The sequence below is a fragment of the Polyodon spathula genome, chromosome 18 (assembly GCF_017654505.1).
Source record: "Polyodon spathula isolate WHYD16114869_AA chromosome 18, ASM1765450v1, whole genome shotgun sequence".
NCBI lineage: Eukaryota > Metazoa > Chordata > Actinopteri > Acipenseriformes > Polyodontidae > Polyodon > Polyodon spathula.
Window position 1 is genome coordinate 5,462,353 of NC_054551.1, and position 144,179 is coordinate 5,606,531.

General features: G+C 39.2%; 1 protein-coding gene across 1 annotated transcript; it reads right to left on the minus strand.

Annotated features, from left to right (window-relative positions):
* Window positions 1-15,131: 15,131 nt before the first annotated feature.
* Window positions 15,132-110,666, minus strand: LOC121331158 (transformation/transcription domain-associated protein-like). Its single transcript, XM_041278380.1, has 73 exons — window positions 110,523-110,666; window positions 108,655-108,851; window positions 108,291-108,340; window positions 108,044-108,154; window positions 107,821-107,925; window positions 107,282-107,365; window positions 106,919-106,975; window positions 106,440-106,565; window positions 106,043-106,120; window positions 105,528-105,616; window positions 105,162-105,258; window positions 104,825-104,963; window positions 104,342-104,420; window positions 102,683-102,917; window positions 102,070-102,394; window positions 101,839-101,936; window positions 101,471-101,665; window positions 101,017-101,208; window positions 99,488-99,653; window positions 99,009-99,265; window positions 98,533-98,733; window positions 95,051-95,202; window positions 92,958-93,157; window positions 92,357-92,574; window positions 91,936-92,133; window positions 91,470-91,730; window positions 90,878-91,039; window positions 90,693-90,789; window positions 90,085-90,206; window positions 89,270-89,440; window positions 88,992-89,060; window positions 84,847-84,870; window positions 83,909-84,028; window positions 83,079-83,198; window positions 81,943-82,113; window positions 81,411-81,592; window positions 80,986-81,184; window positions 79,671-79,799; window positions 79,222-79,488; window positions 78,885-79,091; window positions 78,635-78,793; window positions 78,333-78,467; window positions 77,685-77,795; window positions 77,233-77,379; window positions 75,838-76,051; window positions 75,502-75,627; window positions 74,601-74,747; window positions 73,175-73,374; window positions 71,921-72,042; window positions 70,993-71,206; window positions 69,992-70,171; window positions 69,491-69,637; window positions 69,191-69,310; window positions 66,819-67,106; window positions 66,246-66,383; window positions 65,825-65,937; window positions 65,546-65,681; window positions 60,398-60,589; window positions 56,251-56,446; window positions 53,237-53,502; window positions 51,602-51,671; window positions 50,995-51,087; window positions 45,403-45,695; window positions 43,620-43,781; window positions 41,364-41,454; window positions 40,555-40,793; window positions 39,102-39,363; window positions 31,176-31,401; window positions 30,718-30,935; window positions 29,194-29,378; window positions 27,231-27,434; window positions 24,410-24,604; window positions 15,132-17,784 (listed from the first exon to the last, which is right to left on the minus strand). Exons 2-73 carry the CDS (start codon window positions 108,752-108,754, stop codon window positions 17,500-17,502), a joined length of 11,727 nt encoding a protein of 3,908 aa, XP_041134314.1. The 5' UTR covers window positions 108,755-108,851; window positions 110,523-110,666; the 3' UTR covers window positions 15,132-17,499.
* Between the last annotated feature and the right edge of the window lie 33,513 nt (window positions 110,667-144,179).

Genomic DNA, 144,179 nt, shown 5'->3' on the forward strand with positions numbered 1-144,179 from the left:
GCTCCAGCCATGTCCTTCATTATTAAAGTGAAAAAATAAACCACTAGTTACCAACCTCTTCATCAAAGGCAAAGGCATGTCAGATAAAAAAAAAAAAAAAATGTTAGCAATAGAATGTATTCAGACCAGGACAACTCAATTGCAAACGTAACACAATGCATTTCTTGATATTGACCGATTGATTTTAATTGCATAGTAACATCCCAACCCTAGCAAGCAGTAATATATATATATATATATAGTATTGCAGTAATATATATGTTAATGATGATTGTTGAAAAGGACAATTAAATCCTTACTCTGACCTTAAAAATATCTAGGTTTCAACTGAAATTCTACAGCAGTCAATCAGAATTTAAATGCTAATATGTAGGACTAGCTGGATTTAACAAAGGGAAGAGTGGATGCAACATCTAATAGAGGTTTTCTATTGTGGATCGACACTCCAACATAGATTTTAACTTACTTCAAAAATATTTTTTTAAAAACTAAACATTTTGAAAATTACTTAAAAAAAAAAAAAAAAAAAAAAAAAAAACTAGCATTAACTCTGTAATGTGTGGAAAGGGAATTGTGGAAATATGCCAAAGGTTATGAATGATTATCTTTATAAAATCCTAGAACTGGTAACTGTTTAAATAAACTAAACACCATCATGTTGATCCACTGGGTCCCTGGTCCCAACACGTGTCTAACCTGATGCAGGTACTCGGCGACAGTGCTTTATTAGTTAATCAGCATCAGAAGCTTGGAGGCAAGCTCCCACTGGGCTGAGATGTAGTGCAATGCTTTTTACTTGCTGGGTGCTCTGTGTGTGTGTGTGTGTCACATCATTTTATTTATTCAGCAGGGTTGAAAAATGTACATCAGAGATGAAAACAGTGGGTCAGTTTTTAAATTAGAAAAGTTATTATTCTGGGCTCTGCCATGTGACTTCAAAAAGCATTGACAAGGTGTCTTCTCATTTCATACATCAGTGCCATCTAAGAAGACTCCATAACTAATTATTTATTCAGGGTATTCAAGCTGAAATTAAGCAAGGCTGGGAGCATTAGGGGATTAATATGTACGTATGCTTGTGGAGAAAGGCAAGCACATCATCATGCAACAATAGTTGCAAACTCTCAAACTTTGAATATGCTGATGGCAAATTTAATAACACAACATAAGAGGTATAGTGCTAAGAAAATGTAAACCTTGAAATATGAAGAGTTTAACTTTAGTTAGTAAAGCCCTTAGTTCATTTAAGCAAGAAAATATTCTAGTCAGATGGGATGTTTATTTTTGCAACCCAACGCTCAGTTAACTGAATAGGTTTCTGTTCTATTTACTGCAGAGATCCCCTTTAAACTACAAAAAGTAGTTTATCACTCCACAGCAGCCCCACAATTATCAAATTACTTGTATTTGTTATTTTGTAAATTATTGTTGTTCTGGTATCCTACAACATGTGGTATCTGCTTGCAGGTTCTTATATAGCTCCTAGAATTCTGACCAAAACCAGGTCAACCCAAGTTAACCCTGTGTAACCTCTGTCTAGGGGTTGAAAAGATAATAAACCCTCCAGACCCCCCTCAAATGAAGGAAGACAGCAGTGCAGTTAAACAGTTTCATTATCAAGTAAACAAAAATTGAATTAAGTATCAGACAGAATCTTCTTTTACTAGCTAGCAAAAGTATATTTAAGTCCATCAAATGTGCTGAGAATGTAAACTGTAGGTCTATTAGAATCATTCTCCGACCATGAGCTGATCAGGTAAACTTCAAAACAGAGGAAATAAACGAACACACACACCACCTGAAGTCTGTGAGCTAGGCACTGTAAGAGTGTACACTAGTAAAAGAAACTAAATAAACAGACTGTCAAAAGAAGCATGTGACAGGCTGGCAAGTGCCAGAGACAGACTGCAGTTCAAAAAAATAACACTGTCATTATAAATAAACACAAAATAAAAGGGCACAAGGGCCAAAACAAAGGTATTTATATACAACAAACAAGATTCACAAAAATAGAGGTTTCCAGGCTGGGTGATGCCTTCACTGGACCAGAAGATTCACAAAAACATAAAACAGCAAACCCATCCACCAGTATCCTCCTCTCCTAATGGAAGCTGAGGCCTCCTTTTATGTCAGGTGGCTGGATGCTGATTGATCATTAATTACTCCAATCAACCCCAGCCACCTGAACACAATAAACTCTGCTCTGCCACAAAGCAGTATAAAGTACAGTTCAACAATAAAATAAAATACAAAACAACAGTAAGAGAAACAGTTGCTGAAAACACAAGGATTACAAAATAATACCAGCCACAGTATATAAAGAATCGATAGATAGATAGATAGAGATAGATAGATAGATAGATAGATAGATAGATAGATAGATAGATAGATAGATAGATAGATATGAAATAAGAACAATACCTCCAGACAGTACAAACAAACAGACACTCTGTAGTTTGGGTTTCTTATTTATGTTTTGGGGCTGTAATTGGGCTCTAATTGAATAGCTGAAACAAACTTTTAATATGGGGTAAGGGGCTATAAATCATTGAGAAACTGCTTTTGAAAAGATTTCTGTTAGTTTTATTTGTATAAAACTGTAGTTTTAAGTTTTTAAGTAACTCTCTAGTTCTTGTACTTGCTGAATTCCCTCTTATCTTCCCAACATCTTCCAGTCTAAAAAAATCAATCTGCTGCTTTCATGCACCACTGCTGTCAAAGCAACAAAATCTCAGCTGAGTTGCTTTGCTGATGGAACATTTTCATCAACCGCCCTCATTGTTAAAATGAACTGCCCCCTGTCTCTGAACTGGCGATTCTCTCTCTCTCTCACTTGAATGTTGAGAACATGTTGGTTCAATCTGAAATTGTATGTTTAGTAAATGGTGCACAATGGTGTGTCGAATATAATTTATTTCTTGCATGCTATAGTCATGCTACTGTTATGCTGCAAACAACCAACACGAGTGTTGCATGCTAGTATGCATCATCAAACATTATGTAGCATGGCAAAAATTATATAAAATAACAAATATTGGTTTACATATTACACCTATGATTAGGTTAGTACCAGGAAAGCCATATGCAGAATGTTGTTAGCATTTCCATTACTATAAAACCATCAAAGATGCCTTGCACATGTTGCACAATCAACCGTGATCTGTCTCATTGCCTAATTCCAACCCCAAATGTACTGTTCAGCTATAGATTTCAGAAGAGGTCCTCAAACAGATTATCTAGAAATAAATGTTAATCTGGATTACCAGCTATAAATAAGTCCCGAAAAAAAAAAATCAGGAGATAAAATGTGGTTTTGTACAGTTCTGTCAAAGTATACATTCTTGGAAGTGTAATGCTTATTTGTCTCCTAGGATTTGACGTTGGCGAGTGGAGTTAGAAAAACCATAAAGGCTTAATGGATTTCATTAAAATTCTTTAAATGACCTCCAGGCTATTAACGTGTGCCTGTCCCCAGATCGGCACACAGTAATGGAAATTAAAGGAGATAAATGCATGAAAATACTTGATGAGAAACAAACGTAAATGTGGCATGTCTGTGATAGCAGCAAGGTTTTTAGTACCAGTTATCCGTCTATGGTATGACACGCCAAGGTGAATATATAACACACTTACTGGTGGAGTAAAGGAAAATTAATAACTATTTTATTGTTATTATGGTTTGGTTTAAAATAAAACTGTGTTTGTATGGATATTTAAAGTTTGAGGTAAGAACACAAAGTAACAGCACTGGCTCCGAGTAGGTATGGCTAACATAACAGGATTCTGTAAAACTTAAATGACACAGGAAGTGTTTGTCGTTATGGGGATTTAAAATCCACTGTTAATGGTTCCAAACTTTTTGCAGTGTCACTGACTAATCTTACTGATACAGTAAGAGTTATACAGCTGATTTCAAGTTTAGACTTGTGGATTCATTACTTCATCTAATGCACTCTTTTATTTCAATGGGAGTGTGTACTATACTTGATTGTGGCATATCACAAATTGAAATAAATAAGTGTAAACAGCGACTTATTATTTCTCTTTTAACTTTATAAGTGGCAGATGTATTGCTTTGATATAACAGCAGTGGAACAAAAATCCTAATCAAGTAATCGAGAGGTTGTTTGTTTACAAACTAAGCAAATGCAGGCTGGTGTCATGACGTAGGAGATTCATATAGAAGCTATTCAATTCAGCATTCTGTTTCCATGGTAACATGGGGTAGAATGTATCTTGTGGTGGTTTATCACCATCCAGGAGGAAACAAGAGTCACCTCCATTAACCTTTCTGACACCTTCCATTCTGATTTCACACTCCCTCACACCCCCTGGCTGTTTGCCTGCAATTCGGGGCTTGTACCCTTGTGTCGGGAGGATAGGTCATTGACACCTGGTCACAACAACAGCACAACACAGGGAGCACAGGGCATGCATAACATCTATCTTACACACCAGCCCGGGAGAGAATTATCTGAGCTTGTCCGTGCTGTGGTCGTGTTAGCTTGGAACGTCTTAAACCAATTAAGAGTGTTCTTTGAATGGTAAAACTGTTTGAGTTTATTTCACATGAGGCAGTGATGTGCTGTGTCGAAGGCCCTTTTCCATATCCAACAATGCAGCTCCCACTGCATCTCCTTTGTCCAGGCTTGATTTAATTTGTTCCATAATATGAAGATTGGCATGTTCAGCAGAGTGATTCACTCCAAAGCACAACTGGATGAGGGCATTAGAACCTCCCTGCCCGAAAACCACTTAACAGCTTTTTGAGCTGCTTCTACACTGGTGACAAAATCAGGAGGTGGTAACATGGAACAGAGAACATGCAGATGCCTATAAATATGCAATTTATGAATAATTTTTATGGTTAACAAAATTTATTGAGGTAAAACAAAACAGCAACAAAAAACAGATGTTTGTCAATGGCATTTAAATATTGATTTAATAGAGGTTGTCAATGAATAGCAAATATACTATAAGGGAATGTCTTTTATTTTTGCTCAACCCCCTCCTCCTCTTGTTATGAAATATTATTCCATATAGAAAGAAAAAAACAGTATTATTAGTACATATACAGTATGTTTAACATATTATTCATATATTCGCCATGTATTGCAAATCCCTATATTTGAAATGTATGGATCCCGCATGGCATTATATATATATATAATATATATATATATATATATATATATATATATATATGTGTTATATATATATATGAAGTTAATCTAAAACAAGTTTGTACGCTTTCGATACAGGGAACGGGAAAGCTATTTCCCTTTCCCTTTATAACATACTGGTGAAGATTAATCTTGTCAAAGACCACTCTGCCCATTCATATCTATTTCCTGGGAGACTTGCTAAATTAATGGCTTTGCTAAAGTTATCCCCTGGGATTACTGTTATAGACTGTCCTTGTTTTAGCCTGCTAACTCCTTGTATCCTTTTATACAGTGTTTGATCAAATCTGCTTTGGCTTAATTTCATTGGCTGTGTTACCTTTGTTATTCAAATATGCTGAAGTGCATTTGCACGTGGTGGTCAATTCAAGATATTTATTGTGATCATGGCTTTTTATTTTTGCCCTCAAATTGTATGGTTTATTGATTTTCTTTTGGTTGTATTTGTTATATTTCACTACCATTATGTGTTCTTTATGCGTAACATTTATTAGAAGTTTACCTGGTCAAGGTGCATGTTGAGTTGATGTTGTTGTGGGTTGTTTCTAACATATGACTAATCATCCGATACAGGCGGCTTTGTACTTTCCATGAAAACCTGTTTAGTGCATAATTACACTCAGCAATATCAAAAGGCATCTAACATGCAGAAGGATTAATTTTAAACATAGTTGTCACTGTAACTGGGTCTTTTCTGGTATATTTCCTGCGCTTTCAGCTAAGCCAGTCTTAGATAAGCTGTTTGGCTCTCTCCCAGATTAATAATAATGTAACATCAGGATAATATTTTGCAGAACAATACACCAAACACAGTCCCTGTTCAGCCAGGAAAGTCAAAGTATATTGGGGTGCCAGTTTACAGACCAAAAGCTACTTGTCTCTCTCCAAGCTCTTCTTGTGTTACTTCCCTAATCTGTAAGAATAAGATCAGTGAGTGACATATTTGCTGTGTGTTCACTTCATAATTGTTAGTTATTTTAAATAAATTACAATGGGAACATACAAATATTAATCTGTCTCCTAGTTAACCCATTAAGTGCTGTTGTTCTAATATGAGGACAGGCTACTTTGCAATTTTTTTGAGTATTTTTTTAACTGGAATCTATCCACCTGTTATTTTTATCTTCTCTGTAACAATTTTGTTATGATAACTTACTCAAATTTTATTAACTGCAAAAGTTAAGTCTAAATGTAAAGTATCAAATTACACAAATAAAGTTTGTGTTATTTTTTTCAAAACACTTACTGTACAGCTATAATGTAAATGTTATATTATTGCAGTTACAGTACTATGAGGAGAATTACATTAGGAGGTTAGTGAATAAAGGGTCATGGTAACACTGTGATATGAAGCATTATAATGTTTCTAAATTCCAGTTGCATTCTATGCAGAATGAGGCTCACAGGCACCGTTCATTTAAAAATACAGCCCTTCAGTGAGAAACTTAATTTAAAGATGAGCATAATCTCTTAGATGGCACTGCTAAGTCACAATAAGAAGTTTGCTAGCAACCTCGCATCCCAAACTAAATTAATGAGAGAATTTTTTTTATTTTTTCAGGCAATACAACATATTCAAAAGTTGGAGGGGGAGGGTAGCCTAAACATCAAATTTAAAATCACTGCACGTAGATCAAAGGAGTGTGCAGGTGATTTCTCATTTTTGTGGGGATGCTGATCAATGATGTTTAATTTATGGATTGTCCAAATCTTCCCAAGTATGGATTGATTGATTCATTCATTCATTCATTTATCCAGGGGTGGTCAATAATGGTCCTGAAGGTCCATTCCACTCCAGATTTAACAGGTAAAATGAGATCATTAACTATAGGGTCTAGGTGGAGTTCAGATGGTTTAATTAAACAATTTAGACCAGGACTGGAATGGCCCTACAGGACTCTGCTTGGACACTCCTGAGGAAGCTTAGCAGATACATACGTTAGTATTGCTAGATTTGGGTCTGAATTTGGACAGTGCCAGTAGTCTGCAATGAATGATCTCAATTTGAATGAACTTTTGGATGTAAGCAATTATGAAACATAACAAATACTGAACATTAACAATTATAGACTACTTTTTTTATATATGAAAATGTATTGATTGCCTCTGTGTAAGCAAATCAGTGGAATTATATAAATATGATAGACCTAAACCTGTAGACCTGTAGGCAAAATCGTTTGAAAACTACTGTATGAGAGGAGAAATAACAACTAATCATATCTGTGAGATATATAGAACAAAGGTCTTCTTGAGGGCAGAAAAAATATGGAAAGTGCACAATAAAAAATAAAAAATAAATCCTGACAATAATTGATGAAGCCCAGCACTTCAGAAAAATCAATAGGGATTACAAGAGGTACTGTGGTGATTTTTAAGAGGTTGAAGGAACTGACATCAGCCATCCGGTGAAGGATAACAATTTCCATGTAGCACTAACCCTCTGTATTGATACAGGGAAATAAAATGAAGTGAGAAGGTAATAGACAGATAGAAGACCTTATATTCTATTCTGCATGATTTTTTTTTTCCTTAGAAACATTTAATAATAAAAATAAAATAAAGTGAGGCAGCAGTTTACCCAATAGGATTTCTTCCATAGTGCAATATTGACGTACTACTGACAAAACGGATGTCTCAGAAGGTAACACATTCACTTCTAGGGCAGCCGATCTACAGATCTAATTATGTTTAGACATATCCAGGACTGACTCTACCAGCTGTTCCAGATGAGCTATACAGCTATTTTGGGGGAAAAAAAATAAAGATTAGTCTGGTGTGTGACGGCATGCGGCATGCACTGTGTGTTTACAACCCACTGCAGAATTCTAACTTTCTTCTTCCGTTGGTCAAATTAAATAAGATTGGAAGTAATGCACAATGTACCACTTCTGGTTTCATTTCTTTTGTTTTTCAGGGCGTTTGGAAAAGGAAGTTGGCAGAAAAGTTATTATGATGGTGGGAAATTATAGAGCCACCTCCTACACAAATGTCTAATGATACGAATTATTGCCAGAATGTTTTGCCATAATTGAAATGCATGACTCAGTAGTGGTTTAGCCTTGCTGTATTTTGAAAGGATCTTGCTTCAGTGATGTATTTTTTTTTGGAGCAGACCAATTTAATCCAATTTGGAAAATTACTGTAAAAGAATCTTTATGCCTGAAAGAGAGATAAAGCTGTTTCTATATTGATACTATCTAGTCATGTAAGAATCTTTTTATTTTTTGTTTTTGTTTTTTTACCCTTCCTTATGGTTATATAAAAAAAATGAAAATCCCCTATATCACATTGTTTGGCTAAGAGTTCAACTGATGATCAGAAAGATCCATAAAAACAAAAAATGTAAACAACAACAACAACAACAACAAGGTTTTCCTATATACACAGATTCAATTGCTTTTTGCATTTTGACCTGTTTCCATCAAAAATTACAGATTGCACAGCCTTCATCTTTAAATCAAAAGTCATATTGTGGAACTCAATGAGCCATACATGGCTTAATCACCATCTGTTGGGCAGTCCTGCCATAGAGAATGGAACAGACTGTTTACTACTCATTTGTTCCTTGTTGATTCTAGTACAGAACTGGCTACTTAGTAAACATGTAGTAAACCTTGACCGAATGCTCCAGCATTCTCAACCTAAGTTATTCTTTACATTGAAAACTGGAATACATCTGGTCACCAAAGACACTAAAAAATTCTGGCTGATTTAAGCCAGATTGTTGCTTGTTCAGTGCTTCTCTGACCATTATTCACTAGTATCAGGATTATTTGCATTGCTGTTTGTTAGCAACTGCATCACTTAAATGCAGTTATGGTACTGTTTATAGATTACTTTTAATTACTTAATTAAAAAAACGATCATTTGAATAAAGAAATACAAAGGATTATGTATTGTTTATGATCCATCGTAGTCCTTGAAAATTGCTATGCGACCTCTAGGCTAGATTGACACAGCCTTCACTGTAATACTGGTTAAAAAACATCTTCATGTCAGGATGCTTTCAGCTGCTGATCAAGCAAATCTCTGCCTCGACCCAACAGGATAACACAAATAATTCGCTACTAGAATGGATAATAACTAACATGGGGTGTGTGGAGAATATAAATATGCCATACCTCACATTTCTCAGGTTACACTTTTAGGTAGTTTTAGCCCCAAATCACTTTTTATATGTATTATTACTGTAAATTAATTGATTTAAATTTTTCATTGGTTCAATTTAATAAATAAAAACATGGTTAGAACAACAACTTTACTATACTATAATATATGGTATATTAAGGAAGATGAAGCCAAAATATAACTATTGTATAATACTGTACCTATACTATGTACAACAGTTGTTGATAATGGAATTTAACATACAAAGTTACCCATTTCTTCAGCCATCCTTAAAAATAATAAATGATAATAAATTATAAATAATTTTATCTATTTGAGCACATTGCTGGGCATACCAGTGCCCCGTGTCTCTTCCCAGTGGTGTAAGGAGTCAGGAAAGGTATTCTGCACGCACACATACATTTTAGCGGTGATCTGAGCAGTCACTCACATTTCACGCTTTGGCACGTCAGTGTGAATGCCATGGTGGTATGCCAGAGAGACAGGAATTAGTCACAGCACCTGCAGAAATGTGCTTCTGCACACAGGAGAGGGGCACTAAGGGAAAGTGTGGACCATGCATAATGCATGTAGATAGAAGTGTGTGTGTGTGTGAACAAGTGACCTCTGGTGTAGCTGCTGATCTTTTAAAAACAAAAAAACTAATACAGTACAGCAAATAATGAGCAATTGTGAATGCAACGGGACGGTACAATTACTTTTTATGTAAGCTGTAATTTTTTTTATATGTAATTATCTTTTCACAGTAGGTGTTGACTTTGCAGTAAACGTCTTATAAAGGCTGCAACCCCAATCTAGCAACACCCCTGCATGATACACCCACGCTGCTATGGACTTTTTTTTTCCCCCACTAAAGCGTGTTTATTAAAAGTGGGTTCCATAATATAAGCTGTTGCAGGTATCTCTTCTTTGGAAACTACAGGATGAAAATAGCTGAACCTTAAATTAGGCTTACAACAGGGCCCTCATTTTCCATTCCGGTAGCTGTCACTAATTATAATTGATAATAAATAAAATGGGCAAAACATTTGCAGGGGTTGCTATTTTTTTTTTTTTTTTTTAAACATAATTTCTGTTCTGGAAATCTGACGAAACTGGTTGAGTTCTGATATTATTTTAATATCACCAACTGAACTAACACTGATAACGTGGTTTATACAGTGGGGGCTGCCACTTACTGCCAGCTCTGATCCAAAACTAATTATCTCTTCTCCTTTAAATTAGCCTGCATTTCCAATCACAAGGAGATCATTTCCTTTGCTTTAATTGACAAGATGAAAAGTAGAAAGGTTAGCTTGATCTACAAAAAAAAAAAAAAAAATGCTGTGCTTTTCAATTTTAAATGCCAACCTTGTTTTTGAATTAATCCTAACTGGCATCAATTTGTATATATTTGTTTCATACGTCACAAACATCACCTAAAATTAAAAAAGGTTCTCAGGCCAGGGACCAAATGCAACCCTTCTGACCTTTGATCACAGTCTCCAGACTTCTTAGCTTTCCAGGGATGCAACTGATCCCTATCTGACCCTAATTATAATACAATAGACTCTATGGGCAAAGGAATGTGCTTAAGCACTGTATTACAAAACAAAAGTTGCGTCTGGTTCATAGTTAAGCTGCCTCTCTGTAGCAGCCTTGTGTAGGCTGCCACCCATTCACGCTCAGGCTGATAGATAACTACTGTGCCCTTTAAAGAGAGAGCCAGTCAGACTGTATTCTTATTAACAGCATGTTTCCTGTTTCTTGTTGTGGTGAAGATCTTTTTATTCTTTTTTTTTTTTTTTTTTTTTTTAACCAGCACTATAAATGGCAAACTGTAAATTCCTGGTAGCCTGGCACTTCCTGTGCTGAAGGTCAACTCCATGCGCTGCCCCCATGGTTCCAGCTTCTCGCCATAGAAGCAAGACTGACTGACCAAGAAGTTATCGTGGAACGTAACACTGTACATTTCCCTCATTGCAGTTAGACCTCTGTCTTTATAGTTTAGTACTGGTACAATTGCCTTTCAATTGCTTTCTAGCCAAGATTCCCATTATGGTTTACTCACTGACCGTGAGCATGTCAGTAATACAGTACTGTTACAGCAAAGGAAAGCACATGAATGAAGATTAAGTGTTAAAAAATAAAAATAAAAACTTTGCATGTGTTGTATTTCATGGCTGCATAAATCCATGTCATTAAAAATGGTTAAATCCTTCTAATTTATTAATGTGCATACAGTATCTCCATTAAATTACAAATAATGGCTGATGTTTTCTTTAATAGCTGTTAGATAACTGTTCAGATTTGCTACACAGTCTGTATCCTCCAGGGTCTCTCAATTAGTTACAAATTTCAAACACATGGGGCTTATTTGACTTCAAATGCCATAGTAATACAGAAATAATATATAAAAAAGACTAAAAAAGCAACATTATTCTACAAGAAAGCCTCTCTTTAACAAGATTTAATATTGGTAGGGAGTGTAATACACTGTATCTTTAAACTCCTGGGTTTGTAAGGAATAGATTCATTTTGGCAATTTAAATCCTTTCAAAGCGCTGAAGATGTTGAGATTGCATTTATTTCTCATGTTTAGATGGTCTCTTCCTATAGAAAGGTAATATAATTATGAGAGGCTTTTCCACGTCAATGTCAGATAGCATTACCAGTATCCGTTCGTCTCCAGTCCTCAAATCATTTGGAGCAACAAATGTGCCAGTCTTCATTACACATTGATTGGAACAAAGCCCATTGAAACATGGTCTTGTAGGTTTTAATAAGAGAGACATGTTGAAGATAACCCAGCACAGTGTTAGCCCAGTTGAAAATGATAAGAATCTAATTACAGTTGCATCAAAATCTTACTGATGGACTTTGTTTCTTAAAGTCACTAGCTCTGGAAAACAATTGGCAAGTTGACCTCCTTGAATTCGATTTAATTATGGCTGAAATACTTTCGCTTGCTGGGAAGTATCTGGAAAATAACCCTACCCTGCACACACCGAGCAAGTCAACTAATGTCTGAAGAAGTTTTTCACTTAATAACACCCTAAAACTCACTTAAAATTACATTTTGTACTGTACTGGTATATTACACTTTGTAGGCACTCACTGAAAACAAAATACACATTATGTACTGCAGTCCTTTCCCCGTGCCTTTCAGTTGAGATGCTGGACCACATTCACTTTATTTACTTTACTTAATAAAGACATTCCAAACAGTAGAAAAGGATCAGTTTCCCTGCTGAGATTTGACAGCAAAGTTATTACTCTGCCAGCTTCAAATTATTGAGATTCAACTAGAATACAACACATTTTGGAAGAGTTCCATTAACATGGAATGCACAGACATTTACAGCAGGAATTACTTGCATACACTTATTGCTTAGTATTCTGAACATCGCTGCTGTGGCAACATATTTTTGAATGATATATCTATCTAGAAATGCATAATTAAATTCTACCCACCCATACCAATCACAATGACAATACAGAGTGGCACTACTATGGTTCTGTGTCAATGGTAGCGCAATGGTTGAGCCATTGCTAGAATGGGGCCGGTCTGATATTTTGACAAACCAATGCATCACATGGAGAAACATTAAGAAATTCATTGAGGTTTATTCACTTTGCTGTGCATTTAGATGCAAATAGGTGTGGGGGGGGGTGGGGTGTATGAAGCTTTCACTAGTGTTGTGTTGCCTTAATACAGGGGAAGAGATTAAATTGTGAAGTTCAAAGTGTAACAGTGGCAGAATCCAGAGCCTTGCAGATGTGATCAACAAGAATAAATGAATGCCCATTTGCTGGATATTTGTCTTGTTGAATGACAAGGAGATGGGAATTCTGGAACTGAATTAATGAGCCCATTGTCACCAACCTAGTGCACCAGTAATGAGATGTCTCAAAGTCCCCTAGTAAAAGATTTACACTGGCACATCTCCTGTCAGCTTCACAAGAATCCCATGAAACTCAAGCCTGCCATTGTTCGTTATACTGCTGCTTCTTATTCAATGTAGAAATCTGTTTAAATGAAAACACACAATATATTGCAGTGTTTACTATACTGGGACTGTATTTATATTCTGATATAAATACACAGCTTATTTTAGCATTAGCATGCAAAACAATGATATGAACCCTTTATAACACGTTAGAAATGCACAAGTTGATGTGGCATGTTCTTAATTATGTCAGTAAATGTACAAGTCTAAAGGTGCTACTTATCTGCTTTACAAGAATGTTTAATACCATGGTGGTCGATTTTAATTACAAGTCTTCCACTGATAACATCAGCGCTACAATATTCCTTATCTTGGAATCTGAAGTACTATTAAACAGAAACCGCTGTCAGTAGCTCTTAAAATATCATATGTTGCTTGTTACTGCAGGAAAAGCAAGTAATTGGTACTATCAGGGGCGTCGCCACCAAGGGGACCCCTGCACTTTTCCGATGGGGGGGGGGTATATAGTTTGGCCCCCTTTTATTCTGAAAAAAGCTGCCTTTTTTTTTTTTTTTTTAATGTCCTCAGTGTAGCAACGTGGTGCGGTTGTGTATTAACATGTTTTTTTTTTTTTTTTGTATTTTTCTTAAGCGGCAGTTAAATGAGACTTAAATGAGAACTCACTTTCTATGGCTATGGGAAAGGAAAACAGAAGGGAACATGTGACAGGGCAGCCATGTGGTGATGTCAGGTCAGATGCAGGAAGAAAAAAAAAGGAAAAATACTGCTGTGCAAAAGGTGCGGCGTGCGCCGTTTTTATTTTTAAATACAAAAAATTAATAAAATATTTTAACAAAAAACCCACTGCTCACAGAGCAAAATAAATATTAAACAAACACAGATCTCGAACAAAAACAGGTCAGGCTGGGCAATGGCTTTCCCTGACCCTGTATATCACAGCTTAATCCAGACAAACGTATTATTAAAAAAAAAGCACACAACATACAGGTACCATGTTCTTCTAATTTAAAATATGCTGTACTGTGTACACTGTGACTGTGTTTTGTATGTCCTGTAGTAAACCAATTCAATAAAAGCGAAAAGGAGCGTTCCTTACCATGAGAGGTGCTGTGGGCAGCTTTCATATAGGAGTGCCCACCCCCCAAAATGAGTGACTGCCTGCAGCAAACTCAAGGTGCAGCTACATTCATACAAATGAAGCTGATGTTTGTTTAAAGCCAAAGACTACACCCAAGAGAGCCTAAATTAAAATCCCAGCTCACCTCAGTGGTCGCTGTGCTATACATTAGTTCTCAAACTGTTTCACTGCCTTTACATTACCGTTCAATATAATAACAGCTGCAGCTTCACCTTTATATATTAAAAAAAAAAAAAAAAAAAGAGATAAGATGCACATTAAAGAGCCTGTCCATATATGGCTTGATATCACTCCACGTGCAAGGCCATCTCAATTTCAACGGGAGAAAGTTTTTGTTGGCGTCGAAGCATCTCCTTATCAACTCCCTTCCCTTTTCTAAAATCCTCAACTTTGTTCTGATCTTGATATAACAAAACAGTGCTCCTACTGTTTGAGGCTAAAGTGCCATGATTCAGCTCATTCCTATAAGCGTTAATGCCTTGTCTGTGCCTAGCAGCAGACAGGCTGCCCAAGCACTGGAGTAATCCATCATTCTGCAGCCAGCCTTGCTCCTGTCAGACTGCACTGCCAAAGTGACCATCACACTGACAATGCATATATATATATATATATATATATATATATATATATATATATATATAAATTTTAATCTCTGAATTTAATTTGTGGAAACACCAATTACACAAAAGATTACAGATTACACCACTTTCCTGGAAAGTGGTCAATTTGTTTTTATTTTTTATATATCCCTTCCATGTCACACTGCAGCTCAAATCTAGAATTAACTATCAAGGCAACTATCAAGTCAGCAGGCAAGTTTGCAATTCTTCTTAAACCCAAATGAGGAGCAACAGAATTCAAGGGCCATCACCCTGTAGCCTACAGAAGGCCTACATATTATATATGTAACTGCTTTACTGGGTATAAGCACAGAAGAATATTTTTGATTTTGAAAAGCTAGAGTGAAAACAGTGACATTCCCTGCACTCTTTAGGTGCCCAGCAATAAACAGACAAAGAAAGCTATAAAAGTGAATAACTGTAACAAAAACAACAGTAAAGGTGTATAGAAACACATTCTCCAGTGCTTTATGAGCTGGGAAGCACCGATGAAATTTCCTATAACTCACGGCAATATAGCTCATACTTAACAGTGGCCATGCACAGGACTGGCTGTTAAAAGTTGTCAGCCTCTTAAATGTTTTGGGAGGGCCCTTTTGATAAATACACATGTACCAGTTTGCTATACATTAACAAAGCATGTCACATTAAACAGTAACCATAAGCACGAGGGGCAGACTAGAAAGGTTAAAGCAAAACTAAAGGAACTGCTCTAACTGCTTCTCCACCAGGTTCTACTTCATGTAAGCTCACAAACTATTATCCCAAGTGAGTCTAAGGCAGTTTATTGTTGGCACTACTTTTGCCTTTTTGTGAGATGCGGGGAACCAGAGCTGGAGAGACCTCTCCAGTTTCATGAACTAGGAGTAGCAAACTGCAAAAAATGACAGCGTAGTCCTTTAGAGTTATATATTTCAGAAAATTAATTACATTATCTTAAATGTCCAGCAGGTGGCATTGATGTACTGTACAGTAGGCTGGTATTGGTGTCTTTAAAAGTCTGGAAGTTGTAAGAATGAAGCCAGGAAAGCAAACAAAAACAAACAGACAGACAGACAGACAGACAATGTAACAAAACAGCATTTTAATTCTAAAAATGCACCTGTACAAAATAATTGTAAAGAAAATTGATAAAATAAGTTACAAAAACAAACAAAAAAAAAGATATAACAGCATGTGAATAGATACTAGCTCATTTTAAATCAGATACAGCCTCAACCAGGAATTCATACAAGTAATAAACTCCCATATATACATGCTGGAAATAAAAAAATAAAATAAAAAACCTTGTAAACAAAGCTTAATTTAATAAGTACTTCTTATAAAGCTTCAAGGTACAAAAATATTATAGTGTGCTTTATGTATATGCTGCATCTCCCTCTGAATGACCATTCCACCCACACTCTGAGCTTAATACACCTTGGGGCTTGAAAGTCTCGAATCTGGTGCAAATCATCTTCATTAAAAATATACACATGGCTCCAAGAGAATTGTGTCTCAAGAGGAGCAATAGAATGCACTGACAAGAATGGTCCGTATTAAAACGCAAGGTAACAAAGTATACATTTACACATCCTTTCTCTCATCACTAGATAAAAGTACAATATGTTTTTGTTTCTTTCGTAGTATATTTACATGAGATTTCCTAATAACCTTGAACATATTCCTCCAATTCATATGCAAGACTCTTGGAACACATGTATTAAGTAATACAATACTGGGAAACTAACTACATTGCTTAATGTAAATGTTCTCCTTTGCTGTATTTTGATGTGTACTTACAATTCGTAATGATTTTATTCTTACAACTCATTCCCAGGACAGGGGATTAAGGCTTACTCAGTGTGCTGGATTGTTAGAGCTGATTGCAATGTGTTGACGTAATAGCTCGTCCTGCAACAGAGTGCTGTGAGTGTTTGGTCCCTCATTGTAATGTTAAGTGTTCTGTTGCTCAGAGAATTTTATTCCACGCAGCACACTGCACCTATGATAATCCAGCAAGGTGAATCAGCTGTAAGAAACCAACAAAAGCTCTACAATCGCTACAGCGTGAAAGGTAAAAAGTAGAAAACACCACTAAAGAAATGTTTGCACAACAGAGCAAAGGGCAGCAGACGGTTCTATTTTCGCTTCTCCCAGCAGAGGGTGCTCATTTGGCAGACCTATAAGGGGCAGTGATATAAACAAATTGCTATAAATACTGATTGATTTTATTTATTTATTTTTTTTTTACAAAAGATAAACCACTTAACTTGCATATGCATGTACTTTGCTTACCATTGAAGTTGCCGAGGACTACTGGACCACAAGTACAAATCTCAATTGTTTCAGTAAGAACTATAAAACTAAAAGACGACAGAATTCGGTGTGCCCATTCTCAACCCGAAATTCGGGTTTCTATTAGGAGCAGAAAGTCTTAAAAACGTGATCCGAGTGTTAGCAGGCTGACACAGCTCTTAAGAATTCAATCCTAACATGGTTTACAACCACGGGTGCCAGGCAGGGTCCATTCGACAAAGGTTGTCCAGGCTGTTGGCTGCTGCCACCAGTGTGTTCACTTTGCTCTCGCCCCCCTCAAACTGGGACAGGTTGTGAAGCCGGGCCATGATGGCACTGACAGCTTTCTGGACCAGGGACACAAGCTGCTGACTGTCCATGTTCTCGGGCTGCCCAGCAGCTGAGAGTGGCATGGAGGTGTCCTCCTGAGTCTTCTTGTGCCAGGCAATTATTTCATCACGCAGCACGGCCTTCAGAATGCCATCAACCTGAAGGAGACAGAGAGAGAGAGAGAGAGAGAGAGAAAATTTGGGGTCATTCTGTCAGGCAAGAAGGTCTTTGAATCTGCTGGGGCCTAGGGCGCCAGTTTGCCGCTGGTTTGTGCACTGGAGATGGTCACTTGGGAAGCAGATGAGCCCACATCTTCGCAGATTCCCGCACACGGTGAGAGCTCTACAGCATCTCGTCTACCGCAGGGCCAAATATGCCCTGGTGTAAGTGGGGCGCCCAACAGCAGTGCTTTGTACCTGTCAGGCCTACGTGCCTGGGAAAGCCACAGCCACCTATGTACAGCTACCAGCATAGCCAGGTTCCACCCTACGGCAACAAGACACTGTGGATGAGACTGCATTTAATCCCAATTGAAGTGTGTAACTTGATCCTGCGGGACGTAACAAGCAACAGGCTTTACTGCACAAAATATGCGAAATTAGAATACTAAACACAGCGTATCATATCGCTAAATTTGTGTAAACACAACAATTTGTGAGAAAAAATGTGATCGACAACAAATACTGTGAGCGCAGTCCCTTTATGCCAGCAGTACTCAACAGGCGGACCGTGGTCTGAAACCGGACCTTTGCCACCAGCTATCCGGACCCACTCATTCTGCTGCACCTGGTATTTTCTTTAGCGTCTGCGCAGTACATTCACGTTCCACAAAGAAAGTAACACTACATATAATAATCAGCAGCAGTGGAATATACCTTTATTTTGAAATCTTACTGTAAAAAAACAAAGACAAAAAACAAAGCATCCACACAAACACACTGGTGTTCCATCGAAGCTTGTATGAACTGCGCATGTGTATAGTGCTTTTTGTTACAGCTCCTCCCATAAAAAACAAAAACAAAAAAAACCTGCTTCACCTGTCTTACTGCGTGCAAATTTAAAGATTCCTTATTACTTTCAATTAACAATTAACAAATTAACTCTGTTTTTAGTAAGGACATGTAAACGATGTGAAATTGTTGCTAAATGTCAACCGAATCTCAATTAAAAGTGTCACTGCATATCATCTGCATTTATATTACGTTTTGTTATTGGTGAAAATATATAACAATTTCACATTGTTTACATGTCCTTATTGAAAATAGTTAATTTTAGTTTAACGTTAATTGAAAGTAATGAATAATTACACATGAATTTAATATGCAAGTGATCAGTTACAGTACCCACAATCACGGAGACGCAGCTACACCCCCGCCTCGTACACGTCACAATGCAGTGCTGTGCTTGCGTCATGAACTATTGCGAGCGCAGTAAAGGAAAGTGGACTCTGAAAATTGGGAGCTTAAAAGAAGAATGGACAGAGAAATATTATTTCATTCTCCCAATGTGTTTAATTTGCAATGAATCTGTGACTCTTATAAAAAGCAGCAATGTAAAACACCATTATGAAACAAAACACAGAAGTTTTGAACAGAACTAGCCACAAAATTCAGGCTGTAAAAATGCTTCACTTTCTGCATCATATCAAGCTTCTACTAATGTGCTTGTCCATTCTCTGATTCAACAAGAAAAAAAAAACAACCGAATCGTCGATGAGGGTTGCTTGGATTTTAGGTAAAAACAAGAAGCCATTTTCTGACTCAGAGATAATTAAAAGAATGTATGGCTGACGTGTGAATGCTATGGTCGAAGGGAAACAGAAGAATGTCAAGCTAAAATTAAGCAAATTCCCTGATCTGATTCTACAACAGAACGCAGAAGTGAAATGATTTTGGAAGACTTGCTTTCTCAGCTTTGCGGGCTGCATTTTGGTAGCTGTTGATGAATCATGTGATGCTAGTGATAATGCCAAGCTCATGAAATTTGTGAGATTTTACAAAGGAAGAGATTTCTATGAGGATGAACTTGGCATGACGGCACTTCATGCTCATACAAGAGGTGAAGATATTTATGAAGCAGTAACAGAACTGTTGAGAAGAGAAATCAGTTTCAGTTGTAAGTGATAGAGCTCCAGCTATGATCGGAACAGATAAAGGACTGGTACAGCGTTTGAAAGTGCACCACCCCAGTTTGATCTCACACCACTGCACAATACACCAGTATCTTAAGTAATACTCAAGCATTACGGGGAGTGTTATGAAGCAGATTAATTCTCTGTGCCTCTTCTGCACTTCAGCATCGTCTGCTGAAACAGTTGCTTACTGAACTTGATGATGCATTTCTCCATAACAATGTAAGATGGCTTAGTATGGGCTTAGTTCTGGATCTGTTCTGCAGCGTTCAGAAAGAGCTGGAGATGTTCTTAGTAGAGCAGAAGACAGAAAAAGTTTAAATGTTTTTAGTGTTTTTGCGTAACCAAGACAAAATGGAGCTTGCTGCTTTCCTGGCAGAAATTACAAGCATTTAAACGGTTTAACACTTTGAGGTCCAATGTCGGACCAGGTCAGACATTACGATTTTCCCTTTCCAGTCCAATGTTGGACCATGTTTGACATCATCAAAAAGACGTAAAGCACAGGTCCCTGTCGTTTTTCTCTTGGAAAAGACGAGAAAACCATTCAATGGCCGAGTGAGACCGATAGGAGCCGAATGAAACCGAAAAAAAGGGGGCGTGTGAGCAATAGCCCTAGCAGCTGCGCCATACAGAGATAAACAGACATAAACAAAGGAGGTAGCTGCTTCAGCATCCAGCGCTCAAAGAATATCACAGACATTTGCAGAGCTTGTTGGTCAAGAAGTCCTGCTGTCAATGGAAAATCAATTTCTAGTGAAAGATATTGGAAAGTTTGCTGCTGAGGCCCATCATGATTTAACCTGGGTAAATGTTGCTGCTCTACAGATGTGAGTTAATTGAGCTTCAGGAAGACAAAACTTTCAAATAAAAAAATGATGACTGCTCCCTATTCAGTTCTGGAGAAAACATATTACTCCAGCTAAATATCCCCTTGTGCAAAAACTAGCAATCCATGTCCTAACAATGTTTGGCTCTACATATACCTGTGAATCAGCATTCTCCACCATGAATGTGGTGAAGAACTGATACCGTACTCAGATTACAGGTGAGCATCTGCACCAGGTCTATTCAAATGGCAGTCACACCCTTTGTGCCTAATTTCAAAGGGTTGGTCAAAGGATGCAACTCTAATGTAAATTGTTCTGCAAAGTTTGTGAACGGATAGCTGGATGACAACATCTAAAATTATCCTTCAGTATTCGGACCAGACCTTCACCTGCCAGTGAACACTGATAAGTGGACCTTTACTAAAACTATTTGATTAACCCTGCTGTATGCCGTTGGGAGCGAGCCATGCCTGTCACAAGCTCTGCGAGCAGCTTTGATATATCTTATTCAGGTTTAAGGTTTTAGAAGTAAATACTAGTATGGTAACAGTTACATTTTGTTCTTGTAAAGGGAACTGACCGATATGGCAAATTCAAGTCACCAGTTGTCCTGTGAAGAGTTGTTTTAACTTGCAAGGAGTAAGAAAATACAGGTTTGCTTATGATAATCTTGCACACTTCCAGCTGGAAAAACACTTGGCACCGGACATTCCTTCAGCCCCTGGTTGCTGGCACTCCCCCAGTTTACTCAACCCAACCTCTGCTTTACCACCACACTCTGGAAAGGAAGGCATGCCACATCCTTTACTCCAAAATAAGCCCTTGACCTCAATATTTCAACGTTCAATGATTGGAACTGTAAACATGCCGACTGAATTGAAGGAGTTTAGGCAAAACGTTCACGAAGAGCTTTACAGGTGCAGTCTTGGTCATCCAGGAATCTGTGCCATGACTATGTGCAGCTCTCAAGCTAAAAAGTACTATCCAGCACATCATATATACTTATCTTAAATAGCTGGATGCATGAAAATGACATTTAATAACGTCCCAAAATATATACTTTTTTCCTTTGTCCTTTTCATTTCTGCTTGACCCGCAAACAGGAAGCTGATATCTCACCATGTCCTATACCCAGCCGTAAAGTTTTTAACTTTTAACTCTTTGCAGTCCATTTACTGAGCGCTTGTCAGGCACGTCAGATCCAATTAATTTTCACATGCGCTGTTTAAAAGGTTTAGAAGGCATTGAAATCGCAAAAGGACACTCAGTACTGTATCTCCAGCCAAGCCCCACCCCTTGTTCACTGCATTTTTCACACCTCTTTATAGACGTGCTTACTGATAAATCCTCTCCTAAGCGCTGGATGCAGAAACACCTACCTCCTTTGTTATATCCGGGTTATCTCTGTAGTGCATGGGGCTATGAGATGCACCTTTTTTTTTTTTTTTTTTTTCCCCCTCGGTTTCATTCGGCTCCTATTGGTCTCACTTGGCCACTGAAAGGTTTTCTCCGGAGAAAAAAAAAACTAGAGACATGTGCTTTACATCTTTTTGACGGACTGGAAAGGGAAAACTGCAGTGTCGGACCTGGTCCGACACAGGACCGCAAAGGGTTAAACCTAGTGCACCATATAGAGCAGTTATTTAAACATCAGGATATTAAAAAGATTATATAAAATAAGCTGAAAAGCCTTGCTGAGATGTGATCAGAGTTGTAAATCAATAGTCTGCTGTAGCTAATATAAATTACTGGAACTACTGTAGGGGTTTCAGTAGAGCTGAATAAGGGCCTTTGTGTCGAGATTCACGCAACACCTGCAGGTGCAAAAGACTAGTAGCCTACTTCTACCAATAACTATTCTGTACAGTCAGTGGCTGTGAGATTGAGGTGTATTAGAACATGTTTGTTTTTTGTTACTATCATCGTGGGTAAAAAAAAAATTAAGAAAAACCCAAAAGCATCTAGAGACGGAGCATTAGACCCATATCCCTAGCCGATCCCTTGCACCCCACAGGACTCTGAACCTGGCTGCCCCCTGCCACAGACTTACATTTGCTTGTGATAAGTCAGCCCTATCAGCATGGTTCTCAAATTGTGTTAGTCACACGGGAAAGGTTCCACATTTTAGCTTCTTGTTAATCCTTCCCTTTATTGTTGGCACCTTGGCACGGAAGCATTCTAGAATTGCTTTCTCTTCGGACTGGTCTTTTTTCAGATGTCCGCATTACAAGGGCCCAGTCCTGGTAGAAACTTGCAGGTTATCCGCCACATGAAAGGCTGAAAAATCTGCTTACCTGTAAGTCTTTTTTTTTTTTCTTTCGAAAGATAGGAATTATTAGCCATTGCACTATGGTAAAATTATTATAATTTCTTTTTAAATTTCTCTAGTGTTGACATTGTATACTTGAATTTCTGCTCTGCTTTTGGGTGAAGTGCAAACTGAGTATCTTTAAAACTGATGCTTGGGATCTCTCTGGCTGGAGAGAAGCAGGAGGCAACTGGTTAGTACATCTAACCTGGCAACAAAACACCTGAGAGAGGCCAGTGTGCTTGTGTTTGATACACCCATATTCTTTTACTATGGAACACTGTGATTTTGACAGATTTTGCTTTCAAACCATTTTTACAGCATTACAGACTGCAGGTTTGGCTTGCTAAAAAAAAAAAAATGATGAGGGTCTCTTGGGGTCACGTTAAATATTTGTGTAGCCCGTCGATACCACCACCCCCCTTGAATTCATCAATCCTTTCCCTTCTTGCTGGCACTTCTATCTGTACTAGGGGATAAAGGGAGGAATCGCTGGAGAATTCTTGCCTGTTTTATGCCCGAGTCTTTGTTCTGGCACTCATGAATGCTTGTGCTAATGAGGCAAAGAGGATAACCGTTCATTTGTAGATATTGCTTGATGTGATGTAGTTCTAAATCCACCACCTTGGGGTTATTTAGACTAAAAAGAAGCTATCTAACCGGTAGGCTTGGGAGATAATGCGCATTATTATGGATTACGTTTGAAACTGCAACAAAGTCATGAGTTATTAAAAGATGTCCTAGCAGTGTTCAAACATTCCTTTAATGAGCATTAACATATTGAAAAGTTGAAGGTGAAACAGGATTTTTTTTTTTTTTTTTTTAAAACCCCATTATTTAAAAAAAATAAAAGCTAGAAAATGCTTCCCCAAGAATGTCACTCACAACACAATGCACCAAGTCAAAATCTATGTTACGGATTAGAAACCTCTACAACCTTCTTTCCAACTAAAGTGAAGTTTATTGGAAGTCGCACCTGGATAGTAGTGTGGCTGACTAAGAGCAGGAACACCCAGAGAAAGCTGAGAAAACAGATTTGTAACAAATACAGAATGACAACATCTCACCTCACAGCTGCATACTATTAAACAAACCGCTTGACAGCTGGCACTGTCAGCATTGTGACAAGATCCCTGCAGAGCAGAGCGATTCCGTTTCCAAGTTGATGATCACACCAAGATGCATCTCATGAACCAATGTAGAAAAGGTGTCTCCCTTGTGAATGATAGTCAATCCTTGTGGGAGCCTATTTATCAACTCTGAATTCTCTGAATTTTCCAAAATGTTGTTTAATCCACAGGGTAGAGCTTTAGGGTAAACCGCCCTGCCCCCCCCCCCCCCCCCTACACACACACACACTCTAAAGTAATTTCCACCCTCTTCCATTACTCTATGTTGGTTAACAGTGTTTTGTTATAGTTTTCTAATCTCACGTTTCTGTTAGTGAACATAAAAGAAACAAAAAAATGCCTGAACCTTGAGGGTATGAATTTGTACTGAATATCCCTGCCTACCTTGAAGTTGGGCTGAGCAAAGCAGCGAGCAACGGCAATCATGGAGGCTGTGAGAGGGCCTGACACTCCGATGGGGGTCAGGAATTCAGAGATGTTGGGCGTCAAGCGGAATGGAACAGGGCGGTTGGCATCCAGGTCCCCAGTGGCGTCATTGATGTCAAATCGGAAATACGCAACATTGAGCTTGCCAGTGTCCTGCAAAGGCAAAAAACAAGCACGGTGAATTTTACAACAATTGTATTATAAACTCACTCATCCAAAATTTGGATTCCTCTCCCTACTTGGAATACATGTGTTGACATATACCAGCATTAGTTACCTTTCCAAATATATTTTGTTTAAATGTCACAGTACGGAGAAAAGGTTTCAGATACTCGGCTTGCATGGTAAACACACATGGTTTTCCTTTAAGGTACGAGTTTGAGAAGGTGTTGCTTTTCATAAGATCTTTACTAGCTTGCAGGGTAATGGCTTAGCTTAAATGTGGTGTTGTCCAGGCGAGATATACATGTACCGCTTGAAAAGCATTGATCGTTCAGTATAACATGCCTATTTAAAAAAGGCAAGAAAGTACAAAGACCTGACCTTTAAAACTGAAATCTGGGCTACAGTACAATACTGTACTATAATTACATTTAAAAAAATCTTTTTTTCAATGAAAAGATAAGGTGCTATTTGAAGGCTGCATGCCATTTTGACAGCTATATAAAAAGGTGTTTAACGTTATTTACCCTGATGGCCCAGAGCTCTAGTGGGTCAAGTGCTACCTGAGGAAACGTTGATAACAGGAATTTCAACTCTGCGTTGTATTCTCAGCAAGTCATCTATTGAATACCGAGCTCTAGTAATGTAATAACTACAGCAGAAGCATTTCACTCCATAAAACAGGATACTAAATGCTTCCCACTGCACACGAGGGGGAGAAAAAAAAAAAAAAACTTAACTATATATCTTTCTGCTTTTAGCTGTGAGTTTTGAAATTATATAGCTGAATTAAATCTGAGCACAGGATTTTAAAATGCATGTATCCAAGTGTTGCAAAGTCTCTAGTAAACTGTAATACATCAGTTGCAACACTCTGATTTTATTATTTCAAGCATCATCATTTTTTTAAAGAAATATATCATCAGTTATCCAATCTTTCTGCATTAAAAAAAAAAAAAAACATACCTGCTGATTGATTGAATTTTAAATCTACCAAAGATGAATAAATTGGTAACCTTTCAATCTACCCACGCACTTAAAAAAACAACAGTGGTGTATTGATTAATTGCAGATTGGGGAATTATGATTAATAACAACATAAAAGGAAGACTGTGTATTGCATTACACAACCACTAGATGAACTGCTCCGAGACTTGTTCTTGAATGATGATTTATAATTTTTTACTGATTGAAAATGCATGTTTCACTACATCTCAAGGGATCTTATTACGCATTACAAATAATAAATCAGGGCCATCAAATGCATTATGATACAAAATCAAACCCCCTTCTCGGCCCTCCGTCTTTTCAATTGATGCAACAAAACTCAAAAGGGTTTAATATCAAAATCTTTGCAGATAAAGCACTCCTAAACCCTACAATCTAAAACACTTATTCAAAAATGCAAAAACCCTTGATTAGTGTTTTGTTTGACTGGAATACGAGTTCTCCGAGTGCTCGGATAGAACCCATGAGGGGGACCAGTGTTTGAGCAAATTACACAACAAACTGTGTGCAAATTATACTTTGAGTACAAAGCAGCACTTGAAATCAGTTTAGTATTCTACACATGGTTAAATCACACTGGGCTTCAGTGTTTAACAAGGGAGGTTGCTACATCTGCAGAGTTCCAGCTGGGTTCACCTTTGACACGTCCATTTCCTCCCTGGTAGGAGACACCAAGGTTGTAGCTAAAAATAGCACACCTATATTTATGGCATAGAAATACATGCCTTTGCTAGGTCACGTTTCAATCTGCTTGGCTGAGGTTATTATATAGAGCTTGATGGCACAAACAAAAAGATACACCATTGGGGAGAAACATTTGTTAGCAACTACCACTGCCCTCACAGTCCACAATAACTTAATTACACCTCTTCTTAGGTCTTAGGGTATTATACAAAAGCGGTTTTCCAACATAAAACATATAGCACCTAATCCGCAATAATTCACGTAGCCTTCCTGTGATTCGTCTCTTTTTAATGGGATCTGTACAAAGTAATGCTCTGGAAGAAGCTTAATATTAAAGTCCACATGCCCATTGCTAGCCAGTTTAATCCTTGGCGGCTGAAATGGATTAAGATCAGGAGCAGCTGGATTGTTTGACAGCATCATTTCAAATAATAACTTTTTGACACAGCCATTGCCCATATACGATCCGTTTAACTGGATCCTATATGGTTATTGGAAAGCATTCAGATATTTGCAGCATTGTTGAGGGGGTTCATTTCCAGGTCTCTCCTGCTTAACGTTTCCAAAGACTTGGTCATGAAAAGCAAAAATCTTTAACTTACAAAGCTGTCTAATGAAAGAAAAGCACATATTTTCAAGTAAATACACACAACCAATATATATATATATATATATATATATATATATATATATATATATATATATATATATATATATATATATACACACACACACACACACACACATATATATGTTTGTGTGTATGTGTGTGTGTGTGTGTGTATATATATATATATATATATATATATATATATATATATATATATATATATATATATATATATATATATATATATATATAGACACACACACACACACACACATATATATACAAGTGTACATGAAACAATGCACAACACCACACCTGGGCAATCTGCAGCATCTCCGGGTTGAGCCGGTTCAAGTGCAGCACAAACTCAGCTAGTCCGATGAGCGCCAGCTGGATGGTGAACATCTTGCGGAAGGTCCAGTAATCCGTGGCGTTGGGGAAGGTGTGCAGCGCCCATTCCTTCAGCATGCTGCGTGGTACCATGTTCCCCTGCACCTCCTTCAGGATGTCCCGCAGAACCTGCAAACACACAGTGGGGCAACAGGAATGAGAAGCCAGTGTTGTTCTATTCATCTACATATACAGGGCATACTCACACCACTAGGGAAGGGTGATTATAAACATTTTCGGTTTGAAGAACACATGAATTAACCCTAAACAGTTAAAAGTTTTTGTGATTTTTTATAATTAATAATAATGGTCCAAAAAAAAAAAACACCCTTAAAAGTTTTGTGAATAGAGTCCACAATGCTCTTTTTGCGAGTTATTATTTACAGTTGACCATATCTTACACAGAATCCATCTTTCCGTTGATTCACAGTGCTTTTTAAACAGATAGGAGAGACATGTTTAACTAAACTTATAAACACCAACAGTTTTGGGTCACAAACTAACGCCAACCTGACTTGCAGGTTTAATGTAATAGTTTTACCACCAATGTGAAAGCTGCTGCAACACCTCAATTATCACATTAGTTCAGCAGTGTATGACGCAAGCGATTCTCTAGGGTCTGTTGAACAGTATCCTTTTAACAGTCTTGGCTGCACTGTGAAAAGTGCTGAAAGCACTATTACAAACCTCCAAAAGGTTACTAATTTTAATTTCAGGATTACAATACTTTGTCATGACTGCTGGATACCTACTTGTATATCACATGACTGGTGCAGAGCATGACCTACTGAATCAAGGAAAAAGATTTTGCGTTCCCAGTTTTTTTCTACTATTCAGATACTGCACTTACAAAAAAGATGATGCTGCACCATAACAAGACAAAGGTAAAATGTATAATTACTATTATTATTATTATTATTATTATTAGCATCCCTTGCAGGTGATGCAGAAAGACAGACAGACAGACAGTCTTGATACTAACAATCGGTGAAATGAAATTCCTCTGGCTGCTGACCCCAAAAGGCAGGGAACTGTGGAGACAGAGTTGAGACTTGGAGCAGTGGATAAGAGGAACAGAAATTAAGAATGAACAGAATCCTGTAGGTGCAGGTATGTGGCACAGGCTCAGAGCCACGAATCACATATAGATAAGGTGGCAGGGGAATGAACTGCAAGCATGCCTACCCATCAGGTCACTCATCATACTCTCAGCCAGGAACAACAGGGGCTTTTCATACCGCAGCGCTGGTGTTAGAGGGCCGGGGAAATATGAACTGTGCATTTAATTAGGAAGGAAACCAAAAAAAAAAAAAAAAAAAAAAAAAAACTACATCAAGCTTGTGTGATTTCATACAGCTGCGGCTATTAACATGGATTAAACAATATTGTTCAACAGGGCAGTCGTGGAACTATTTCAGTCCAATTAAAATACCCTTAAACCTCCTTACAGGACACTTTGGAGTTTGAACCGTTCCCCTGTCCCACAACAGGACGGTCCTGTATGTGGAAAGCAAAGAAAGTATGGTGCCAGCAACTCTGCAGCGTTCTTCTAAAATGGGATTAGGACTTGAGACTAGGTGAACTACATCTATTTATTCTTCTGTTTGTTTGTTTTGTTTTTATATAGTAAGGGTGAAGACAGTTAACTCTTAATAGCTATGTAGTGCAATTTAAACCTATCATTAAGGATTATAATCAATGATCACAGTGTTTGTGTGTGGGTGTGTAGGCATGCATGCATGATGCATGCTTCAGGGAAGATCAGAAACCAGGCAGTTTGTTAAAAAATTTACTAATAGAATTACAAAGGCACTCTGGGAATGCCCATGCATTTTAACAATGGAGAGCTGAAGATAAGATTGTATTTGTACATTGTGAATTGAAATACCTGGTGGCTGGCCTGCGTGCTCCGGGCTTGGACTGTAGCCAGCCTGTCGTAGTAGCGCGAGATGGGGTTGTCATGCTCGATGCCTTTCTTGGCGCAGCGCTGCTTGTAGATTTCGACCAAGGACAGCGAGGAAGGGTTGTCCTCAACGAGTCGCATCTGAGGAGAGACTGCAACAACGCGGGGCACTGGACAAAAACAAAATGAAAGAATTCAAATATAACTTTCTGAATGAACTAAGTAAACATTTGTACAAAAATAATTCAAGTCGTATGAACTATATATATATTTGTACAATATATAATATATATATATATATATATATATAGATATATATATAATATATAAAGGCAGTCAAAATAATACTTGATGAAAATAATTTTATTAGTCAACAAGAACAAGCCAATTCAATTTCGGTCTCTTTAAGTCCAAAAAGAATTTTGGTTCTCTGAGGAAAACTAGAGACTCCTTAGCAAACAGGGCCCCGTATACACACCGGAGAAATGCATATGTGTGTACTCTTTGCCGGAAAAAAGAAGCAGAAAAAAAAAAAAAACTTCCTAAAAACACAAGCTTCTCTTAAGCTTTAGGATATAATTTGTTTTTGTACAATATATACTTTATATATTGACAAAAAGCAATATATTTAAATTTACATGCTGAAAAAGGCTTCTTATGAGTGGACCTAGGTACATCTGGTATTTGCATCATGCTAGGCATGCGCATGTATGATGTACAATTATTTTTTTGTTTGTAAACACTTTGTATTTAAATCCATCTCCACCCCGAGCATCAAGCGGCTGCTTTCTTTATTCTCTGTGGCTTTTGTATCCTCCAGATAACAACTATTCAACTTGTCTCTGCTGTTTGCTGACTGGGACTCGGATGAAGATTCCTGACCTCAATTTTACATTTTTGCTCATGCTTTATCAAAAAGCTCCCAGCAAATATGACATTCATGGCAAATGTGACCTGAACTGACTACTGTTAAAATTGCCATTCCTGCCAAGTCTTAAGATGGAGCAACTGTAACCCCCCCCCCCCCCCCCCTTTTTTTTATATCAGAAGTAGAGAGGAGCCAATGGTGTCATAATAAGAAAATATAAAAAAGCAGGTCTTTCTACTTCAAGAATAGATCTTACTCCTCTACCACACTTGAGTCACAGGGGTACATGTCTTCCATGTCCAACAAAACATCACACATTAACAGCAAGCAGCTTACTAACTAGTTCTACTGGTTTAAACGCTACTTGGAACCCAGTACTGACAAGGCCCACTCCTAACTTTGAAACTATAAATGTAGCTGGTAAAGAGAGTTTATACAAAAGGCTCACTGGATTAAAACCTCCATGGACTGCTCCATCTGGAAACAGTAAAAGTGTAACAAAGTGGTAGAACATCAGGTGTAGCCAGGAAAGCATTTTTAGGAGAATCACAAGAGGCCACTGATGTTCAATACTGACTGGGGGACTCAGGGCAGTAAAAATCGCTTAAAGGAAGACAATGATAGGTGATAAACAGTGTTACCTGTGAAGAAGAGGTGCCTCTTGGTGGTCTCCTTCCTCTTCTCCAGACAGGGGTTGAGCAGCCGTAGGAGCTGCAGGACTCGCTCTTCTCGACGGGACTCCGTCAGGCAGGCGTCGTTCATTACCAGGTACGGGTAGATCTTCCCGTTGTGGCCTCGGATGTAGAGCCTGCGAGCGGCTGTGTTGTGCTTCTGAACGATCTCCACTCTCGGCATGAACCTGGGAGAGAGCACGTTAAAGTACATACATGTCAAGAAAGAAAGAAAGAAAAATGGAGCTCATTACTTGTTTGCAGTGGTGACCTAGAAACAAAAAATCCAAAATAAATATCCTTTAGTTAATCTTAGAAGTGGCAGCTTGTGCTTACCTAACAATCTATATGTGAAGACTGCCTGCCAGTCTGAGCTGTGTCTTTACATGGCTATACTGATACAATCAAGTGCTGTGTCTGGTCTTTACCTGGCGATCTTAATGTAGTAGTGTGTAGGCTTCGGCATGAGAAATTCCCCGGGGATCTCCACCTCTGCGGTCTGGGCAGAGAAGTTGCTCAGGAAGCGGCACTTCTCCTCGATCAGGAAGAATTTGGGCAGCTGCTTGGTCTTGGCCTCCAGGATCTTGATCCACTTCTTCAGCTTGGAGATGAGGTTGTGCAACTTCATGGAGCCCGGCACGCTGAAGTCAAAGTCTGGAAGAGAAGAAGAGAAGAGAAAGGGGTTAATAATAACTGCTGGATCAGATGCACAATTGATCTGATCTTATGCAAGCTCAGAAAAAAATGTAACATTGCATAACACATGTGGTGTTCAATTGCCAAAAAATATACCTTGCGCTCCCTCATCAAAAGTACTGAGAGTTGTTCGGCTTTGAATTCTAGAACGTTCAATGACACTTTAGTTGAAGTCAGATGTTCTGCTTGACATTTTGATTATAAGCAATTTTCTTTAAGTAATCATAAATCTCCTACTTCAAGCATGGCAATGTCACTGCAAATCAGTTAGTACACTGAAATGCAGCAACAGAGACTGCTGTTTCATAACAGATACAGCATGTTAACACCAAGATATTTCAACTGAGCTACAACCTTGCAGTCAGTTTGAACACATAGTAATAATTAGTTGTGTTAAACGGTATTAATTAATCGTTTAACAAAAACTAATAAACAATGTTGCTTACTGATGGCAGTCTACAGCCAGGTGAACAAAATAACCAGTTTTCAGCTGAATGCAGAGACAACTATAGCATGCTTCCCTGTAGTGCTTTACTTTATCTGTTAAACATGACAAAATTGGGCCCATACCATTCAACACAAATATAAAATTTTGGAGGATAAGTAAATAAGGGTTAGCTTCATTAACATTAGTTTTGAAAGGACTTTTCTAAAAGGAGGGCCAGATTATTTCAAATACATCGGATATGGAGAAGCATTGAACATGACTTGGCTTGCTGTCACGAAGACGATACATCATTTACTGCTAATGCAGCACAAAAATCTTATTTTGGTGGAAGCTTGTTAATGGATCCCACATGCTAGCCGCAGACTGTGTTAAAGGTTTGCCTGTGATAAAGCTGTCAGTGGAGAGGTTGCCTTTCATTGCCTGCTACCTGTAGTGTCCCAAATCACTGGGAATAGATAGATGCTTTAAAATGATTCTACTTTGGCTGTACTTATCATGCACACCATTTTTTTTTTTTTTAAATGTCACACACACACACACACAGGTTGCACTCAGACAGGAAAATAAATCGGTAGGTCCTCAAGCCAGAATCCTGCAGTTCACATCACATCAGCAAGCTGCCTGGCTACCTGTCAGACCCCGATATGGGAGGTCTCCTGATTCCAACGGCTCATGTCACACCAGGCCGCTGGTGTCACTCTGCATGGTGCCATTCCCGGATTAGGCACCGCACAGCCTGTCATTGCAATAGGTGCCCCTCAGAGCGTGAGAAGAATCTGGGTTGAGCAGGAAGCCCGCGAGTCATCTACAGAACTCTGTGACACCACGCTGCATCTGTCTACCATACTGCTAGATGTGACTCGGGCCTGATTTACTTTCAGTGAAATATTTATTTATTTAGAAACTCAATAAGGCAGTTCCCGCCTCTTACAGAACCTGTGACAGAGGCAACCTTCATTTTATTATTTTAAACGAAGGACCAATAATAATAGGTTAAAGTCAATCATAAGACATGTGTTTTGGTAAGGCATTCTATTCTAAACTACATTCACACCCAGAAAAAAAAATAATACAATGGAGCAAATATTGCATTGTAATAGAATTTTTAGAAAACAGGCCTCAAAAAAGAAGACTAAAGCAGCCACTGTAGGTCCTTCTCTCAGGAGGTGGCAAAAGTAAAAATACTTCTGGTGTCTGACAAGAGCATTTTCCATCATTCCAGAAGCACACAAAAACAAATAAGAGTGAAAAAAAGAAGTTAGCTTTCTGTGCCGAGTGCACCCAGACCTCCCCCACAGGCTCCACCTCCTCAATCTTGGGCCACAGTAATCTCAGTGGAGTATGTGTAGTCTTAACAGGATATATCAACACAGAACAACTCCTGGCCAAGCTTGTGATGAACGATGAACTCAGGAGCCTGAACACTAAGGAGTCTGAACACTACTGAAATCCATACCTAGCACTATAAGACAGGAGAGAATACTGTCATCAATAACCTCCTGTCTTATTACAGACTCTTGCTGGGAAGCCTTCTGGGTAGTTGAATGGTTTTGCTTTTGTATCAAATGAAATAAATAAATCCAAAAAGCATATGAATAATAAATATAACTATAAAATGACAATGAACATAATAATATTAAATAATAATAATAATAATAATAATAATAATAATAATAATAATAATAATATCCAGATATATTTGTTATCTTCAGACTAAATCGTCCAATTGTATTCTCCTTCAAACAATGTAAATGGATTAATCTCTGCGAGACAAAAATGCATGCAATTACATTAGAACAAAGTACTTGCTATGCACATGATACACCTCCAGGCAGTTTATCTGGAAATAAAAAAAAAATAAAAAATAAAAAAATTGGCACCAGAAGCCTGCTTTGGAAACAGTGTAAATTAATTTCCAGATCGTCTTTAATGCAAAAAGGGAGTAGGCAAAGGCAGCCCAGGTTTTCATTTTAAAAGTTGATGGATTCTTCATTCTAAAATGATTTTGAAAACATGAAAACAACATTCATTCAATCTAATATGTATATGACACGTGGCTTCACGGTTTATTTCTTTTCTTAGAGGTAGAGGTGAATTTAAAAAGACCTAAGAAATGCAAGTGCTGGAATGACAATACGACTCCTATTGCAGAACAGTTTCACCCATTCTAGGCTTTAATACAAGCTTGTTTAGCTATGGTGTATAGGTAACAACCTCAGGTGTGTCTTATTAAACCAGGACTGGATCAAACTATTATGCATTGGGAGCTCTATTTCCATTCCTGAAGCGTAAGAGCTACCTGAAAGCAAACACAGTTTTCTTTAACCTATTATAGTACCGGATTATTTGTAATGAAAATATATGGTTTACAACAGAACAGCACATGTGAGACCTACATAGCGAACGGACAGCTAAGATTTCTGGAATCATTTCATTAGCTAGAACGCTTTTAAATGTAATGTTACACAATGTAAACTGCTGGTTGGCTATTGTAATGCTGCCCTATTTTTCTCCTCATTATCATCATTTTGGGAGATGCCTGAGTTGTATTAATGAGCCAGGAAAACAATTAATTTGCCATCCGCTTACACACAAAAGCAGCTCATTTTTCATTTTCTATATTACTGCTTCCTTATATGAATACCCTTGAAGCTAGGACACCCTCCTGTGCTATACCCTGGGGGAGTGAGTATGATGTGAATCCCTGATTGAGTTCAGTTCATAAGCTTAAAAACCAGTATGCACTTAGACTGTCTTTCTCAATTCATGCAATGGTCCTGATGGGCTTCTTGCATGATGTTTGACAATATCAAATGATCACTTAAATGATGGACTATTTGATCAAAAGACTAAAACTAAAAGCAGATTATGTATTCAAACCAACTATAATGCATTAAATGTGAGAAAGTGAACAAAGTTCATGGCATTTCTTGTACATCCAAGCTACCCAAAACAAAACGAAACTGGATCAATGCTAAAGGTTTGATAGTCATCATAAGACGATTGTGTGATATAACGCGTCTTTACAATAAAAATACTGCAGCAAAAACAAGACACACAGCAGGCTTAACTGATTTTAATTTACTTCAAATAGATCTCACACATTTTGTAGAACCCAGAAATTGATCTGTTAGATACATGGCTATACTATATTAAATAGCGTTGACAAAGGCATGTTGAAATGATCACTATTATTGCTGTAAATCCCGCCATTGAACAAGAACCCACCTTTGTTTTCAACTTGATTATAGCATGTCTAGAATTTGTGCTCAAGCCAGAAAATTAGCATGCTCTTTAACAAATCCAGATTACATCAGTGTACGTTCCTTTTTCAAAGCCAACCACAAAAGCCCATCGTGAGCATTTAATTTAAATGCCAAACAGACCTGGACAGTACAGAAGCAGTGACTCTGTTCCTCCAGCCAGACGTTGCACTGCAAGTTTATTCAAGTTAAATAGCTTTAGAAGGCGAGCTTGATAATCTTATGAATACAGGTCTCTCATTATCATGCCTAAAGGTTGGTGTGATGATTGGCGCTGTTAATTAAAAACGATCCCCATTCTTGAATAGAGTGATCTACAACCTTTAAATCACAATGATGGGAAAGCTATTATTGGCAGCCCCTTTTCTAGGGATTAATGCTGACTTTTCGCCCGGAATACAAGAAAATCATCTGTGAATTAAGTTTAGCTGACAATGAAGCATTCTTTCAATAATTCTACTGCTTTGAGCTGTAATAAATGAAAAAGGTCACAAGACAATAACCTTTCTGGTGTTCAGGTAAGATTAAATAATAAACAGAACAGTATTCCCCTAATGAAAATCTCTCTATTCACTCAGAAATTAAGTTGAAAGTATTCTTGTTGTGTATGCAAAAGGGGCAACATATGCATTCACAAAACGGTATTCTACCAGACTTGGTAGAATAATAATAATAATAACTAGAACTGCCAGGCAGTTTTATGGCTCCCAAGCGACAGTATCAGCACCCGTCTAAGCGGGTTTAGTTCTCAATGTGCAAAGTTTAAAATCAGCAACTTCAGCTGTTCCACAGAAGAAGATTTTGAAAGTTGTTTTTTTTTTTTTCAAAAATGCGTCAGGCAGCCATCTTGTTTAACGCGAGTTTCTTTAAAAAGTCAGTTGTATTGCTACAGTGTCAGGGATAATGCTTGTGAAGTTTTAAGTTAGTCAAATAAAGTGTTTGTCAACTGAGGCAGTTTTAAATTTCAGATGTAAACATATACCTGGCGGCCATCTTGTTTTATAAAACATAACCATTTTGACATATTTGTATTCCATTGTTACTGGGACAATAACTACCATGTTTGGAGTTTGTTGGTAAAACGGTGTTCAAATAGCAGCAGTTTGCTGTAAGGGTGTGTTTCGATAAGATTTGTGGCAGCCATTTTGACATTAAAATTGATCACAGCAACTTCTGCTTCGCAAACTGGATGCAGGTTTGGATGCTGATGATATATGTCAAGTTTCAGATCAATTGCTTCACCGGTTCCCAAGAAGATGATTTCGAAAGGTTTTATCGGAAAAATGCGTCACGGCGCCAATTGCAAGGACGCAGCAACAAAATTTTTTCCGCATTTTTAACCCTAACCCTAACCCTAACCCTAACCCTAACCACACAGCCAATGTATCCAGCTTGTTACCTGCCAAGTCAGAACCTGATCAGTCACACAGCCTTGAAGCAGCAGCAGTTTAAAGTTTTGGAAGGAAAAAAAAAACTTTAACAATAACAATAGGCTTCCCAGCCTTTGGCTTGGAAGCATAATAACAATAACAACAACAACAACAACTGGAGTGTATGCAAAATGACTATAGAAACCAATTGGCTATTTCACACTGAACTACACCTCACAACTGTGAAACCCAGACGATTATCAACAAGACTACCAACCAAGCAGGGTGACAGGGCATCTGCAGATGTAATTGGATTGCCTTCTCAATAAGGGATGGGTTCCTAACATTCCTACAGGGACACTTGCCACCTCTTAACACCCAGCATCTTTCAATTGGGTGATAAATGTGCAGTCTTCAAGAGACTTTACAGCATCCCTGCAAATATATCAACACAAACCCCCATACATAAATGCTCACAGGCGTATCTATCCCGAGATGCTTCAATGAACCATTCCCCATGCACTCACAATCATTCAAATCGTCAAGCTCCTCTTTGCAGGCAAACATAACAGACGAACCGCAAAGAAGCAGGAGTACTGCTGATGTACGCAAAGCCAGTGAAGTCTGCCTGCGGGCTGCAACTCCATGTAAACAGTTCTAGAGGCTTTCAAACTCCTGTCAAGATGAATACCAAAAGTAGAAACAGGAAAGCAGCCACATTTTGATTCATTGCAAATTCTGAACATACTGGCGACATGCCAACCATAAAGCGGTCCTTCACTGGCTTGGTGGCCGGTGCCCATTAAATTAAACCATACGTTATTATTTACGGTCATGCTACTGTTGTGCCTGGGAGAGAACATCATGCTAAACACAATCTACAGCTAGCTATGTAGGTCACATCCACAGTTGCAAGAAACTTTCCACAAATACCATTAGATCTATTATTTTTGCATCACAGCTTAGCAGAAAACACTTACCTGTTCATAGCTGCCTGCTGCTCACTTCCTCATCAGCTTATAGTTGCTTAGGCACAGTGCTGATTTTAGTAAGCCTAAAACTTGACTCGGAAGTCATGTTGGTGGTACTGAACTTTTTGGCACTTAGAATCTAGCACAGAGGTTTCTACATTGTATTGCCTAGCTCCAAGCAATAAGGTCCTGAAATAATGCAACAGTTTATCATAATAACATACCCTCTACAGTCAGGGTTAGCAAACTGTTCACTCTCAAGCATCTGCACAATGTTTGTAGGAAAACAACCACAAAGAAACACAGATGCGAGTTGCTGGTTTAGTAAGCACTAGGAGTATCACAGAGAAGCATTGTATAACAACGTATTAGGAAAACAGACCAACTGGAGACCATTATGGTCAGAAACTTTAATTGACCTAAGTGGTGGCAGATCTAAACACTGATATGCTTCATGTCAAGACAATGTGAAGCTTTTATAGAAACTACTTTTCAATTGAATTGCTCAATAACCTGCAGATTGAAGGACTGATGGAGTTATAGTCTGAAGTGATTATTATGCCTTAAACATTTCACACAGACAACCCTTGTCTAAATACAAGGCACAAGTAAACCTCATGTTATTGCTTTGAGTCTATAGCCAGTTTACTGTGAAGAAAATAAAATGTGGCAGAGGTCACACTAGCCTTTAAAAATGTGCATTTCTAAAAGCATACCACCTCAAAAATCTGCATTTTCAACCATAACATCTGTATATTGCATCAATGTAGTTGTATTATTTTCCAAAGCAACTATTTCAGATTAACAAAGTTAACATGCAAAACAGTACACAGTGTACATAGTGGTAGTAGAAACAGACAAAGACAAGCTTACAGGAACGTTTTCTTTTGAAAATCCCCCATTAACGATGTAAAAATCAGTGCTGTAGAACATGTACCAATGTCTCTGCGGGTAGCTGTTAACGTCATAGCTATTTACTTTTGCTGTTTAAAAGTTCTTAAAAATTTTCCTTTTAACACTCAAGTCAAAAAATGCTCAAAGTCTTAATTCTTAGGAGCTTCCATTGAAATTGTCATGTTTTAGATAATACGAGGGACGTGCGCAGTGCTACATCTGTGATACTCCTGTTATATTTTTTTACTTTGACGTGTTATTGTAATGTCTTGCTGTAAAACACAGGCACGCACGCACAGGCCACGCACCCCTGCCCCTGCTGCTATGCCTGCGTTCTGAGCTTTTTGAATTATTACTTTTTGAAACCAAACTAATATCCAAATGAATATTTAAAATCATGAGCGAGTATTCGAACATGAAAATCCTGTGTTCGTCCCAGCACTATTTGAGGATTGGCAACTGTGTATTTTCTGGAGCATTTTTAACTGGCATCTACCTATTTTTGTTAGCTGCAAAAGTCCAAATGTAATGTCTTAAATTTCACAAATACAGCTTGTATTCTAATTTGATACTTAAGGGGTTAAACATACAACTCAAAACTAGCTCACATTAAAAGGAATTAATGGTGTGAAGGTGGTGCTGATAGCCCTGCTATATTCTTCACCATGGTTACAGGGAGCTCTATTTGAAAGACTGCTATTTTTAATCTTACCTGTGGTGAACTGGCCCTTCATCTTCTGGAAGACAGGGTCCTGAGCGGTGGCCTGTGCCCGGCGTGCCAGCGACTCCGAGGCAGCGCTGGAGAACATGGTGGACACGTTGGAGACGTTCTCCAGACCCACGCCGAAGGTGCTCACCAGCTTCTTGACGAAGTTGAGCGTGTGCGGCGTGATCTTGGCGTCCGACACGGCGCCGCTCTTCTCAAAGGCCACCGAGTAGCACTTAGCCAGGCCCTGCTGCAGCTGACGCAGCACCTGAAGGACATACACAAATGTATTTAAACAAGCGAAGAACCAGAAGATTTTCAAAAGACCTTTGCTGATACTGACGAGGGGACTGTGAAACCTTGGTTAGCACTTCATAATATAAAAGAAAACATCTGCATTACATTGTATTTGGTTCTAAGACTCTATACCAATGTATCCTGAAATAATCAAAACTACCAGATAAGGAGCATTAACAGATTCAGTGGTGAAGGAAGAAACCATGTATTATTAGAGACTGGAACTACAGCAGAAAGACAAGACCAGAGAGATAGAAGTTTGATCCATTTAGGTTTTAATAAAACATGTATTAGAATGGGAGGGTTACATCTACAGTACGGACTGCCTGGCTAAATTTTTGGTGTAACCAGATCACAGCACAGCAAAGCCTTGACTGGCTCAAACTGTTACCCAAGAAGGATATATTATTAATCCTTGTCACAGGGTTCTCAATAGCAGAGTCATTGTTGACGCTAGCTGCACATCATCCTGGCAAACAAACAGTTTAGATTAAATGACACACAAGCCAATATCCATGAGCTTACCTTTGTCACCTGTCATTCATTCCAGAAAAAAAAAACTCAATTAGAAGACTCAATTAGAATCCATTTGACTTCTTATGCATGATTTCACGCGATTACATTTTCTGCATTTTTTCTTTCTTGTCACTAAGCTCTACACTTGAAATTGAAAACACTATATGTAAAGTAAATTAATGCTAAATAATCTCTTTATGGCACAGAGATAGAAAACATTCACAGTAATAGTCTGTCAAACTTGCGTAACAGTTTTGCTAGGGCATGACTACGCAGTGAAAGTGGAAGGAAGTCAATTCAGGGCTGTGACCTTCCCCAGGATTAAACCCTCTGGTTACAACACAGGAAAACTCCTGGCCATGTCAATGGCTAGCCACTGGCAGGCACAGCTGCAGAGTTCTTTCTGAGGGATTCACTGGTAAAATTGCAGACGTCTTTCTTACTGGGCAGTGAAATATTGGAATAAGCCGTGTACACTTAGACTTATTAAAAGTAGAGAAAGCATGGAACATATTATTTAAGTAAATCTTACATAAGTTTACCTTAATGCAACAATCATTATCTTGTTCTGTACCACACGAGGACTGTTAACCCATTACATTAAAATGCATTGGGCTACACAGGGTTAACCATGTTTCACCAGTACCTCCTCGTGCCAGTTCTCTCTGAACCACACCATCTGGTCCACAATGCCCTCCAGCGAGGAGAGCAGGGTGGGGTGAAGCTCCCGCTGCATGTGCATGATCCGGCTGCATCGCCACATGGGCGCCGTCGCGCGAATTGGCCCTGGGTCTGAGGCAGAGTGGGACTGGGCGCCGACCAAGCTGGGCGGCTGCTGCTGCTGCTGCTGCTGCTGCTGCTGCTGCTGCTGCTGCTGGCCGGAGTCTTAAAAAAAAAAAGGCAAGGAGAGTTAATATAGGCTGTACTGTAGAAGAGGTGCGAAAACGTCAAATCAAATTATATCGCTCACACCCCACCCCTAATTTTGTTTGGTATATTTTGGAGATCTTTAGCAAGATTGCTCCTGATTTTCCATTGAAAAAGAAACAAGCTATCAGTATAAGTTACAAATTCAGAGGTTATGCTCTGTAAATGAGCAAAATATGAACAAAGCTTATAAAATCACTTAAAAATGTAATTCATTTGGCTACCAAGTTTTGTTTCACTTGAATCCTCAAAAACCCATGAAGAAAAAAAGAAAACAAACTAAATATTGAAAACATATTAGCGCATGGGCTTAGTTCTAACCAATGTCTCAGCATACTTCCTTTAAATTCTGACCCGAAGCAACAGGCTACAGCAAATACAGACAGTGAATCAGAATAGCTGAGGATACTTAAAGAATCTCTCAGAGGGTGGGCTCAGGGAGCAAGGAGGGTACAGCAGGGCCATGTGACACTGCTGCCCTTGGTCCTGCTAAGCCTCCTGGACCAGCCCTGCCCAATGGACCCTCACCGCTTTTGTACCGCTCCCTCTGCTCGATCTTCAGTGTCAGGTACAGGGTCCGGATGGGAAAGTAGACGGCCTGAGGGTACACACGTCCAACCTACAGGGCAGGAAAAATGGAATGCAACAGCTTGAATTTATCTACTAGTTGCATACAACAGAAGGATGGTACACAACAGCCGGAATCGCAGTGAATACAATGGAAGTGAGAAGAGAAGCGTTTTAAAGGAACGTCGCTAGCTCCAAGATGATAATGTGGCACCCACAGGTACAGTGTGTCTCCCTGCACATTAATACCGAGCAGACCAGATGGCTTCAGTTCCACTTGCTGTCAGATCTGTCATGTCAACAATCACCAAATTGGCTAAAATGAAGCACTGTGTTAAGCACTGTGTTTGCCAAAAGGATTGAGCTGCTTAAATGTAATATGAAAGAGCCATATTCATAAACCTTAGAATATAACTAAATTGAACTGCTATGTTCACAGATCAATTGTATTCCTGGATTTTAGAGGAAATAAAATATGGCATGTGTTGGGTTAACTATTATAAATGCATCCGGATTTAAAGCATACTACCAATTTCAAATCCTAAGCTCAGTTGGTCAGAGTTAAATACATTTACTGTTTCAAATCAATCCCCTTATTATACTGTATGTCCCAAAGTACACCCTACCTGCAGTTTCATCTGCAAGAGTGTAACATGCTGCCTTAGATAATGCAGTCGTTCTCATTTAGGAAAATGCAGAGGAAAGCACAAAAGCTGGTTAATGTCAATGTTAAGAATGAAAGGGGCAGGTAGAACTGATTATGCATGTGCCAACTATTTCAGGTTGTGTCCTTAAACAGCTTAAAGTATTTTTTTTTATTTTCATGTGTGTGTGTGCATGTGTGTTTGCAGCAAGACATCCAAAAGGACAGCTAATTAGAATCACATGATCGTACTGCTGTATAATTTAAGAGGCACCATAATGTGAGAATGCCAGGCTCTGCATTCTCACAAAGCAGATGAAATCAGAGGGAAGAAAGAAAAAGGCATAATGACATCAGCTAGTTTTTAAATGAGGACACAGCTCTGCTCAAATCGCAGTGTTGCCCATTAGAGAGCAACCCTACACCATCTACTGGCTGATAGGAGGGTGAAGAGCAGCTCTTCAGTGTTAGGAGACACCACCTTTCATCAAATTGAGGTTTTACCGCTCTTCAGAAAAGAAAAAAAAGCTTAATGGAATGCTAATGCATGGTTTTTGGGATGAAAAGATGTATACTGATCAGTCCCATTAGAGTGGAGAAACAGAGCAACTATTAGGATGTGGCCTTCAACGTGAGATAGGAAGTAAAATCTCCCATTTGCACTCTATCTCAAAGTGCTCCCGCCTCTCCTTCATGAATATTTGAAAGCCTTATAGATAATGCTTGGAGAACAAACAAATTACAAAAAAAAAATCAATGCAATAAATAGTCCACAGTCAGGAACCATGTGAAGTTAATAATGAATCAGGATGAGCAGTCCTGAAGGCTCTGGTCACACACGCATGACATTTGTGGATGCTGCCCCTTTTAGTGCCAACAAGCTATGCGCGTCAGGAACAGGGAAGTCTATCAGCAACATGGTATGCAAGTAATACATATCCAATGCAAATATGGCAGTGAGGTTATCAAGATCAAGCCCTCAATGGCTCACATGGCTGGGTTTTACTGCTGTGACGAAGGTCTCTGACAAATAGCTTCTTGTAATAAATGTCCATAGTAATTCCTTAAAATATGGGCAAGTCTTCAGGAACTTGTGATGAAGGATGTCCGTAGTGTTATTACATACTGATGAGTGGACAAACACGCATCCCATTTTGGTTTTGCAAAAGATTAGATATACTGTAAACTCAGGGAAGGTTTCATCACGTTAGTGAGGTGGTTAGCAGAGTTACTAAAAAAATAAAAAAATAAAAAAGCACAACCGTTACATTTACAGTAGCTTCTTGTTCATTGAAGTTTGAGTGCTCTAAATCACGCAGAATTAATATGCTTTTATTAAGCTGCATGAATTAGTCCATTTTTAAATTGAATTCCAGTGGTATACTGCTGCGCGATATTAAAAATGAATTCTAGGAGGAAAAAAAAAAAATTAAAACTGTCAAAAGGAAAATGGAACTCATCTAAATCTCTAAGTGGATAAACGCAACTTATTAAAAGAATAGCTTTCTAAGGAACGAACGTAGTGTATTAATCTTGATTAGTGTTCGATGTCACACACGCACACACCCACAGACCTGACTGATGAGGTTCAGGAGTGGCTTGCCCTCTGATCCAACCAGGCAGGTGAGCAGCTGTGGGATCCATGCCAGCCACTGGATAGGTGGCACTCCAATGCAGTATTTGTCGACAGCATCAGCCAGGGTATTCTTATCATCGAAGCTGAGCAGCCACAAGACCTGGAGAGGGTGGGGATAGAAACGAGCATGATGTAAATCACTCTACTGGACAGCATTAAAACTAAAGATCCCGGTAGTTACGGTTTCTCTCCCCCTTTTTTAAAGGGGGCTGTAACGTGTAATCAGGAAATAACCTGGCGAGTTAACTGAGTTTATTAACGTTGAGAAAAAAAAGCAAGTGTGGGGTTATTTCCTTTTGAAGAATCTCTAAAGGAAAACAAAAATATTGTTTCACTGAACCAAGATAAGTTTATGCTAGACAGCAGATGCTCTGCTGCTCAAAGAATTGAATGCACTGAGCAAACACCCTCAACACTCCTGTTTGTGCGTATATGCGTGCTTGCAGGGATTCATTTGTTTTTGTTGACGAGCCTTTGCAGTCTTTTGCCTCAGATTCAGTTATACTAAACATCTAACCTTGCCCCAAGCCTAAGAGGCACCATGGCTAATTTGTAATTCCTGATAAATCGCAGAGCATCTCTCCTCATTCATCACATACAAATTGCTGGGGCCAGTTTATACACATTGTATTTCTCCCTGTACACATCCAAATGCTTATTAAAAATCAGCACAAAAAAAAAAAAAAAGAAACAGGCGGTAGAAGCAGAAGGCGTAACGGGTTTATATTGTATAGTTGTTACTTTATTCTGTACAGGTCACTACATCAAAAAGTGATTGTGGAGTTCAAAGAGTCATGTAATGCATGTCAATTGAAATTAAGCCTTTAGCCTCTAGGTCACCAATTCAGTTCCAGCAAAGGCTGATAGTTACTGAAATGTATTTCAACCTTGTAATGCTAGGGGGTCTACGTGAAATCACTGCTGGTGGGTTGCAGCCTAGTCATACACATCACCCAGTCCTTCAGCACAATTAGCACAAATTGCCATATTTGCAGGCGGTCTCTACGGCTAATCAAAGAACAGCAGAGCATGTAGATCTACAAAACTATCCTGGCAACTGGCAAACTGCTCTGAACTGCAAACCTACAGGTAACTGGATAGCTATGTATATACACACTTACTGGCCTCTAACTCAGCTCTTGAGATGAATAAACTCTTGTATAGTAATTCATGATGAACAATAAAAGAAATTAAAAAAGCCTATGACATGGTGGGTCACATTGGCAAGTGGGTATTTACATAGTGCCCCCCCCCCCCACAACCTAAACAATACTTTAAAAGGTACACCTGCACTGAATATTTCAGGATCTTTGGTGTAACATTGTCAACACGTTTACAAACCAGCTTAGATTCTGCATCCTGTTTTCAAAAGCAAGGGGCCAACACAAGAACTCAATTTAAACGGCCAGACGCTATTCTCATGAATTACAACTACACAGCACACCAACATACACACTGCAGACCATGATGAGGAGCACCAGATCACCTAATTTACTGTGGACAATAGGTATACTGCAATTCTCTATTAGGGACAGGAAAGACTACAGGAAACCTGTACAGTACATTTCAAAAAGAGATTATTCTGAAGAGCCACTAAATTCCTGTTTCTTATGAGGACAGAAGTAAGGAAAGCACTGGGGTACTGGCACGACTTGTTTTTCTAAGATGTATGACAGAGGCTTCAGTGCTCTACGTGGAGCATGTGAATAGCCTGCTCTTACCTTGGCCAGGTATTTGCGAGACTTGCTCTCGTTCTGGTGACGGCAGGCGTGCAGGTAGCAGGTAATAGCGGAGACGCCGAGGTGGAGCTGCCGGTCCTTCACAAAGATGTTCTCCAGGTAATCGCCCCACATAGCCCAGGCCTTCACAAGCACGTCGTGCATCTGCACCGCCGCAGAGAATGCCTTGTTCGCCTCTTCAGACCTGGAACAGACAGGGAGCACAGGGGCTAAAAAGAGGCTTGCAAAGCAAAAACCACATATGGAAAATACAGTACAATTTTTTTTTTTTTTTTTTCACAGAATGGAACTTCTTTCAATGATATAGAAGGGAGTTCAAAATGTACGACTTTTTACTGATGAAACAGTATGATCTTGCATTTTTTTCTTATGACTGTTCTCATCAGTTCTAGTAAAGTGAGGAATACAAGAGGGAACAGAAAATTGAGTGGTTTGAAAATGCTGTGAAAGAATCACAATTCCTCATAATGGTTGCAACATGCTTGTGTAAAGCTTGAAATGCTTTACTTTTCCCTTTTCTAGGTACTATCACACACTGTACCTCATGTAATTCATTACATACACACTGCCTTTCCACGCAAATGAATAGGACTAAAAACCCTTTGAGAGTACAGTATGGGGTAACAATTCTGTGTAGCAGACAACAAAATATTCGCTGTAGCCAGGTTGCAATTAAAAAAAAGCAGCTTGAGCCTTGTACTACTTATAGTTTGATGGAAATATTTGTACATACTGTGTTTGAGAGGAGAAAAAAGAATGCGTGCGGCTACAGATCTTTAAAAAATAAATAAATAAAAAATCAGGCACTTTCGTAAAAAGTCCTACCATTATCTATCCAAAATGCTTGGTTATTCAAAAGAGCAGCAAATGTCACCATACACTCCCCAATAATGTCAATGTAAATTCTGCCAGTGCTTGGGTAATCTCACTGATGTCCATTTCTGCCGTTGATATTCATGCAGAGTTAAAAGTAAATGACACATTAAACACTGCTGAGGTTAGGAAATGTTGTGCCGATTCAGAGATTTTTACAAATGACTATAGAGTTGATTATTCTTTTATACACCTTTAATAAGCCCCTTCCCCACAGACCTGTAACAATTTAAGGGATTATCAACAGACTACAGCACAAGCCTCAAGGGCCATTATTCAGTTATTCAGATATTCTTCAGGGTTTATAGTCAGGACAAAATCCACCTGAAATCCTTCAGGCTATATGAACTAGACAAAATACTTACCGACCTGTATTTTTATTAAGCAATGTAGCTTGCTGCTTTGTCACATACTAATATATATATATATATATATATATATATATATATATATATATATATATATATATATATATATATATATATATATATATATATATAATCACTGTAATCACTAAAACCAAAACATATATGAGGCAGTGAATTAAAATGACTAACCACATGCTTAGCATTAGGCTGTGTGAATTACGAGCCACTGGTAAACAGTCTGATGCAGCAAGTTTACTAAGTGGGGTGTTGCTACAAGGCTCAGGAGCTTTTTAATTCTAACACCAGAGGTATACTTGCCTACATGTTAATACAGCAATCCATATACTCACACATTTGTAATACTGTTCATAGTGCAGCTGGGAAAACATGTGTTGGTGTTTTTCTTTTATTTTATTGTACAGAGAAGCTTTCTCTTTGTTACCTGCCTATTCAGCCCACGAAAACACACACGTGCCACAAAGTTCGTCAATACAACTTTTAACATCCGTCTGACCATGCAACCACCATTAGGAGAAAATAAATAAATAAAATAAAATATCAATATGGAGCAAATGAAATACCATGGATGAGCTGATTGAGGCAGCAGGGCTGCAAATTGCTAATCGATTTGAAATCTGTTCAGCCCAGAATGTTTAAAGATTTTCATGTATTGCTATTGTATCTCCCATTCAGCACGTGACTATCACTAACCTTTGTTGACTAAGAACATAAGAAAAGTGCCAAAACGAGGGGACTGCTCACCACGTTGCACTAAGAAAACATAGAAATTACTGGCAACAACTGGACTTTCCATCGCAAGCTCAGTAGGTGAAAATATGCGTGTGGCGAGTACGTTAGGACAGTCAAAGGTTTACCTGGTTCACTTTAGTAATTGAATTTATAAACTTGTAGGACAAGTATGCCAACCCCCGCTACAAGGCATTAGTGAAAGGAAGAGCATAGATCAGACTTTAGTCCTTATTACAGTACAGATTAAATCGCTGCATTTTAAAAGCAATTCATCACAACACGTTGAGATATGCGTAGATCAAAGAAATCCAGTGGCACAGGAAATTTGTTCTCAAGGTTTTGTGTGTGTGTGTCTTCACAGTACAGGCACTACACTGTAGTTCAGCCTGGTCTGGAGACTGATATATTGTTCAGCAGTGATGTAGACATCTTTCCACAGAGACCTGGGCTTCATATTAACCAAACTTGTTTAAGGTACTACTTGCATGAGCCACCCCAATTAACATGTACAAAGAGATGTAATTTAGAGATCTGGCTGTACCCCTCCCCCTCCCCCTCCCTTTTAATGATGTTATTACTGTAAAACACTTTTGATTCAAATTAAATTCATTGTAACTGCGCTATGCATTTATTTATTTATTTTTAAAGAGAATCACAATGTATCTCAAAAGGAAATATTGATTCTGAATAGCCATAATGCTGATTATCTGCCATAATGGAGACTTTTTATTTTCAAATCGAAATTAGTAGTACTGCATGACTCATGCACTGCAGGCATTCATTACAATGCACAAAGCATCAAAAAAATGTGATGTAGTGTAGTGGTGGGCCAGCATGCCGCTGCTTTCACAACCTTGCTTGTCAAAACTACAGGTTATAAAATGCCCATTTGTCCCATTTTCCAAAAACGCCTTTATTCATACCTTCCACAAAGCGCCTTCAGGTGTCACGGGTTGCAGAACGATGCAGATTACAGTGGCAGCAGCCTGATAAATGACTTGCTTTATCACCACCTTCTATTTCTAACAACTGGCTTTGTCTCCTGTCTTTGCCTCCTCTCCTTCCCTCTCGCGTGATCTATCATTCTGACACTTCTGATGACTCTTTCGGCATTGTTTCTCTCACCTTGTTCCTGGCCTTCCAGCGAGGGCTGCCACTGCAACCAAACAACCCTCCGGCTCTATTAGCCCATAGCTGGGACAGAGACGTGTTACCTGGTATGTAACTCGAACAAATTGCTGCATTTAGGTAGCATACTGTCTCTAAGCCAGATACCTGTTTAAAGGACATCCTTTCCACACATTGCTTTATTTATTTTTTTTAAATGAATTTAGGCAGGACAGCATGACAAATTCCACTGCGGTTAAAGGAGGAGGTTTGTTCCCACTTTTACAACAAAATGTGACTGAATTACAAGATCACGCAGGGGAAACATGGAGAGATTAAAAAACTATATGGGCCTTATGCTATGCATTGTGCATTGCATGTAAACTGCCAAGCGTGAAGAAATACAATATTTACACAACATATATGCTCAAATACAGTAGTTGCAGATGAACTGCAATTGATTTTTGGGGTCCAATGTTAATTGTGCTGCTCTGGTTTAAAGTACTCTCTAATTATTAATATGCCGTCATATTGATTGCTAACTGCAGGGCCGGTTTGATAATTAATTCATGCACACTTTAGCTGATCACTTGTCAGTGGCTTAAGGTAACAACGCTTATTTATCAAATGGGTTATAAAATAAATGATTACCTGAGGGAGTCGGGACTCATTTATCTAAAAAGTATGCCATTGATTGGAATGCAGTCAGGTAGCACCAGAATTATTATTTATTGTCTGGAAGCAATTAGACCCGGCTTTAGTCCTTTAAGCATTAGTGGATCACTTCTAGGCAGGAGCAGCGTTTCAGAAGGAATACTATGGTTTGAGCTCCAAAATCCTTTGTCTTTCTTTGCCAAAAACAGACACAGCCAGTGAACCAGGTCAATGTCAAATGACAGTGAAGGGTCTCCATGGTCAACCAGGTCAAGGTGAAATAAGAGAGTGTCCCCCATGCACTGAGGCAAGGATTGGGAAGAGGATCAATTTTCACTCCAAACTACAGAGAATCTTAAGTGAGAATTTCTCTTAGTGCGTATAACATCAAAAAAACATTAGGTTATTATCATAACCCTGGGTCCCTGAAATAGAAATATAACCATTACTGAACGGTTACCTCCTAAAGATCCGAAATCTGAAAATTTTATACCAAAACTGCTCTTATGAGACTGTGATGCGGTCATGGTCCTGGCCCGCCCCAGAGGGCACAAAAGGACTGCGCTCACAGATCTCAGCGTCATTTTTCCTTCAAGCCTGCTACAATCATGGTCGCAGCAGTCTTGAAGGTTAATGGTTGCATTTCTATTTCAGGGAAGCTGGGCTATGATAATAAACTAACATACCCTTTCAAGTAAGAAATGTAACCACTACCGAATGGGTGAGTGTACCAAAGCTGTTGCAAAGAGCAGGATTGCAGAACGACTGGAATCCTACAAGGCAAACCCCATGAAGTTGCCATGCCCTAGGTAGAATGGGCAGTGACTTTTTCTGAGAGAGTTCATAGGCAGTCCTGATCGTCTCTGCTATCCATTTGGACAGCCGCTGCTTAGGCAGGGCTTGACCATGGGACTTCGCCCCATAGCAGACAAAAAAAAATAAAAACCTGTTCAGACTGCCTCCAACTTTTCACACTGTCAAAACAGTACACCAGGGCCCAAATTGGGCAGAAGGTATGGAGCTGTCGCTCCCTGTCAGACTGGAAAGGAGGTGGATTGAAAGCCTACAATTCCAGACACTGGTTGACATGGAACACAAACATGGTATGCAGCGTGACCTTTGTCCTGCCCGCTGTAAAAATTAAGCAGGCTTTCACTACAGAGAATGCCTGCATCTCACTCACCTGCTTCGCGGAGGTGATAGCAAGCAAGAAAGCCGCTTTCAATGATAAGTTTCAGCTCAGCTAAATGCAGGGGCTCAAATGGAGGCTTCATGAGTGGATTAAGCACCATGTTTAGCATCCAGCAAGAAACAATGTCCTTCATAGGCGACCAAAGAAGTCGAACCTCTTTCAAACATTGCCCCCCCAGGACGTGAGCTGGGGAGGCCGAATCAATCTTAACATGGCATGCTGAAACAGACAGCAGAAAGACCTTCCCCCTCATTAAATAGGTCCTGCAAAACCTGTAGTTTTACCGCCATGGGACAGGGACAGGCAGACACCACGTCTGAAAGACACCCCATTTGTACCCGTGCTGGGAATACGTGGATGCTTCCCTGACATTTTGTAGGGCGTCATAACCCTGTTGGGCAGACCTAGGATGACTCAAATGCTGCCGTTCAGGGGCAAAACCCATAGCTGTTGACTTGACGGGTTGGGATGCCATAAACAGGCAGCTATTCTGTACACTGCAGTACAGCATGGCCCCAGAATCAAAGCATACTCCGAGATAGAAAGCTGTAAAAGTCACTTAGTCAGTACCACACACAAGACTGAGGGAAGCCTGCCTACTAGCTAGCAAGGACTAACAGCCTAATATACTGTGGTTGGGCTTGCAAGTAACCACAACCAAAGCGAGTTTCTCGGTCCTGCGCAGTGCTGCTGAGCTCAGCAGCTGCTCTTGCTGCAGGTATGCTGAACACCACGTTGCAGACAGACAAAATCAGCCAACATGTGTTGCTAGATCCCTGGAAAGGTGCAACTGGAGCCACTGGCTTCACACACGGCCAAATCAGGACATAACACGCAAAAGGCTGTAGCGCACATAATACGGGTAATTAGTAAAAACTATTTGAGCAATTAGTTTAATGTCACATATGAATTTGTGTTAAACCACACAGATAGCAGCAACAAGTACTTAACTGAAGTCAGTCTTAAAAAGAAAAATGGCAGAGATCTGTGAGTGTAGTTCTTTTGTGCCCTCAGGGTCAGGGCTATGACTGTGTCACATGCTCAAGGAGCAGCTCTGGTATACAATTTTCAGGTTTAGGGTCTTCAGGAGGTAAATAACCATTCGGTAATGGTTACATTTCGTACTTGAAAGGGAACTAAACTACCCCCCCCACCCACCCCACCACCCCATATTTGTATTTTATATAAACTCCTGGATGACCAATTAGACACTCTCCTTGTAATTTTGTCAACTCACGCATCTTTGACTCAGCTGTCATCTCCTTGGTGAAATACTTGAGATTTGTGGATTCGATGACCTCCAGGCCCTGTGAGGAGGCATGTCAGTGAAGAGCTGGGGAAGCAGGACTTGTCTATTTATCAACTATGTCACCACCTGTCAGCGGAGAGGTTCTGACCTCCCCAAGTTACGCTTCACATAAGCAGAGAAGGGTTATCACAGTGCACCAAAAGAGCGAAGTCAGCATTAAAACCTAACATTGGAGGGAGACTGTTTGTTTAAAAGACCAGCAAGTCCCTGATCTGAAAGTGTAACACGCAGTAGTTGAGACTGATCTGAAAGTCCATTTCAAAAGATGAAATCGGCTCTCCCTTGAGTCGTGACGTGAGAGCTCGGTGAGCCCTGACTGACTAATTAAAACAGGAAGTCATTAACGTGATATTCAGCTTAATAGGAATCATCTTTCCAATAGAATTGGCTCCAATTACTAACATCAGATCATTTTTTTGCTTCTCAACTTTGTCCACAGGCTATCTAAGCTTAACAAGCGTAAAATCCAATAAAGGGAAGGCAAACAATTTAAATCAGTATTTATTATTATTATTATTATTATTATTATTATTATTATTATTATTATTATTATTATTAAACATCATACACCCATCTGTGCATAATAAGGCATGGTACGACTGAATGTCACAAGAAACTCAAGATAGAATTACAGCCTTATACGTACAGTTTTGGTGTATATTATTTGTTACAATGTATGGTGTCATAACAGACAGAACTAGCAGTGTATTTTTAACAACTGAAGAGGTGTTGAGAATAATTTTGGAAAACAGAATTTAAAAAAAATGTAAAAATATTTTTAACAATTCATTTTAAACAATTTTTTATTTTATTTTATTGACTTGTTTTGGGGGTGGGAGGAGCAGGAAAACATGTATTACTACTAAGAATCTGAGTAGAAAATTCACTTGAGTTGAGTTAGATTATTTCCTCATCACTCAAGAACCTCTGCTTACATTATTCTACGCTTCCACAAATTTCTCCCTGTCTTCAAAGCATTATCTTCCACAAGCCACTGTTTGTTTTGGCATTGAGTGTTTTGTTATGTTAAATGTACTAGTAGCAGAATTTGTTTTTAAAAAAATGGAGGTAAGCAGTCATGACCTTATTATACATGGGCATCGCGCCACCACTGTGTTTAAGACTATAAAACACTAAAGTTTACAGAAACATTACGTATAATTATAATAAATAAAAATAATAATAGTAGCAGCATTTCCCAAAGCAATCTTAATTTTGCACAGCACTCCTCTGAAAAACTATCTATGAATGTACTGAGAAAGGCGAGCCTCATGCTAAAGTTTAAATGAGTACATAATTATAGGCCATGCTACTTACTCTTTAATGAGAGGTTCCGAAAAATATAGCACTACACGTCCCCATGTGCTCCTACAACTGTTTAAATAAATTACCTGTAATTTTTCTTTTCATTGTTAACATCCTGACAACTTTTTACAGTTATAACTTTAAAGTCTGTCTCAAAGCCCTTTTCAAAATGGTATGTTATTTAAACAGTTGTAGCAACATGGGGATTATCCTTTAAGAACCTTGCACATGGCTTATCTGCGATGTAACAGCTCATACCTGCATGCACTCGTTCTTGCCCATGACTCCGGCCAGCTGCAGGTAGCACTTGACCTGCTGGCGGATCTTCTGGAAGCAGTCGACGATGGGCACCGTGGGGATGGTGTGGATGCGGCTCAGGATGTCCAGAGCCACGTTGACCAGCCCCTGCTTGCGACCGATCTTCCCATATTGGATGATGGCGGAGGCCGAGGCGTGCACCCCCAGCATGGCGTTGTTGGAGTTCGGGTCGTGCTGTGAGCTGTCCTCATAGGCCGTCACGATGGCTTCGGGGTTTAAAAAGAAGCACTTTGTTACAAAAGCTTCGCTAGTTCATGGAAGTTCAGCCACAGTGTAAGGCAAAAGCATCTACTGCATCTCACTAACCCTGAAGGACAAACAGACAGCATATGTGTATGCAATAAAGGAGCAGTAATGGGACTGCTAGACATGCACATTTCCATGATTTTGAACCCAAAACTTCTGGAGGTGTATCACTGTGAGACCTAACCTTCCCAACTGTGTATTTAACCCTTCGCAATCCATTTATTCTGCGGCTGTCAGGCTGGTCAGGTCCAATAAATTTTTGTGAACAAAATTTCAGACCACGTACTGTTCAAATTGAAATAAAGTGACTATTTGCTCAAAACAAGTAACAAAACAGTGCAAGTCCAAAGGGTACCCTATATAAAGACAACAGTACCAACATTTTGAACAAAAAACATGTTTTTTGTTTTTTTTTAATATATCAGGCGAACATTGAAAAAAGTAACAAAATGTCAAAAAATTTGAGTTTTTGCTTGATTATATTACCTTTAGAATAAAAAGACAGGTACAAAACAAAACAAAAAAAGAACTAAAAACTATTTTTCATCAATGTTATAATTATTTACACCAGGTGAGGTTTGCAAACAAAAAAGGCAATTGCTGACAGAAATGATCTGTATATGTCCATGGTATGGTATCTTTCAAAACAGTCACCTGGGTGTAACCCTGGCTGCCTTGAGCACATTTTGCAGAACCATCCAGTCTCTCTCCCCCCTTTTGTCTTTCTGTCACTGCACAGTCTTTGGTGCGCTTCGATTCATTTTTGGAAGTGAAATGTGGCTTTCCATTCAGCTTTTCTTCTATGTCTGTTGATGACGGATGACCATGTTTTCTTGAGCTAGCGTTGCGCACATCTCCCACCAGTTGTATCAGTAAGGCTTTCCTGAAGGTTTAATGACGAACAGGTAGCTGTCCTGATTCCACCTTCATCAAATTGAACAGGATAGCAATGTTCACAATTGCTACTTCCAGCAGCCAAAAGAACATCTTCCTCCACCACTTCAGAGACTTTCTTGTAAAAGCATAGCTGGCATTGCACCCATCTTCCTGGTGTAATCGCAGATAACTAAAGGCTTGTCCAGCTTTTCAAATGCTCCTCTATTGATCGTGCGCTGTACCTTCTCATAGTCACTGCCATAGAAGGTGCTCAACATGAGCACTAGTCTTTTGTCCTTCCATCCAAGCACCATGACCTTCTTGTCCTTGCTGAATGAGACTTTTTTTTTTTTTGTAGTTTGAGGCCTTGCTTCACTGATACTGTCAATCCTCTTCTGTTGGCCATTACTGTTCCAGTAAGGTGGATTTTTATTTTTAGCAGTTCCAGTAACTTGTGTACAATGTGTCTGTAAACAAATGAAAGCTACCAAAGTAAGGAACAATATCATACACATAACCAGTTTCACAGTAGCTAAAACAAACACACGCATCCCCCACTTGGTAGGGGTCTGATGATTGTAGCACTTGAAGATAATCCTTCCTTTGAAGCCAACAGTGCTCTCATCAATGCAAATGTCTCTACCTGGGATAAATCGCTCACGGCATTTTGTGTCTCTGTAGCTGACCACATTCCTGACCTTTTGTCCTCTGCTAACAAAAGCAGCCTGAGGCACCCGGGTGAGGGGAGGGCACGGGTGTAGCATCCAAAAGAACTGCAAGAAACGTGATCTCTTGAATACATCTTTGAAAAACTGCATTCTGCTGGCCCATTCCTCTGAAAAATATTCTTATGTCCTTTTTTACATTCAGTCCCATATTCTGCAGAACACAAAAAAATGCCTTTATCTCTTGTAACGTAACAGGTTTCCAGGAGTTCTGGTGTTGGTTTCATTTACAATTTCAGTAAACAAAGCATTCGTGAAAAAACTCCAGTGCAGTCCTTAAAGTAGTACTCCCTAGATTACCACAGTAAATGGGAGATTTGTGAAAGCATCTGCACTTGCCAATGTGCGTCTCCATTCGTCCTCCGGCTGCGCGTCTGGTTCATGGTAACTTTCCTCAGATTCCTCAGAGTTCTCAGGAAGAGAAATATTTACTTCCTCGTCACTAGATTGATCAAAATCATCATCCAAACTGCTTTCGTCTATACTTTCTGCCTCATCCATCGTCTGTGCAAGTTTTTAGGCTGCCTTGACTTTCTCTGCACCATTCTTGCTCTGTGCGTCTCAGTCTCCATCTTTTCAATTCAGCTTTGCTCAGCCTGTACATTGTCTTTTCAGTTGTCTCCGCCTTCTTTCCGATCAGAGACGATTAGGCAACGCCTCGCCTTGGCTTTTTCCGGCTTAAACGCAACACATGCTATGTTAGATCATGGTTTTCGGCAATGTCAGACAGAGTCCGATAATGGACTAGAAAGGGATTTTCACGATGTCGGACCAGATCCGAAATAGGACCTAAAGGGTTAACCCTTTGCGAGGACAAGGGACACGTGTTTCCCACAAATAAAATTATGCCAGCTTTTTTATTTTTTTGCAAGGAGGTGCATGAAACAGGGTTTAAAATGTACCGAGAGTTTGGACTTGGTCATCCAAACTCTCAGTTTCCTTGTGATATTCGAATCACTCTCAAATGTATTTTAAGAAGAAACCGTTTGCACAAGTGCTCAATTCCTTCTGTACCTTAAGGGGTTAAGATAAAGGCAGGCATTCCAATTGAAAATTCTATTCCTTTAATACTGTATTCCGGAGGGTTGCTTGTGCCGATTTTGATACCTTGGTAGTGGTGCTGCCTCCACATGAAGATGCTGCTCCAGTGGGACAGGTCATCCGACACGATGGGCAGTCTGTTCCTCCAGGTCTTCACCACGGTCTTCATGTCGTGGAGGCTGGTGTTCCTGCCCAGGCTGGCAGGCTGCAAGCCAGCATTGATCTGTGCAGCTTCCTGGAGCTCAATGATTTGCTGAGCAGCCTGCAGGAACATAAATGCAGAGGTAAGTAATTGAAAATTCTCATAAGGGGAACACTTCCACAGCAAGGCCATTATTATCAGACTAGAGTACAGACAGCAATCATACATACAGGATATATTAATCATACAGGATTTTAGACAAATAAGGATCTGGCGACTGGTAAGTTCAATGGAAAAGCAAAGTCTGTTTAGATAATGAATGATCAGAAGACCTTCCAACATCTTGCAGACTCTACACAGGTGTATCTTCAAGCACTTGCAGGAGACATAAAAGCTACTGTCTAAAACTGAAAGGCCTTATAAACCAATAAAAAGCTTAGTGAGTGTTAAGAAAGGCAATTTTGTTCATATAATCTGGAGGATGAAAACAAGTCAGCTGATAACAATGTATTCAATTCTAATCCACACTTTAAAAAGATAAAATGTCAGAAAATCACAAAATCATATTCCTAGAAACAAAATAAATGAGGTCAATATAATATTTTTCACAATTACCTGTCGCATCAGCTCATGCAGTGTTATAACCTTCATTATCTGCTCCCACTCATCATGCCAATTTAATTTTCTTGCAGGTACTTAATCAATCATTATCGGATATAGAAAAGTAATTACTGCCGCTCAAAACTTATTGCTGTAACCTACAGTTGCTCACGGCTCCCGTCTTTTCAATAGTTTTTATTGGAAATCCTCAGAAACCCTTTTATAAAACCCTACTTTAAAAGGAAGAGAGACTAACAGTGCATGCTTTTCAGCATTAAAATGGCTTTTAAAAAGAGGGAACACCATTAGGGAATTGATTACTCAGAGTGTGGCTTAATGCAGTACATGAGGTGCCTATGGTGCAGCATATTTGTGGATTTTTATTTGTAAAACAAGAAAATTATTAGTTATAACAAATTTTCTTGAAGACATGTTATGACTAGTCCTTAAGAATCCTTAAATTTAAAAGAAAGCTAAAATCCATTAGCCTGGCCTCTTATTAGATTCAACAAATCTCATTACTGTCCTTTTCCTTTTCTGAAAATCTTTTGGTGCTTCTTTGGTTACTTTTTACAATGATACCATTTACAGGCAGCAACATGTGCTAGGTGCTGTATGGCATTTCAAGTTAACCTTAATTGATATTGCTAGTGTTTTTGTTGTACAGAACATGTTCTCTTTTTCATTTGCTAAAAAGCAGTAGCATGGTCTGAAGGTGGGGAGGGGGGAGGTGTTAATGATGATTTGATTGAGTTTGGTCCAGAAAAAAATTGTTCCTGCACTCAGGTCAGTCTTGCGCTTTGAGTCTACAGCTGTTGATGCTTACGAATAAAAGAACTCGCTCTCAAAGTAATGAGTCAACTGTATTGATAGAGAACTGGGAGGCTAGATACCAGAAAGGTATTTCAAACAGTAATAATGAGATTTTATTTTTTCTGCAGGAGAAAAACCAAGATATTTCATCTCTAAGGACCACTGTTAAAGAAACCGAGCATCGTAAGTTTCTGGAGATATGGCTGAAGGCTAAATTCTGAAAAGGAAATTGTCCATTTTTATTGAATAGTGCCTGTAGTGAATTTGACAAGAGCAAATCATAGAATACAGCTGTGCAGCAAATGTCAAGGCACCATCTCAAAGTATGCGACAAGGCAAAGGTTATGCTGTGTTTTTATAACCCGAAGAAGCTAACTCAAAAGGATCTCTAAAGACATGGCTGAGAATTCTAATTAACAGGACCCATTATCTAAGAGTTAGTGGAGAGAAGAATCATTTCATTAGTCTTTGCAGTCACAGAAATAGTAAAAGATTTTGAAAAAACACAGAGTGTACGAAGAAAGATTAAGATGAGAGTTAATCTTGTACTGACTAGTACTAGAGTGGTCTTTCAAAATGCACTTATTATCCTTTCCACTATGAAAACATATCTGAACAATGCTACATTAACAATCAGTACTAAATGGAAAGGTAAAAAGATGTCCACCCTTGTATGCAGCATAAAGAAGACAGATTCAAATCAGGCTGGTGCAATGAGTAAGAATTGGTCCCATGTGGGCTGACAGCCTGGAACACAGCAGAGGTCTTCTCCTCGTACAAGCTCCCCAGCACAGAGGATAAATACTCTACGACCCTCTATAATCTTTTCCATTTTAAAATTTAGTAGATTTACATCCATGTACATATTAAACATGAGTTTAACTTTACCGTCATCCAGTTGCAAAGATTAAACACTTATGCAATAGTATGTCCAGGCATTTTTACATTACAACAACAAGGGCAAAACAGAGAAGTGAATTCTCCTGCTCACACTATACATACATCAAGGTTAACATATTGTAGTCTTCTGAAACGGTACAGCAATGTTGCCCACATATCAATGTGAATAATACCTTTGTTATTCTGTTGCAGTTCCCAGAATTCTAGATCTTAAAGAAGAATGTACAGCAAATGCTGAGCCTTTTTACCATGCGTGGTAGATTATGTTCATGATAAAGGCTCAGCATTTGACACAGTCAGACTTACAATTCATGATGCTAACAATGAATTTTAATAAACCTTGCTATTGAAAAGAACATTGCTTTATTCACAATTATCTCGTGAATTCATGTAGGAGCATAAAGGTGAAAGAAGTGACTTTGTGTAAAATGGTTAAGTATTGCATTACCTCAACAAACACCTTGCAAGCAGTAACTCTGTGTATGAATTTATTAAAAGTAAAAAGGTAAAATGTACAGGTAGCAATACCACACTGAATGCAACATTAAATGGCAACGTATCCTTTTTTACTTGTATTTAATTGATCAAAATCAGTCCACGTCATTCATATCACAAAACACCCTCTTTTAAAAAGTCATATAAAAGATGAAAGAGGAGGATATTAAACAACAGGGATTTTAGCCAAGACTTTACATCAAATACAACTCCTTTAGCTAGACTGCGGCAAAGTCTTTTCATTTTCCCCAGTGCAGATATCTTTTTGATCAAACCAATTTCCCTTGAAAACATATTTTCCACTGAATACAGAGCTGTTCACTCAGGCTCCACTCCACCGTGCAGGAGTACAGAGAACGCAGCAGTGAATTAAAATGTGTTGAGCAATTAAAAAAAAACAAACACATACAGCATTTAAAACATGCAACCTCCTACAGCTAGGTAGGAATCATTTTGTAACTCGGAACAACTAGAAATTAGCCAATGGAGAATCCAATCAGTTTCTGTTAATTAATTTCATTTCAAAAAGGTAACTAAACAAACAAGGTTTTAAAACTGTGAAAATGGTAATTTATATTTATAAGTTTACTTTTCTACATCTCTGGTAGGACTGTGTGTCGATTCCTCAATTCACTCTGCTACAGACACTGAGCACCTTTCAAACATTTGATTCTACTGTCCTCCAGTTTCAGAGAAGCTAGGAGCCAATGTTTCTGTTAAGAGCGGTTTGGACAGGAAATGTGGAGACATGTATTAACATCAGGGTTGGGGGTCAATTCCTGATTATTAATTTTTTTTATTTAATTCCAATTCCTTTTCAAAATCAATTCCCAATTCCAATCCCTTCAATTTAAATTGGAATTGATATTTTCAGAGATGATTGTTGAACTGCTTTAATTTGAAGACAATTTAACAGACCAACAGTGACTGCAATTTAATAATGTGTTGCCACTGTGAGAAACTTGCTGCAATTTTGACCAATGTAGTGTTGGAATTGACTAAAACAGAATGGGAATTGGAAACTGATTTTAAAAAGGAAATCGGAATTAAAAACACACACAAACACAACACAACAGGAATTGACCCCAACCCTGATTAACATGGACTACAAGAAGTTATCTGCCTCCCTAAGCTTCGAAAGACAGGGAGTTTTTGTATTTAGCTGCATGTTTTTTGGTTAGAATATACAAATAAGAGGTCTGGTAACTGAGATAAGAAGCAGCATGCAGAGCGCTTGCTGTGCGTGTATTGCTGTGCTCTCACCTGCAGCAGGGGGGTGTGCACGTGAGACACGATGTGAGGCAGTCTCCTCCACTCCCAGATGACCAGGTTGCTCGCCATCTCCACCAGCCGCTCGATGAAGTTCAGCTGCTGTTCCTCGGGGTGGCAGATAGCCAGGTAGCCCCGGTACATGTTCACTTTCCAGGCCATCTCTTTGAGGCAGCTTAGCTCCACCTAGTGGTAAGGGAAAAAAAACGAATTGCTTTATTTATTTGACACCGAGCTGGCTTGGATTGTAGTTTTTAAAATTACCTTGTGGTATAAGAAATCGACAAAATATATTAGTAGATCCTTCAGGATCAGGCATTGATTGACCCGACAGGAAACAACCTGGGTGCATGTATTTATTTATGATATTCGTCTTTAAAATATAGCTTTGGCAGTACAACTAGGGACTGCTGACAATGCACTCTTATTAAGGCAAGCAGTTTGAAATTTAGTCTGATGGTTAAACACCATTTACTCAAACTAAAAGCCAGAGTATAAGTAAGGGATAAATCCTTCAGCAAGGGATACATGACCAAACAAAGCAACATAGATGCTGATGCAACAAGAAAAATCGTACTTGTACATTTGTATGGCCCATAGATTAAAAATAAAATAAAAATGTATCCATAACTAAATTAAAACATAAAAAATTAAAACATAGCATGCACCTACTAATAAATGGCCATAAAATTCAGGGGGTGGTCCTTCAACAAATCTAAATCTAGAATCAAGGCAACTGGTGACATTAAAAACTAGGATAAAGGGTTACGTTCAGAATTGATCAAAGGGCTCCCTCTGCCAGCTCTGGTGAAGGGCTGATTATGTTTTCAGTATTCCTCTTTACTGCATTAGTCAACACCTCATTACAGAGAGAATGTGATTCCAGGCAGAGCTGCCTGAAGTGGGCAGCCCGTCACCGGTTCCTGTCACTTTTACTCAGAGTGCAAGTCATCACCAGCACAGCCTGTCAGGCTTGATCAATTTTACCTGCTTCAAACTCAAGGCCTTAAAACTTATTTCAAAATCTCGACCATGTGCTTTCCAGATGCTAGGGAGCCTATCTGGAGTAACAAATCACTTCTACACAGATGTTTGGACAATTATTCAAGGACTGATCCATAAATAGCAGATACAAAAAAAAAAAAAAAAAAAAGAAGAAGAGGGGAGCTATAAAATTTTCGCCCTGGACAGAAGCTGGAATGGATTCTACAGAATTCCTTGAACAGCATACTTAAAAACAGAACTTAAATGCATGTTATATCTAGTTTTCTTTTTAAAAGAACAAATTAACATGGACAGAATCTTTAAATACAGAGTTCACAGCATGTGCAATCCTCATCTCAAACCATTTTTATACATTCATATACCCTTACCAATAATATGGGAATATATATATATATATATATATCATATATAATATATATATATATATATATATATATATATATATATGTATATATATATATATTATATATATATATATGTATGTATGATATATATATATACATATATATATACATATATATATATATATATATAAATATATATATATAATATATATATATATATATATATATATATATATATATATATATATATATATATAGTTATAAGATATAGATGTCTGCAATTGGATGATTTCAAAAAAAGTTATAAGAAACAGATGTCTGCAATTATTTATTTCAGCAATTTTTTGGAAAACTACAAAAATGCTTATTCAAAAGTATTCATAACCTGACAAGGAAAATTTAATTAATAGCTAATTGAGGCACCTTTAGCAATGATAACCTATTTAAAATGATCAAGACATTTGTCAATGAGCTTTTGGCATAATTCTTTAGTGATTTTTATTTATTTATTTATTTATTTATTTATTTATTTTTACCATTCTTCAACACAAAATTGTTCCAGTTCATTCAAATTCTGAAGATTTCTCTTGTGCACAGCCTTTTTCAACTCATACCAAAGATTCCCAATCAGACTTAGACTAGTCCATTCCAGAACACTGATTTTAATCTTCTTTGAGGTGTGCTTTGTATTGGAACTAAATTTCCGGTGCCATTAGAGGAAAGACAGCCCCATAGAAGGATATTACCACCTCCATGCTTGACAGTAGGTATGGTGTTTTTTTCTTTGTACAACTAGGCAGACTTTCTCCGAACATAAGGACTATCAGCATATGACCAAAAAGCTCGATTTTTTTTGTTTCATCATGCCACAAACCCTTTGACCACAACTCATATCCATCATTCAAATGTCGTTTTGCAAACTAAGCGATTTGTCCTTGTAATGTTTTCCTAGGAGTGGCTTGACCCAAGACTAGAGACATTGACCATGCAATACTCAACCTATGGTTGAAATAGAAACCCCGGCCCCACTTGTAGTTCACTTTGGCAGTCAATCTCGGATTGTTATTAACCATCGTCACAATTCTTCTACTTGTTCTTGGTGAAAGAACCTTCTTTCTTCCAGTACGACGGAGTGTTGTGACAGTATCAGGAGTCTTTTACTTCTTGATAATAGAAACAATAGTTGAAATCAGCTACTCAAATGCTTGAAAATCTTCTTGTATCCTTCTCCAGCTTTATGACAATAATTTTCTGCCTGAGGTCTTCAGATAGATCTTTACTTTTTCCCCATGTTGACATATTGGTAAATGACAGTAATCATCCTACAGTATGCCAAACCCTTTTATACTCTCTAAGAATGTTCACCTATAATCCAGCATTTACTAGACTTTTATAGAATTAGGTTCTGCATTATCATATTTACATTTCTAGCACCCTGTAGACAATACTATCATAGCATCAAAGGTTATGAATACTTTAGAATTAGCATTTTTTAGTTTTGCAAAAAAAAAAAAAAAATTGCTGAAATAAATGCTACAAAAGATTTTTTTCCAAAAAATTTTTTTTTTGAGAATTTCTAGAAATTATACATTTCCATTGGGGTATGTAAACTTTTTACAAGGCTACAAGAGCGAGAGAGACCTAAGAATGTTAGTTTCAATATGAAACCCAGTTCCGTGTAAACTTTCCTTCTAGTTTCCCCAAAATATAGTCACAATAGCAACATTTATGTGTGTCTGGAGCTGTATTTATTGCACAATTATGTCAATTACCAAGCACCAGCATATTCTGCAATGTTTAAAGTAGACTGCAGTAAATGCAGTTTGCAGAGTATCCCCAGTAGAGTTCAAGCCAGCCAAGGCTGGGCTCACAAACATTTATCATGCATATGGAGCCTCCGGATGAGTACTCTCCAGGGTGGAACCTTGGGAAGGACAGAAGCGGAAGGTTAAGTGATCCGCAAGTGCGCAGCATTCATTGAAAGGCATTAGGGCCAGAACAGAGTTTTTCTTTTAGAAGGGGGGTGGGCAGAGATAATGCACTCTAATGCACCATGGCGCCAAAAAGCAATGTACTTAAAACAGAAAAAAGCCTCTGTCAATGCCTGCCACCCAAGGCACATACTTTTTATCCATTTCCTACAATAACAGGTGCAATCTATTGTAATAATTACAATCAAACCTGGTTAATAACATCCATTTAACATCAGAAAGTCCAGTATTACTGATAGTATGAAAGCAGGAATGGCTGTGCAGCAGAGTCTTTGGTAGAGTAAGGAAATGTAATGATGACATTCAAATGGAGAGGTAAGACAGGCCATGGTAAGCTGCACAGCACTGTTGCAAAGCAGTTACAAAGATGGGGGGGGGGGGGGGTGGATGTCTCAAAATCAAGGTTATCACAGCAAGCTCTGTATCTGTGTCCCTGTATAAAAGAGATAAAGTATGTAAGGCAGCTGAATAGAACCACCACCTCCTAGCAAAGGGGTGTCCAAACACAGTTGTGGAGAGCCATTTTAACAGGTAAAATGAGATAATTAACTACAGTGCTCCCTTGCTATAACACAAGTCTCAGGGCCACACAACAACATGAGCGTTATAACCGAACATCGTTATAAACGGGGGAGGGGAAGCCGCGGGACACATCACACATTGGACTAAAATATAAAATAAAAATAACTCCCTCTCTATTAAAAAAAAAAAAAAAAAAACAAAAGTCACATTCTGGGAGTTCAGTTCGAAGTGACAGACAAGCAAACCAAGTATGAGAAGTATGAGGGTTGGGCGAGGGGAAGAGAGAATGGGCTCGCCCCAGGTTCGACTGCCAGAGCGGGGCTGAAGCGAAGCTGAAACATTTAGTCTCCCGGAGAAAGCCACAACTCCTCTCGCAGCAAAAAAGTAAATACATTGGGAATGATAACTACTTAATAGGCCTAATTTTTATTTAGTTATAAAATGAATGCTGAATATGATGTCTGTGTTATAAAGAGCCAGCGCAGATTTTCTTCAGTTCAGATATTGTATCAAAAGGGAGAGACAGAAGTTGGGGAAATGTTTATTTTTATTTATTTATTCACCCCGGTTTTCTGCCCAATTTAGTTTGCCCAATTGTTATCTGTATCCTTGGCCCACCACTCGCAACCCCCCCTGCCGACTCGTGGAACGGAGCCTGAAGCACGGGTCCTCCGAAATGTGCTCCTGCCAATCTGTCATTTTTTGCACTGCGGATCCACAGCGAGGCCACCAGACCGGAGGACAACACAGATCTGGAGGCTCCACTGCAGAACCACAGGCGCCCTATCGGCCACAAGGGTTGCTGATGAGCAATAAGCCGTGGATACCCCTGCCGACCTAAGCCCTCCCTACCCAGGCAGTGCTCGGCCAATTATGCGCCACCCCCTCGGAGCTCCCGGTCACAGTCGGCTGTGACGTAGCCTGGACTCGAACCTGCGATCCCTTTGCTGGATGCGCCACGCGGGAGCCCTAGAGTGGAAAATTGTTTACACTGTAGTTTGGATAACACCGGTACTGTATTTACTGTAGAAATGTTGCATGAATCACTAGTATAGGGAATTGGGGGACATGCTGTAGGCGCTTTATATCCAAGGCACATTATAACCGAGAGCCTTATGGCAAGGGACCACTGTACTTCATGGTCTGGATGGAGGTTTAATTGGTTTAATTAAACAAGTTAAAAAACAGCGTTGGAACAAAGACCAGGAGCGGAAGAGCCACTGTCCTAGCAAGTTAATGGCTAGCTATAGTAGACCTGAACAAAGGAGTCTGCCCTTTACCTGCACCAAGGCCTCTTTCATTGCTGCCCAGTTGGAGACTCTCCACGCACACTCCAGCACCAGGTAGGGGTTGGTGTGCCCTTTAGACTGACCATACTCCGTCAGGGGCTCCCATTGGTTCAGCTCCTTTGAACACCTGTGCAAACAGGATGGAGGGAGATGGAGGGGAGAGGGAGTGGGGGAATTTCAGTTAGCTGTGTGCAAATGATAAGGCTGTATACAGGTGCTGGGTGTCCGGTTTGTTTCCATGCAGGCCAGAAACAAGGTGGCAGCACTCACCGCACCCAGTGATCCTCCCACAGCTGGTACTCTGGGAAGATGGCAGGAGAGGCGTGGTTCCTTTCGTGTTCTTTCCGAGCTTTCTCCATTGCCTTCTCATAGCTTTCTTGTGCCTTATTTATAAATCAATCAACAAACAAACCACCCAGATCAATGTTTTCCTCTATGCTTACAGTCTTACTGTTGACTTTGTTCTCCAAGGAGTTATTTATATGCTGTAAACTAAAAGCAGTGTAAATCCAGCACAACAGAGGGTTATTGAGCATCACAGTCTAGACTATTAAAAAAGATGTAAATGTGTTTCAATTGTACCTTTTCAACTCCAGCACTTATCTGTATAAACAGCTCTCTTGTCAACAATGTTTTCATGCAGATCAATGGCTCTCTCCAGCCACTCTGGCACATAGTAAAACAAACATACCTGTTCGAAGAAGCCATGCTGCTCATACGCGATGGCTGTGGCAGTCTCGGGGAACTTGCAACGCTTCTGCCACAGCCCTGCCCACATGTCCTCCTCTTGCAGGAGCGAGTAGAGTTCAGCCAGGGAGTCCAAAATCTCCTTCACAAAGGAAACAAATAGTTAGGGTTGTAACAGAGCAATGTAGGGGTCTCCCAAAAGGATCCACTGATGCCAAAAAAATACCATTGCTTTTACTGTACTTCCCTGCCAATAGAAGAAGGCACGGTGCATCTTACCCAATGCATCAAACTATTAGGCATATCTCACGAAAAAATTACACAGATTTAAAAGACAGAAATTTAAGATATAAAACAAAAAAGGGAATACTGAGTACAGTACTGCGTAGGACAGAAATTATTTATACTACACAGTATCAAAAAATAAAATTAAAAAGGAAAAGATTCTTCATTATAAAAAGTAAAAGCTTTTCTGTTTCGGGCTTAAATGTTGAGCCTACTTGAAAAAACTGGCTATCCACGTGTTTCTTTGTTACTGTTGTTAAAAACAGTTGTTAAATTGATGGCTGTAGCGGACCTGCTGCGGCGGCGTGATGCTCTCCTGCTCGTAGAACTCTGTGGACTGCTTGGGTTTGATCTGCAGGCTGAGCCCCTTCTCGAAGGCCTGGTGTTCCAGCATGAGTGTGGAGCGGAACCACAGGTTGTGGGTCTTCCCCAGGTACTTGAGCACACAGGGCCGAATGGGGATCGGTGGGATGCACTGGGACATGGCCTCCACGAAGCAGTTGAGAGCACTGGGCTGGCAGTCCCTCTGCACCTGGTGACTGCCGCTGCACAGGAACGGACTGATCTCACCGGACAGTGCCTTCAAGTGCAAAAAAGAAAAAAACACATAAAACATTGTAATTCTTACCTCTGCCAATTCTCCTTACTGTGCATTTTAATAAACCTATCCACCAGCTCCTCCTCCCAAATACCGATGTAGCAGGTCATCTTTCCTGTTAGTTTTATGAATTCTGACCCGAAGGACCACGCTTGCTAGTCAGCCCTGGACCTCTGCCAAACTGTGTGGTGCTCTTGTGAATTAACTAGTGTTCATGGAAAACGCGGAACTCCAAACCATTGTTAAACTCAAGCCCAGGACTCCAGAGAGAAAAGGCAGCCTTGCCAGCTGTGTTGCTACATTCCTTAGTATTATTACTCCTATTTACCTGCCCTAATTGTGAAGAGTCAACTGTTGGTTAGCAACCGAACTGGAACAATGGCCTCCAGGTTGTTATGCATGATATCCATGTGCATCAGTGCATTTCTTACGCTGGCTTACTGAATACCTACTACACGTTTCAAAATGAGGTCTCCTAAACAAAGCCTTTTTCACTTGGCTGCACTTAGCATAAATGCATTCAATTTCCAAAACAAGACCCTTTTTTTATAGAATATGGTTATGGTCAATAATTCATTATGCTACACGCAAATCTGTACCACTTATCACACACAAACAGAAATATCTTATACAATTCACTCACAAAAAAAAAAAAAAAACCCTCAGCAAAGCGGTTTTGTTTAATTAATTTTCTTCATTTTTTTTTTTTTTTTTTTTTTTTTTTGCAGCTATGTATTAAAATTCAGGAGCAAATATATGCAAAACTAGCAGCTGCATTGTTTATATAGAGTGCCATTACCAGTGCTGTCAAATCTAAAAGGGCAGACTTCTGTTTCCTTATTTAAGTGCTTTTAATATTTAGTGCCCTTTCCAGAAGCCTAACTCGCACCTCAACAGGAGAGATGAGAAAAACGTTACCATAGATGTGTGACCTAATTATCAGGACATGCAGATTTTTTCACATCAATAAAAAACAAACGCATTAAGAGCGTCTCCCGCCCTCTATCCTTGAAAGCCACTAACCCAAAGTGTCCTCGATGAAACTGTCTTAGTGAAGTCTCAAACCATGCTGCTACAATCAGGGACACAGACGACAGTCCACGTTACATACGAAACCCCAGGTACTTAAAAAAAATAAATAAATAATAATAATAAATCACTGGGCAATGACTATTGAACAGCAGCCACAGGGAAGGCATTTTGTGATTTAACAGCTGCCTCAGCCAGCTCGGGGAAGGGCCGATTATACTTTCAGTGCTCCTCTTTTAGTCAGCTACTTATTATGCTTTTTAAAAATAAAGCCATATGCCACATGGGGCAAAACCTAATTATTTATTTAACATATAATTCATAGAATTTTTATTTTTTTAATATTCCCATTAAATGTAGAATATATTGAACTGTAATAAATGCAACTTAAATCTTAAAGGGGTTCACAAACGGTCTCTTCAATAAGAAGATCTCATTTACCCAATTTCTTTATTTTAAAAAATCTGTTTTTTGCACGAATGCCTGTTAAAGCAGTTTACAGTCTGATTAACAGCCAACTCAGTGATCAGTATGCTCACAGGTTGTTGACTTGATGTTCCTCTGTAGAACGCGTTCCAATGGTCCCAGTCTTACACCTAGAATTAAAACCTGTACCTACATTGCAACTCGCCAGCAAAGCTCCCAGATATTGACAACTGTTAGCAGCAAGGCATGAACATTGTGATTCAACCCATTTTTTGATCACCATTACAGTGCAGTGAGTAGGGAAAAGTCTGCCCTTTAGTTGCCTTTGCCAGACATGCTCAACAGACAGTCATGTCAACCTGACATCCCCCACAAGCTTTGAAATCATTACTTAAGAAAATAGATCTTTCAAGTCCTCAAGACAGGCTGTAAAAACAAACCTCACCCGTAGTGGTTTAGAACACTGTGCAGGTACAGTTTTTTTTTTTTTTTTTTTTTTTTTTTAATGCAGCATATTACAATTAAAAGATTTAGATAATCATAAACTACCTACACGCTATGTATTTTCACACAGGTACAGATACAGAGCTGAAATAGGCAGCAATACTCACATGCTGCTGTCGATCAGACTGGATTTTCCAAAGTCTGGGGAAAAGCTGGACCCAGGTCTTTTCTGCTAGCGGAGTGGAAATATGACACAACTGGACAAATGCGTTGAGCAGAGCTCCTGTCTGTTAGGGGAGGAAAAAACACAAAAATGACAGGCCTCACTTCAGTACACAGTGCTGGATGATGTGCCAGTATTGACCATCACCCACAGGTGGCCAAATTATGCAAATGTAGTAACGTTTTTAAAGCCATCCCACCCAGCTTTGTGTAGAATATTTAAATAACTTTACTGAGAAACTGACCTTCACTTCTCTGAGAGAATCCAGAAACTTATCATGCCTGTTGGTCAGCATGTGCAGCTGGTTCCCAGCATCTTTCTCCGCCTGCTCCTTGGTTTTGGGAGTGCTGGTCTGGTCTCCTGGAGCCAGCTCAATGTCAATCTCCACATCCTAGGAGACCGGGACCATTAGCCATGCAGAGTCAGGAACACAGAGAGCAGCACAGCTACAAGCTTCTCACATTTTAGTCATTTAATCTATTTGAAGTGACGAGGCTTATTTACATGACCAGGTTAGCATAATTACAACAATTTTTGATCTAAACAGTAGCAGGGGTCCTATTTTAAATTGTTTAATTTGTAATTAACTAGGATCCTAACATGTCCATCTAGGCCAGCAAGGCTTCTGAGGTGGATAACAGCATGCTTCTCTGTCTTTGCTCCCCCCGAGGATTAATCCCAAAGGCGGATCTCTGTGCTGGTAAATAAGCCGCTGAAGGAGAGACAGTGTGAGTGTTAGTATTACCTCCTCTTTGGTCTCGCTGTTCTCCCTCTCCCGCGGCTCCTGTTTGACGTGTGTTACCATGGCGAAGGCAGCTCGGTCGTGACTGTCAGCCAGGTTAATGACATTAGTGATTGACGGCAGCATGGCCCCCTGACAGTTTGTCCCAATGGTGGTGCCACGCTCACACACAGCAAGGAGCAACTATGCGAAAAGGGGAATAAACAGAAAACCAATACAACAAGGAACTTTCTGCACTCAATCTCACTGTATGAGATACGAAAATTCTGGTACAGCCTTGTCAATGTATTAGCTATGTGGAGATGAATGACCTATAGTAGCATCAATACATATGAAACTTCAACTAAATGGACTATCACACAAAGAAGAATAACTTAATAAAGAAGTGACAAACACTAACTGTCTGTTTAAGGATTAGTTCTCCTGGAGAGAGAAAGAGCTCAAGCATCTGGTGTTTGAAATCAGCATTCCTTATTAAATAGCAATCAGCAGCATTGATTGTGGCCAAGACAAATGCCTGGTGTTTAATATGAACTTCCAGGCACAGGGAAAAAGCCTGTTCCATGAGGAAGACCGGACCACTGTGAGCAATCAAGATTTACCACCCTTGTTGCTCAAGACTCAACCTGTGTCATTTCAACATGTCAATGATGTTTAGGAAGCCTGAAGGGGAATAGTATAAAAGCAGTGGAAAACTGGCAATGGTTGCACACATTCTCCTAAAGAAAACAGCCTAGGCTTCCAAAAAAAAATACCATAAAATTATGTAAGAAAGCACATTCTTAGGAGGCTTATCCCTATCTAGCACAGCTCAGTATACACTTGGTAAAACTACTCCAGCCAATCAGAATTCTCTGTTACAATGGGCTCCGTGTTTCGACATTCAGAAATTTGTGCCGAGCTTCAAAAGGGGAAACTGCAGTATTTTAAATAAATAAATAAATAAACAAACAAACAAATAGGAAGAGAGATAGATAGACACACATGGAGTAAATTCAGAATACCTCGATGCACTGTTTTATCCAAAAGTGGTTGCCCATTGCCTCCCAGTTCTGGCTGCAGGTAACATAGAGAAGCCTCTCGTAGACTCGCCTTTTGATGGAGCCGTCGAAGACGTCAAAGAATTTTGCGCGGATGAGGGGTTGGGAGCAGCGCAGCCCGGACAGGAAGGCAGGCTCCAGCTTGGAGGTGATATCACTGCCAGACAGGTTCTCATCCCTGTGGGGAAAGGAGAATGATACGGAAGTCAGTCAAACAGGAGATACTGCTGTTGGAGCACCATCTATGACATTACAGATTCCACCCCATAGCACAACAATTTAACATGTCTCATTTCTAATGCCCCACCTCGAACGCTATAAACTCAATTTGTGATCGGATTATTTTATAATGGGAAGCAGTAGAGAAGTGTTTTAATGGGCATCATAATCAATACCTTAACAAAACATACTGCTAAAATGCGCTCAGCTAATTCCAATTTCACACACTTTCCAGATTAGCCATCTCAAGTTTCATCAACACCTGAAAAGAATGTAACTAAAATTACAGATACAGGAGATGGATGTGCTGTAATCAAAACGTCTGAAACATCTAATTTCGTTTACAGAGACAGAGCTTAACGCCAATAACTTCAATTGGGTTGCACTGCAATCAAACTGTAGGGCCTGAGTAACTTCAAAACAGATTCAGCTAACGGGCTGTGTAGAAGTCACTATTTATTACACAATGTATGTAACAGAAATAGAAGAAGCGATCGAAACACCTCCAACATAAGCAAATGTGCCACCTACTGTGTCACCTCACATCCCGTTCGTGGGTGTTGTGACTAGGTTAGGCTTATCTAGGAGAGACTTTCTCATAACCGGAAGACGAATTACACACCTGCATGGATGAAGCAACATAATGTGTCTCTTGATTAATTGCTGTAATTACCTGTAGACATAGTTAACGAGGTCTAAGAACTGGGCATTTAATTCAAGGTCTTCTGGAAAGCGCTTTTCAATGTAGGTCATCATTTTCACCAGCAGAATGGACTTTTCCCTTAGATTCGGCATCTGCGTGGAACAAGGACATGATTGATTTTCCCCCTCATTTACCTAGAATGCATTGAGGGACAGCAAATCGCTATGCATTTCATGCATCTGCTCTACCTTCCCACCTCAAAAGGAGTCAAGTGTCTTATCAAAGGGTTTCAAAGTAAAAGAATCACCTTTTCAAAGCCAAAACAATTCAACCAAACTGAGGAATGTGTGCTTTTGGAGTCTCATAAATGAGCTCCAACGAGATAGAATTACAATAAGTTTTTAAAAGATGCATTTGTGTAGGAGTATATAATATTGAGAAAGCAAGCTATTCCTGTTCAAGTGAGAGTGCCTGTGAATGTTCACAGGCTTTCTTTCCACCTGGGTGCTCTTCATCAAGATGTATAACCTTGTTCTCTAAATTAAAAGGTCACAGAATCTTAATGAAGGCTAGGCAGAGGCAACGCTTGACTTAGCAATCTTGTTTCTATCAATACTATTTTCATTGTGAGCTACCACGCCTATTTGTATGCTGCCTGTCTTGGGAGATGATTACAATGCATTGCATATAATGACCTTAGCCCAGTCGCTGCCATTGTCCTCATTTGAGGACAGGCTACTTTGTAATTTTTTGGGAGCATTTAAGTGGCATCTAACTGTTATCTTAATGTTCTCTTTAACTATATTTTCATGATAAACATACTCCAATTAGGATAACCGCAAAAGTCTAAATGTAATGTATGAAATTATATCAATACATCTTGTGATCTGATTTTTTTACAAATAAATTTAATTTGGTACTTAATGGGTTAAGACTATTTTCCAATTTTGAGTTGAAAATCACTTAACAGGTGAACAACTGCACCATACCCTCCTCAGTCTCATCAGTTTAAATAACGACGGGATTTTCATTTACAAGGCGATACGTGGAGGCCGAGATCTAGAATGAGTATTTCCTGAATTTAATATATTCAAGGTACAGTCCTGAAAAAAAAAAAAACCCTACTATGTATGATTTATACGGCAAAATCATTCTCAAAAAATCCATTGGTTTTATTAAAAATGTGGTTGCTGTTGCTCCCCACTGATTCTAAGTGCAGGAGCTTCTAATCTCTATGCATAAGAGAGTAACTGAACTGAACTGTTCTTAGGCCCCGCAGTGTACCTGGTTGACAGCCATGGGGGAGTTGTTCTTGACCCACTCCTCCACGATCTTCACCACAGCCCTCAGGATTTTGGCATCGGGCGACTTCTCGATGAGCGAGGTGAGGATGACCTGGACGAAGTTCTTCCTCATCTCCATGCTCATGACGGCCAGCCTCGTCTTCACCAGGTCCAGGCTCAGCATCACTAGCTCGCTAGTCACTGTCATGACGAAACAAGCACAGCCAGCTTTTCAGTGAACCAGGCAGAGCCAACCACTGAGAACAGGCTCTCATGGGGGGGCACGACGACCTAGTAGCAATGGGAGGTGGGCTAAGGACTGGGACTGGAGAATTATCCAAGACAGTATATTTCCAATACAGATATCTAAGATAGCAGTGTTTCTACCAAGGGATTTCAGTTTTACCCATTATTAGCAAACTCCATTAGTATCACTATCTGCTAGACCCTTTGAATTCTGGAGAGCTCCCCTTACTACAGCCAGCTCAATTAATCATTTCACTTAGTTATTTTGTTGCTGGCAACATAGGAATTCTACTGTATTTTCTTACATGAAGCAGACATTGTAGTCTAAGTGGGGAAGAGTTTAAAAACAAAGACCCTTTTTGATGCCAAATAAGCAATTACAAGGTGCTTAAACGCTGATAATAATCTTCTAATCATTATAAGCAGAAATGAAACCCAGTGCTGATTAAGACAGACTCCCTTAATATACTCAAACTAAACAAAAGCTTCTTATTTTCACAAATTGAACACCATTTGTGGTTAATCACATCCACCTCACAGGGAGAAGCTTGCCCTGCTTGTAGCACCACCTAGTGGTTTTCACTGCAAACAGCACACCATCATAAAATCCCAGACCTAGTATCAATGTTTTTCTATTGTTTTGAGGTGGACAAAAGTTTTAACTTCTAGTATTAATCTACCACCTACACCAAGTCAATACCATTGTTAGATGCAATGTATGTACAGTAATCAGAGAAAGATTAATTAACAAAGCTCTCCAAGAAATGTATAAAAGCTGTCATTTCAGACAGGTAAGGAAGTGATCTAGGGCACAGTGTTTAAAACAGCAGATGAATACATAGTTGTCCAGTTCACAAAAAAATAAAATAAAATAAAATAAAACAAATTTCCATTACCAGCTCCCCTAGCCATCTTTTAATAAAAAAAATAAATAAATAATAAAAAATTGGCAATTGCTGAATAATTCCACCTGAATGGGACCGGCGTGACATTTTTCATAAAGCAGGAAGAGTGTTTATATTTTGGACATTTTGACAGGAAAATTATTTCAGTATAGGAATTAGCAGAATTATACTGATTCAGTAGTAAGAAATAAACCTAAAAAAAAATGAATTCCTAATCTAATTGAAGATGTCCCAGCACGTTGTGGCCGTGTTGCTTAAAGTAAAGCATGTGGTTACCTGTGTTGGGCTCGACCGTCCCAGGAGTGGCCTGCGGGTTCAGGTGGTCCCGCACCATCTTCTGAAGCGAGCGCATGAACACAGAGATGAGGCGGTCAATGTAGCTTGGGTTGTTGCTGCAGGCAGACTTCAGGATCATCAAGGTACCTGGGAATTAATTCGCACAAAACACAGTCCTAGCTTTGAGTTCAAAATGAAACCCTGCTACAGGAGAGGAAGACCTCTTGTCAACTTCCATTAAAATGAAATTACCCAAGACAACACAATGCCTCAACCGTGACTACTGCCAAAAAAAAAAAAAAAAGGCAGGCAAGCATGGAGACACATCTGGCTTTAGAAAATGGAAAGGAGTGGCAGGAAAGCTTGTAAAGATTTGGACAGGCTTAGCTAGCTTGGTTAACAAGACTTATAAAGCATCCAGACACACACAGTCCAGTTGTGAAGGGCATTTTGCTATTTGAAGCCCAAAGCATTTCAACCTTTTGTGTAATTTCACACCCATCCAAGCTACGGATGGACCTGCCAAGTTGCCAAACACGCTAGAGGTAATCTTAACATCGCAGTTTCGCAGTTCCAGCCAGCAGCACACATAGTGCCAGAGATCTTTGAGGGCACAACAGCCCGCTGATGACAACGTGCTGCAGAAAGTAAGACGCAAGTTCAAGTCAGGAATCTGGAAAACATTTCAAAAGTCATTGAATCTTGAGGTTCGTCTAAACTGAGCAGGTCTGGAACGATTTCAATAATTTTACTAGGTCATTAACGGCAACTCTGAAGTTGTAAATGATTGTCTTGCTGAAACCAAAAGCAGTTTGCCACACCATAAAGGAACTAGCTGAAAAATTATGAAGTGGGAAAAAGTACAGCTAAAGTATAAAAATGGCAAATAAATAGGACTTACCAAAGAGCTGAGTAGAATTAGCAGTAGTGGCTTTCTCATAGTTTGTGAGACCTTCATATATAACCTTCCCAACTGCAGCATAGAGGCATTCCAGCTCTTCATATTTAGAGGCCACGTTCGAAGTGCCTGAAAGAGGAGAGAACACCACATGAGGCACTGTCAAGTGTGAGTTTTAAAGCTACATTACACAAGCAAGATCATTCTTCCCAGCATGTATATTGTGCTCTTGATAATTAACTAAGATTGCAACTCAGCCTAACCATCTTGCCTTTAAGAGCCCCAAGAATACTCAGTCGATGCGCCTCTAAATAGTTGAGGCTCCTGTCTTACACTCACTGGGCTCAGTGGGGAAGATGCTCATCAGGCGAGACAGCAGGGTGTGCACGGCTCTCAGCACCTTGGTGTTGCCGCAGGTCATGCAGGCTGCGATCCCGCGCTGCAGCGGTTTGAAATGCGACAGGATGGCAGGGGACTGCAGCACTGTGAGCAGGAAGCTCAGCACCTCCAGGCCCGTGCAGATGTTTGCAAAGTTTGCCTGGTTCGGTTGTTCCTGTCAAAGAAAAAAGACCTGTTAAATCACACTCACACAAAAGAAGCAGGCCAAGCAAAGACGTTACCCAAGTTTGTTTAATTTCAGCCTATCGTTGTGTCTGGTACAGAACTTGAGCTAGCTGCACTGAAGGGATTGTTTCTGGAAGGAAAGCATAGGGCGGCACCTACAACATAAAAGGAAAAACCTGCAGAATAAGCTTTTTCGTTGCACATCTATATCCAATTTCAATACCTCATTTCTTTATTGTAAAAGACCATCTCATTAAAAGTTCACCCAAGCTCTTTTTGAAAAGATGGAGATCATATTACAAAAGTAACAGTAAAAAGTAACCACATCAACGGGAAACACAACAATGTATCGACCACGCCAGGAAAACAGGAGGTGCCAGACCTCCTAGGGAACAGTCAGTCCCTTTACTATTTCAGAACATAATTACCTAAGCTATTCAAACCAATTTTAGCAATGCATTCTTCATTTACTGATAGCCAAGCACCACTAAATGGTAAAAAGCAATCTGATTTGGAGTGTGGTTCATTAGTTCTAATCAGCTCAATATTAAGGTAGTGTATTTTCTCCAGGGGACAACAGGGGTTCCGATTACAAATAGCTGTTTGTAAGAGGGTCCCGGGTGACTTGCACTAATCCACAGTAACAATGCAATCCACTGGCGACTGACACCAAACACAAGATAATGTTCAATTGTATTAGGTGATGAGAGCCAGTTTAAATTTGAATAATGATGATGTTTAAAAATTAACATACGTGTAACCAAATTAAAATAAACAGAAGTAGAGTGTGTGTGTGGAATGCATTAGACTATTACACTGTACTCTTACGTCTCAGTTTGATGCATTAGTGCCTTCTCAGCATTTGATTTTGGTGCTTTTACTTATACTTGTATTGATTTTGTTGTCTTTTTTGGATGACAAGACCCTTTAAACACAGACATGACGTAGTACAGATTGAAATAAGACTGCCGCTGCATAACAGTTTGGGTACTTCCAGGTTTTACCGTGTGCTTTTATATGCACCACATACCGATACACGCAACTACTTGTGGTGAAGATTGTCAAAACCAAAGTACAGATGTGTGGCAATTGTACCCGTGTACCAGATTAATATAATCTTTGTCAAAACGTGTGCAATTATAAAACTACAGCAGGCAGACTGACACTCACCACAGTCATGAGCAGCTTGTCGAACCACTGCAGCTTGAGCTCTGATTTGGGCCACATGTCGGGGCGCAGGGCAGTCTTCATGAGGGAGACACAGCGGCGAGAGAGGAGCTCTCCGGGGGAACCTGCTGTGTTGGCGCTGTCATTTACCTGAGAGAGAGAAAAAAAATAACGACTGTGGAACATTTTAACATTCACCTGCTGCAAGGGTAACTTATAGCTAATTTAACACCATGCTGTGGAACGAAGGCATTTCAGCAGTAGTGGAACTCTAATAGGTGTGGTTTTAAAAAAAAAAAAAGCAATAATACACCTTAACCCTAGACAGATGCAGATCAAAGCAGTTTTTGTCTCCTTTTTCTTATAATGATGTCCTCCAGAAGCAAGCAGCAACACAACCTGCACAAATTCAGAAAAAAAAAAAACAATGAAAAAAATTTGGATTCTTTCCTTACCTGGCAAGCTATCCTGATGAGAAAACTGACCACCGTGTCAGTGTGCTGCTTCTCCACTGGCTTGGTGAGCAGGGCGTCAGCACCAGGCACCAACGGACTGCGCGCAAAAACCTGCCATTCAAAAAAACGCACGCAAATGATATACTGCAGCAGCGACTAACCCTCAATTAAAACAGTTGCAAGACCCTTTCAATACAATAAAACATTCCTACAAAAATATTCTGCTTTAAAAGCGCCAACATCCCTTCTAGTAAAGAATTCTAAAATAAAATATTCAAGAAAATAGGAATACATCAAAAATAAGCCAATTAAAACTATACCCAACATAACTAAAAGGTAAATAAATTACGTATTGATAGATAATATGGTAGCCATACCAGTCCAGGGATAGATGATGTGGATGTGATACCTTTTATGGGACTAACTAAACAATAACTAATCACAAGCTTTCAAGACCTCAAAGGTTGCTTCTTCAGATGAAATTCTACTTTCACCTGAAGGCGAGAGATTTGAGGTATTGAAAGCTTGTGATTAGTTATTGTTTAGTTAGTCTAATAAAAGGCATCACATCTCCTTCTCTTTGACTATGCATGTGTACGTAATTAACAATACAATTTAGTAGCAGGTCACAGAACGAAGTGTCATTACCGTGCTCACGGCTCCTGTAGCAGTGCGGAATCGCTTCACGTCCTGTCCAGAGTCCATGGAAAGCCCCCTCTTCATCGCCCCGGTAGCGGCACTCGTTCCCTCCCCGCTTCCACCAAGATCACCCTCCGACTCGGGCTGGTGGGAACAAGGAAAAGGACCAGCTTTAAGCACAACCTCTTCTTTTTCCAACAGAATACACAATGCAGATAGAAAAGCAAGTGTAGTTCTAAAGAAAGCAACACAGACAAGTTACAACTGGGTCAAGTTACAATTAACATGCAATTCAGCAATCCAGTTTATACCAGCTGCTCTTTGATTCTCTGCAGCTCCCACTTAATGACCACCTCCGCCAGGTCCACGGCTAGCTTCCTCTGCTCGATGGTGACGCTGGGAGTGAACCCCAGTCTCTGCATGGCGCTGACCATGTGCTGCACCAAATGATGCCTCACCGGATAGTAAACCTAGAAGGGGGAAACACTGTGGTGTTAAAGTTCAATTTTCACTAATGATTTTTTTTTTTTTAAACTCTGAATGAAACCATGCTTGACTCACCCTGAAATGCTGTACTATGAGGTGTAGTATATGGACCAGCTGAGGGACCGTGTGGCCCTCCTCCACGATGATCTTGCGTGTCCAGTGCGTCAGCATCTGGTGACCGTCCTCCATGCGGGCTGGGACGGCCGGGGTGAGGATAGCCATGGCCTGCCTGACTATGGCTCTGGCTTCCATGGTGTGAGCCTTCAGCAGGCTATGGAAGACCTGCAAGAGAAAGGACACAGTTATTAAATGTAGTCAATAAGTCCTGGTGCAAAATGGTTGTATTTAAAACAAGCATCATCATAACAGTAACCGCAAACTCATTTCTGCCCCTCTGTGAGAGAATGCTTACCTGCAGGACGATCTTTTTGTGGATGGCGAACTTGGCAATGATGTGTGCCAGCAGCAGGTGGCCGCTGTACTTGCAAGCTGGGTCCACGCAGGCCTTGGACAGCAGGCACGGCCAAGCAAAGGTCATGAGGCGGCGCAGCTTGCTGTTGCGGCTCTTGTTGTTGTCATGGATGTGGTGGGGGGCGTGCTCCACCAGCAGCGTGGCAAACTGGAGCAGGTAGATCCGCAGAGAGTCCAGCAGGTCATTCTGCTTTTCTGGGTCCAGCACCTACAGGCATAGGAGCACAGGGGGCACAGAATCAGGACTACACACTCCATTTGGGCGGTTACAAGGCTAAGCTGCCCTAAAGTAAACGAATAATCCTTTAATTACACACTCCTTCTCCAAAGTGGTTGAAATGAGCCTTTCAGAGACAGGCCAGTTTTCACGTCCCTCTTCGTGGCGGTTACCTTGGTGATGAAGACGCTGGTGATGCTATCAGGATTGTCCCCCTCTGGATTGGGAGGTCCGAGTAGCTGCTCCCCCTCCCCCTTCTCGAAGCTGTGCAGGAAGGCTGGGTTCAGGATGTGCTGCAGTACCTGCGGAGACACACAGGTGTTATTCACATGTAGAATAAAGCTTCTTCCCGCATAGGAAGCTGATCAAACTCAAGCAAATCACACAAGAAATCATGTCGCTATTTCCTGGCACCAGCGACCTTCGTCTTGTAAGCAAACTTAAATTTACTGCCACAAGGCTACACTCCAGACAAAAATATGAATCTCATGTTAGATAACATTGCCAACAAGACAGGTGCAAGAAACTTTGAGAAATGATTCCTGCAGAAGTAGCATGAAGTTCTGTGTCATTTTCAGCTCCAGGTGCTCCGTCCTGCCACTGCTTTAATCAGTGATTAAGATGAGAAATTCCAGTAGGAACACAACGAAATTAACATTATTTATTACACCTGCAAATAACATGTTCCTCTGCTGATTGCTGTGCCTTGTGGGAAAGGTTATTAGCACTGCCATTAGATTTACCAAGACAGCCCCCACCCCGAACACATCCATCAGCCTTACAAGATGAGCCAAAACAACTCTCACTAATGGAACTTTATGCTGAGACACAGCAAAAAGACAAAACACATTTCTCTCAAAAAGGTAAAATAAAAATCCTTCCAAATCGAAGCGGAATAGGTTGCTGAGGTGTATACTGATGAAAATGCATTACCGAGCTCTATATCTAAGCAAACACACACAACAACCTAACAAGTGTTGAGCTGCCTTCTGTATGGCATTTTCACATTTTCATTTTCACGTCAATTATTTAAAATGTCAGCAACAGCACTGCAAATAAAACTGGAAACTTCTGCACACCTGAGAGAAAATCTGAGCTTAAAAATGACTCTGCAGACATTAACAAGCACTGTTGAAAATGCTTGATACGATTGAAGGACTTCCCCCCCCCCCCCCCCCCCAAAAAAAAAAAAAACAACACACACACACACACACACACACACACACACACACAAACTGCTTAGTGCCTGTTGTATGCAGTGGTTGGCAGGGGAAACATCAATTTCCACCCAGAAATATGCATGTTTTGATGGGTTAAAAGTGACCCCAAGGGGTCTTGCTGATTTTGTTGGATGGTTTGGCCATTGTTTTTTTTTGCTGGTTTGAATATTTTCCCTGGTTTGGTGCAAGTTCCCTGTCAAACGGATAGGCCGCGAGTCCTTGGAGATTCCCTGTGAGTGGGGTCTCGTTGATTAAATGAAGTCCTCACCTTGGCTTTCAGCTCGTCCCCGAAGTTCGGGTCATTGATCTCGACGAAGCGAAAGAACAGAGCCCTCTTGTGGACGATGCCATAGTTCTTGGGGATCTCCTCCTCCATGTACTCCTTCAGGAAGGTCATGTTGCATAGGAAACGTCCTGTGAAAGCTTGCAGCAGCTGGAACAGCAGCTCAGTCTCTCCATAGTTGCGCCTTGAAACAAGAAAAAAGGACAAATTGGGTCCATCTACACTATTCATTGAACAATGAGAGAAACCAGAAGAATCATTTCCAACCCCCTCCTGTAATAAGTTATATATATATATATATATATATATATATTTTTTGTTATATATTTAATATATTTTCAATCTATTGTCAGCAGAAACAAACTACCTCTGCCCAACCCCCACAAAAAAGAAAACTAAGCAGTCCTTACTTGCAGTAGCTGAGCAGGCAATAAGCAAGCAGCTTGGGCTCTTTCCAGTTGGTGGCAGCCATGTTGTCTTTGCTGTGGCGCTCTTGGAAGGCTTCGCTCACCCAGACGCGCCTCAGCTGGCCGACCAGAGAGTGTTGCCCTGCCAGCCACGCCTCGTCGTTCTTCACAATGATGCTGATGATCTGGGGGGTGTGGGTCGACGACAGACACATATTAAAACATAACCAGAAAAGAGGGATATGTGGTGGCAAATCTCTGTTTATTTCCCAGTGGGAACACAAATCTTTTTAATGCCTTGTTATTAGTTCAGTGACTGCAAAGAACAAAATGACATAACGCACTAAGCATTTGCTCCAGTACAAAAGTTCACACATACTTTAAAAGGTTCCAAAATAATACAAAAGCTTCTGAGCAAATAATTATACTCGGGCAAAACTGCATTAAAAAAGATGGAAGTAAATCTTATTTCAAAGCCTATAACTGTTGGTACTGTCCGAAAGACCCGGATCTCAAGAACTGGGCCGCCACCTACCTTGATTGCTTGGAACTGCAGGTCGAGCCGCATGGTGCTGGTGCTGGTGGAGGGGGAGCCGGGCCGGGCTGCTGCTTGAGGACCGGCCGGTAGCAGCAGGGTCACAAAGCGATTGGGGTTTGAGGCCAGGACATCCCGCAGGGGTTTGGCGTCCTTGTGCTTCAGAAAGCTCTAAGAGAAAGCACAACACCACAGCAGCATTAAGATGGGTTCAATCTGGGTGGCTAAATTTTAGTTTAAAATAAAGTAATTTAACCACCCAAAGTCTACGTTGGTCTAAGGTATTAACTTGCTTGCAGAGATACAATTAGAAAAGGTGCTCAAAAAGAACAGTTTTCCAGATGGGAGTTAGACAGTGGATACAAAGCCAAATGCAAAGATACACTGGTAGAATTCAAGCCCAGGTTTACTTACTTAAAATATTTTGACCAGCCTGGGTCTGGGGTTTGACTCAAAACATCAGGCAGTATGGGAGAGATATTCTTTGAAAACTAGCCTCCAGTGCTAGACATTCAAATTAGATTGTAAAAATAAGCCCCGAACTAACCTCTTCCAATCTACTGATACATCCATCTATCTCTTTAATACCTTTCTGTCTATCAATCTCTCAATCTGCACCTTCATCCACTTGCAATTCTTTTATTAGCTTATCTCTTCCTCGATCTACCCTCGTCTGAGATGTTAAAACAGGGTGGGAAAACAAGACAGAAAATAAAAAGAGCAATATAAATCCCTGCTGACACTCAGCAGGAACTGAATCCACAACATGGATTCTGAAACTATCCATGTGGAGCTTTTCAGCAGGCACCAATTAGGAGATGTGCAATAATTAAAAGAAAGGAATTTGATGAAAAAAAGCTTTTAAAAAAGGGTATTGTTCAACTAAAAAAAAAAAAAAATATATATATATATATATATATATATATATATATATATATATATATATATATATATATATATATATATATATATATATATATATATATATATATATAGCACACAGCACCACTTAGTGGACAGCTTTTGCTATTGCATTTTTGTATTGTTATTTTGGATAACACTGATGAGGGTTTACAGGGTGAATCCATGGAGAATGTGGTTCTACAGAAATCACTGTCAGATGGGTCGATCCTCACCATGAACATCCTGCTCCACTGGGGGTCATTCAGGGTGGCTTCCATCATGAACAGCTCCACTGTCTGTGACGGGTGACGAGTCAGGAACTTAATCAGCGGCTCCCTGAAAGGGCTTCCAGCCTGAAGACAGCAATGCAGTAAGGTAAACTCACAACGACAGGACTTGCCATTCATACACAGAGCTTAAAAGCACAAATCAGCAGCTGATCCAACACATTTGGAATGATCTGTCAAGGGATTGCACAAAATGTGCACAATTTTTCGTGAAAAGAATCTGTTACTTTCGAATCTTGAACTGAACCTTAAAAGTTGCTTGTTTTATGGGTTTTATCAAATTAATGTTTTAATTTTCCTGTCACATAAAAAAAGAGATTACAGTAGCCTTTAGCTATGGGATAATTTGACAACCTGTGCTATAAATTGAGACACCACAGTGTGCTGTATTATTGAGAAAGGATCTTACGCTCTCTCATTGATAGATCGCTCCAGCCAGCTCAGGGCTACTATGCCAAGTTCTCTACTTTTTCGGCCACAACTATTCACACTAAACAAGCTTGGCTCTAACTGTCACAAATGATGACACCTGGACACGGCACCATCTCCGATTTCGATAACTTACTACGTTGGATGTTTTTTATTTAAAAAACAAAGTCCTCTGTGAATTCAACAAAATCTGTTTGAGTCCATAAACAAACACTGAGTGGAGTACCAAAAGCAACAAAAAATCAGCATTATGTTTTTTATTTATGTATTTTGCACCTAGGCAGAAGGAAATAATCTCTCTTAAAATGTTGAATGAATGGGTTGACGCTTCAGTGGATTCACATTACCTCTATAAGCATGGCCCTCTCCGTTTTCATCACCACCTCTAACAGAGGCTTGACCAATGTCTGCGGGGCCGCTGGTATCAAGTGGAACAGATTAATAATCGCTGAGCAAATTTTCATTTCCTGTTCAGGAAAAAAAAATAGGCAAACACATTTACATCTTAAGCCACCGCAACACGCCAATTGTCAGTTCACACGTCTATCAGCAGGATTCAAATAACTCCTGATAACAATATTAAAAAAAATGTCTAATGGAGTAGCATGTTAAGTGGGGAGATTAATGCAGACAAGCATCAGATTCCTTTGAGAGAAACTTGTTCTATTGCAAATATAACAAAATATTTTATGCATGATATGTGACAGTAGGTGATATGTGATACGATTACAGTATGCAAGGAATATTTTAAAATCTACTTATACAAACAGCTAAAGTATTTTATTCAACAAGTGCACTACCACATCCAGATATTGCCAGCAATGTATTGCAATTTAACAGGCATGTATTGCACAACATGACTCATGTTCTGAATAATAATTTCATGATAAGTCCCTCGGACTGAAAAAAGTTAGTCATAACATAACTGGTACTTTTTTCCTAGCTCGATTAGCTGTCGGCTGATCTAGTAGTAACCGCTGTATCTTGTTTATTTAACAATAGAGATTAACTTCAGATACCATGCATGCTATTTCTATGAATATCACTGATGACAATTACCTACTACCTACCTGTTGGGACTGGCAAATCATCAACCACAAAACAGGGGCTTATCACAAAAACACTGCCCTCCAAAGAACTAAACACAATAGCTTCACAAACTACACAATACAAAACTACCACCACCACCACAACCAGAAACAAAAATCACCGTAAAAAAAAAAAAAAAACATTAAAAAAGATAAAACACCAAACGTATTGCTTAAAGCTTGACTGCGATTCTCACCTCCACACCGCCTTCTACAGCAGGCTGAGCCAAAATAAAAAAAAGAAAATAAAAGAAAGCAGCATGAATAAAGGTATGGATACAAGCACAAACAAAAAAAAAACGAACTGCAAAAGAACAAGAGCCCTCACACCAAATCAACTTACAATCCTTATCAAAAAGGCACAGTTCAAAATCTGAAAGGAAGCAATATACAATAGAGTACAATATAGACAAAACACACACAATAAAACTCATTTAATAAGTTATTACATGTATACAAACACATACCGGACTTTGGAAATGCTTTTGTTGGATAAACTGGTTATTTTATTAAATACAACTTAATACACCTGCAAGCTTGTCTTGAATTACAAGAGAGATAAGGTGAACTAGTTTAAAGGAGAACTGCTGTCTGTAATTACCATTAGGGTTTTCTTTATGTAGTGTATGTTTAGCACTACTACAATACACCGACAGATTTTGCATTCCCATTGCCAAAGGCCACTGCCAAACTAGCGATAAGAAATACAAGACGACAGGCCAGAACATGCTGTAAATGAGCGCAGCCTGGAATTGAGCAGTCCAGCTGTCACAGACCTAATTACTTTTTTAGGGTGATCAGCTGAGGCTGCTTTCCGCAGTACAGTTTAAGCCAGTGCTGGTATGAAATACAGGATAAACAACGACAAGTGTTGAATCGATAAAAACTTATTGTTTCAAGTCCTGTTAGGCACAGGAAACTGTGGATTGTTTTCTTACCGATTCAACACAGAGCTGTTTGTGCGACTTAAAACACGTCTTCCTAACTGGTGCTTGTTAGATATTGAGATTCGATTGATTGTTAATTTGGTAACTGTATTTGGTTTTTGCTCTTTTGTTACGCTTAGTTCTAAACCGTTAAAATGTTTGTGTCTCATGTTGTGAGAATGTTGTCATGAGTTCCTGAGTTTGAAATCCCATTTACACAAACAAAAGAGCATGTGAAGTGAAGATAGTAGCAAGGTCTATGTTGTACACGTAGAACATGAAACCGGCATTACAAAAATAAATGCAAAACAGAAAAGAAATGTCAACCAGGAACAGAGAGAAAAGCTATATGCAAATGGGCCGATATTTGTTTGAAAACTAAAGAAACACAAAAGCTATATGAAATGCATTGATAAACATTAGAACAATAAAAGTAATAATAAACACAGCTAAGAATCTTTTGGCTCTAGGTTTGGTTTTACAATACACAGATATTTCAGATACAATTGATTTGAAATCCTTGGTCATCATGCCTTTAGATTAGCAGTGTCCAAAGTTTTAGATACACAGCTTAAGCATATATCCAGTTACTCATAACCAAACCCCACTGCCAAGGCACAACAATTAGGCTTAATATAAAAACAACAGAACATACTATAATAAACATTCACGCTTGCACTCCTACTATCAAATCCTTAGTTTGCACTCCTCTTTTGATGAGTTTTACAACCCCCTGCCACCCATGTTGCAATTCTGCTCTAATCTGCAGTCAAACTATTTGCATAAAAGAAAGTTAAAAAGGGCAAGGAACAGAGCGGATATTTGCATTTAATTAGATTTAAAATATATTTTTATATATTTGTGCAGCTGAAATATTATGCATTTATTTCACCTTTTCTTCTTTTAACAAGGTTATCTGTCAGGGAGATAACAAGTAACCACCACAAGTTTCATTATGAAACACAGCCGCAGGGGCCCCCTCTCTAATTAATCATCGATTGCAGCAGCTCACGCTTAACACGTACAGGGAGCCAGTGCTGGGGACGGCTTTGCCTAAAACATCAGTTTGCAGTCCTACAGCAATACTGTGCATCCTCATTACTGCTCTGTCCATTGAAGTCAGAGCACCATGGTGGTATAATGAAGCCACTTTTATGAAGATTTACTACAGCTGAAAAGCTGGGCTATTTTCAGACAGTGTCACTTTTACAGAAAACAGTCTATTTTACAGATATATATATATATATATATATATATATATATATATATATATATATATATATATATATATATATATATATACACACACACATACACATACACACACACACACACACACAGTGGCTTGCGAAAGTATTGACCCCCCCTTGGCATTTTTCCTATTTTGTTGCCTTACAACCTGGAATTAAAATGGATTTTTATTTGGATTTCATGTAATGGACATACACAAAATAGTCCAAATTGGTGAAGTGAAATGAAAAAAATAACTTGTTTCAAAAAATTATAAAAAATAAATAACGGAAAAGTGGTGTGTGCATATGTATTTACCCCCTTTGCTATTAAGCCTCTAAATAAGATTTGGTGCAACCAATTGCCTTCAGAAGTCACCTAATTAGTTAAATAAAGTCCACCTGTGTGCAATCTAAGTGTCACATGATCTGTCACATGATCTCAGTATATATACACCTGTTCTGAAAGGCCCCAGAGTCTGCAACACCACTAAGCAAGGGGCATCACCAAGCAAGCGGCACCATGAAGACCAAGGAGCTCTCCAAACAGGTCAGGGACAAAGTTGTGGAGAAGTACAGATCAGGGTTGGGTTATAAAAAAATATCCAAAACTTTGAACATCCCACGGAGCACCATTAAAGCCATTATTAAAAAATGGAAAGAATATGGCACCACAACAAACCTGGCAAGAGGGGGCCACCCACCAAAACTCATGGACCAGGCAAGGAGGGCATTAAATCAGAGAGGCAACAAAGAGACCAAAGATAACCCTGAAGGAGCTGCAAAGCTCCACAGCGGAGATTGGAGTATCTGTCCATAGGACCACTTTAAGCCGTACACTCCACAGAGCTGGGCTTTACGGAAGAGTGGCCAGAAAAAAGCCATTGCTTAAAGAAAAAAATAAGCAAACACGTTTGGTGTTCGCCAAAAGGCATGTGGGAGACTCCCCAAACATATAGAAGAAGGTACTCTGATCAAATGACACTAAAATTGAGCTTTCTGGCCATCAAGGAAAACGCTATGTCTGGCGCAAACCCAACACCTCTCATCACCCCGAGAACACCATCCCCACAGTGAAGCATGGTGGTGGCAGCATCATGCTGTGGGGATGTTTTTCATCAGCAGGGACTGGGAAACTGGTCAGAATTGAAGGAATGATGGATGGCGCTAAATACAGGGAAATTCTTGAGGGAAACCTGTTTCAGTCTTCCAGAGATTTGAGACTGGGATGGAGGTTCACCTTCCAGCAGGACAATGACCCTAAGCATACTGCTAAAGCAACACTCGAGTGGTTTAAGGGGAAACATTTAAATGTCTTGGAATGGCCTAGTCAAAGCCCAGACCTCAATCCAATTGAGAATCTGTGGTATGACTTAAAGATTGCTGTACACCAGCGGAACCCATCCAACTTGAAGGAGCTGGAGCAGTTTTGCCTTGAAGAATGGGCAAAAATCCCAGTGGCTAGATGTGCCAAGCTTATAGATACATACCCCAAGAGACTTGCAGCTGTAATTGCTGCAAAAGGTGGCTCTACAAAGTATTGAATTTGGGGGGGGGGGGGGGGGGGAATACTTATGCACGCTCAAGTTTTCTGTTTTTTTGTCTTATTTCTTGTTTGTTTCACAATAAAAAATATTTTGCATCTTCAAAATGGTAGGCGATGTTGTGTAAATCAAATGATACAAACCCCCAAAAAATCCATTTTAATTCCAGGTTGTAAGGCAACAAAATAGGAAAAATGCCAAGGGGGGGTCAATACTTTCGCAAGCCACTGTATGTGTATATATATATATATATATATATATATATATATATATATATATATATATATATATATATATATATATATATATATATATAGATAGACAGCTATATTTATCTTGAAAACCAAAAAAAAACCACATCGAGAACACTGTAAACATGTCAAGATAAAGTATTTTAATGACTATCTTTACATACTTTTAATATTTTATTGAATTGAGAGTTCTTTAGACTATCGATTCACGCTGTTTTTATGAGACCTTCAAATGAATGTTACGATACTGAAGGTGTTTATATGGTAAATGTTATACCTCACAGTGGCTATCAAAGCTATTGTAACACAGCACAGTTAAGGCTAAATGTTTTACTATGGCTACCTTTACCATTCTAAATCAAAATCAAAAGAACATTTAAGACTTTACTTACACTTCCGTCGCTTCTCTGCCCTCCTTTGTGATTGATCACCACCACTTCCATCCATTTCCGCAGGTGTTGCTAGAGGAAGGAAACATCCCTTTAACAAGCACAGCTACCAATACTTTAATAACATTTCAATTAATAAAATAAACTCATGGGTCACCATGAAAAGCACCATCCCTATATTGCCATTGATGTGGTGAATAACTACAACCTTGCGTAACGATGACTTACAGCAGCTGCAAGACAAATATCAAGATGAGACTGTTGCCTGAAAGGCTACTCACCATCATCTGGTCGCAGAACTTGTCATTGAAGGAATTGGGGAACAGCCGCGTGACAGAGGTGAGGCGGTTTACAACATTGAGAGTCAGACTGCGGTAATCACCCAGCATCATCAGCAGGGGGCGCATGTGAGTGTGGATCTGATCCACCTCGATCGTCGCCCCTTCCAGAAACTGAAATACACAGGATGCACATGATCGCGTTACACCAGCCACTACCGCACTGATGCTTGGCAACTGGAGAGAGACCCACGGTATGTACATCAGGGAGGTACAAATAACAGCCGTAAAGTTGGAGGACTACAACGGATTAAGGGACAAAAACATATGAAGCAGATATTTACCACAGGTGTGGCGGACGAACTCTGCTTCATAAGCACGAGAATAATTACAGAATGGGAGAAGCAATCACAAAAAAACATAAAGTGTTGTACAGATTCAATAGTAAACTTACTTAAAAAGGCAATTTAAAAGAACTGTCTGCTTACCACACAGCTGTACTGTGTGTTACTGTACCATCTTAATCAGGAGTGGAAATAATACATTCTGCACATCCAGAATGGTTTATAATAAGGTTATATACGTGTTTTGTGTGTAGCAGAACTGATCTGCATTTTTAAAGAAACTTTTGGATAGCAATGTATTTCGATGCTTCCAAGCAAATGTGTAATTTAGTTGTATTTTGCATCAAGCAACCAATAGCAGTAACTGGTGCCCCTTTTTATGAAGCATCGTATTTGTTTAATTGTACGTCATTTTGTCCAATATCCACTGTAGCGCAACAGATATTGAAAAATTGGTGTCTCGAGAATACCCACCTTCCTCATGCAGGCTTCCCCGGCCTCCTGTAGTTCATTATTGGTGGAGTTAAGAGCCTTGAAGAGAGCTGCAATGATTTTCTCTCTGGACTGAGGCAGATAATTACAGGCGGCCAGAGCATCTGGAAGAGACACAATAATGAGTCGCTTTCATGCCCCAGTAAGTAGCGGTATTACTGCTCAAAGTCTGCGTCCAACTTCTGAGATTCTTTTTGAAAGCATTCTGTTTCGGTTCCAATACACTCCCCATGGATAATAGCAGCCTCTTTGATTTAGGTAGTGGAGGCTTTTTCAGCAGTTGGGATCAAGCTGAAAGGACAGCAGCTGGCACCTGGATTAATAAAGCTCACACAAAACACACGTATCCCTTACGCCGAGATTAGTGAAAGTTAAAGGGATGAGGGCTTTTACAGTATCTACGGGGGCACTCAGGCTGTGAAATAAAACTTAATGACAATCTCTGATCCAGCTCCTACTACATAAAACAATTATAACTGCAATGACATGGCTGAATTCCCCAAAGGAAACCTTTTCACTCTTTCATGGGCACCTGGAACCTTTTTCAGACACAAAGAGCCTCATGAAAACACGTGTGCCGCTTTACTTACTCAGAGCAGCGATGCGCAGAGGCACTAGGGACGGCAGGCTCTTATAGCATGGCAACTTCACCAGAGCAGTATCCTCCGCTTCACACAGGTTCAGCAGCTGAAAAAAGGGTTAAATAAAGAAAAGTGAACTTGTATCAAAAAAGATGCAAGCCAGCCTTTAAACCCATTTGTGATTAGCAGCTCACCTCTGTGTAGAAGACCTTGTGTTCTACCACGTTGAGGTCCATGGTGAAGAGCCGGGGCTGCAGAGTTGTGCAGAAGGTGTTGCCCTCCATCAGCCCGATCTGGGCATTGGCTGGCTGGTGACGGAGAAGGTGCTTCTTTGGTGGAACCATGTCCTGCAACACCTGCGGGATGGAGAGAAAACAGCAGGGCCATGAGCAAGGAGGAGGTGAAGTTCCTGGAACAAGCACATATAATTTATTTGAGCTTCTAAACTTATGGGGGGAGTTCAATGAAAAAGGACAAGCAGCAAAATATGACACTATTTCTGTAGCTTTTCAAAATCATTTTTCTAGGTCACACACACACACACACACACACACACATACACACATATATATATATATATATATATATATATATATATATATATATATATATATAAATCTTGTTTTTAGTTGATATTAACTATCTATACTGTTACCACATGGTAACAGGTAATTAGCGTTAACATAAAGCATTTATGAATATAGCAAGGCATTTCTAAGACGACTATTGCAATCTGACGGTGCAGTTTCAGCCCTATCATTAACAGCAAGTTACAGGCTCCTGTACCTCTTTGTGGGGCTCCATGATGACCGTGACACTCTTGCCCGTAACCTGCGCGAGGACCTGCAGGGAGTGCATGGCTTGCTTACGGACAGTGGAGTTGGGAGAGGTGACCTCACGCACCAGGTCGTGGGTGACATGGTGGAAAGACTTCTCCTGTGCGGCCAGCAGCTCCTCCGATTTCTCTTCGTCCTTGAGCGGCGTAGCACAGCGCACAAGGAGCTGCTCCAGAGTGGTCTTCGCCATGGCCACCGCCCCGTTCGACACCTGCAGGGAGCACAGCTCAGCAAAGAGGAGACCTGCAGGTCTAAGTGGCTCAGAAGAGAGTAGACTCCCCTTTAGGTCAAAAGGTTATAAAAGTAAATTGAAGACACTGCTTAGTTTAAGTAGATACAAACATAGACCCAAAGCTTTTTCAGGATGTTTAGTGAATACGAATGGGGTAAACAAAGTTGTAAAGAAACGCTGTTACCTCTCCTGTGAGGTCCATCATGACAAACAGCAACGCCTTGAGGAAGGTCTGCTGGTTCTGGAGGACCCAGATCAGGGGCAGCCGTTCCATCAGAAACTTGATGGACACTACGCCACCCAGCTTGGCATACCAGGCCTGTTCATAGCAACAGGCACACAGACGCTCCACGATGTAGGAGAAGAGTGGCAACTGGCAGGCCTGCAGAGGGGAAACACAAACTGATGTAATTTCTTTTATGTGATATTGCATTTAAAAATGTGTCTATAGGTCTACAAAATAAATGTACAAGATTGGAATTGTTCCCAATTATATGACTTTATACAGATGTACCTATTAACTCTAACTACTACAGTGGCAAAAATTGGTTATTTAAACTCCCCCCCAAAAAAACAGGAGTAGATGACGTATCTGGATGCCTCACCCTCTCCTTGGAACCCAGGATGATGCTGGCCACGTCAAAGATGACTGCCAGTGCCACTTCTCCGATCTTGCACAGCTCCTTCTCCTCGTAGGCCATGCAGATGGCGATGGCGTCGATCAGGACCAGAGGGTCCATGCCCTTGGAGCCGTTGTCCTCGCTGTGGAACATGGCTGTGCTGGGCTGGCTGCCAAGCTGGTAGCACTGCAGCAGGAAGGGGCCTGAAGGAACAGAGACAGCTTACAAGTCCAGCAGACAGTATGCAGCCTCCCTTTCTCTCTCCCGCTCTGTGCTGGCATTTATTAGCAAAACTATCAAAATGTAACTAAAAATATATATATATTAAAGTTACGGCACATCTGTAATACTGGGAATGAGGAGGCAAAATGCTACATAATCCTATTAAAGGGTACATCCCATCACAAGCTTTAAAGGTTTATGTATGCCAATCAGCTAGCACCTTTCCTGGAACACAGCTACAGCTCTTCATGCAAAACAAACTAACAAAGTCAATGGTGATTTTTCAACCAATAAGTAAGCAGGGCATGGATTTGAGCTGGAAGGCAGCCTGATTCACATCTGAACAGTGAGAGCAGGGGCTTACCACACTGCTGTGCCACAGCCACCATCGTATAGTGGCGGATGAGGCTGGCCACGAAGGGGAGGGCGCTGGGCCGGAGGTCTTTAATGACGGCCGACATGAAGGCTCCCGTCAAGGCCTGCTCGAACGTCTTGCGGGCAGGGGTGTCCTGGGCTTTATACCGGTGTGAAATGATAACACTGGGGATCCATTTCTCTGAGAAACTGCAAGGCAAGACATACCCCTTAAACCGGAGTCCTAATACAAAAACACTGAACAGTGATACTTAAACAGCTTCTCTTCATGCATGAGGTTACCCTCATCATCATCAACATTATTATTATTTAAGCTTAGTAACAAAGACAATTAGCAGAAAGCGACATATCACATGCACCCTTGTTATACCTTCTAAAGCTCTGGAAACACTACTAAAAATACTTGATTGCTAAGAATAAAGTCTTAATATGGTACAGTTGAACAGAGAAGTTCCAAGTTGAAGATATTCTATATGCAAAAGTTATCCATTAAACTCTTTAGTGTACAGGGGTCGGCCAGAAATGACAAGCCAAGTGTTGCCATTAAAACTGCATCTGTAATTCAGAAAGGGGTTGGTATTAATGTAGCTGGCTGAATAATAGAGTCCTTTTATTTGTACTTTTGTTTTTTTCATATTTTCAGCTCAGCTGCTGACCTGCAATTGACGGACTATTCCATTTTATCATCAGTATTTTGTAGGTGTGGGTATTGGGACTGAGGAGCTGTAATGCAATATATTGCAATACTGCGATACATATTAGAATTCAATGTGAAATTATGCTGGTGTTGATTTTTTGCTACCAAAATAAGTCTACATATATAAAAACTGTGCTTTTTGTAATATGACATATTAAACTCTTATTAAATGCCCAGGAACACATTTTTGTTGGATTGTCTGAAGTATGTGCATGTGCTCCCAATTTGAAAAACAGAAAAGCAGTACTGGTTTGAAAGCTATTTAAAATTCTCCAAAAACACTGACTTTAAAATGTCATTTTTAAAATGTTACTATAAATAATATTTTTATATTAATTTTATATTAAACGTATTTCTCTAAAAGTGCATACTATGACTGTGGCCATAAACATGAGGTTTAAGGCTTTAAAACTATGATGTAATATATATTACAAAGGCATAAATAGGTGCTACACACAACAAAGGGACCTTATAAATCAAACTGTCCGACAACCAAAGCCACTCTTTCCGAATCATAACTGATACACTATTATCTGTGCACTGCTGCAAATGACACACTTTCAGGATAAGCAGAGGAAAGTCCATTAGCCCAAACAAGGGATCAATGATCATAATGCAACCCACCCCCCCCACTCAGTGTAATTGCTTCTCAGTAATTACTTCACTCCAGACAGTTCAAATCAACTGGAACACATGAGCAAAATAGGAAGCGATTACAGACCTTACATACAGGAAGGTCAGACATACTGAGAATATCAGTACAGTTTAACCCTTTCCTGTCCGGCATCAAGAAGACATAAAGTACAGTCTCTAGTCGTTTTTTCTCTGGAAAAAGCAGAGAAAACCTTTCAATGGCCAAGTGAGACCGATAGGAGCCGAATGAAACCGAAAAAAAGGGGGCATATCTCATAGCGCCATCCACTATAGAGATAACATGGACATAACAAAGGAGGTAGCTGCTTCCACATCCAGCGCTCAATGAATATCACAGACATTTGCAGAGCTTTTTGGAGATGTTATAGTAATAAAATAACGACTTGGATTGCACTACTGAGGAGTTTAAAAGATAAAACGAGTGATCAGGAGAGGATTTATCAGTATACACGTCTATAAAGAGGTATGTGAAAAATACAGCGAACAAGAGGTGGGGCTTGGCTGGAGATACAGTACTGAGTGTCCTTTTGCGATTCAATGCCTTTTAAAACCTGTTTTACTCTGAAAAAGAATATTTTAAACCGCGCATGTGAAAATAAATTGGACCTGATGCGCCTGACAAGCGCTGAATAAATGGACTGCAAAGGGTTAAACATACAAGGTGATTGAACTTTCCCACACAACACACACACACACACACACACACACACAGGCAATGTGTTTTTTCTTACTTGGGGTGAGCCAGCAGCTGGTATAGGGCATGCTTGTTGTCATCCAGGCTCATCATGGCCACCAGGAAGCACTTGATGACCTCCCAGGCCTGTCTGCGGTAATACGGCTCTGTGTTGGCACTTTTCAGACAGTCCAGAGCTGTTTCAATAGCCTGCAATACAGACACCGAAACCCAAGCACCATTTTATTAACCACATACAGTACGCAAGCGGATCCGTCACAGAATCGTGTTACCAGGCATTACAAATGGTCATCGCTTTTGCCAACTTCGAGAAAGAAAAGTAGGAGGAATTTGCTTAAACAGGAGCGTTATATATGTGGGTCAATCAAATTGTGCAATGCACCAACTTACAGAAGGCAATCTATGAATGGAGCGCACACAGCCTTCTATTCTGTTCAAACAAAAAGGTTAAACAGATATTGTGAGCACACTGGAGAATACTGTGCTCAAGTACAGGTGTCAGGTAAGCAGCGGTGGAAGGCTGTTTTCCCAACTCTGGATACAAAGGAATAAGGAACTGATAAAGTGGGGTACATTTGACCTTGTGTTGAAATCATGTGCATTCCTGGTCTGGAACAACATTGTAACTCATACCAAGAAACTGACAGCGTTTAGAAAACAGAGTGTAAGCAGAGTTCAAAGTTTAGCTTCACACTCACGCAGTTAGGCAAGAGACATACAAGACCGGCACTTCGAGAAAAGCTACCTGAATCCTCTCCTGCCAGACAGATTTCCCCTAGAACATGTGGTCATTCATTAGTATCGAATTTCTGTTTATAACTATATAGCGCTATGTCTAACAAGAAGGTTTGAGCTGCCAGTGTGCAAATTTTTCAATGTTGGAATCAACAAATGAAAACTTCCTAACATACAAATTGGCATTGTGCACACTCTCAAATTTAGTTTCCTTACAATTCTGTACTGAAAAGTTGAATTTTAAATGGTTGCCAAATCATTTCAGTAGTTGTATTGAATTAAAAAACTGAAAAAAAGTGCCGGAACAAAAAAGATTCTTGATTAGACCATTGTGACATGAAAGCCAAGGTGTAACAGGCAATTGCAACTATATAACATCCTGAAACGAACTTACAATCCAAAAAATGCATTTAGAATAATTAATAATCGAACTAATTAAATTAGATGCAAACGACATATAAATATGTAGCGCACGTAAATGGACAAGGCGATTAAATCAGTCCATGCATTGTTAATGATGTTCATATAAAAAATGTACAGCTATTAAACCCAGCTAGGTTACAGCTTGGAAAAGCCCCAGAAAAGCAAGTAGCAGTTACAATACACTTCAAATTAGGAAGCTAAACTGTCACAGCACATAATGTTCTCCAGTTAGTAAAGAAAGCTTAATAAAAATGTACAGATGTTTGGAAGCAGTGCTTCAACAGGTATTAAGACTAAGAGAGAAAGCACAATAACTGTAGAGGGAAATTAGGTACCAGCCTCAATATGCTTCAGTAATACATTGCAGGTTAGAGCTGCAAGAACATCAAATGGATTATACAGTCTTTAACTATTAGAAGATTAACTTGAAAATGCAATCTGACTGGAACTCTGTCTCATTTAACAATTTCCTCCAACAGCTTCAGTATTGTTTTCTATCCACTCGCAATCATTTTTCACCTTTTTTTCATTTTTTTTTTGTTTTAAATACAGCAGTCCCTATGCCTTGCCCTTTATTAGGATCAGTACCAATTTCCATTGTCTGCTTTTCGTTTCAGGTATATTGCTTTTTTGAAAAAGACACTTCCCCCCCCCCCCCCCCCCCCCCCCCCCCCCCCCATCCAGTTATCCATGCATTCTTTGCTTGCACACTCAAGGAAATATGCCAGTGATTGGTGGAAACTACACTTCCTGAAGCCAGAAGGAGAAAACTAACACAGTCTAGTAAAATGTAAATCCAGTGGAAGGGCTTAGTTGAACATGGCTTCAATACAGAGCCATTATGCATTATTCAGTGAAAGCGAAGTTCCAAAACTTTAGTTAATACAAACAAACACGGATTCAGATCATCACGTGCAGCTGTAGCCTGTAGCTCGGAGCTGCTCATGCAAATGAAGTTAACTGGTGCAGGGAAACTGAGACAGCATTCATCTTTCGTGGCGAACACAATTACAAAGATGACAGTTTATGTTTCCCCGTCAACTGCGAGCAGTAGGAAGGCCTATTAGCGAGTGTAAATAATTACATCAGTCTCTCTAAATACTGACGAAGGCTGGAAGATGAGCAGTTTATAGCTTGATGATCTATTTAATTACCCAGAGAGGCCTTTTAGAGATGCTTTTTTTGTTTTTTGTTTTTTGAGGCAAGCGTTCACTGCAAGAGGACAACTAAAGCTAGTTTTTTTTTTTTGTTTTGTTTTTGTGGTTCAATTTAAATTGAAAACTTAGGACAGGCTACAAAAAAGTGCAGGTTTTGAGATACAAGACTTATAGGAATGGATTCATGGAGCTGAATTGATTTATCTATACTGCAGTTTAATTATAGAACTGAGAATGTCAGCAACAAGAAAAACCATGAATCTACTAAATAAACACAGTTCCCAATTATCCCCCCCCCTCTCCGGAATTCAGGGTTGTCCTTCAAGAGTACCTGTAAAAATAGGCTACACTTGTTAAACTCATATTTTAAGGTTTTTTTTTCTTTATTTTACTTGATAAGGAGAGCTGCAGGTTTTCAGCCTTCTGCAGTGTTTATCAATGTGACCCTCAGTGGAAAATTCATTTAGGTGGGCATGAAATAAGAAATTTCACTGGTTGACTTGCTGCGAGCTGAAACCCAATCACTCACACATTAGACAGTTAATATGAAATTATGTAGATAAAGTGACCTTTGAAGAGCCCTAGCTATTGAAAGCTAGCTGATTTTATGAAAAAAATAGATAGATAGATAGATAGATAGATAGAGACAGATAGATAGATAGATAGAGACAGATAGATAGATAGATAGATAGATAGATAGATAGATAGATAGATAGATAGATAGATAGACCCTGCATTATCTGGATCAACTGGCAGCCCTTTTACACCACCCTATCAAGGGCTCAATGACAAGAACAATGGCTTGTCCACGGCCCACTGAAGTGGAACTTTTCTCTTGAGCACCACGAAATGAGAGATGGATTTCTTAGGTTATAACTCTCAATCCAGCCTAGCAAAACCATTTACTACAGAAACCTTATCCCTACGGTAACACAGCAACACCGGACAGTGCAGTCCATTTTTTTTTTTTGGGGGGGGGGGGGGGGGGGATATATAAACTCTAAACGAAAGAACACATCAGCAAATAAAGAATCCTGTATTAAAATGCTTATTTAAAGACTAATCCAGGCAAGCACATCTGGCTCCAGAGCCCTGTCCCTAGTTGTTTAACACAGGAGTACAATTGCGTTTATCAGATTTGCTGGTTTATTCATGCCAGCATATCCTCACTGAAGGCAAGAAGGTAAGTTCCACTCAGGCTTACCTTCTCCATAGGGAGCTGAATGGAGGCCTTGCAGTCTGAGAACTCGGTGGTGATACTGGGGCCAGGTACTTCTGTCACCACGAACTGCAGCTTCTGAGACTCCTTCAGCATCTTGCGGTTGCTGCCGCCAAACTTGCCCAGCACGCGGTACGCCACATGGGAGATGGTGTCTGCCGGGTTCCGGAGAGTGCGCCACAGGGCCTGGTGAGAGAGAACAAGGGTTTGAATAAATACCAAGAAGTATCCTACTGCAGTGCTTTTAAAATGACTTATCACGCTAGAGACAGGAGGCAATATGTACAGGTCCTGACAACATGAAACATTACAATACAAAAACACACAACAAATGAATTAGCGTTTGCTTGATATCAAAAAAACTATGCCAGCATTCTCAACACTACATGAGCGCTGTGTGTGCGCGAGATACCCTCTAGTGGCCCTGAACAGAACAGCAGGGAGCCCGGGCCACACCGTACCTGCATGAGCTCAGCGCGGACAGGCTGGATGTGGTCATAGAGGAAGTCCGGCTGCAGGTTGTCCACGCACAGCTCCAGGGTGCGAAGGCCCTGGCTCACCAGCGTCTGGGAGCCATTGAGGGCCGACACCAGTGGGTCCATCAGCATGGGCAGGTAGGGCAGCAGGGAGCTGAGCCGAACTGGGACTGTCAGGCACAGCTCCACAAACAGGTCCTTCATGTGCTGCTTGTGCAGGCCGCTCTGCAGCATGTTCAGGCCTGCGGATCCACAAGGGCAGATAAACAAGGTTACACTCCCACTGGCTGATTGTCTTAGATTTGTCTGTATAGTCAACCACAGCAGGAAACATTTGACAAGACATATCTGATCACTTACATGGTCATTAGATTGATCTGACAGCAGAGTGATATGCACATACCTAACTGATGTTCTGAATAAAAGCACAAGCAGAAGGAATTTTTTTTTTTTTTTTAGCCTACCTTGCAACAAGTTTGGCAGCAGCGGCAGGAACTCCTGGTAAAGCAGGTCATGGCTACCGCCCCCAATGGACCTGAAGAGAGCCCTGAGCAGCAGGAAGTAGTTGTAGGGCTCCTTGGCAGACTGGGCCAGCTCCATCGAGCTGTTCACAATCTTGTGCAAATGAGGCTGGAATCAAGAAGAGCGCAAAATGAGCTTAAACAATGACTGCTGAGACCATTAAAAATCAAGATGAACTATGAACAGTCACATAGAGGTTACAGATCCTACTAAAAGAGTCACGGTTTAGTTTACAAAGAATCCTGGTTTTCCCAAATAAAGTCTACTTCTAGTTTTGATTTTAATCTTCAAAACGCAGAGAAAAACATGTTCTTAAATTATAATTGGCAACAAGGAATTCAGGGATGGAAATAATACTCCTATTGCAAAGCAGTTTCACCCACGCCAGGTTTTACCACGAGCTTGATTAGCCTCAGTGTGTAGGTAACAAGCTCAGGTGCATCTTATTGAAAACCAGGAAAGGATGAAACTGCTATGCAATGGGAGTCGTATTTCCATCCCTGGAGTTCAACTTTGTCTTAACTATCATGAGACTGACGTCAGTCATATTCATGAAGAGTATGCTTGAGAAAAAAAGGGAGGCATAGCACAGTCAGCTAAATATACATCCTGGCTAGGAAGTCACAACGGCAGTGATTTTAGTCAGTTTCCTGTCTTTAATTTATTTGCTAGGTATTTACATTACATTGCACCTGCAGCCTTGCTGGGAAACTGCGGAGCTTAATTCAGGTCTACATCTGCAAACTCCTGTACTTTCCTTTTTTTAGCATATTGTGATTTGGCAACCAAACAATAAACATGTCTTGGCAAGAGTGTCATTTGAAAGCTGGTTCTTTCCAATTGATCATCACAGTTCTGCAGTCGCAAAGCAGGCATTTCATCACACAAATAAAATCTGTATTCCCAAAGCCAGCGCATCAGTTCAGAGGAAAACACACTAAAAATGCAGAGCAGCAGATAAAATGAGTTTTTACAACAACACTTTTTATTAGGAGATACAACCATTAGATTTATGGAACCTTGAATTCGAACACTAAGCTATTGAGAAAAATGAAAATACCATTTAAAAAACGACCTTCGCTTAATAAAACAGATTAGAATCATCGATACAGATGAAAAATGCCATTGCTTTTCACAGATTTGACAGAACGTATTTAATATTCGTCCAGGAACTTGCTATAATTCCAACTCCACTGCAGGAATAAGACTTGTCATAACAGTGCAGTGTGGGCTGAAAGCGAAATTACACTTTGGCCTAACATGACAGTGAGCTGTATCAGGGTCAAGTCAAACAACTCCTTTATTAGTAAACAGGTCTACTGTAGATGAAAACATACAAATACAGCTACTTGCAGGAAGTGGGAGGTTAGAAGTGATCTGAAACTATTTAAAAGGTCCCGGTGGTGTTCCATTGATTTATAGGGGTTTTGGACCCCCATTCAACTGGAGCTGGCAGTGTGGCTGCTCTCACCTTGAGCATCTGCTCGTTCTCTGCAGCGAAGAGGGAGACAGAGCCGAAGACCAGCTTGAAGAGCTTGAGGTAGAGGTTGGAGAGTTCCACGTTGGAGCCCATCTCAGGCAGCCTCTCCAGCAGGTACTCCACCAGGATCGTAGCGAACAGAGCAGAGGTGGACGGGTTCGCCAGGAAGGAGTTTGCAACAATCTGGGAAAGAGGCAGAGACAAGAAAGAGGGTTATAACAGCATGCATTAGAGAGCAGAGGTGTGCAACACAGCTCAGTATAGTCCTCCATACAAGACTGACAGCTGGTGTTACAGTACATGCTTCCCATTAATTTGTCAGCTTCATTCAGTTACTTAAGGGTGCCATACTTCATTATAAACATAGGAATCAGCCACTTCCGTTTGGGAATATTTGCATATGTAGAAAACACATAAAAGCAAGTGAAATATAACATATTGTCACCTGTAGTGCATAGTTCTTGGAGATTCTGTCAACCATGTAGGGCACAGTAGTCTGGAAGATCTCCTTGAAGGTGAGGGGGTTCATCATGGTGAAGACCCCAGCGAAGTGCTCCAGGACCTCCTTCTCCTCCTTCATCCGCACCGTCTGGCAGTTTGCTACGCGAATGTATGTCTGCCCGTTCCCAGCAATCTGCACCTGCAAAAAAAAAAAAAAGACTTTAACATGGGTATCAGGTCCTTTTTTCAAATCTCACAACCGCCCTGACATGCACACAAATTAAATAATAAAAACTGTCCTACGCAAGGCACTGCCACACAATCACTGAATAATCACACGTTTTTCAAAAAATAAATGAGGTCACCATGTACCTGGTAAATATCCAAGGCCTGCATGGCGTATTTGACAAGCTTGATGTAGATCTGAGTTTCTTTCGGCTGCAGCTGTTTGTTAGGGATGAACTGAGCTTCTGAAAAACAAAACCACCAGAAAAATAGTCAGAATTCTCTCCTTAACAGGTGAAGGATTTAAAGATCAGTTTCTTTACAAGTATCCCACAAACAGAATGAGGGAGGACTGATCTGGGAACACATGTGCATTACCTCCAGGGGCTTTGCAGGAGGTGATGCCCCAGGTGATGGTCTTGACTCCACACACCAGGGTCTTGACCAAGCTGCGACAGTCTGACACCTGGAAGGTCTGCTTGTCCTCCTTGTCCGTCTGCTTATCGAAGGAAGAGGTGGGGGGAGCCGGGGTGACTGGTGCGGGGGGTACGTGCGGGGGCAGAGGAGCAGGAGTGGTGGGGGTGGCGGGGACCACAGGCAGGGCTCCAACATCCACCACACCCAGCTCAGACTGCAGCTTACACTTCTTAAAGATGGTGATCAGCTGGTAGCGTGCAATGGTGTGAAACTTAAGCACAAACACCTGAAACAGTAAGAAGAGGCATTGGCTATTCTTAAACTAACATAAAATACAGAAATCACCACATTTGTCTACAGTGGTGATCGACACAATATTGAAAAAGCATTTAAAAAGTGGATGGGATTTAATATTAACTAATCTCCTTTATCAAGTCCTGAAATATCAGATACTGCTATTCTGTTAGTCTTTAGATTTCTGCTCATCCAATACTGGTCCTTTTGGAACAACACAAAGAAAGCTGGCTGAACTCACAAGCAGAGAGAGGTCCCTCGAGCTTGGGTCTCACAATACCTCCAGCATCCTCATGAGGATGTCCCGGCCGTTGCCGTTCTCCTGCTCGCTCTTGGAGCGGATGCAGTCCACCAGGTTGAGCAGCAGCTTGCAGGACATGGTCTGGATGCTGCTGGGCAGGGACTCGTCATCGATGTTCTTGGCAAAGAGCTGCACCGCCAAGGACAGGTCGTTCAGGGGCAAGTTCTGACGCACGTGGTGCACCAGGTCAGCCAGGGTGCTGTAGGCCAGAGGTCTGCAAAGAAAACACACAACACGAAGTTTGGTGCAGAAGTTTAAACAAGTTTTACAAGACAGAAATAGATCCGGATAAACCTGGAAGAACTGGGAGTGACTGGGCTGTATTCAAGTTTGACTAGCTCGGTGAAGAGGGTTTCATCACTGTAAAAGGAACACGTTTTAAGGTCTGTGTTATCAGAACGCAAGTGAACATTTCTGCTTCGGCACTGCTCAGACCTTCATGCAAGATGACTTTAAAACGCGGTCTAAGACACTGTGCATCTGTTCATATTTAAATATGCGTATTAAAAGCAAAGTATAATCTGTCCAACACCTTTAAAAAGATTAAACAGAGAAACATGGGCTTTTTCTGGTAATGACAACCCAAACTGCAGCTTCACACACACACATCTATATCTACATATGCATACACACAGTGGGCCATGGAAAGTTTCCGTGTAAACTTGTGGTAACGCGAGGCAAGTCACATTATATTGCAGTTATCGGAGAGTGCAGCTTGAAGTGTTTGTATTTATGTATATATATATATATATATATATATATATATATATATATATATATATATACACATATATATACATATATACACACATACACACACATACATACACATACATACACACACTGCTAAATTTAGGGAAAAGAAATGTAATTCCACACTTTTGAATCTTGCATGAATTACAGCGACTGTCAAACAAGATTTTAATACTTGGAGGAAACAGACGTTTTGTATTTGAACTTATTATATTTATAAGCAGCGGTTGCAGCCTTTCATTTAACATTAATTTACACAGCGGTGGTAAAATAACAGCTCTCGGTTTTTTCAGCATAAAAGGAAAACAAACTGCCACAATGCAGCCGCCAACAGGAACCTAAGGGTTAATTAATTAAACAGCCAGCATGCCAGGCCGTGGTGTGTGGTCATGTGTGCTGCAGAGTGGTCGAAAATTAATTCTGAACAGGGTCTTTCAATCTCTGTATTAAGGATGGAGTCAATTAAAATAAAAACTGATGAATTTTACCCCCAAGCAATGTGTCAAGTTGACAGGGCTGGAGATGGGAGGACTCTACCCTGGAAGCAGCTAATGAACAGTGTTTCTGGATGAGCTTTCAGACATGACACCCTGACAAAAAAATGTGATGAGAAACCAACCCCCCCCCAGTGCCTGAAACTTGAAGACTTGCTATCAACCAACATAAAAAAAGAAGAAATTACACTTGAGAATAGATTAGCCTAAATGGAATTCTACTTGACTTGGCTTCTAAGTGAAACCTGAATTAACTGGTACAAACCATGTACAGCTACTTACTTGTGTACCCGCTAGAAGGAATAAGTTCAACAGGTAGAGAGAAAAAGAAAAAAGGTTTTCTGCTTTCAGCATCTTCATATTTCAAACAAACAAGGTTTCAGCCCCTTACCTTAGTGTCTCACGGGCCGTGTATCCAGAGCCTATTAGTATGGACTCATCAAACAGCTTATCCATGCATGGAATGAATTCTGTAATACAAATTGTCATTGGTACTTACAGGATCACCACATCTAAAGCAAACATGACGAATTGTTAAATCTTAGCCAGATTTACTTTCCAAACCCCAAACACCAAGAAGCAGCAGGGCGGAAGGGCTCCTTAAACTGTTAAACTCCTTATGCTGTTAAACTGTACAAAGTACAGACACCAATTACGAAGAAAGCTTAGCTTAGTCTCTCTCGCTGCATTTCACACCAAGATTCAAAAGACGTCAAAAAAAATTCTACTAGAAAAAAATTAGTTAAAGCACTGCCATCGAAGCTATTTTAAAAGCAGATTCCTCATTCAGTATTCAAACACACACAGGTTTCTGTGGGATTGTATTTTTTCCAGTTGGGACCCTTCGTCCCTGTTTGGGGGGTGGGATACGTACGGCTGCGCAGGTCAGTGGTGAGGATGTGCTTGGCCGCGATGAGGAGCTCTTTGCGCAGGTGTGCCGTCTCCGAGGGGCAGTTCGACAGCAGCTGCAGCATCCCCTTCACCATCTGCTGGGAGTACTTGGCCACCAAGTCCTGGAGTTAAGGAAAGAGAAGAGTTTTCTTGAACAACGAGAATTGCAGACCAGGTAAAGATAAGAGCAGTGTGTATTCATTGTTCTTATCCAATAACTACATTAAGATTTTACTGATCACACATATCATTCTGCAAGATCAACAGTACCCTAATTAACGCTATGTTACACTGTGTGTACCTACAGTTTGTGCTCTTACCTGATATATTCTGATAATATAGGCCAAGAAGGAAAGGGTTTTGATCTGAGCTGCAATGAAATCTGCATAGAGTTCTTTGTTGTACAGCTTATGTTGCCTAAAACGGAAAATACTGGATAGTTAATTCAACAAACAAAAAAGGAACTATTTCCTTCGAAATGGTTTTAAAAGGTAATTTATTGTGAATAAACCATTAAGAAAAATCCTTATATAAATCATGCCACGGTTTAGTAAGAACACCTGAATTCATTTGGAAGGTTAAAGATAGACTTGTTATATTTCGTCTCAGTACAATAAAAAGCAGAATTGCAATTTCCCAGCTGGAATAGCAGCAGTCTACAGCGCCCCCATGTGGTTAGTCTTTACCTTGCCTGAGGAGACACTTGAAGCATGATGGTGTTCATGATCAAAGGCACAAACTCTGCAACCACGTTGTGAATATTAAGTTTGTACAGCTAGGAAGAAGAAAAAAGAAACAAATACATCTAAAAAAGCGAGAACAAAAGATGCATTGCAATTAGACCAGCACTACAAGTGTATCTGTGCAGAAAAAATGAATTATCTTGGCTAGTTACAACAGAAGCAATCAGATCTTATCAGTTTTACTTTCACCGCCCGAAACTGTTGTTCATTCAGACTTCTGCACGCACACACACATTTACACTCACACTCACTCAAATACACTCAGGGTCTAAAGGGTGCTGTTCTCATCATTTTGCTTCTTTTGATTAGAACATTTTTATATTTGTTTTCTACTATAAGTCCATCTTTACATGGATATAAAAAGCCATTTGTGACTGGTATATACCATACTCACACTGCTTAAACAATGCATGATCATCAGGATTTATAAACCTGACTGAATAAACACAAAGACCCACCTGGTACATCAGCACGACAATGATGGGCAGCTCAGCCAGAACCTTCAGGGAGAGGGAACCTCTGGGAATGATTGTGTGCTACAAGAAAGAAAGAATACTAAATATCAACTACCCTCAATACATGTTGCCAATGTTAAACTTTTAACAAATGTTCTTTAAAAAAAAAAAAAAAAGGGGCATATTTTTCAATGTGGGCAGGTTTTAAGAGGAAGCTAGGAGTAGAAATTATTTTAAGGAATTGATATCTTTCATGATGCATTGTTAGCAGATAGGCTTGAGACACTATATTTGACAAGTCAACAAAACAAGCCAGCACTTCCTATGTGAGTGAAGGGCAGTAAAGAGAAGGGGGCAAGCATGGTGTAAGAAGGCACAGTGGCTGGAAACGTACACTCACTGTGCGGGTCTCGCTGTCCTCTCGCTCAGGATTCGTCTTCACCACAACGGATGTGATCATACCCACCATCTCCGGTGACGGCACCGTGTTGTCAGGGACAACCTGCGGGTTCTCAAAGTACCGGGTCTGCATATAAACATATGAACTGCACATGTATCGCAAAAACAGGAATCCATCAACTTTTACAATGCATACAGTAATAGAAGGATTTCTGATCTCTAAAAGCAAGAGAACTAAACATCTAGTCCCACTTTAATATGGACTTTACTGCAGCAATAGCAGTACCAGAAGCAATCAGATCTTATCAGTTTTCCTTTCATCGCCCAAATTACAGATGTGTGTTCATGCACTCGTTCACTCTCTCCCTCACAAGCACACACTCACTCATTACCACACTCTAGGGCTAAAGCTACTTGTTCTCATCATTTTGCTTCTGATTTACAGAAAAGCTCACTTTCAGAGTTATTTTCATAACTTACCACCACTTTGGGCAACTCCTTGTAGATCTGCTTCACAAAGTCCAAGAAATGATGAATCTGTAAAAACATTTATGAAATCACTTAGCTTATAACGGTTTGGACTGGTTATGTAAAATTACAAAACTCCATTATATGATTCATTACCTGCTTGGTTATGTTTTGTCCAAGGTTATATTAAAATGACAGTACCTGAGTCATTCCACCATCACTATAGACAAATAGTCTCTTAAACAGTATTGTTTTCACCTTTAGAAGTTATTACTGGTTTGTCTTTCCTGCAACTGGTATATGTACATCCGTATCTCCAGGAAACTAAGGCTTAATCACGGTGTAGATAACAGATCAATCCTGTTTGTTGCCTACCTCCTGTGTGATCTGTGGCCTGAACTGTTTGTGCAGTTCAATGATGACCCTCAGGCAAATGAGAACATTCTCCTCATTCTCGATCTGAAAGGAAAAAAGGAGTCTGTTATTACTCTCCCATCGTGATCTTTCACAGCATTAGAAGCAAGTCAGATAGCAAGGGTGCTGGCTAAAACTGCAGAAAGCATATGCTGGTGTTCTGCATTCATTTTATATTTCACTGTCACTTAAGATGCTGCTAATATTCTTTAATTAGGACGATCGCAATTAATGAATAGGAGGGGTTGTCTTTCTGCCCTCAAATGCCACTTCTGGCAATTTGAGATGCTGCAGTTTATTATGTTGTGAATGCAGGCATTAGCCAAAATGTTTGCTTTTTTTTTCCCCCCACTCAGGTTTAGTTTCCTATGGATTAAAATCTAAAATATGTTTTGATCCGAATGTTTAAAGTCATTGGGTAAGCAGTTTATAACACAATTCTTAAAATGTCATTATTTCAGGCAGTTGATTATAGAGAAGTAATGAACTTTAGAACTCGCCTCTAAAAAGCGGAACATCACAGACAGAATGTTTTTGGTGTGTGGTCGGAGGTGTTCATTGGTTGGAATTCGATGAATGATTTCAAGGACCAGCTTTCTCAGTTGCTGCAAAGAAACACACGTTGTAAGCAGGTTTACACCAAATATATTTAGAAAAACACTACCAGTACTGAAAATGTGGACGAGATAACAAATTTAAAAGCAGGGAAGCCACATAAACTACCTGGGCCGGTTTTTCTTGCAGAAACTGAACCTCTCCATCCTGCAGAAAGGTGAGGAAACGAGGAATGATGTGTTCCAGAAAGGTGGAATACTGCGGCGAAGATGTTACATTCTGACAAAAAAAAAAACTATTAGTAATACAGTCCTTCAAGAAGATCACGTAAATATGGACCTATATTTCAACTGTGCGGTACATACATTTTTGAGATAGACAGATAGATAGATAGATAGAATGGTTATTTACTTACTTCAAAATTTTCACTGACTTCTTGCATCATCTTCAACTTGGTTTCATCAGCTGCAGAGAAATTGGACAAAGTGAGCAGTTAGCACAAACCTGTCTACATAGTCTTTCTTTTGGCTACAGCAGAGCACAGCAAAATATGTTCACTCACACACACACTCACACACACTAAAGCGTGGTATTCTCAACGTTTTGCTTCTGTTGGTTTCTGACACACATTTTCACTTACAGGAGAAATGTACTTTCACATCTATATAACATGTCATTCTGAACATGTACATGCTAATATGTTTACTGTCTTATTTAGTTCCACTAGTGCCTTAATTAATCCTGTACAGTCAGCCTCCCTCTAACCCCACTGTACTCACGTGTGTTGTTGTCTGTGAGCGCTGCCACAAACTGCAGGTATTTCTTCATCAGTGTGGTCTGATCCACCACAGTGGGGCTAGGTGTGGGCACGAAGGCCATGGTTCAGCTTGGGAGGGTACAGTACTTACAGGTCTGGGCTCGATGTTATTCTCTGGGACAAGTTCAGAGAGTTCTCATACAAAAAACATCTTTTCACCTGAAAAGAAAGGCAACATTTTAATAAGTACTGCAGCTATGGCCAAAAGTTTTACATCACCCAGAATTTTAGGATTAAGACATCATTTTAAAAAAAATCGATATGAACATAAGATTAGATATTTTATTTAACATCATGTAATCAAAGAAACTACAAAATTAAATCACAGCAGTCTGCCGGAACCCACAGTAGAACAGTATTTCATGTTAGATTTCACATAATCAACTTGTCTGTTTTTCAATACGTGGAAAACTACAAAGTGGTACGTAGTTCAATGTTAACATAACAGCAGGTTTCACTTGACTTTATGAACCAATAGTACTTAATTCTATAGGATAATGCAAATTTTTTGTCCAAAGCTGTACATGCAATTAGATTGTCCAAATAAAAATAAAATGACTACATAGCAGGAGTCAGGCAGTTAAATAAGATTCATATTACAGAGCCGTTTCACCCATTCCAGGTTTTAATGTGTGCTTGATCAGCCTATGTATTGTTAATATGATCAGATGTGTGGGATTAAACTCATAGTTGAAACAGGAGTGGATCAAACTTCTATGCAGTGGGGGCATATTTCTATCCTTGAAGAGGTCAAGTTTTCACTTGTCAAGTTTTTTTTTTTTTTTTAGTTTTTTTATTTTTTTTATTTTGAGAAATTATAATAAAACCAGAACTTTGCAAGCAAACAGTCGAAATGCTAAATGACATAACAAGCATTGCCTGGTATAGAAACGCACGCATTACAGGTCATGACTGACTGTAACAGATTATGATGGAGATAAATCCAATCTTTAGATGTGCCTATCTGCGTTGTTTAATTTGATTACAAATAAGACACCATAACCATAGTAAACCATTCACTCAATATTACCAGCAAACGGGTTTACTGTGCAGACACAGTGATCAATCATGCAGTGCAATAAAACACATGGGGATAGTACTGTTTAGATCTCGGTCATACAAGGAAGGCGCGACATTGTGTAAATTGTGGGCTTTTTGTAAATTATGCCCACTCAAATAAAACAGTTTATCGAGACCATGTTTATATCGTTTACCGAGAACATGCATAAATAAAACATCAAAATGCAATAATTATACGAGAGAAGACGACTGTGAAGTTACTTAATCGTTGATATAGCATTTGTGCAAAACAGGAGCTTGTGCACATTGCATAGAACAATATCAAAAGATGCAGGGACCGGTATCACAATAACACGAGTGACATAAACAATCACCATTTCTGTCACATTGTACAGCAATAATCATCATCCAGCTACAAATCCAAATGATGCGCGCACACACCTCTCACGGAATTAACAAAGACCGCCCTCCCCCATCACAATATTCTGATATTTACTTGAAATCTTAATCCAGAGGCCAAGGAGGCACCTAATACCCAAACTATATCACAACCACGACTACCTGCGTGTGTAAAAATAACACTTCATTTTCAACTAATCCGGCTTCAGACTCAAAAGCTGTTGCAATACGAAATGCTGTGGCCCAAGGCGTCATTTGCAATCAAACGCCGTTGATATCTACACGCACGTATTAACAATACACCGATTTCCCTGTGTTAGATAACTGCATACTTATCAGGTAATTCTAACGTGCACCAAAAGAAATTTGTTTGATTTACAAAAAAAAAATAATGAGACGAATTTAACTTACCAAAGCAAGTCCTACGGGAAAAGCCCTCCTCTCACTTCCGAGCAAGCGCACAAAGAAGCAGCGCGATGTTAAAAAGTTCTGCGTAACAAATCGCCTTTTCTCTTTCACTGCAATTTAAAAGTACACTTTATTTGCAAAAATTGCATTGTGATCTAAACATACGAAATCCTGATCTGTTTTTCTTTTGCTAAACATATAAGACTGTTTAAATAAATACATACATAAATACTGCACTAATCTATGAAATGCTTTAAGACCATCGTTTTTGATGGGCTAAGTGTTTCTTTGGCGTCATCACAAAGGGACAATTTAAAAATAGTACTCTATCATAAATCTGTACCGCTTGCAAACTCATGAGGGATGTCGTAGGATTGTACAGTAGTTCGATTACCATTGTCAGTTATTTTTTAGAGAAAAAAAAAAGCATTGGAATGTACTGTGCATTTTAAGTGATATATTTATTTGATTAGTTGTGGAATCGTGCACAGATAATAATATTGCAGTTTTTCCTAACTTAAGAATGGGTATAGTGACATGCTGTTTATGTATATTTTTTCATACAGGATAAACAACGATAAGTGTTGAATCAGTAAAAAAAAAATAATTCACTGTTTCGAGTGGCTTAGGCATGTTAGACTGTGAGTTGTTTATGCCACTTAAAGCACATATTCTTGATATTAATAATTCATTGTTGGCATCGAAAACGTTTTTTGTTTTTGGAACCAAAAAAATGATTCACTTATTGTGTTCTGTTACCAGACTGTCCGGTTAATTCTGCAACCTCACCAATTAATTTAACAGTGTATTTAATAACCAAATAAATATTCTATTGCTTTCTTTATCAGTTATTTCGCTTTGAAGCAGGGGTGATAATCACGAGTATATATATATATATATATATATATATATATATATATATATATATATATATATATATATATATTCCCATGTAAGTAAATTTCCTCCGGAATTAAACTTTTTCAAAGTAAATTTAACAGAAAACTGTTGCAATTGTCTGTTTTATGTTTATTTCAATACTGACAAAAAAAAAAGTAGAACTTTGCAATGGATCGTGATTTAAACAGTCGTGCAGTGCAAGCAATACTACCTCATTTTGTAATATTCATTGTAAGCATTTTTCTTTTCTTTAACGTAAGCCAAGCGATGCTGAGGTAAACAGCTGCTGCAACTTCGTGCACACAAGTGTCCTAATTAATTATCTCTGAGTTTAGCTTATTTTGGGGCAGGTGGTACTATGGCATTTTTAACTGAAGTAGCTGTCACATTAGTGTTTAAGTGTGTATGTTAATAGTTCATAGGTTACAGTTTGCAAAGCTTGTGTTTTTTATGAATCATGTTGTTTATGACCAGAGCATACAATTCAACATCTGCCCATAGTTATGCAGTACAGTATGTGGTAACTAGTGAAATCACACTATTATGATGCAATAATTCCTGTGCAGACATTGCTGTTGAATTCCAAGCTATTCTAGAGCAGTGCTGTATGTTCCCAGTTTAAACCCCATTATTCTGGGATAATTAGGGTAGAGACTTTAACACCAACCCCACAAACCAAGCAGTTGGTAGCTGTATGGAATGGAATAACTCCTAAAAAACATTTTTCTAAAAAAAATGTCCATACAGTACCCCATATTGACTGTGTAGGATTTTAGGTTTGAGGGGGATAGCACAACTAATTTGTTGAAAACATTTAGACCTAAGAGATAAAACGTACATTCATAGTGCTTTATTTTTAGCTTATGTAATACGTAAGATCTGTATTATCTGGAGTTTTTTCTTGCTTGTCAGTATCAGAAGCTTATTCTTCAAAGCTTATTCAGATCTACCAGTTCCACTGTGACGAGTAACACATTCCACAGCTTTATCCATGGTTTAGTAATTGACAGCTAGGCTAAGATGAGGTTCCTTGATCTTATCTTTCCTAGAAATTGTGTGATATAGCAGATTGTGAATTCTTTATTGGCCCAATTCTGAATTGTCTTGGTTAATCTAGGTTTTAGCGTATTCAGATACCATTTTAGGGCTTTCCTCTAGCTGTACCTTTTTTTTTTTTTTTTTTTTGTATACCTCAAACTGGGATCTAGGAGTCTCGCGAGCTTCCAGTGTGCTTTCTGATGGCATATGTTACATATGGACTGGGTTGATGAACAGTACAGTATGTAGCTTAAACTCTTTCAAAAGTTTGCTGCTGTTATAGCTTGCTTGTTTTATTTCCTTAGGATCTGCACTTGGAGAACTGTCATTTTATCAAATGGACAGGAACAGAACCTATATCCGGGACGGAGGGGAGCTGGCTACTGGCATCCCAACGGAAGTCACCTTTCTGATTTCTGACCCCAGCCAATACTTCTGCACAGCGTCCTTCTCCTACACCTGGGACCTGTGTGATAGGTGAGAGAGAGAGAAGCATGATCACAGCTTTTTATTAGACCACTCCTAATTAAATGAAGCACTTCAAGACCTTGTTAAACTGATTCAGTCTTTTTGTGTGTGTGTGTGTGTGGCCAAAGGCTGCTTTCCCCTACTGCGTAATTAGAAAGTAAGATGTCAACAGACTGAATTCTAAGAATCGCATATTCGAAAGGGGAACAATATGCAAGATCTTGCTAAAAGAGCTGCACATTTGGTTAACTTTGTTGGTTGTTTTCATTGCATGTAGAAAACCAATGGCAACAGATAAACCATACATCAGGTATAACTACACCTCCCCCGGCAACTACACATTGAATCTGGAGGCCTGGGCTTTTTGGGATCCCAGGCAAGGAAGAAGCTTCCAGCCCAAAAGTGGGAAATGCAACACAGAACTGAAAGTGCTAGATAAATATTGTATGTTTGATTTAATTTACATTTAATAAAGTCTGGAAGTGAATTCCCCTCTTGTGTTCAGCCAGTGCGAGAAGATCTTACAGGACCACAGACACATAGTTTCTTTGTTTTTCTCAACTTGCCAACTATGCCATGTCAATACAAAGTCCAGGTTTTGCCGTAGTCCACAAGTTTATTTGTCTTTCTATACAACGTATAACACAATTGGGACAGCTGGCATTAGAAGTGAAACTTTATCTGGAATCCTGTGGTTTGTGTCCCCTGCAGGAGCTGTGCCCATAACTCATGTGTTAAAAGCAAGGCTTGGAATGAGTCATTGTCACGTTGTTTATTTCAGATGCTGTCAAGAGCATTGAGAGAGAGAGGAGAAAGTAAATTTATAAGGATCCGTGAAGGCTACTGCCCAGCTGGACCTTAATTAATTTGTGTTCGAGATTTATTTTTGTTCAAACCTTTTTATTTTGCTCTGTGAGCAAGTGTTTATTTTTGTTTAAATATTTTGTTTATTTTTTTCTTTAAGAAACGGTGCACGCCCCACTGCACTGTACCTTTGTTTTTGTTGTGCTTTCTTCTGGTCTGGGTCACCGCAACGCCATTTCCTGTCACAGGAAAGTAAGAACTTTACAAGTCCCTGTGCTTGTGAACTTGACTTTTAACCTAATTATAGCAAGTTGTTCCATCTTACAAACATCATCAAGTTTAAAAAAAAAAAGTACATTTTGTATTTGTTTTCTACATTAGACTGAACACAGCCACATAGACTGGGGTAAACCGCACTTCTAGTTCACAGTGTCTGTTGCTTCGTGGCTTTGGTCTATAACTCCTGCACCTTATATTGCCAGCCCTCAAATGACCCTATGCTGGGCGATGATGCCCGACTGTGTTCCAGTTGCTACAAGACAGTGCCACCTAGTGAGGATGAAGGGAAAGACGTGCAGTGTGAAGTACACCTTTACAAGCACAGGGAGATACTGCCTGAACGTAACTGCCAAGAACAACATCAGCATGCTGCAAGTGTATCATTACATCACTGTCTGGCAGGACGGTAAGAACCCTCAATGAAAGGTTATTTAGGCAACAACCGCCACTGTGACTAATTACACAGCAAAACCTGGAATGGCTCAAGCAGCTGTTCAGTGATTCTTAATTCCGTCCCACATTTCTAGAGCAAAACAACTTGAAACATTATTACTGCTCTGCCCTGTTCCTGAGTTCCGTGCTTCAACAATGTAGTGAAAACACATAGCAAGTGCAAAATTAGACCTGTCAACTAACTAATGGACAAAGCAGGCTGATAGAATGCCAAATTATCTTGTGAATTCAGCTCTGCTGACAATAGTAATTTCAACACCAATTCCTCTATCCCCTCACGATCATAACACTTTTATGGTTGTAACAAAAACGTTAATGTTGGGTGGGATCATATAAAATATGATCATTTGATAATATATGTATGTTTAGAGCATGACATTACTTAAAGTCAAGATCTTTACAATTGGGCCCATTATCGGTTTTGCAGATAAACAATGGACTGTTTAATTATGTGCTGTCACAACATGGAAAAAGACCATTTAAAAGCATAGTAAATTGGTTAGCTGTGGCTAAAAGAGTTGTGGATTCGTAACATTGTAAAAAGTAGCTTGTGACGTTTTATTTATTGACACCCCGCTCCTCTTCATAAGCCTGTGTTCCTTAAGCAGGCAGAATAGACTTTCTCTTCCACACTAAAGGAGAGAGAGAGCTAAAACACCAGGGAGCTTGGTTAATAGAAGTTAAAGAATAATTACTTTGTTACAGCTTTAACTGGCTTGTGACTTAGTGAGCTCAGTACCACTTAAAATGATAGCATGATATCCTGCATTTAATACCAAGTTGCAAATACATGAATTAGATAGAGAAATGTATTATTTACAGATCTAAGATTCAGTTTAGCAGAACAGTTGCAGACCTGAATACCACTGTTGTCTTAGACATTAAAATGGGGTCACCCCGTGCCATTTTAAAGGGGGAAAAAAAAATCGTTAGAGATTGACATGCTGTGCTGGGGGTGGAGTTCAGAACATTGGTCTAAATGTCAGCATGAGAGTCAATCGCTCTGGGTCACAGTGTATAACTGGCTTCAAATAGAATTATATATATATATATGTGTGTGTGTGTGTGTATGTACACACACACACACATATATATATAAAAAATGCATGTTAGTACAGCAGTAAGACTTCCGCTTCACCCTAGTTCATATCACTGAAGAATTCTTGGTTGCACAGCAGAAGGTTCATGTCACTGAGGATGTGTGGGATGAGGGATCAATCATCAGTTTAAGTTTGTCATCCTTCCTCTTTTCTATATATATGTAACCATGACCTTTGATGTTAGTTTGGTGATTTCACGATTGTGTCAAATATTGCTTTTATTTATTTATTTTTTTTGTCTTAATCGAGTTTTGTTTTGGATTTTTCCCACTGCACATGGTCAAAAGACAACACTCACATTCCCACAGAAAGATCTTTCCTACGTACCTTTACTAGAACTGGAAAGTCCTCACCAGCTTGTGCTTTCCCAGCCATATTATTTCTATAACCACCAGGGGGCAGTTGCTTTCCTCTTAACTGACTGAAATCTTAGTGTGAATCTGGAAACTTGATGCATTATAAATTTAAAGTTTGCTTCTTAAAATTGGAAATACCGTACAGATGTGTGCAAATGTATGATGCACTGTAAGTTCATTCTAAGTGAAGTGACACATGATAGAGAAAGGGGTTTCAGTGTGTGTTGTGTGCATGAAAAGGGCATGGTTAGAGCATGTAACGATACTCAATAAATCGCCATTTTGAAGTCCATTTTTCTCCATGCGTATAAATAACATTTATATATTGTTATTGCTTGTTCATGCTTTTTTCAAGGGTCTTCCAACAATAAATCTTTATTGAAGTCATAAAGGGGTCGAGCCCCCCTTTTTGGTCCACCCTCGAAGCTGCAATGGCCCTATAGGATAGTGGATAGTCAGTGTCTATGACTGAAGTTTAATGAACACACTGCTAAGATGTTCTTGTTGCTTCCTCTCCTCAGCCCCACACCGGGTCTTGTTCATCCTGCACTGTGTGGCCCTTATTCTCATCTGTCTGGGAGTCATCGCCTTCTCAGCCTTACGACCCAGCAGTGTGAGAATGAAGCGTTTGGTGGAGGTAATTACAGTTCTGCTTTTAAAAAACACATTTAAAACCCATGAAAGAGGTTTCAGGGGAACACTACCTCGCTACAAATCCACACAGGTCAATGCACTGCAACCTAGTTCCTAAACCAGAAGCAGGAGGGCCCACATGGACTGTAGGTCATACCCCTAATCCCACTCCTAAAAGGCAAGGCATTTCCTCTAGAATTCACAAGGGGGAGCCCTAATGCCATCAGACTCCCAGCTCCTGGTTTATAAAAGCAGTCCCTACAGGAGCCAGTGCTTTAACTTCTGTAATTAACAATCAGCTGTGTCTTTCAGTGGTGATCTGGATCCATAGGGACCCTGTCATGCGCTTGTGCTCATTCTAGTATTAAAAGAAAAACGATGCAGTACAAACGACCCTGTTTTATCATGCTTTGGTGCAGCACGCAGCACTGTTTGAATTCTCAATGCTCACATCAGAAAGGGGGTTATGTAAGAGGTGAAAACAAGATTGCAATTTAATGATGAAAAGTAGACAGGGTAAGTCAGCCCAATTCCACCAGAAGCATGTATTATACTTCCTGTCTTTGGGGGCTATGCATTAAAACAGGATGCCTGTGGTAATGAAGGTGACCTTGGAATTCTTTAGTACAAAATGCCTTGATGAGATCTTACATGGCAGGCTAACTCAGTGGGGTGTAAGTGAATAGAGGTGCCTGCTGATAGGTTGGTGCTTGGGATGCAGCGCCACTTTCACCCCTCTTGCGATCATTGTTTAGTGAAAGTTTGACGCTTGTCAAAGTCAGTGTGGTGACTCTGCACAAGGGCAGCTACAATTGTATGTACAGTATAAACCAGTGGTTGAGTGGTACCTCAGTGGTAACATTTTTCACATTTTGAAATTCCAATAGCATATGTTGCTCTGATGATAATGTTGTCTGCCCATTTTTTCCCAGTACAACGTCAATGATTTAGATCTGCTCAGTCACATCTGCATCAAATACTGTATCTGCATCAGGAGGGCAGCTTGTCGGTTCTCCTTGGCAGGTGGAGGCCCTGATTTGGGGCACTTTTTTTTGCATCTCCATAGCAACAGACCCTTTGATCTGTGTGTGTTGAGACTATGATAAACAATTAAAAGAGGAATAGGAATAGGGTGTCAGCTTTGGTCAATTTCCTGCTTCTCTGTAAGGGCAGATTAACATTTTTAACATTGATTTCTAGAAGAGTGATTTCCAGGTCTAAATTTCTTTATTGTGTTTAGGTGGCAAATTTTGACTTCTCCCTGGACAAATCCGCAGAGGGGACCCGGGATTTGGAGCTGAGGTGTCGCAGCTTCTGCTGTTCTGACTGCTCCAAGTCCCACATCCACAAAGAGAAGGACCCTGAGCAGGACAGTGAGGGGTTCCCACTTCTACAGAGTCCAGGCAGGCCTGTCCAGACATACCTGGTTTAACCTCCAGCCTGACCCTAGCTCTGCTACTGCTCTAATCTGCTACTGTTGCCTCAAGTAGAGGGCTGTCGGTATGACAGACTTCCTAAAGACCTAGAGTGCTCGAAGCCTTCGATTAAGTCCTGTGTGTAATGCATTGGTATGCAATGCCTCCAAACCAATGCTGTTAGTATTTAGAATTTTGGAAAGCCATGATTACTCTGTTGCCCAATATCCATTAATTTAGTGGAGTGCCTTAGACTGAATGCCCCTCCTGTTATCTGTTGAGGATCCTGTATGTTACATTATGTAATGACTGTGCCCTGCCACCTTCAGCATTGTAGTCTCTATACCCAGAGAAAGTGATATATTGTCTACAATGCACTTGTTCTGAGGTGAATTATATTTATTTGCACAACAAGCTATCAACTTCAATTTTTAACCTAAGTTTGATTTTTAAAATGGTGATACGCTGCACAACTAGTGGCCTGTATCTAGTGAGGAGCACAAGGGTTACATTCACCAGTCAGTGGCTAGAAAGTTAATGGGGCTTTTTGAGCACTGGTGCATGAAGTGCTGTCTGTTCAGTTTCAGTGAGCATGTACAAGTGAGAGTGACAGCAGGGCAGAAGAAAGAAGGTTGTGAGAAGAAGCTATGTCTTCAGCAGTGCTGTAACTGGTACCGTTTTTACTTTGCCAGCTCGTTCCTCAGGCACACTGCGTCAGAGAACTGTTGTCTTTGTTACCTTAGGTTCTGTTCTGGTGTGTCTGTTCACTTTTTTTTATTTATTTTTTTTATTAGATGCTTGATTATGAAGTTTCAGTCATGAAATCAACTACCCCACAGTAAAGTGAAAACATTTCCATATCTAATATAAACACATGCGTTGCACTTACACACACATGAAACTCTAGAGACATTCAAAACAATAAACTCCACATTCTGAGGTAAAACTATAAGTTGGTTTGACTGTGCTAAATGCAGCTGCTTCAAGTTGTTCTATATATTATGTTTCATCTTTACCAAGTGCCTGCCTTATGCTGTTTCTGGTATAAAGCCATTTATAGTGTTGTATTATAGTGCCCTGTGAACCCTAGTATCTGGAATGTGACAATAGCAAGCAAGCTAATAGAGCTTATGTGGCTCTGGAAGTTCTACAAAGAAGGCAGGTAGTTGAAGTATTGTGTTTACTGCAGTGCAATTTGTTTCTTCTGTGTTTCCAATGCTGTTTGTTCGTGCCTGTTATTTTGCAATATGTTGTTCATAGAGTTTATTTTCTGTTATCCAAAAAAAGTGAACAAAAATAATGTTGTTATAATGCCCAAAATTAAGAAGAAAAAAAAAAAAAAACACATGCTGGCTAAGAGGTACCTCGATCGCAGTGTCTGTTTTACGCGCTCTGTTTATTTCCGTCTAGTTTTCTTTATTGATGCACCTTTCTGTACTGTGAATGTTTAGAAAAAAACAAGGCGTGTGATCTGTACTTGTAAAATGGACAATAAACACAGCACCCATTTTGAGAGTCAGGGGAGCACATTCAGTTAAATACAGTTCTCTCCTTTTGGTTTTGAGACTCTGCCAAATTGTGTGGAGGATTTTAATGCAGGCTAGAGTGAACTGTAAGTTAAAACCACCACCTGTGCCTGGATTCTAATCCAAGGCTTCAAAGAAGAAAGGCTGGTGTATGTACCATCTGTGCTTCCTATCCAAATTGTTTGGTCTTCAGAATATCAAGCCATCAAGTAACGGCTGGAGGTCACATGGCAGGTGACTACAGTAGGTGTTGTTAGGTTCTTCCCATAAAGGTGATGTCCAAATTGGGTTAACTTTGAGCATCAGAAAGAAACGTGGGTGTGCAGCCCTGACGGTTCCTTTTTTCTTCCTCGAACCTCTTGTAAAAATTTAAAAAATCCTTTCACGCATTCATTTCAAAACATATGAGAGGTTAGATCATTCCCAGAGATCCATGACTAGTATGACTGTGCTCCTCTTTCTATCTCTTCCCCTGCACAGGTTCAGTGGGTTATACACACAAGACAATGTGCAGAACTTGTTGCATTATAACTCATTGAAAATGCTAAGTGCATGCTAGCTGTACTCTTCTAACCTGAGCAAGCCTGCTTTGGTAGCTTAGATTCCATCCCCTAGTTGCCTGCCACCTGTACCGTCCCATTGCTGAGAGGATACCCAGCTGTCTGCTATAGAAATGCTGATTTTAAAATGTTAACTGTTTCAGTAGTGTGTTATTTACTGTAATTGATTTTTCCTACTCTTTACAGGGGAGCCAGCATTCTACCCACACATTCTACAAATCTTATATAGACACTGTGTCATGCACAGGTGTAGTTGAGCCGGAGTGTGCCAGAACACCGCTCTGGTACTTTTGTCTATAGACAGAACCTTGACTTGAGAATTTACCCTTTTTAATTTTTTTTAATGCAAATTCTTATATGGTGCTCAACCAGTTTAATTCCAGTTCGTGGGCACCAGTGAAGTGATCTGTTTTCCGTGGGGGAATCAAATTAGTTTTTCATTGAATATGCACTCGGAACAAAAAAAAAAAAATCAGTGTCCAATTCCCTCCATACCAATTTTGCTGGTACACTCTCTCTGGTCGCTGGTGACCGGCGCGTATTTTAAATGTTTGCAGTGTCGAGAAACACCTATATCCCGCACCATTGTCTGATTTCAGTCAGTCGTCCTTGTGATGCAATGAAGAGAGCATTAGGGACGTCTATTGCATCTACAGTACTACTTTAAGAAGGCTGACATAAAGAATGCCTCCTACGACTGGCCACAAACACGTGTTTGAAGCAGCTTTGTATATCGGTCATTGAGGAGACCCGGGGATTGGCATGAACAACTGCCCTTGCAACTGGCTTACGCTTAGTATGGCACTTTGTGCCCTGGGGGTAGCATAAATTTGCAGGGAAAAAAAAAAGTGTAAGTTAAGCTTTTTTTTTTTTTTTTTTTTTTGCAAAGTCCCAACAAATTTTGGAAATAATCAGCCAAAATGAAGCCACAAAAATGCAAATCTGGCAACACTGATGCATGCATTACCTATTAAATGTTACCTCAGGTTGAATGTACAAATGCAATGTGAATTTGTATCGTTTGTTTGAGAAAAATTTATATTTTAATTGGCATTCCGGTACTTTAAGATTTAGGACTACACCACTGGTGTCATGTAACAAGTTTAAAAAAAAATAATGCAATGCCCATTTAGTGAGCAAGTGTGCATCGTTTCACATAGAAAAGCAAGAAAATGGCAAACTTCTAATTAATGATGTTGGCATGTTCCAACTTAGATTTGGAAAAGCAAACAATAAGTGATCTAAAAGCCCTAAACGTACATTTAGGTTGAAGTAGTACTGTTGCAACAAAATAAAATAAAAAAATGTGGTGTTCTCATGGGTCATTAGCTATTCTGTTGAAAGGAATTGCTAATTATTATTTTTTGGAGAGTATTAATTATACATTTCTTTTTTTCCAAGTGACTCGATTCAGGGATTTTAAAGGAGTTTTAAACCTGAATTTTATAATTGATTTACTAAAATATTCAAACGGTTGAGCCACAGAGATGAATCATCTTGTTATCAGGAGATGTCCAGGAGATATTTCAATCCACGCCTCCCTTCCTCTGCTTACTGAGTGACTGTGGAATAAGTGTGGGGGTGTATATTCAAACCATGTTTTTAAATCATCGTGCAAAATCTAGTTTTCCTTCCTTGGGGTAATTGAAATTCATTTGTATTCAATATGTAATATTACTCGATAATAGTCACAGAGGTACTGTATACAAAATGACAATTTTTTTTGTTGTAATCGCCAACAGAGGGCACGCTGTAGAAGTTACATTTAATAATAATAATATTAGGTGAAGTTGAACAAGGGGCACATGTCAGTTTATTAGTTGTTGTTCTATTGTCAGTAGCTGCCAGTCAGTGTTTGGCTAGTTGTCTAGTGTGTTGTTCGTCTTGAATTTGGCATATTTGACATGCATCTAGAGACATTTTCAATTGTGCTTTTTTCCTTTTGGGCTTTTTTGCAACATCTGTCTATCGTTATGTCAAATTCATATTTGCATGCATGCTGTTGATCTGATAATGTTTTAATGTAGCTCTAATATACAGTGAATGTCACTGACTTGTTACAATGAACTGAATGTAAAATCCCTGCAAACGGCACAGGAGCCAATTCACCAAGGCAGGGGAGAGAGGATGAAGTCCATACATTGTAATAAGGTGCTAGAAGATATCCTATAATGATAACGACTTGCATTTTCAAGAATACTCCACCCCAGTGGGACCCAGACAATTTGTCTGCAACTGTGAGGTGTGCTTTTCAGTGATCTTAACAGAATTTAATGTGGTTAGGTACCAGGGCATAGAAGCTGGTATCTGATCTAGCGGTATGTATGGAGCTTCCTAATGAGGATGGAATGCATGAATAAGAGATGAGACTGCATCCCAGCATGACTGAAGCAATCACTGCTGGACTGAGGAGCAGTGCAGTAGAAAATATTGTTTCAGACTGGATATCATTTACTAGATATCTGTTCTCATGTTGCCTCCTGTTGGAACCATTAGAGACAGTGATCAGAGATATAGTTTGGCATCAATAGTTACGACTGCCCACCTCATCAACCTCCATGAGACCTTGAAAAAAAAACTGCTGCTGCTTTTGTTTTGTGAATTAATATTGTTTTTTGTTTTAATGTAAAATAGCAAAAACACAAAAGAATTAATGTATATGGCAACATTATTAACAATTCAGTCTAATCAGATTACTGTACGTGTCATGCATTTGGAAGATACACATTAATTCGTTTTTACTAAGACTGTTCCCGTGGCAAGAAATAACTTCTATACATAACTTCTATAAATATTAATAATGATGATGTAAAATATGATGTTTTACAGCAGCTCTTATTTATTGTTAACGCCTAGAGTACAGTGTGAAAAGAATGGCATTATTTTCGATAGGATAAAATACTGATGTATAATTGAAATCTTCTGGCTGTTTGCAAGCCTATATAGAATAATAATCTGGTTCAGTTAAGAGGATTGTCTTGATTTTCACTGCCTTGCAATGCATTGCATCTACTAATGTGGTTTTGCTCAATCATATGCATCTAGGACTATACTGTATTCTATTGCTTGTTTATTCTCCAAACCTTCTTGAATATTACATTTAGTCCCCTAGCATTGCCTTTCTTTTTGCTCTTCTCTACTCTGTGCTTTTGTGTTTAACAAAAGCCATTTGGTATGTTTCATGAATAAAGCCTTTTAGCCCCTGTGAACCATTACTACTGTCTTCTTTCCATTTTCTCATTTGCGGATTGTGGAAAGCGATGCAGGGTTCATCGTCTTCTCTCCGAGGACTAGCAGCAGCACAGCAATGCTGGAGCATCACTAATCCAGATAAGACGGATACATCAGCTTCATACGGTACGGCGCACCTTGTGAGGAGTAACAAAGAAAACGAAACGCTGCTAATAACAATAATAATCAGTAAACAGTAATTATCAAATAAAAGTCAAACAACATCAAAACATGTGCCATTATCGACTTGAAATGTTCAATACAACAGAACCCAGGGTTGCCTTCACAACCATTGCATGTTTTTTTGTTTCTTCTCTTTTGTTTTCATTTTAGTAGCAGACCCTGCACCTTCTTAGCAGTCTCTGAAGAATCTGCTTATATATATATATATATATATATTATATATATATATATATATATATATATATATATATATAATTTATAAAAGTTGACATGGCGAAAACTGTTACGGTTGTCTCAATCTTCAAAACGCCTACAGGTAGAATCGCTACATGACACGCAATTGAATACAATTGTCACCTGACCCTCCCCCGACTTTCATTGCACATTCCACAGGCCTTACAGAATGAAATCGGAAACGCTAGAGTGAGAAACCGCTCATAGAATAGAATGGGAAACGTGACATACGCACGCACGGCATGGTACTGTAAGTGGGTTTTCATTTGACGTACGTGGGTACGTTATGGTGTTGGCCTGTCAAGTGATGCAAAGCTAGTGTTTCAGGAAAGGATGACCTCTGCAGGTAAGATGAGGTATTACAATATAAGCGCTATTAACTACAGACTCTGCAAACGTGACCCTGAGACATTCACTGCACATCTGTAAAAATGTATTCTAAATTCCCGTAATAACATGAATTCCTACTAAGTCATTTAATTCATAATAAATTCAAATGAAATAAACCTCAATTAAATAAATAATTCATATATATATATTGTTATATAGTATATATATATATATATATATATATATATATATATATATATATATATATATATATATATTATATATCTTAAATCTAAAACTTTGATATTAGTTACCGTGTGATTGTTCATGATAAAGTTCAGCTTTGAATTTATTATGAATATGTCTGGATTACATATTCGCTAATACTTTGTATGGATTAAATTGTAATTATTTGGTGATTAGTTATTATATACTGTTATTAAATTAAGTTTTTATTTATTTTGTATTTCTTTTTTAGCATTACTGAGTTAATTTTTTTCTTACAAAGCCCTGGTATTGCACCCATATACCAGTTCTTCCAAACAAATACTCAAAAGACACCCTGCCTGGATTTTAACATGGCTCAAGGTTGTGTAAGCTTCTCAATAGCCTTTGCAGGCTTTCATAAGAAACCTATTTCAAAAGAACTTTTCTATTAGCCTGGAGCCTGACATGTGTTTAAAGGGGCTGCTAGGTAAAATAACAAAGGTATCATTAAGGTAAATATTGATATAGAAAGTAGAAGATGTGACAACTTGCAGAGGAAGATGATTATATACGTTCACTGGAAAAAGTAATGCCATTACAGTGAATTTAGCAGAAAGTGGCAAAATAATTAAGTGTGCACAAGAATAGGTGTCCATTAATATCTCTGAAAACAGAATAGCCCCTTATTAATGTATTTTTGCATAGCATTTTTGTACCTTTACCATGCTTTTTCCATGATTATACTTTGGTTTCACCATAGTTTTCCCTGGTTTGCCATGGTTTTTAATGTGCTTTTTTTAGCATTTTTTTTTATGTGATTTATTCTTCGAGCGTGGTTGTCTCTCTTTTTGTCTCTGTTGTACTGTATTCCACAAACAGGATAACAGTTCTGGGGTAATAGTTTTGTTCATGTAAATAAAACAATGTTAAGTACAGTAGCAAGGAGCTGTAGTCCATTTTATATGCCTCACACACACCTTTTAAGATGAGATTTTGAAACCTTATTAGAGTGACCCTCGTCTCATCACTTTCATTCCATTGGAGTTTATTGTTGCATTCTTTGTATTGCAGCAGCCTCTCTGTCTCGTTGCTCCTTTATTCAGCCTACAGGCACAGGAGACCAGCTTGCCCTTTCACAGTTCTGTCTTTTTCATCAAAGAGTCCTTTCCAGTATGATATTCATCAAAGAGACGAGAAAGGCAGGAAACGGAACAACATTCTCCAGCAAGAGCTGCATGTCCAGTTTGGGAGTCTATGACATGACCTTAAACATAGTCCTAAAACTTTTGGATTTTCACATAACATCTAGACAGTGTGAGTTTGAGTTTGTATACATTCCAGGAGGCCTGAGCTGGATTCATGCTTCTTATTACATACTTGTTTGTTGATTAATGAAGTGACTAATAGACTACTATTTACGGAGAGGATTATGGGGAGAGATGACGTCAGTATTCTGTGTCCAGATGGCAACCTTCTCCACAGTATCCCCACTACATTTATGATTCATGTTTCGACTTCAAAGTCAGGGTTTGTTACTACACTGCAGCTTTTGGGATCAAAGCCTGTTCTCTGCTTTATTAGATAAAATGTTACATGATCAATCAAGATGTGTCGTTTTGTCTACCAAAAAGATTGAAATCTGCACAATTGCTCACATGTTTTAATATAAATGGGAAATGTACACACCACTGATAAGACAGTTCACCTGATTGTTCAATGAGCAGTATAATATGTGGTGCTTTAGTTAGCAACATAATTGAACTCAAAAGTAATCAATTGTACCTTAAGGGAGATTCGACCCTCCAACCAACCCCCCCCCCATTACTCTTCATATTTGCAATTTGTTTTTCCAACTGAATTTCTTTAAGTTTCACAAATCCAATAACCATGGCTTGCTACTTTCCCCTTTTTCCCCACCTGTTTCATCTCTCCTGTTAGATTCCCTTTGTACTGTATGATTGTGGATGATGATTACTGTACAAAGCGAAGGGACAGAGTTCATTAAAAGGGCAGAACTGTGAATCAGACAAGCACGTGTAAGGAACATGCTTCTTTAAACACAAGTCAAAGACTTTTATTTGTCACCCATGAAACCCTTGACCTCTCCAAATCCACTCATTTCTACCCCCAGCCTGTAATTTATCTAGTTTTTTTTTCATCTTTTATTTATCTGATGATTTAGAAGAGGCTGTCTCAGAAACAGCAGCCACAGTTGGAGCCTTTGTACCTTCAAACGGCTTTGTCACCTTTCAGATGTTTTAAAACGCAAGACAAAAGTGATCATTTTCAAACAGGCATGTGTGTTTGCTTCAGACTTTAACAGCGTGGGCCTGCACACTCAGGTTAAAGTGTAATGAGTATTGCTGCCCTGCACTTTGTTTCATAGACCTTGATATTAAAAGATGCAGAGGTTGATGGGTGAATCCATGCATTGGGAATGAGATGCAGCTGGCAGTTATCCCAGCTTGAAGCCTTTCCTCATCTCGGAGTATAAGAAAGGTTGGAGGGCCATGGAAAATCAAATGCTGAGCAGAGAGCTGTGCACAAATCAAGCCTTTCAATAACCCTGCTCTTGCCAGAGTTTACATAAAGAGCTTATGTAGCTATGTAACGGCGATGTTACAGATGTGGGTCGTCACTGAATAATACTGAATCAGACACAGAGCAGTGAGTGTTGACAGGCGGCACAGGCACGCAGATTTTATTCAACACAAGTATTGTCACTAGGATACAGGTCATGGTAGTCCTAGTGTCAGATTTAATAAAGAGAAGAAAACAAAGCTAAAAATACAAGTTTGCCCACTAGTGCCAAGCGCTAGTCCTACAAAAAGGAACATCCGGCTCCAGGAACCTACACTACTAACCCTTACTGTACTTAGCTTGGGATTAAATCCCCTATACTGATCTAATTCTGGGCTCCCGGAGTCCCAGCATCTTCACGGCAACCCTGGTCTCTTCAGACAGCCTCGGCTGGGAAATGCCTTCACGAGTGCTGTCTTGTAGTGGAAGGGTTTCGTGGAGTAGTTCTCTCCATGGAGCGGACGCTCTCCACTCGATGTCAGTGAGCTTTCACCCAGCGTCCGCCTATGCAGTCGTCTCAAAAGCTGGCATCGCTGCCTTCTTAAACAGGCGTAAGCTCCCCAGGCACACCCCCAGCCAATCAGGACCTCCCAATCACTTAGCTCTTGGCAAGCTGCCTTGTTTACTAAAGCAGCAGTGCAGCTGAACCAGTGACAGGGTCCTCCCTGTCACAAGCTACAGTACCTTACCTGCCATGTGCTTTTTGCTTGAGTGGACTCACATGTGCAGTTTTGAAAGAAGCCCATGTTCTAGTTATATGTATTTTTATACAATAATATATTTACTAGGCTAAAGAAAGCTATCAGTTTGCATGGCTTCCTTTTAAGTAATCCAATTTCACTTCCTATGTGATTTCAATGTCCTTTTAATGTACGTCATGTATATTTTTCAAACAAGCTGTGTATTTATAATGGATAGCAGACATGCCAGTAAATGAAATTTAAAAAAAAAGTAGTGAGATAACTAATTCTATAGCAAATTCATATAGCCTGCTTATGCTTTTTTTACCAGGTCCAGGTGGGGTTCCTGTGTGCTGAGGAGGTGAAAATGTAGTGATGAAAAGATCCTGCCAGGATCCACGCAAAGGCGTATAGAACGGAACTCATGAATTTTGTGTACCTGTGAAAAGAAGCATTTAGTCTGTTTTGAGGTCTGCCGAGTGCCAGAATTGCCATCTGTGAAACTGGAGCAGACGGAATGGGTCAGAGAACTGCACAGACACTTGGCTTCAGAAGCAGGACTGCTTGTTTCACTACAGCTGCTTGCATCAGAACTTCAGGAGCCCTTGATACTGTATACATATTTAATTATGTATTTGTATGCATAATTTACTAATGAGAAGATGATAAATGTAATGATGCCCACAAGTTGGAGCACAATCATTAACTCTTTACCCCATCACACAACAAACACTGAACAGCCTATCAAACTGCAGTGCAACAATCTGGTCCAAAAGTCCAATATTTCTGATGAGCTGTAATCATGACCTTGGGAAATGAAATGCCAGTTCTGAGTTAAAAGACTTTGATGACATGTACAGTACAGTACTTGCTCTGATTGCTTCAATTGCACCATCATCCCACCTCTGCCACTGACTGACTCACTGTGTGACCCTGAGCAAGTCTGTGTGACCCTCTGCATATAATGCACAGTTCACAGCCTATCTCTGTAAAGTGCTTTGTGATGGTGATCCAATACGAAAGGCAATGTATTAAAATAAAGATAATATATTATTATCGCTCTAACAACCTATTAAGTCATTTGTACTCAAACAGCTGTGTTTTGACCTTGATAGCGATATGTGACCTTCACTCAGCCAAGTTGATTTTGTTCCTCATATTAGTAGATGGCAGGTGGTAACCCTGAGGGGACTTCATTGAAGTTTCTGTTTTTGCAAAGCACTGGAAAGGAGAGTGTTGTTGCTCTCCAAAGCGCTCTTGACAAAAGAACCAACCAAATAGAACTGTCTGAAGCAAGCTTACTGCTGGAATCAACATTTATCCAGCTGTGTGTATAAAGTGCCACTGATTAAACCTGAAAATGTAAATAAATTACTGGAGGCTAGCACAATAAGAGATATCAAAGGGTTACCAGAATGTATAATTAGGCTTGTGCCACACCCACAATAAAACACAGTCACTACCATTTTAGAGACTGTTAACAGAAAGGGTACTTGTTGACCATTTCCCTTTTTTTTCAGTAGAGATGAATAAAGATTGATATTTAAGTCTGCTATAGATTAACTCAATGCGGTGCTAACTGTAGCTTTTTTTTTTTTTTTTTTTTTTTAATTCACATCTAGTATTTCAAGCTGCATAATTCCATCTGGCCATTGCCCAAATACAAAATAATATAAACCACATTGTCCAAGTTGTTAAAATGTGAAGAATTTCAAGCGGTAATGGAACTCTAGAATGAAAAATGAAAGCTGAGCTCTCTGCTCTTTTTTTTGTTTTTCAATTTTCTGTAGTTGATTTTCTTGCACAGTTTCTGCTCCATCATTTCTTCACCAACGCAATCTGAAGAGAATCCCGAAATACTTATAGGTTATTCACTAACTCAATTCTAAAATAATCTTAACCATCTAAATCAATAGTAATAGATTATTAAATTATATATATATATATATATAATATATAGTTATAAAACATATATATATATATATAATAAAATAATATTGTGAATATTACTCTGGTGTTCATTGCTAGAAAGACTACCATTTAGTTATCTAGTTTTCTACTTCCTTTTCCCAATAGCTTGGGAATCATTTAAAAATAATATTCTTTATTCAAAGTTTTGTGAATATAAGACAAACCTGCTTATTTTATTATAACACTTGTATAACACATGTACCTTACCTAACATTATCAACGTGCCTTTTTCTATAAATAGACAATCTTTTACTGGCATTTGTAGTTGCTGGCTTTTGAGACAGTATTAATGACATCTGGATATTTGTTACATAAAAGGATTTGTTTTATAAACAGGAAAACAAAATAAATGTTATGTCTTGCCAGTTACTAGAGAATCTGCGTTAGTGAAATGCCAATACAGGGATGATCTGTAGCTTTCAAATCTTGTGTTAGGATGCTTATTTTACCCTGCTCGGGTGAAACCCACAGAGATTATAGTTAATGATATTTTCATATACCATTACGGTTAGTACATCTCAAAGTTGTTTACTGCATTGTGTAATTTTTCCATGTAGATTCCAGCTGCTTTTTATTGTGCATTATATGTAGAGGTCTGTTGATGCTTGTATTTTCAGAGTACCTTTAAGAAGCATTTATCGGCAAGTATTAAATACATGCCCTTCCCTCACCTTTACAATATTATATGACACTTGTCATGTAATAGAAATAACAAGAAAAGCATGGAGTCACTTAGAGACAACCATTTCGCTAGGTAGTATGAAAAAAACCTGACTTCATCTCAGATGTGATCTCAATGCATCCTGTATTTACCATATAAATAACCTAACCTGTATCTCTGTTCAGGGATTATTGTGTTACTCTAATTAAAGTTCCCAGTCACATTAATATTGCACATCCACAAATAATAATAATACTTACAATTCTTAAGTTAAGACCATCTGCCAGCGATAAAGCAGTTGCAAGCAGGAGCAATCAGATTCTTCCCATTAGCCCCCATCATTAATTAACCTAATTTCACAAATTAACTTCTAATAGGTACTTGTCTAATCCTGGCTACTTCTCTTGCTTGATTTCTGAAAACTAAATAATAATCATTAAAAAGTAAATAATAATGTGTGCTCTTTTCAAACCACATACTTTAATCTATTATTTTTCAATCTCATAAACCTCATAAAAACCAGCATCAAAGTGCCTGTGTCCTTTAGTTTATTTAGAAGTTCTTTTGTCTTTCAATGGAGCTCATACAGTCTTTTAACACTTGAACTAAACAGTGAATTGATCACAATAAATGTTACAGAAACATACAGCAGAGCCATTGTGGCACTGGTAAAGCCAATAGCATTTACAAGCGACTGTTTGAGAAATAAAAAAAAAAAAAAATATTATCGAGATTCTCACGAGAGACTGTCAAAGCCACACCACAGAAACACGGCACTTTCTGGCTGCATTTTCCTTTCTGACCTTAACTGTCTAAAACATTATTGGAAATTGCTGTAACCCTTATACATTATAGGTGGTTCATGCTGCAGATCCTTGAGTGGAACTTGATGAGGCTCCACACTGTCACATTCATCTGATTATTTTTTTTTTGCTTTAAACATCAAGCTGCTCAAGGCGCTAGATGATTTAAAATGGGATAGATGGTACAGGTAATATGACAAAATCCCTTTGTAAAGTGTAATACCGTGTAAAGATTAAATTACCTACTATAAAAATGCATGTTGCATAATGACTAATGTAGATTTTATAACATGAATCTAGAAACCTATTCATATCTTCACAAACAGCGCCCTTGTGACTTTTGAATGACCTTTGATATACCATCATAACTAATCATTCCATCTGTAAAAAGATACCAGCACAGTGACTCGTACAAAATGAGGGTGCGCCATGGACAGCCAGAATGACACAAAATGGTTCAGCTGCGGGGTTTTGAAATTGTTCCGCAGAGACGTGAAGCCAATGCTGGGTGCTTACTGTCTTCATTTCCTTCAGGGAAGTTGGGGTTGGAAATCTGCTGCAAAATCTGTTCTTCCAGAATGGCCACTGAGTCTTCACTGTTGAGGCTGTGACTTGAGAAACAAACATCGATAGTTTTGCAGTCTTGGATAAGGAAACATCCGCCAACCCAAGCATCGGAATTCAAGCCATCAAAGTCTGTCAGGTCTGCTGTTTTTGCCAACGTGACTGAAACAAACATAACAGCTTTTCTAAGTTACATGTTGGGAATGCAGTTTTACCATTTGCAAAAAGTTAATTAAAAGAACTCAAAATGAATCAACTCAAAAGTGTACCTTGTGTTCTCTTTCCAGCTGTCTGGTCTAACATGTTAATTGTGTGCTAAATGTAACTCCTCTATCTCTTGTGAATAAATCATCACACCTTCTGTCCAGTTGGGAGCTACTGAGCATGTGAGTGGTCACACATCCAACACAAAAATCTCCCAGAAAGCAACATCAGAAAAGCAAAAAAGTAAAACAAAATTTAAAAAAAAAACAACTTCTGTATCTATGCTTGTAAATAGTCCCAGTGCAGTATTGAACAGTACCTGAAACTAAAAAATAAGAGTTATTAAAAAATCTTTTCAAACAGCAGCAGAAAATGTCACCTTCATATATCCCCCCCCCCCCCCCCCCCCCCCCCCCCCCCCCCCTTTCTATGAAAACATTGTAATTACCAGAATTTTTTTTTAGAGAGGGGAAGGACATTTCTGTATGCAAGCAAATGTTTAAAATGTGTTTACATGTCAGGTTTTTAGGTTTTGCCCTTCTCTGTGGGGTTCAGCGACTGAGACTCCAGGTGCAGCTTGGCAACGCAATGAGGTGATCTGCGGGCGTTGTGATTGGTGGCCTGTGGAGGTGTGTCCCAGCTCACCCTCCTTGTCCCTCAGGGGAGCACAATGTTCATCACCTTGTTCTCAGCGGATTTCAGGAAAACATTTATTTTAGATGCTACAGTACTTTTACATGTTTTGTGAAGTAGGAAATTGCATATGTAAATGTAATGCTGGAAATGTCCTTTCTTGTCAAAAATAAAATAGAACAATGAAGAATCCTGCTGTATAATTGTATTAAGGCTAATCTTGACACCGTAAATGAAATACTTTTTTTTGCATGGCATTAAAAGTGTTTTCATGCAATTAATCATTTACTGATCATAAACATGTTAACAGGCCATCAACTGATATGTGATAATAATGGTTATGTGTGGACAATGATGCTGGCATTGCAATTTTTATGATTATATTCCATATGTATCTTTAGTATGTTTCTTATGACTCATTGCATGCTTTAGAATAACACTGATACCTTCTTATTTTTGCATGGATAAATCAATGTACCTATTGGGTTATTATTGATTGTTTATTATGTGACTGAACTTCAATAAATGGTTTTAATAAATGGATCATTGTTAAAGGAGAGGAATTCAACTATAATATTATATGTTATACATACTGTTTATATGTACACATTTCTGTCTGTCAAGAGGAAAAGAGCAGACAAAACAGATTAATTTACTCTGGGGAGAGTCAAAGCCTAACCCGGATCTAAAATTATAATTAGCACTTATTAATTATTACACACTGTTTAAATCTGCTCTTTAAAAAAGCCCCTGCAGTGAATTTGCACCTCAATGTACAAATAAATAACAGCTCCTCCGGCAAAGGTCAGGCTGGCTTTGCAAGCACACAGGAAGGTAATTGGAATATTGAGAACCAGGGTGGCAATGCAGAAGGTGATGGACTCCTATTGCAGGCACAGCTGACAATTGTGTTTCATTTTTCAGACATGCTCTCTTTTCCAATTAAGGTCTGTTTAACTTGAGAGAGACAGAATGCACCTCATTTCTACAGAGAGGGGGAGATGATGGAGTCTGAACTGACATGGAACAAGGACACAGAAAGGGCCTTCACACACAATTAGGTGTTTTATTATTTTTTTTATTTTTGGAACAACAAAAGGGATTTTGCATTACCCTTCAGATTTCATTTTTGTAGAATTTTGAGTTAAAAAAAGCAACAGGATCTTGGTTTTATATTAAATGGAAACACAATTACCTGTACCATTATTTTTCTGTTTAACTGTAATAACTGTTAAAATTATTTTAAAATGATAGGGTAATACAATGAAATGAAATTACTTAGTAGGCTACTGTATCTTATAATAATGATTATCATAGGAACTTTTTTGTCTGGTTAATAGAAAGTGGACCCTTAATGTGAATCCAGGCTGATCTATTAGAGGAAAACCAACAACAACCAAGTTTTTCTTAGCTGTATTAAAAATTAAAGCTTGGGTCAATGCTTGAGTAATTCCCCCTCTTGAAATCCAAGGTGATAATCAGAGAGTGTAACAGAATATTGGAATGAAGTAAACAGAGACAGATTTTAATACAGCTGCTCTAATATGTATCAACCTGCTTTGGTTCTACCCATAGATCTCATTCTGCTGTAGCTGTGACTGGATTTAGTGATATTTAAGGGTGTTAATACATCACCCATTCAGGTGAAAATACCAGCGGCTTTAATAAGTTAATCGCAAATAGCTGAAATAGACCCTTCTCTGCTACAGTGGTGGAAACAAAAACCCTGCCAAGAGATTGATTAACCCTAGGATTTCAAGGTAAGGAATTAGAGACACTGTCATGACTTTGAACTTTGAGCAGCTTCATCAACAAAAGATTTTCATGGCAGTAAGAAGCTTATAGGCTTTATAGAATATACAGAAGTCACTGGTGGCTCATAACTCCATATAAGAGGCACATGTGATCATGCCACTTTATTGTAAATCTTAAGCACCAATATCAATGCATTGACTCTACCCCTACCAGCTTTGAATATTTCTGTATTTACAATTTCTGCATAGGTTGGACTCTCATGTTAACATAAGCAGGCACTAGATTCATTTGTGTTTTAAAGACATTTCAACTGAAAGCATCTTTGCATCCTGACATTGCAAACACAGTCACGCTTTATTTTAAATACCTTTTTTTTGTGTGTATTAACTGTTGACAGCTAGTTTACTAAAATGTTAATAACACATGTTGCTCATTTTGTGCTACTAGTAGTCAGTTAATAAAAAAAGGTATACTAATATATAACTTGGTCACAAACACAGTAACATCTTTTATAGTGCCTGTATTTCATATGATTGACTTGGTGTTAATAATCCCTTCATATGGAACTGATATTTGCCAAGTTAATATTTAGGTTACTGTAACCCTTAACCAAAAAGAAACAATGTGTTTGTAACCGAGTTGTTAACAATTAATAACAGAGTGCTGTTATCAGGTTTCAAGTGGTTTCAGTGCTGTCAGCATTTCTGCAATTGAATGCTTTGGTGAGAAAAATCTGATTTGCTGTATCTGTACTTTGACAGACTACAATATCTTGCGTACAATCATAAATTGGTTTTGGAAGCAAACTGTGTTTCTCATTGCCTTGGGCATTTTTTGTTTACAATAATTCTTCAAAGCAACACATCAAAGCACACATACTGTACATTATTTAGCGTTGCAAGAATGATGGTCACAGTGCCCCATAGTAGCTCTCTGAGATGCTGGAGTAAATTGAAAGATACATTAGACCCTGATCATTTATTGTTCGTATTGCAGAAATAAAAAATAAGCCAGATTGATTCAGTTAGCTAGCTTTAAATTTCTTTGCGATTGCTACTTCAAATCTTTTTTTTTTTTTTTATCTGCCTTAATTTCAATATTTCTAGGGTTCACAATAGAAACAGAAATTAACATCTTGAATCCCATGGGTTTGTTTTGGATCTTTTAACACAGATGTGGGTAACAAACCTTATTATTTAATCCTCATAGTTTGATGAGGTTAGTTGTTTGAGTGTCATCACTGCATTTACTTTACCTGCCTACTGCATCATTGAATGGGGATTTATCTGCCTGGATTAATAAGAGATTTACAACATGCAGATGCTAAATACCATTATCTTTTTTTTGTTGCTTCCAGACCTGTTTTTCAAAACCATTATAAATTGAGAGTTTCATTTTCGATGAACCTTGTATTAAATACAATACAAGTTACCAAACAATAAATAAAAATAAATAATTTTTTTTTTTTTTTTTTTGCGAAAAACAAAAATCACGCTAATAACAATTTTATAGTAAAACATGTTTTGGCTATAAAAGTAAATGATGAAGTGTCAAAAACTCAATTTATATGCAACTACAATTTCATACATCATATGTGAAATTGCTTTTCCTGGTGGGGACAGCGAGTAAGATGATCTTACAGATCCAAACCAGTGGAGCTTGTTTTCAAAGAGCTTTGCATGCACCTTTTTACATCCACTTCTCTTTCAGGCATTCTGCGCTGTGACTCCTGCCTGGGAGCCAATTATATTGGCAGGAATCCATGCGGAACACTCCCATAGGGAGACAGGCTAAGAACATCAGAATGCATTCCAAATAAGCAACAAAGTAGCTGTCAGAGGACAGCTAAAAAGTTCAACAAAGTAATACAATGTCAAAAGTTTTAAGTATTTATGTTTTAAAGGAAGTGGTGATGGTGAACTATTGTATTCTGCCCCTTTAGATTTCATTATTAGAGTAACAAAAAATGAAATCTCTACCCACAACTGTCTCAGAGACTCTTTTATTCAGAGTAAAAAAAATTTCAGCTCAACCGTGTTGAATCCAAAATTGAGTTCCTCTGGCTCATATGTGTCTCATGCAAAAGTTATTTTGGTTTGATCAATAAAAAATAGGCTTGAACTTCATTTATGTATTTATCTTTGATGTGGTTTAGCTATCATCCTTACATTCCTTGCTTGTTAATCATTTTCAGTACTCATCATAATGTAGTTGAATTATTTTTTTTTTAACATAACATAATTAACAATACATTACTGTTGAGATGATGCATTTCTAAGTGAAAGTGAAATAAAATATTATTTCAAATGAAAAGTGCTAAAGAAAGCTAAGACAAATAATCACACATACATATATTTTAGTTAGTCTGGTCACCACAGGTTCTGTATTAAATAACACTGTCACGTTGTTATCAATTGAAACTCAATAATTACGCAAACAAGGGAAACTGAGGGACTGTATTGTTTTGCATTGAGTAATTAACACGTTTTATTAGATTTTATTAATACCTAACAACTTCAAATTTCATGAAGGCAATTAGCAGGATAATACGAGTATTGACACACCCATAATAGAAAGTACCCTAAGTAATCTTCATCATTATGATCTTCAGCCCTTATCACTACTAGAATGTCTTCATCTGTTGCCCATCATCTAAATATCAGCCAGTTTCATTCTCTAAACAGCAACCGGTGCCATGCCTGATGGCTGATTACAGATTGTGTGGAACAGAGGATTTGCTGACCCTTTGAGCACATAATCCTCAGAGGACTTCAACAGGGCAAATAGGAGATTGCGTACTCTGTGATAATCCTGGCAAGCATACACCCCCACACCCAAAATTAAAAAAAAAAAAAGAAACTCTGCTACACAACACTTAAACAGAGCTTAAAGAAATGTCAGTGACACTCTGAAAAATCTGTTTTCAATACCATGATAACTTGTTAATGTGCTCCTGACTCCCTGATTTATTTAGTTCAGCTTGTTCTCTGATAATCCGGGTTTGGAGTGTGGTGCTGTAAATAAAATCAATGAACCAGGGATCACATTCCCTCTCAGAGCAAAATAATTAGCAGCCTGATTGGATTTGCCTCACATCTAGATGATAGATGATCTCTGAAGAAGCCTGCTGGTGTGCAGGAAGCCCTGCCATGCTGTTGATAATACCCAACAGCAAGGCGCCTCTTTATTACTCATGCCATGGGATCGATACGGTCCCCGAAAAAAATGTCCGCTTAAGCCTAGTGCACATGTTAATAATCCAACTGATAAGACCTGAATGTATAGGAGTAGAATTTGTCTCATGCGACACAACCTTCTGGCATGCCTCTTACTATCCTTCCAAGTGTAATGAAAAGCTGAAATCCTACCTTGATGTTATTTTTGGAACCAGATAGTATACCTCATGCAGGTTATCGCACAGCTTAAGGAGAGTGACACGCCTCTTTAAAATTATAGTAAATGAAAAGCAAGCAAATATGTGAATGGCCAGCTGGGCCAGGAAATGCATTACTAGAAACTTCATCAGATATGCAGGCAGAGAAAGCTAGATCAAAGAATCCCCACAGACTAACTATAGCAAACAGCTAATGGCATGACCTGTTGAGGGGAGAAATGTACTGAGGGGAGAAATACAATATTTCCCTGGACAGTCTGACAGCATGGTTTAGAGAAATGGAATCCATTGCAAGTAAGTGGGCAATGATATCCTGATTAGTACTGAACTGACTGAATCATTTCTATTTATACCTCTTTGCCTGCCATCCACCTACAATATTGAGTTGTCTCAAATGGAACACACCTTGAATTGATACTGTCCATATGAGGTCATTTATCTTGTAAAAAACATTTATAGCAGTACATCGTTCCTGTGGGTAAAATTGGATTGCCATTATGGAAGCTGCTTACAGCCTGGCAATGAGAGGGGTGAGTTGCTGATGTGATTATACAGCTGAAATCACTTGAGGGGTTTAAATTGGTGAGGGTTTACTCCCAGAACCTTCATGAGCTGCCTATACTGTATAAGGCATTCTAGCTATAAGAGAACATTTTAACATGTTTAATTAATGTGAAAGAGGAATACAAAAAACAGGAGTGGTCATTCAATCCAATGTTATCCACAAGAACAGCAGCATGGATTCAAGTGTTTACTATAGCTTCTAGTTTGCATAGTAATTAATGGCAGTGAGGTGCAATGTAAAGTGACAATCAGGTCTGTGTCTGGTATTCGTGGTTTGACATGAATCATTTTTGAAGGTGAACAATTGATGGAAACATTTGACAATACCGTGTAATACTGAGCTTTGCAGTACCAACACATGCAGTTTTGTAGTATACTGAATGTTTAAGAAATAACACTTTTTTTTTTTTAAGGTTTTTGGTGTAGTGTTAAATGTGAACCATCTGTTCTTAAATGCTGTAAAACTTTATGCTCACCAATAAAAATGCACGCTTTGTGTGGTTTATTTCAGCCAGAACTGTATGACTACCATATTCAAAGCTCTAAATCATAAAAGCAGCTATATTTTAATTTACAGTGTGGCCCGTATAACACATGTATGAAACATACATCTTTCCATATGGGTTTCTTGAAACATTTACTTGGAATATCAACTGCATTGAAATAATTACTTTAATAGTAGTTGCTTTGGTTGACCCCCAGTCCATCCTTTCCCTTCCGTGTGTGCACAAAGCAGTCAACATTACATTAAACCTATTGTGCTCAATGAGCAGTCAAAACCATCATTGAGCAGCGTTGTAGACCCACAGAGATCATGTTAAAAGATTGCAAGTCCGTTGTGCCACATGTTTCAAACCATATAAAGGGTAGCGTGTTATAGAGCAAAACTGAGTCACACAAGTCAGAACCAAATGGTCTCCAAGGTGGGAACCAAGGTTTTAAAGTTGGCCTAGACAGGGAATCCCCAATATGAATGGTCAGACTGAAAATATAAAATATATAACTTCATGTGTCAGCATTGTCCCATAAGTCACTTTTACAGTCAATTTAAGATTCCACTGAGGAAAAAGAGTGTGCATACTGTACCTACAAACAGTAAGAGAGTTCTGAATGGAAGTCACTGGATAAGTCATCGTCGTCCCTAAAAGATCACATTGAATTGTTTTACAGTCGTCTCACTGATTCTGCTGTTTGCTGCACGTCCTCCAGGGGGCTTATGGGTACTTCAAGTTTAACTGACCAAAGGAAAGTGAATGAACTCACAAGCGGTTTCCAAACAGGAAAGGACAGACAAGAATGCATTGCTTTATTGATTTTTTTTTTTTTTGTTTCAAAGCAATGTCATGTAAAGTGCTGTTTTTTTGTTTACTCTGAGGTCCAATTAAAAGAATCACTTTTCTTTTCTAAACTTCTGTGTTTTTTTGGGGGGTGGGGGTGGGGGTGGGGGGGTTGCATACGATCGTGGTCTGCTTTTTGTCAATTACTGTTTGTCTATTTGTCAATACTTATTAAAATATCAGTGTTTGTCTTACTGCATGCAGTGTATTTCTTATATATAGTGACCTTGAAGAAACTAATCCAACCTCTACTGGGATTATTCTCCCTGCTGTGTACAGTTAATAAGTCTATTAAATTTTTTTGTGTCTTTTTGCCATCTGCGTATGTGGCATTCTACCACACTCTACAATTAACTTTTCAGTAAAACACAGAGCACACAATGGCTCCCAAATTGGTACCTTGAAGAGAACCCTTAACTATGTCACATCATCTTTCTGTTTGTCTAAAAGTGAATGCTGAGAGGGTTCAGATGTTTACAGCACAAAACTAAGGGCTTAGTGGTGAAGAAACTGTGCCTTACAAAAAAAAAAAAAAAAAAAAACACAAAGACTAACATTATTTCACTAAGCAAAAGGTTGATTTCTTTCATGGGCGTCTTACTTCAATGCAAATAAATATTCCAGTCTTTGTGGATCTAAACAGAAAAATAACGTAACAAATATCTATACTATAGTATATGATAAGGGTGTACAAATTATACAACCTTATTGCAGTTTACACAAATGAGGCCTCAACAGTTTCCAGGCTCCCAAATTATTGCTTGTACAGAAATGGTTGGTAAGAAGAGGATGCAAACTAGTGTTTCTAATGGACTGTAACTAAAGATATATTACTTCTGCCTGGACTATGCTCACATCAAGAGTAGCAATGGCAGTAATGCTTTTTAATGGCACTAGATTGACACAAAGCAGCACAGCAGCAACAAGGGCTGTTGAAGGTAAAATGAGGTAAGAGGAAGCAAGGTTTACTGGGTTAATTTGATCTTAATAAAGTCATGGATTATGTTTTGTTTAGTTAATTTAGGTACATCCTAGGGGGCTGATGTTTCATATATTTTCATTTGCTTGCAGCAAGAGTACTTTGTATCATTCTAGTTCAGAGACGTGTATTATTTTCCTATATGACCTTGGGATTACAGAGGATTTTAAAAAACAAATTGGATAAATATAACCCTATTATTATTATTATTATTATTATTATTATTATTATTATTATTATTATTATTATTATTATTATTATTATATTATTTTTTGTAAAAACAGATTTGTCTAATGAGAAACATTCAACCTTTCCGAACGAAGGAACAAATTGTTGTTTTACAAAAAATTATTATTATTATTATTATATATTATTATTTTATTAATTATTATTATTATTATTATTAATAATAATAATAATAATAATAATAAATACATATGAAAGGAAAAGTCATTCAGTGGTTGATCACACATGAAGAAACAACTCAACTGTATGAGTAAGATAGTACTGGAGATATAGCTAGGCTTGCTAGTTATATATCTAACCTAGCTATGTCTAATTCATATTGTTTAAGTCAATGACACTGAAAACTGATGATCTTTTTCTACTATAACCTATGTACAGAAGTGATTGGTCTTTTTTTTCCGTGTTTTCTTCCTTTGATACCAGGTCAAATAGTTACTATGTGGAGCTCTCAGGTGGGATTTAATTCCCTGGACCTTCTGAAGATGTGGCGCAGCAATCCAGTCAGTGCAGTCCTCCACCCTTCTCGACCTTCTGAAGATGTGATAAACAGAACTACATATGCATCACGGGCTAAAGCACACAGAGACATTGCTCCCACAAATCAAGTCTTAATAGTGTGTTTATGCCATTGCGTGTGTTTTATAAATTCCATCTAAGAATTCAGAATTCTCAACAGTCGTAAAACAATCCTTTTATAAATCTGGGCCTTAGTACAATGATTGCAACAGACACAACGCTTTAGTACATCTACACCTAAGCCTCTTCCAGAAGAAAAACAAAGCCGTTTTTCGCCCCATGTGCATCTCTTTTACCTTGTACTTTGGGAAGCGCAGCTTTCACGACAGAATGCAACATGGGCCGGTGTCTGAGCTACATTTGAACTCAGCACGAGGAAACCATTAACCAGATTGGCACAACAGCAATGAAAAACATGTAACAAGTACTGTACAACCATGCCTGCACATCTTACTAATAGCAGCTGTCAATAATCCTTTCCATTATCAAATGAGCTCTGGAATAACCATGGATCAAGTCGCTGTTTGATGCAGTTTACATTCAAATCAAAGGAAAGCGACTGAAAGTGGATTTTTTTTAATACCTCTCTTTTGACTTCTCACTATGTCAAGACAGGTATTATATCATTAACGAGTGTGAACAAAAAAGTTCCAAGGGGACATCAAGACATTCTCATACTAGGAAATATACATAATACATCATCAATCGCAGAGATTTAAGTGCGATGGCAGAAATTTAAAGTCAAAGCATTTCAGGTATAATGTGATTTGAGAAGCTTCTTGAAGACATATTAAGCGTACCAGAAATTACACCTCAAGCGATCACTTTATTTTTCACTATTATTGCACTATTTATATCGTGTCCTTCATCTGGTTATCACTTTATATATTAGAGAACAGTAGGTAAATCCAGATCAGGTTTAAAAACAAAATAGCAGCTACTTGTCGTTCTTTACACCATCGTCTACTTTATATACTTTGCATGTTTATGACCTTAAGTCTCACACACCTTTAAGTCTCTCTCGCTCTCTTTCTGAACTTTATTGGAGCCTCTTTCTCTAATTGGTCTCCTCACCAAACAAACTGTAAAGCAAGAGAAGTTCAAGAGAGGAACATTTCCCAACTGTAGCAGGGCACAGATTTCAATGATGTGATTAAATACTTAATGTCTGTTGCTGGATGGTGAATAAGACAGCTGTACTCTATTATATGGGGCACTAGAGCACGTCAACTAATTGGCAATCATACTAGCTCTGTGATTTGTACTGGCAGATGACAGTATTTAAAAAAAACATGTGTAGAAATAAAATCTGCTTAAATATTACTCTGACTTCGCTCCCCTGAATTGGGCCATTAGCTCTGTTTGCAGCTTCCTTTCTGAAAAAAAAAATGATGCTATGAAGATTTGAAGAGAAGCTTCTTAACGGGATGATGCAGCATTATTTAAGCAGTGTGATTTCCATTACATGAGAGTAGATGTTGAACTTCATGCTGATTTGAACTCGACTCTCACCAAGATAAGCACCAACTAAGACGTGGCTTTGCAGTAAACTAATGTGATCCATCTGCATCTCCATCCGTTTGCATTGTCTTCCATCTGATGATGTAGATATCCTTCTGTCTGGTGTTGATTGCTGAAGTGTAATGCTGCCTCCAGGGATCAGCTCATTTTGCCTCCCCAGTGCATCAGCACACATAACGGCTGTGATGCTGGCTCCGGGGATCAACCCAGTGCGGTCTCCCCTGTGCATCAACAGGACAACCGTCTAGATTGAGCTAAGTAGAGTATATCTCTGGGGTCTTCAAGTGGGCACCTTCCATCCTTGGTGTTTCGTTGACTAGCCCACGACACCTCAAGAGAGCTCAACAGTGATTCTGGCGTCCCAGCATCACCACCCTCCATCCCCCACTCAGCTCAGCCCAGCTTACTTACCTGTACATCAGCGTTGCTTTCTTTCTATTGTGCCCATCCAGAATCTTTCCTTCTCAACCACAGCCAGTTGCTGCTCCTTTCTGCTGCTTCAGATAAGTTCTTCACCGTATGACGCAACTCTTGGCCGTTGAACCCGACGTCTCTGAGAAACTGGGTTGTAGAGTGTGTCACAAATCCTCGACAACCCACCTCCACTGAGTAAACTCGGACTCTCCATCCTCGCTGTTCCACTTCAGCAGCTAGTTGAGCATACCAAAGTTTCTTCCTCTTATACGCCTCACCCACAGCATCCTCCCATGGCACTGTTAACTCTACCAGATGAACAAGGTGTGCTGATCCAGACCACAAGACAATGTCTGGTCGAAGGTTAGTTGTGGCAAGCTCAGGTGGAAAAATAAGCTATTGGCCAACATCTGCCAGCTTCCAGTTGTCCTGGGCAAGGCTTGGTTTTAACACCTTTTCTTGGTGGTTGCTCTCCTGGAAGGAGTAATATTGTCTTTTGTGTGTAATGCTTTTTTGGAAATGGTGGCAACTTGTTGGTCAGGTTACACTTGTCTTCCAATGCTAAGGCCAAACATCATAGCACCTGGTCATGGTGCCAAGTAAACCGTGCTTGGCTAAGACCCACCTTACATCCTGTCAAAATATGCCTTAATGTTGCAAGTGATGAACACAAAGGACATGAGGGATCCTCACCCACTCAGAGGTTTAGGTTCTGTTGTGATGGGAGAACATCCTATGCTGATCTGATGAGGGAACTAATCCTGCTCTGTTCCATTGTCCATAGGTCTTGCCAGCCGATCTTGCGTTGTTCCACACTTTCCCATTTCGTCCATTCTCCCTGCTTGGCCTAGGAAATGGCCTTTACACACCTGATAGGGTGTATTCCCCTTGCAGTATTCCTTTACCATAAAGTCCCACTCTGCTGAGGCAGTGTGGAACTCCCAACCATTTCCTGATGTATGATCTGAGTAAAGCTTACAGCTTCTCAACTCTTCTCATGGAAACCTTGTACACAGTCAGTGGCCACAGCAGCCTTGGCAGTAGACCAAACTGAAAGCATCAGAGTTTCAGTTTGCCTGGTAAAGCGCTGCTGTCCATGCTCTTCAACCCTTCCACTGCTT

Excerpts from the sequence above, each read along its gene's own strand:
- LOC121331158 (XM_041278380.1), bottom strand. The coding sequence starts at position 108,754 with ATGGCCTTCGTGCCCACACCTAGCCCCACTGTGGTGGATCAGACCACA. Across the intron at positions 75,628-75,837 it reads CATCTTCCCCACTGAGCCCA|GCACTTCGAACGTGGCCTCT; the intron begins GTGAGTGTAAGA and ends CTCCTCTTTCAG. Across the intron at positions 39,364-40,554 it reads GAGAGAACTGGCACGAGGAG|GTGCTGCGTCAGCTGCAGCA; the intron begins GTACTGGTGAAA and ends TATGTCCTTCAG.